The following is a 144179-nucleotide window of genomic DNA, read 5'->3' as shown; positions in this document are numbered from 1 at the left end:
TTGATCCAAAATAATGGACTATGTTTTAAGCTGATAAAGTATTCATTTTAAAAGGTGGATCATGTAAAATTCTGTAAATGCACTGACATTTACTGAAGAAATATAAAACAAAAAACAATTCTTGTGTAAAGAAACTAGATTACCAAATTCAAGTGCATTAAAGCAAAGTGTGCTCAAAATAATTAAAATGTTTTTATGTTTTTGCTGGACAAATTCACAACCTGAATTATGCTTGGGCACAACAGTGAGGTGGAATAATTTTGAAATAAGACAAATTAAAAAAAAAAATTGTTAGTTATTTGTCCATTTATGGCCATTTTTAAAAGTTTTTTATATAAAATGTGTTTTTTTTTCTGAAATTAAATGAAAATTCATAGCTGGAACAAATAAAACATAATAAAAAATACTCAAATGTGTAAGTTAAACTTGTACAAATAAAAGTGGTTTGATTTCAAGCAATAATTTGCTTCTTCATCATTTGGAAACCAGTTTCTTCTTTAGACAAAATTGTATTCATTCATAATTTGCAGTGATCTAGTGTACTACATGTGAATCAAATGGGATTGCTGGAAATAGTTATAGCTCTATAAAATATGTTTACCTATTTATTTTTATACTGCATTTATTTCTTATCTATTTTTGTTGTTATCTGCAGCTGTTGAAAAAAAAACTCATTAAGAAGCATCAATGATGCCACACAAATGTCATATTATAGTTTTCAGCACATTCCTCTCTTCAGGGTGGAGGTTACTTCAAAATGGCATGATGGAACAAATTAATACATGATGTCATTTCTATTGTAAACAAAGGGAATGCAACTAGAATGTAACGATATGCCTCTGGGTATGTATGTAATTTGCTTTAACTTTCATTGACATCAAAAGTGCCCTTTAAGCTCTTCCTGTAAATGCATCAATTTTGAGAGCCAATACAGTTCTCTGCCATTATTTGCAGGTATCTCAGTCAGTTATTTGTCTGTTAATTATATTATATTTATTTACTTGTGTACAGCACTAAAGGAGTCAGTCACCATTTATAGTGAACTATGTATTACACCCACTCTTGCAGAAACGATATTAATAGTTTGATAGCATGTTATTATCAATTTGTATTAATTTCTTTAACACAATGAAGTACTGCTGGTTTCTTTTATATTACTAATGTTCCTCTCAGTGATGCTGAAATTATGTCTAAAAAAGGTTTAGGTTTTTCATCCTATTTTCATACTGCTTGAAGGTCTAATATGATTTCCTACACAGATGGACCTATGATTAAGCAAGCAAGACTAATGCTGAATCCTCAGGCACACTGTACCTCACAAGCGTCTGTCCTTTGTATTAGAAATTTGGCTTCAGTTCTTAATTGTTATTTTTTGACAGAGAGGAAAATGGGTGTAAAAACACTGGGTAGGTTAACAATATAAAAACTGCTAGAATAAAGTTGGAATATATACAGTATAGAGTACATACACTGATTGTAAAAATAAAACACTCAAACTGTCATTTTATTGAACAGATATGAAATAAGTTAATTTTCTATGCTAATTTTTCATCACCAGAGGTAGTAAACATGGTATCTACTGAGAAAGTAATAGACTCATAGCATGTCAGGCCACGGTTGGAAACAATACCTGTCATACTGTACGTTTGAGATGCATATTTTTTCATCGTAATACAGATGCTGTCTTTTGCTGCCTTAAATGCTACGAATCATCCCAGTTCATCTCACAGATATACAGTGGGGGCTCCAGCCTGGGGAGCACATCACCCACAGTTATGTTCTCAACTTGCAACTTGCAAAAAAAACCCAAAAGACAGTTGTCCCATTAGCAGCAGGAGGATGTGTGTCGCCCGGATGCCCGTGATGTTTTCACGTGAGGATGGGCCCATAGGAAGTGCAGCAGGCGACTTGAGTCAGCTGCCATTAATCCTTTCTTGTGATTCATGGTATTATTTGAAACGGAGCAGAATTGGCAGAACAAAAGTGATCACTAATATTAAGCATGACGATCTTGATCTGGATGTGGTGTCACGATTTGTGGTCTACCAGATTGTGGCCTTTCAAATTGCTGGCTGAGAACACGACAGTTGGAGGGTGACAGTATGCAGTCAAGCCTCCACCACCCCAATGGTACAAATGCGTTGTTCTCCTGATGAGTGGGGTTTATCGGTTCTTCTCCATGTTTTTCTATCTGGATTTTCACCAGGCTTGACATCCTTTCATCATCTCTGCCTAAACAGCTTCCTAAGTAACAAAGTGATTTAGTGCTACTATATTTCAGTGATTTATAATACCGTATACTATATATTTATTTTTTATATTTGTGACCTTTGCTAATGAACTTTCAGCACTTCTTGTGCTGTGCTTCTCTCTGTGTGCTCACTCTTTCTTGTGCGTCATTCATTTTCCATCCCAGCCCCTACCACCACCCACATTTAGTCTTAGTATTTGTTCTAAATGAGTACAATGTATTTTAAAAGTCAGAAATCATTCTAGTTCCTTGAAAATTAACCTAATTATGTATTTAATGAGTTTGTCACATAAAACATATAGACTTAAAAAATCGTGTAAGAATATTTTAAAAGTTTCTGTCAGACAATTTAAACCATATTTCCATATCCTCTATTTGTAACCTACTAATTACATAAATGTCACAATTTCTAAATTTCCATTACACAACTTCCAAAGCCATTTAGAATCAATAGATTTGATTGTGTGACATGGTTGAGATATTTTGAGCTCTTGTACAGTATATGACATGTGGGATGGGAGTGGGTGGAGTGGAACACAGAGACAGGTGATAGCCGATTGAATCTGCCAGGGGTGAATGGCTGAAAGATTCATCACATCGGATCACTCAGGATATTGATTACATTAACAGAAATAAATCCCAGTAAGGATATTTCATTTGTTTCATAAAATAATACAAAGTGACACATTAATCAATTCAACAGACTAGATGATGCTCTTTAATTCATACTTTGTTTTCTCAACCTGCTCACTGAAAGACACTAGTAAGACAGCGTGACAGACTAAAGTAACTTGTCCCCAGGGTGCAGTGGTGGGCTTCTCTGAGGTCTATTAACACAGTTTGAGTTGGATTGTCTTTTTTCTTTGCTCTTTTGTTTTGCTTCGTAGCAACTCTGCTATGTCTGCAGATGATTCTCTTCTCTCGTATCTCACCCACTGACTCTGCTGGCTGATCCCTTTCCCAGATTTCCTTGGCTCTCTCATTATCTCTCAGATAGTGTCAGCATCTCATGTGCAGGAGCTCAGTTCCTCAGTTGTCTTGTGAAAATGTCGTCGTTGATTTGTTTTGTATATCCACATACAGTAGGTGTAAGCTCCACCACACATCTAGGCCAAATTTCAATCTTTCTGTTTCACTTTGTCACAATAGGTTCTGCTTTTAGACCCTTTTTGTCATATATTCTGTATGTGATACTCTCTATTCATTTGTGCCCAGACTGTAGCTTAATGCCAGTCAAGTCTAATAATGATGAATGTAACGTGATAAAAAACAATACAATAATACAGCAGGGACTAAGTACCATCTTTACTGGACAAAAATGTGTCTGTAGGAAAATATTATACCAAAGAAGCATCTTTTACAGATACAACAAAGACCTGAGAATGTTATAGAATATATCAAAGTTTACAAACCAAAGTGTCAAGACATTTCAGGAATAGGAAGCAAGATATGCTGTAAAACACAAATACATAAATTTCAAAACAATCGTAATGTTAAATGGCTTAAGCAGTATCTGACGAGAAATGCTAAAAGCAGAATAACCCAAGATCAACATTAATTTAAGTGTAAGTGAATCACATCTCCCAGTCATACAGAACAAAACTGAATCACTGCTACTGTATATAGAAATACATGCTTTCAATGGAAACTTTGTGAAGAACAGAATACTTGCTGTTTTACTCTGCTTGACAGAGAATAAAGATGCAATTACAGGACTTCATCACTTGGATTAAATTTTTACTTATATGTGCTAGTAGTTCCTCATTTTAAATTAAAGTCATCCTATGACAGGCTCCCTCAGTGTGCTCAGACAGAATGTCAGCAGGGAACAAATACTAATGAATGCTGTCAGAAAGGTGTAAAGAGACTGATAATAAAATGAATGTATACATATTGTACACTATATGAGGATAAAATATTTTACAGTACTTGGATATTAATTCTGCTGTGACTCTGAGAAATGAATGTGGGATTAAACAAAGTGGCAACACCTTAAAATTTGCAATCAATTACAACTGAATGTAGCTTTAATGTAGCCTACATGTATTAGGAATACTAATTTGGACCATATGTGCATGCATTAGGATTAGATTGTTGTTGGATGATGACTAAAACAAGGACTTAATACAGTATGTGTGTGTAAAAACACTAATGCATTTTTCTTATAGTATCAATTTTCATTTTTATAAGGAGGTCTATCAAAGATTATATGTAATATAATCTCTTTCCCTGTTTCCTGACAGCCCCATCATCTCTTATCGCCGACCACCTGATCCGCATAACCTTCTTGCTCACAGCTATCTTGATCACCCACAGCAACCATCCACACCAGGCACTTTCTCCTACAACAGAACTCGCTGCATCACCTGTAAATATATATTGAATACCACGCACATTCAAGGCCTCTCAGGACAAATCCAGATCACCCAGATGACATCATGTATTTCAAGCAATCTCTTTTACTGCCTCTCCTGCAGAAAATGTTCAGCTATTTACACTGATAAGACAGGAAGGAGACTGGCAGACCATTTCAGGGTACACGTCAGAACTGTGAGGATCAAAGATTTCTCCAAACTGATAGTTCCCCATTTTCCTGTTAAAGACCTTGATCATACTGATCTCTCCATCTGCATTGCAGAAAGACAACATCTCCCCCTTCTCTCAACAACAGACTAGTCTTCTTCTAAATCCCATCTATTCATTTGCAATTTTTAACTTTACACCTCTCCTCCTGATCTACGGGACTGTCTATACTTACAAGCTGGGGGGTATGAATATTTATTTTACTTATTGACTAGACCACTCAGTCTTTTCCTGATTTTCACTATTTCCGTAACCCCCCCCCCCCCCCATTTCTTTCTAAGGTCATATAAAGTAATCTAAGTGTTTTCACAATATGTACGTATGTGGACAATCAATGCCTGTACTCTAAACACATATGCAGTACAGTGTGTTTTATGACATTCTACAATTCTTTTATTTATCACAGAAACTCAAGTATTACTGTACGTTTCAAATACGTAGATATATTTAATATTTTTTTAAAAAATTTAAATAATAGATTCTGCTATTTTTAAAACTTTATTGTTGATAATGAAGGACAAAGTTTTTATATAGTATTAAAATAATCCACTGTCATAATTATCTTGAATTCATACAGTATAGAAAAGCAGTGTTTGTTTTTACCAATTTGCATCTTCAATTCTGATGCCATTACATTGCCTGAGATGCCACACACTGTCCGCTCCCACCTCTATCTTCCCACCACAGACCACTGTGCATGCTGTGCTCAGTCTCTTTGATTCTCTGCCTGACTAAAATACAAAAAAAACACACATCTCAAGTACACCTATTTCACTCTATGTAACAGGTATTCATGAATAAACTTTGGTCTCTAAGCAACATGGATTCAATCGATTGGCTCTTGAACAGTGTCTAGCCAATTTGTTAAGACATCCAAATGTTACCTCTCCCAGGGGTGAACAGTAACTGCTAAAAACCACAGCAAGATTCACTGAAAAGCTCAGGAAGGGCAGCACATGAGAGAAGGAATAAACAAATTCAGAATGTGGCTGAGCTGCTGACTGCTAGGAAGAAGCAATTTGGTCAGGTGGAAGATCTGTAAAATAGTTAAGCTGTTTTAATGAGAATCTAATTCTGCTGCATTAAAGGTTGAGTTCTTAATCAATTCTATTCTTGACTAGCTCCAGGTCCCAGGGTCTCACATTTTGAATTTGGATGAATGTGTACTTACAATAAGGAAAGAACATTCAGAAAATGATTTGATTTGCAACCAAAATTTGCTAAAAATAAGTCATCATAAACTATGTTAAAATCCAAGTTACTTATCTATTTATCAATAAAAAAATCGTGACCATAGCCTCACATGCAGTGATCATAATTAGCGGTTAAGGATGAAGAATCTGTATGAAGATTTCCTTCTACGGAAACATCACTGTAACGTTTGCTTGGGTTCAAACCTTTAATCTGAAATAATACAGAACAAAACATTACACACAGAGTAAACATAAAAAAAATGTTTTATGGGTTTTGAAAATGTTATTATGGGTCCAGATCAAATCTTATAAATTAATAAATTCTTATTTTGTGGAACCTTATTGCTTTTCTGTAAGATGGGTTTTCAGGTAGGGAGTCCGAGAGCAGGAATTTAAATTAGAAAACCAAAGTTCCCTTCTGACACTATTCTGTTCTTATCTCAATTTTCCCCTCTTTGCCCAAAGCAGCACACAGACACTGACATATCCACCTGCTGCTGAGTCCTTAACAGTGTACTTTGTTTCATATTGTTAAAGAGGGATATTCTTTTACTCTTTGCTGTGGTAATACCACAAAACATTGAGAAGTAAAAAAAAACAAGCCATTCCAGAACACATGGGAGAACATGAAAGTCAATCAGGTTCTAAATCTGCTGCAGGTCCGTGTTTGGCGTGCACAACCTTTTTTTAAGACATCTGATCAAATGCTTGTACCTCCTTCACAGCACTTCCCAACTCCGGGAGGATTTTAAGAACAGAATAAAGGTGAAGAATGTGAGCAAGTTGCTCAGGCTGTCATGGTTGTATGTTTGGTTGGTATACTAGACACTACCAACTGAGGGGATTGTACACAGCTTCTACCAATATATATTTCATGGATTTGCATGGCCAGCATGTTACTCTCAGTGATAAAATAAATTGGATTTTGAAAAATGAGTCATTAATTTGTCGGATAATACAGCCCTTTCCAACAGAGAGTGTAGCATGCTTTATCATACACTTAGTCTTTAAGGACTTACTACATTTGTATCCAGGTCAGTACAGTATGGCCTCAACTGAACTTAAATGATTTAAAGACACAACAAATATATTTTCTTCACTCATACTATCAAATTTATTTTACCATAGTCCCATAATTTCAAAAAGCAGCAAAACTACTTCTCTTTGCTGCATATACTGTAACTAGAAAGGACTATGTGAATTTTCAATACCTTGTCAGTCTAAATCTATGACCATTAGGAGACCAATATTTAGTGACTAAAACACAAACCTGAAATACACTGTACCTTTTTGTATTGCAAATTTTAGTAAAAAAGCATGTAGACTTTTTCACCAAGTACTTTACAATCATAAACAATGTTTTGAAACCAGAACAATTTATATATAGATGATAAGCAAACTTTGTTAATCTGAAACAATGAGCAGAGGGGATTGAAAAAAGAGTGTATGTCCCAGGGCTGATGAATTCTCTCTCTGTTAAAATAGCAGACACTTATATATATTATGTAACTGTTTAGGATTGTCTTACAATACTCCTTCTGGCAAGAAAGACCACACACTCCTTCAGTACAGAGATAAAACAAATTTTGTCACTCTTCAGTTCACAACTTTGCTGTAAAATCGGACAGAAGTCCGGACTAATCTGCATTTATTGAGTGCTGACTACTACATAAATCATCTGTACATGTGTAAACCTGTTATCTGAAAAACACTGAGATGTGAAATGCTGTAAATTCTACACAATCACATGAAACTGGAGGAATGGGACAACTGTATACAAATTCAGATGATCAAATTGTGAAATAATAATAATAATTAATAATTAATATTATTAATAATAATAATAGTTAATAATAAAGTTAGCACTGGTTATTGAGATAACACTGCCCGACATAAATAAACTATCTTTGAGAAAAAACTTCTCTTAAACATATAACATAATTATTGTTTTGTTATACTTTAATTTACTTTTTAATTTAATTTAAAAGTACTTTGACAATTCAGATTTTAGTACACCACCAAATTACTAATTGATTTGCAGTGATGCATTAATAGCACAATAATTAATAGAACATTTTAACAGATATTTTATAATTCAGAATGCAGAGGATCTAAACAGCGTTATGGATATTAATTAAAACATTGAATTTACTGTATTGTCAGGATGTCTAGATGGCTATAATATTATGCATTAAAAGCTCTGAAGAATTTAAAGACATTTCTGCAGGATACAATCGCAATGGCTTAAGACATGAGTACTGTAACTGTAGCCAATCCTATTAGATGAGTTTCCTCAAATGAAAGATTAACCATCACAGGCCTTCACCTTGACCACAAAAATCTGTACATTATGGCCAGCAATGGTATGCGTTATGAGAACGGCACTCCAGAAAGTGAGATATCATAGCACTTAGGACACTTAGGATATTTGTCTATAATTAATATAAATAAAACAAATATGTTTTTTTTTCTGCAGCTGACTGTTTTAGAAAATGAAATGGTTGCTAAGATACATTTTTCCAAGAAATACACCATTCTGTGATTTCTAAATGTTCCTTTATTACTTCCATTATTTTATGAAATATGCCTGAAAGGTTCAGATTTGAATCTTGTAAAAAGGGTGCTAATTTCTCTTAAAAAAACAAGCCAGCCTATTTTACCTATTTTTTATTCAATTGACTGTTCAATTGACTCACTCCATTCAATTGACTGTCCTATAATAACTTATCTTAAATGGGCACAATTTATACTTAAATGCATAATGCTTTTTGATCATGTTAAACAATGCACAGTGACTCTTGTCAAGCCTCTATACAAAGCCCAGACAACCCTATCCTACTGTTATTTCTTCTCCACAGTAAAATGTGTGATGCTTTCCTTTAATATAAAATATATGATATTATGTTAAATATACATTTATTAAAACACACATTTAAGGCTTTTCCTGCTAATTATTTTTTTTAATAAACTGTGTATTTACTACAGTATGTAAGTTGTGTATAGGTTTATAACAACATTCCATAATTAACATTTGGCCATGCCTCAAATATTATAAAAACAAAATTAATTAAAATTAAACTGAATTATATTTTAAATAAAGTGTTTAATAGTTAAAAGGTTAAGGGTTCAAATCCTTAATAGGGCAATATTATTTGGCTAGTGTTTCTGGAGGTTCAATAATCATCATCTATCAACATTACTATAGTCATTCTCAAATATTTTGAAATTATCATTTCAATGATGATTTCAAAATATTTGATTTGAGTAAATTGCTTATATTAGAATAGAAAAATATGCAGATCCATGGATTTTATTTTTGCTGGTGGGGGTCAGCAGAATAAATCTTATTTCATGGCTCTTTAAGCAATTCATCATTTAGGAATGTTTCCAGGCCAAACTGCAATACAAGTAACAGGAAAGCTGGAAAAAAACAAAACAAAATTTAAAGTAGTACAATAGTAAGTTACCACATTTTTTTTTTAATTCACTGGATGCATTAAACCCTAATTAATGCAAATTCTAAGAACCCATAACACACTCAGAAACGTATTAATTCTTCAGCATAATAATTTCAAACAAAGGTTTTATATATCTCAATAAGAATCTCAACATAATTATTCTCAATGTTTTAATCATAAGTCTTCACAAAACTGCATTGCAGTTTCAACGCCTTTTATATTTCAACGTTTCCTGGCTTGTATGGCTTGTTTTGGATCAATGCTCTTTCTTGATGAGGTCTGGACTTGGAGTATTTACTCAAAAACCCTGTTTTCTTAAACTAAGTGTAACCCTGTCTTAAGGCTGTCTTAAAACTGTATTAAAGATGTATAAGATTGGCTTACAAACTACAACACCCATAAACACACTGTGTGACTTAATGACGCTGTCTAGATCACAGTCCCTGTTCTGCCTGGCTGTGCTTATTTTCTTTTTCTTTAGTGAAGCCAGTAAGAAGCAGCATCATCAGCTAGGTGTAAGGCCGACAGTCCACCATTGAAGCGGTATCGGTTCAACATTGTCCATAGTCGTTGTGATAGGTCGAAGCCAGGAGGACAAACAGATGGCTCGGCCACAAGGGAGTGGTTCATGACATCTGTTGTTGACCACTCAGCACTCCAAGCTGAAACAGCTCTCATATCCTCTGGTGGCGGATCCAATCAGTGTGGGCGTCTCAAGGACAGGTGTGCTGTTGGATGAAACACAATATCCACGTGATGCGGTAACCTATTATTTGCGCAAACTTTGGCCAACAGAGTGGCAGTAACTTTCTGTTCGACGTAGGTGTGGTGGTTGGATGTTGCTGAGTACCGGCAGCCATGGTAGTGGAGTAGGATGCAACGTTCCAGTGATGGTATGCATAGACATGTTAAGTTGCATGTCAACCAGATTTGTGTGGGATGATCTGAACCAGATTGGGGCACAGAACTCTTCTGTTGAGTAGCACAGAGCAACTTGGGGAGCATTGGATCAGTGTTCTCGTCGCACTGCCTGTAAGCACTGACTCAGCCTCCAACCTTGTCCAGGTGTTGTGAATGATCCAACTAGCAGACCGAATTCCAATTCCAATAATGAATTTTGCTCATAAATCATCACCAACAGAAGGCCCCGACACACCGGTGGACAATAACTTTCAAGCCATGGTGGAGTTCTACAACTGAACGTCGAGGGTCTCTTAGCAGCTAAATGAACTCTCATCAGCACTTTGGCAAGTGCTACAGTGTTGATGTAGTCTGGATGTGCTGACATCTAGCAGGTCCCTCCCAGTTCTGGCAGCTTCACAGTTGGTTGTCACCGGCATGCAGGAGGAATTCACATGGACTTCTTTTTTTTTAAAGTTTATGTTCTAAAAACATAGATAAAACATGAGAGGGTTATCAGAGATAAGTCAGGAGTACAGCAAGTTCGTAGCAATGGTCTAACTACCTTGCTCCGCAAGGCACTATTCCCAACTCCTATGCCCCCAACTCATCACCTCGTTACATACTGTAAGCATGGGCAGAAAGTATCATATGTGTGAAGTCTTTATCTTGTTGGAAGACCCAGACAATGTTGACAAATGAATGAAAGAAGCTTAAATTACTGATATATGTCTGACTTCATCTTCCTTCTGTGATCTCACTGGTGCCTTTTGATTGAGTCCTTCATCAAATCATAAGGGCCCTACCTCAATGCTTCTTACTAGGCACAATGCTTTTTATTTGGAATTCAATATTTATTTGCACTGAACATATTGTATATCAAGTTTGACCAGAAACTTAAATATCAGTCTCTCAGAAGGCTTTGTATTTCTCTTGAAGGTCTGACTTCTCTTCAGATTTAAAACAAACTTCAATGTTGTTGTACAGTGTACAGTGGGGGTATGAAGATGTAAGCCCACCACTGTAATGATCTTTTATAGATTTACAAGGGAGGAGACCACCAAACTCTTCTCATTTCAAAAGAAATGAAGCATGTGCATATTCTTTTTTTTTAAAAAAATCATGCTTATCCTCAACTTAGGACTAGATACGATTCTGCAACAATCAATTAGCTGAAAAAAACAACAAAATACTTTAAGGAGGCATCCTTTTTAGAACTACACAAAACATTAAAGATGTGTTTTTAGAAGCAGTACATCCAAAGATCCACTTTAGACATAAGACATAATTGTGCTACATAGCAGTGCTGGAGCTCTGGGTTCCGGACCTAGGGTGCTATCAGTGTGGAGTTGTATGTATTCCCCATGATTGTGTTGGTTTCCTCCAGATGCTCCTTTTCCATCCCACAGCCCACAGGTTAACTGGGTTCTGAGAAAATTGTCCCTGGTGTGAGTGTGTGTGTTTGTGTCTACGTGTGCCCTGCGATGGACTTTTCCTGTCGCTTGCCAGTATAGCCTCCGGCTCCCCCACACCCTGTATTGGATGAAATGAGTGGATGGATATAAGTTCTGTTATCATGAAAGAGAGCAGAAAATTTCTCTAAATGTCTCTGAAAAATGTATTTAAACTTTAGGGACCTAAAGTTCCTTAACAAACCCTTAAATTCATGCACTTTCAAAATTTCTGTTCTTTCTCATTGCAGCTCACAACATTTTCTCTTAACACAGAAAATCAATACAATTTGCCCTTTCTAAGTCTTTTATGTAATTTAATTAAAACTGTCTTCTGACATAGCATCATACATAATGATATTACTTCTCCGTACGTCTGCTGACCTTTGAAGAGGATGCCATGGTTACATATGAAATTATTGTTTCTTTCTTTTATTTCATCCATTTTAGCTTTTAGCTTGTTAGTGCAGAAGCAATTTCTCCTACTTGAACCATACTTTAATCTTGCACATAAAAAAATGATATACTGATTTTTTAAGTATTTCTGCCCTTTCTATTCAAGTTCATACAATTCCTTTATATTTGTTATTTATTTTTCTTTGTTGAATCCCACAAATGCTGCATTTCTTAAAAAAAAACTAAAAAGCTGTTTTTGATCCAAGGGAAAAAAACAATTACCACAAAAATGCAATAAAAGGGGAAGGAAAGGGTTAATTGTTTCTGGAAAGAATGTGTGTGTATTTATATTGACAGACATAATCTTGTTGTATCTGTTATTTGTGCCATAGTGTCTATCTCACTTTTCTGTCTATCTCATTCAGTTATCTACAGGATAATCCTAGATCTGTGTCCTTTTATCTATTACATTTTTATGAAGTGTTTAAATTCCATGCAAATGAATTTGCATTTAATAAAGCAGACTTTATCTTGTACAAAGAACTCACTTTCTTTGTCAGTTGCAACAGCATTTTAAAAAGCACAGGGACACATCTGAGAGAGGGTACAACCCAGACAAGGTCATTCTAATCTAACTCATCTGGTTAGTTAAGTAGTTAATTGATCAAATAATATTATTCAGCCACTACCTCAAAGAAACCAGGATGTTGGCTTCAACAGCATGGTTTTGATAGGTTATTCCATACTCCCACAAACCTTTGGGTAATATAATTCAGATATTCGGTATGATTCAACATTTCACTATAACATTAAGAATATAATCAAAGGAACAAATTACTTTCATTAAGGATTTCAATTTTCGTAACTTGAATTGGAAAAAAAACATTAGGAATATCAGAAACAGAAATGGCACATGACTGTTTCCTGAATCAGTTTGTCAAAGCACCAAATATAAATACCTGTATGGATTTAGTCTCAAACGATAAAAGAAAAAAAGAATTACGCGAGAGAACATTAGAGCACTGTGCCCATATTATGGTTTCCTTTGAAGTACCGTATATTTTCAAGCTGTACAAATAAAATCCTAAACAAAGATTTACAGCTTCAGCAAAGCAGCGTATGAATTAAAACAAGTAAAATGAGATAGTATAATGGACATTAATGGACGATAATAGAACAGAAACCGATCTGTCTATCCCTTAAAGAATAAAATGAAAAAAAAACAGTAAAGAATAAATAAAAATAGATAGGAAGCACTTTACAAAACAATAAAAAAGTAGCAGGGCCCTTCCATCCATCCATTTCCTAAACTGCTTTAACCAGTACAGTGTTGCGGTCGATGCTGGATGCTAGCCCAGCAAGCAGCAGGATCCAGTTCAGATCACCAAGGCAGCTGTGAGGAGGAGCAGGCTGAGAAATTGTAATTGGTTGTGGATTCAAGGCCTGTGTGGTACAGTACATTTGTTGTTGTACCCTTAGGCAAGATGCTTTGGTAGGAAGTCCAATCATATAAATGGGTCTAAAAGTAAGTGGGTTTGGAGAAAAGTGTTACCCAAATTAATAATAATTGAATTATTTTCAAGCACAGGTAAAAATAGTTATGTTTGAAATGCCAGAGAGAGAGAAAAGATAATAATTTAATGGATGATTGTTCAGTATATTACAGTAAAAGAACCTATATGCTAAGAGTACAGGACGAAGTAAAATGTTTTTGAAATAATACGCCATAGACCATATCTACATGGATTACTGCTCGGTGATGTGTTATACACACTGGTGGGAGGACTGGATATAGCTTTAATGAAGCTGTAGCTTGATTTGATTATACATCAGTAAACGTTTTAAATGTCTCTTTTGTATTGGAGATTCATGCAATAATAGTCAAGCATTCACTGAAGTTTTTAAAGCTCTTGACAAGCCAGTCTGACATCTGGGGTTTGGTGACCATAACTCACAAAAAGTTAAGATGCTTGTTGAACGTCACACAGATGAGCAGTATAAAGTATTCGTACAAAGTTTTACAAAGACTTTGCCCACATACCAAAGGAGCTGATAGAAAAGTTAGAACCAAAGTTACTGACATACTGTAGCCCCCTGTCATCTAGTAACTTTCGTGGTATGTGTTTGAAGGGGCCACAGTAAAAATAATTCTGGTAAAGCTGTAGAAATTTGTTTTCCTTTGTTAAGAAACCTTTAATGTTCTAAAATAATGGATGCCAACTCTGGTGGACCTCTTTATCATTATTTTTTATATATTATTTTGCACCAACTGAGTTCTTAAGCACTAGTTAATAGATTTCAGTCTTCAGTTTGGTGCATGTCTTTTCAATTTTCTTTCAGGTCTTAAGAGGCTGAATGAGTTTAGTAAAGGGTATCACCCCTTTACCAAGTTCTCAGTTACAGAACTGCCCTCATTTAGGCACGTTACCCAAAATGTAACCCGCTGGACCTCTTAAAAAGAAATAAAAGTTGCTGGAAACAGCATCTTTGAAGTAGAATATTTTGAAACTCAAGAAATGAGTACAAAACAAATTAATTTGAAGCCTAAACAAGCAAGTAAATCAATTGAAGTTATCAATTATATTGATGAGATGTGGCGCTCAGATGGAATGAAAACCAACAAACACACTTTTGCTCCATGACCAGGGGTGGGAAGCCGAGGACTAGAACCAGTTTTTCCACTGTACTGTACCTTTCAAAAGCCTCACTTATTTCCCTTTAAGTATTACTGATGTTCATCTACTGCACCATGTGTTTCTTTTTGTAACAGTCACTGATAATTGGATAATTACCATTAATTTCAGGGCTGTTAATTAGTAAATGATCAGTAGGAATGGAAAACCAAGGTGTTTTGAATTTCCCACATGTGAGGAATGATGACGTGCTTTAAATAATGACTATTCCCCTGTCATAACATTGGTCACAGCTCATAAACTTCCATAGGTCTCACACTGTACATTACTGTGCTCATACATTAGAGTCTCTAGAACACCACTACAGAACATCAACAAAGTTAAAATAAACATTTTCTGAAAGACTGACACTCAAATTTTTAAAACATTAAGCATTAACAAATGTCAAATACAATCAATCTATTCTATTTAACCCTTTAGATCAAATGAAATCTTCTGCATTTGGGCTCAGATCAATTACCTTCTAGTGAAATATAAAAGCTAGTTTTTGTCCTCCTCATGATCTGCAATCATACATCTATGGAACCATGGTCATACAGTATGACTTAAAGTGACAAAATATGTTATTGTAGCCTTATAATTCCTTTCACGAGTCACATCTCATAGAAGATGACAAAATATCACATTCTTCAGTATTAGTCTGCCATTAAGAAAATGTAAGAGTACATAGGAGGATTTAATTCAATATGTTAAAGTAATGTTACTCAGCAGGATTCATTTTACATTATAAAGCCAAATTATGCAGTGTATAAGTTGATGAAAACCTTCCCTGATATCTAAACTCCAATATCAGATAATTGTACTATATATGTGATTTACAATCCAAGCTCATTATATATTAATATGGGATATTTTATTCAGTATCAAAGATATTGCTTTGTATAATATGCTGCATATGCTTATGTAGTGCTTACTATAAAATACTATATAATGTTTAAATATGCTAATTAAAATACTAAGCATAATGCTTAAATGCAGGTTAAGTGAAACATAAAATCAACTCTTTGTTAGCCTTGCGTTCTCTGTCTTTACAAAGCATTTTGTAAATCCCGTGATAAATGGTGCCTCATTTAATTGAAAATGTTAGAATATATATTAATTGTTTTTTAGAATTCAGAAGGCTATTGATTGAATTAAAGAGAATTTTTACTGTACATGAATACGTAATGTATAACAGTTAATACTATGCACATTATTGAACCATACTACTTTTTCCTCTTCTACATTTTTTTTTTCAAAATACTTAACAACATCCAAAAGGTATCATTGGAGCCCCCCTCCCTTCAATTTCTGTCACCTATCAGAAACAGTGCTTGCACAGGGCCTCCAGTATAGTAGATGACCCCACCCCTCCCATAAACTCTTTGCAATCCTACCATCTGGAAAAAGATACCGCAGTGTACGGGCTAGCTCCACTAGACTCTGTAACAGCTTCTTCCTGCAGGCTGTCAGGTTCCTCAACACCCTGGAATCTACTTGCACCCACCCCAATTCAAGAAATAGGGTTTAAATCCCCCCAGTGTGTTGTGTACAGTATATTGTATGTATTTGCCTTGTAATATGCACTATCTGCACTTTGCACTATGTGTATCCTGTCTGCAATGTTTATGTCAGTGTCCTGTCTGCCCTGCCTGTATTTGCACCGTGGACCAGGAGGAATGATATTTCATTCCACTGTATACTTGTACTGTATATGGCTGGAATGACAAATAAATGTGAACTTGAACTTGAAGGTACTGTAACAATGACAGGAGTACTGCCACCTTATGGACTGATCTTATCAGATCTCAGTAGCTCAGCGGTCAATGCTGGGAGAGAACATTTCCAAGGAAAACCAGGTTTCTACTGTAAATGGTGTTGGTGGACCAGTAAGGGGCATCATTCTGGTGACCAGGGACATTGCCGTAGAAGATACCATCCTTCCTCTGACATGTTTAAACAAGGTCTTGACTGCGTAGTCACTAAAAGTCAGATGCTGCTTATAAGAGTAGGTGTGTCCTAGGTAAATTCCAACTTGTGCTCTCTTAACTGAACTGGTGAGGCAAATTCTGACCTTCTTCCTGTTCTGCTGTGTAGTGGGGTATTGCAAAATCACTAAGACATAAATGTTTCAATCCTTTTAATAGACACCCTTCAATACATATTCATTCATTTGAGCACTGAATTCAATAATTAATTATAAAAACTACTGACATTTTAAACATTTAATTTTTTTTCTGAAAATCTGATGGAGAAAGGGGATTTTAAGAAGTTTAATTTCTGTTTCTTGCTAGTTATATTAGTGTTTAAGATGAAACAACAATCATCTTCTTGCTTATTTTCATCGGCTTTGTGAGATCCGAAAAGTAACTAATTGCAGAAAAATGAAATGGAATTTAAATGGAAGTATTAGAGAACTTGTTGTTTTACAGATTATATGCATTGTGAAACCTAATGTGCAGTATTATTAATCTAAAGATGTTAACTGGAACCCAAGAGTACTGCAATATTGTAGGTGACATTCAAATGGACTCCATAAAATCATTGACAAATTGCATTAACTTTAAAGTCCCAGCATGCAGCTAAAGCTAAATTGCCAGAGGAAGTTCTATATCAAATAATATTGCTTTGGAATGTTTTCATAATTAGCAGTTCACATTTGTATCTTTAACAAAGTAAACCCCAATTATTCTTTACTTACTATGTCAATTCATATATAATAACTTTAAAATATAATTAAAATTAAAAATAATAATTTATCAGAATAGAAATGCACCAATGTATCAATATCTTTATAGTCAATTTTTACCACAAGGGTATTGTATCAAATAGTGCCCTACATCTCCCTCACCCACTAATGAATCTAGTCTCAATGTAAGAAAAAATATTTAATGCATTTAAAAACTCAAGATAAGACGTTGGATATATATGTTAAAAACCATTAAGTTGTGACTTCAGCAATGAGGTTCCTTAATAAAACGTACAATATTCACAAAATGAGAAAGTAGTGAATGATATTCTATTGTTTCAGATAAAAATGTACATAAGATAATGAGAAGTAAAATACACTTTAGACATTTACAGGCATCAGGCTTCTTTGCCAGTAAGCCAGTACTAATGGCTCCTGCCCTCTCCAAACAACAGTGACATTTTATATTCCTGAAAGTTTTTCTTATCATAACCAATTATTTCAAAACACTTTACATTAGAGATTACATGAATTAATCAATAAATTGCAATCAATTCTTTAAATCTTCTTCAATTTAGTCATTTAGTAGAAATTATTACAGTGTGCTATTATTTAACAAACAGGACTTCAGGTTTATCTAGATTTAACAATTATCTTTGCTGCTTTACATTTGAGTCCAAATAAACACCACAACAAACAAAATACATAATTCTATGTTCCGAATACATCAGATTTGTTTGGTTCTGGCTAAAATGCCTTTTCTGAAACATGATCTCAACTCCTGAGATTTCCATTCACTTCCTAATTAGCCTTCATTGACAAATGAGTATTCATTTACAAACAAGTGTCTATTCAAAAACTAGCATTCATTCATAAACAGCAAGTCATTCACACAATATCAGCGTAATTGCTCCAGTAATCAGCTACAAAATAGAAGCATTCCCCTCCATGTAAAAGTCCAGCAAATCTAGATAATCACATTGTAAACTATTCCAGTTAAAAGAGTGAATCTATTCACCAGATGGCATGCATTGAATTTGCTTGTACTTCATAGATCCAGTTTTGTCACAAAAGCAGAAAGAAACCACATTTATCTTGAGATTTATATGGGATTGAAAATCCAAACAAGAACAGTTGGGTTTTCCCCTTAAGATGCCATTTCATTCTTCTTGAATCATCCTGTGGCAGAATATACGTTTAGGTTTTTGTCTTAATTGCCTCGGTTGATATTAATATTATTCAGGTGGGTAGCTGCGTCAGCATGCGTAGGCTGCAAAGGAACAAGTAATAGGTTTATTCCATGCTGAAAAGAGAAGAAAGAAAACACAAAGTTTTGACTGTGGAGCCTTCTTCGTGTGTGAGCACTCTCTATAGCACTCTCTCTGCTCACCCCCAAAGAAGGCTCCACAGCTGAAATGTTGTGTTTTCTTTCTTCTCTTTTCAGCATTAATATTATTCTATTAATATTATAAGAAATTGAATTGCTGTGTGACACATACACACCCAAATGTTTCCTGTTGCATAGGAGTATAGAGATCAGGAGTCTCCAATCTGGTCCTAGCAGAACCTAGAAGGGCTCACAGACTATGTTTATATCATCAGTTTCTAAAGGCCTGGAGCAATTGAACTTTGTTCAGTTAAACAAGTGGTGTAAAATCATCTTAGTGTAGCTTCAGTATCTACTGCCCTTTAAATGCTCTGTCAAGCTTCTTTTGAAATGTTAGCCATTTTTGTTTGTTGTGAAACTGTACAGAAAGGGCAGTTGTCCCACAATGAATGTGGTGGTAGAAGGACCCCTTGTATCTGTCGCAACAGCAGTAGAGGTATCCCCATCCCCAATGCCAGAAAGTTAAGCTAATAAGTTTTTAATTGTTGCCAGGGACATTGCTACATCCTGCAGCAGAAAGTGCAGAAAATAGGTCATCTTGTCATCTTTAAATATAGCTGGGTCTTGTAAGTACTGCAGTACACCAGGTATGCTTCTCAGAAATTCTGGTTCTCAGTGCTTTAGAGATTGCATAGCTAAGAGGTGATATCTGTGATTCTAGTAGATGCAACCAAATTTCAGTGATGCATCAGTGAATTTGGAGAGTTGTGTCTGTATTGCAAAGCATAGCTACTTAAATCACCTGAAGTGCTGATGCAATGTTCAATATTGTACTGAACACTTTCTCTGTGAAGCAGATTTGTAACTTCATATTAAGTGTTTTCTGAAAGTCTTTTATTAATTCATAGAACATTTCCAACATGCCAAGGAAGGAATTCCATCTCAATGTTTTAGTAGTTGGCTGGCAGTGTTAATTTCTTTCCCATGTCTACTATTGCATATCTGGAGAAATGATTTATTTTATGTTGGAGAGACAGTGCTGTAGTACTCTTGGGCAAAGTACTCCAACCTAATTATTCCATTAAATTACAAATAGGTGCAAAAGTAAGCCACTTTGGATAAAAGCATCAGACAAATATACAGTATAAATGAGATTACAGTTTATTCTTAACCAGTTCAACACAGGATTCAACAGACATGGTACCTACTGTACAGTATATACTGCACATGAACAGGGCCTGAATTCCAATTTTTTCCTGAAATCTTCAGTTTGTCAGCACGATAAAGCATTCATGGACCTCCTTCTAATATAGTGTATTCTCACTGAATGTCAAACAAGTGTTTTGCCCTTCTTTATTCTCAGCCATCTCTAAACTATGTACAGTATCTCTTTATAATCAACCACTAATTTCTGAATAGTTGTAGTTGGCATCTCTGAAAGCCCTCTGGATTTGATAGCTTGTGCAGAACACACTGAATGGCAATCTATCTCTGGCAGTCATCCACCATGGTGTTGCTGTAAGCAATTCATCATTCATATGATAGTAACTATGATTATTTACCTTAGTTACAGTTATTTTTCTTTTTCTATGTGATGTTCTAGGGATGAACTCAATTTTTCTTGTCTCTTCTGTAGCTGTAGCAGTGGGTACAGTCTTTAGAACTGCTTTGTGAACTGACTCTATGATGGTAACTAAATGCCCTTCCAGAGCCCTCAGATGTTTTCAGGATTTCTTTACATTTCACCTTTAGTAGATTGCCTGTTAGCTCAGATCACATCAGTTTTCTTTGCACCCCTTTTATCTTGGAGCACTCATTATATTTTCGGCTTTGTCTGTAGTACAGTGACTGAATATTCCCACATCCCGCTGATTTTATGTACAACAAATAACTGCTTTTGTGTGCTTTTGTTAAGACTAAAATGAAAAATGTTCATCAGCTGCATAAACATTAAGTATCAACATATTATTAGAAATAGCATTGTTTAATTTTTATTATAACTTTTATTAGGATGGTACACACTTCTTGTCTAAAATAAAACTACAAAAGATTATAGGTTGACAATCTGCCTTTCATCCATATATGCTGAGATGAGTACTGGCAGCTTCACTCTAAGGTTTCAACAGCTGAAGCTGTTGATGAAACCTCTGTTCTCATTGTCACTGAAAAGCATTTTCCTTGTGGCTGATATTATTCACAAGGGATGATCTCAAATATATTTTCTGATGAATGAAAATACATTCATTACCACTCACTCATTAACTCTTTACAACGATGAGTTCGAGTACATGTTCGGTTTGGTTTTCGCAGTTGTTGCACCGCATGAGAAACACTTAAATCTCTTAAAGGGCCTAAAAAATTCCACCTTATTACATTAATTATAACAGAAAAGATAACACCTTTTTGTAGTTATTAGAACTATAGTGCTCTAATGTAGTCTCCATTTATCTATGGTGCTATTATCTTTGGTGTTATTTATTTATTCATATTTATTGCTCAGACAAGTGATTCAGAGGCCCACGGTTTAAATGCTATTCATGAATTTATTTTGAGACTGACAATTGGACAAGATACTGTGTCCCTGAAGAGATATAGTGGGTATACCTTTCACAGACTTATTAAATTCAGCAATCTGAATGTTTCACTTCAAATTAGATTTACTTCAGCGCCTGGCTCCTGTTCAACATAACATGTTTTGGTTTAATAGGCAGCATCAAACCAGATATTTACTTAATGAGCAAATCCTTCACATCAAGCCAAACCTTTTTGTCTGCATGGCCCTTCATACAGCCAGCTCCCCTATTGTGTAACAGACAGGGGACTCTATATTCAACGCTCATCCACAACTCAGCATTGTCTTTATGGAAATTTGGCTGTGCAACTGGTTAATACGCATACTCTCTTATGAATTAATTTAGTTGTAAGGTAGTATTTGCGTAGTGAAAGAAGTAAATCTATTGTTGATAATAACAGAAATTATTCAGAACCGTTAGAGATTAAATAGGATTCTGTTGTTTTCCAGAACAGAGTGGAATAAAGATAGGGAAGACACTCATTTACAGCTTGTCTCTTTCAACCAGTTCATTCATTCACTGTGGTTTTTCAATTACTATTAGCTTGACAAATAAAGATGTCACCACTGTCATCATGTGTTTCATTGAGGAAGAATTGCCTTTAACTATGTTTAGGCTCTTTATTGAATAAGAAAATATGACAGTTTCTACCTACTGTATATTATTCTTAAGACAAAAGTGACCAAACACAGTACCTTTAAATATTGAAACTATAAAAAATTACACAAAATAACATTTAAACTACACTTTAAGTTGGGCACAATTGAGTTTAAAGCAAAACAATCCAAAGCAATCTAACACAAAGCACAGTTGGATTTGCATATTAATTGAACAATTGTTTCTGTTTCAAAAGACTTTCAGGCAAGCCTTGCTTAATCTTGACTGAGTTGTAAACCTCTGTTCAGGATTGTTACCTTTTTTGGCTAACACTGTGAGACCACAATTTTCCCAGAATAGTTAACCAATGTTTCTCATTATATACCTTCTTTTTGTCCCCCATTATATATTTCACCGATAAGTATCAACGATTTTCACAATCCTTATGAATCCTTGTGAATCTCACATCTGTTACACAAGTGTAATGAATATTCTAAAGAAAACGGAGAACATCCACATTTCATTCATTACATTCATTGTGAACAAGAAAATTTAATTTAAATTCAACAGTATTAACTTTGTCCAAGATAATAAAAGATTATTCATAAATAAATACGTAACTACTGTTTAAATGTTTAGTGAGATTACATATTCATACAGTACATATTAAGTAAAGTAGATTTACTTAAATATGTTAAGTTAATTTTATTTTTAAAGGACTTTTTCATCATTGTAAAGATATGGAAATAGCTTTAGAATTGTTCAGGGTTTATCAACATAACAATTAAGAGCATACATAATCACTTATTATAACACAGCAGAGTGTTGAGAAGAATACTAAAACCTTTTTTGTGTAAATGTCAACACATAATCGGCTGAGTGAGAGTACACAAATTATCCTGCCATATTCATATTAATCAGTATAATTTGGATTAATAGAAAAATATTGTTGCAAGCATTTTTGTGAAACAGGTGCTATATTCTATGAACACTGCAAACCAAACATCTTTTTTGTTCTCCAATAAAATAATTAGAAACTAAAAGTCCAACAAACAAATATGACATGAAAACACAATAATTATTTTAAAAAAACAGATGTACAGTATACCTGAACTCCATCCTTAAAAACAATAAAGTGTCCAATTGGAAATATCACAATGATAAACTTTAACAGCTTAAGCAAAAGTGACTTTTTTAATATTTTGAAATGAAATTTAAATTACTCTACAACAGCTTGGCAAATATACAGGAAGTACAATCAAATTGATACATGGAATTGAACTGCCTATTGTTGTTAATTGCAAAAACTACAAGATACAGACAGCATTCTATATCATTTTTTAAAACACTGAAATAAAACACAGCAATATAAATGTTGTCAAAATCAGGTGTCCTACTTAACTTAATGCAAAGGGTTAAAATTCCAATGACAGAACTGTGGTAATTTCTGGGATTGCTAAATTATTATGATCAGTTCATCACAATCTACAACAGTACCAGCACTGCATGAGTTACTATGAGCAGACAAGAAGTGGAATTGGTCTAAACCATGTGAAGAAGCATTAAAGCAATGCATGCAATGACTCCTAAATAGTAAGTGGCTAGCATATTATGAGACAGACAAGGGTTTGGAACTTGCATCACCCTATGGATACTTACACAGTATGGACAGAAATTTAGTTTGTTGACTGACCACAAGTCTCTTTTGAGTACCATTCTTAGCTGCCCCAGGAATGCAGTGTTGGGTTTTAATTTTGTTGGCATATGATCATATTTGTGTACATTCTATGGCTCGTGGAAGCACTGATGCACTGTCTTGACTGCTCAGCAAACATGATGCTGAAGCTAAGGGTGAGGGAGTGATCTTCTAGCTTTCACACACGGATCAACTTCCTATTTTTTCTAAAGATATTTCTGAAGGATCCAGACAGGACCCTGTTCTTTTTTTTAAAAAAAATAGATTTCACTTTAAATGGGTGCCTACTTACCTAATGAAAAATTTAAACATTTCATGGACAAGAAGGATCAGCTATCCACTCAAGAGGGCTGTGTTCTATGGGCATCATTGTACCACCAAAAGTCCAGAAGCAATTACCTCCATGAATGCCATCCATCAGGATATTCAGAAACTCTTATGACACTGTGGACCATGTGGACCATGTGAAGCTGTTCAAGATCAACCTACTCTAGCACTCTTAGATCCATGGTCTTGGCAGCAAATCCCTGGAAACGAATCCATGTGGATTATGCTGAAATGGAAATGAAACACTTTCTATGTGGTGAAAGGGGTTTTCCAAGGTGGTTCCAAGTTGTTCACTCAAAAAGGAATGGGTAAATGCTAAACTCTGAATTATCTGACAATCATTTGTAAACTTCACAAGGTTCTCAAGGGTCAACTGATTTGAACTAGCTGGACAGTGCCCTCAACGACTTTGCTCCACCCTTTTTTTTGCAGGACCCTCTTGCACAACCTCCAGTGGCTAACTCATTTCCAGCTGTTCCTAAAACACCATAACCAACAGAATCTCCAGGTCGGAGATACCCTATATGTCACAGGAAACCTCCCCAGAAACGTGACCTTTAGAATAATTTTTTTTAATTATATAATAACAAATTCAACCTCAAAGTTCAGAATAATCACCTGAACTTGTTTTGAGTTGAATATTCTCTTTCAACTCAGTAGTTAGAGTTGAGTTCATTCTAGTAGTTTACAAATTAAGGGGAGGGATGTGATATATACTGTAAGGCACAGGAAAAGAAGAAATGTGCATACTGCGATAATGTATTCCCAATGTTCTCGTCTATGCACAGAGTTCGGAGAAAACATGTATGCAAAATAAAAAAGTTAATCGGAGTCTGTGTGTATTTGATAAAATACTATGTAAAAACTATGTCCTGATGTGGGTAATGAAGGGCTTAGTCAGCAGGGCTGTGTCACATCACTGGGTTATTTGGACTATTAGCTCTTTACTGTCAGTTGATAGACTGCCCTGTGAAATGGCATTCATTATAAGAGAGAAAGAATTTGACATTCAGACTGTGTTGTAAGCCAGACCCAAACCCATGCACTCTACTGTTTATACAATGACACCAGAGCAACATACAGTAGTTCATTTTGGGACACAGTAAATTAATACTTTAACATCACTTTATTAACCCTTTACAATTTCTTGTATTAGGAATTATCTTTTCACATACCCCAGCTTGCTCTTCATGAGACACACAGATAGGGAGAGAGCCTGGGGTCAGAGCACAGGGTCTGCCATTGTACAGCACCCCTGGAGCAGTTGGGGTTAAGGGCCTTGCTGAGGAGCCCAACAGAGTAGGATTCCTCTGCCACCTGTGGGATTTGAACCAGCAACCTTCCAGCCACAGGTGCAGATCCTTAGCCACAGAGCCACCACTCCTAACTATTATGAGTAAATTGTGCTGCTAGTCAGAAACAAATGATGGGCTAAATAACAATGAAGTACAGCACGTAGATATTAGAACTGTTACACATCTTAAGTCTTTGTAGTCTTTGTAGTCTTTGAAGATATGATAGATCTAAATAATAGCTGTCTCAGATTTTAAATTATAAGAAACCAGCATGCAGCAGACAACTGTAGTATTCTTTTAGGGTTTACTAAATATTATTGCATTTAAAGTTTTTGATATCAGCATTTGTTACTGTCCAGTATGTCTGGAGCTCATTTGCTTCATAGCCTTTGCTTACATTGCCTTACAGTTTCTACATCTTAATGTGAACCTTGTGTGTACTGGTGCAGTTATTTCTTACTGATTGCCACAGGTCGTACACATACAGTAACTACTCATTTTCTAATGTGTCTGCATTTAGTATATCTTCAGATCCAGGTATTTCTCTGAGGTAACAGTATGAAATACCATTCACAGCTCAGCTCATGTAAATAAAAGTAACAACTGGCAAAAATATGTTTTTATTTCTTTCAAATAATTTGTAGTAAATGAAAATATATTTATGAATGTGGTTTCTTTATGTCTATGATCAGTTTTAGCTCAACGTTCATTCTTTATGATTCATTTTGAGCACTTTCCATAACTGACATTTTTAACAATAACTTTGCGTTGATTCACTGTACACTTTGACTGGGCTATAGGACAATTAGGCTTTTGTTATTCTTTAGGCTTGCAAATGCTTAGAGCATTCTTAAAAACAAATATCCAAAGGGTCCATGTGCATTAAGATGGCTGCAATAAGTCATTTCAGGTGTTGTTCTGAAATTGCTTAATGCAGATATGCCTCTTCATTTAACATAACTATCTAGTCAGCAATGAAATGAAAACATATCCCTTCGATGAAATGCCCACATCAAAGTGCAGAACAGTTGCTGACACTGGTCTGTACCTGTTCCTGTCCCACAGGACTCACAGTGTATGATAAGTACAGTACATGAAATGTATTCCAACCTCCTGTGACCTCAGTGTAGTCATATAGTATAGTGTAGGGGTGGCCATTTCTAATCCCAGATAGCTATAACCCATCAAGCTTTGCAGGTCTCCAATATATACCAAATTATAAAGACGTGTCAAAAAATTTTAAGAGTGAGATCAATTTAAGAATTAAATTGTTCACATATATCAAGGATGGAAAGCTCTTGTCCTAGAAGGCTGGTCACAAAACTACCTCAGTCAATAAAAACATCACCTAACTTAGTGAGCAGTTATTCCTTGTATTTCATCATTGATGACTGGACAGTTGATCTAGACTGCGGTTCTCTCTGGGATCATGAATGATCATCCCTGGGGCAAAACGTGTTTGATCAGATGCTCAGAAATGTGTCTCTTATCTCAATGAATCTCAATTTTTCACTGCAAATCCTACAATACATACTTTGTGTTTCTGACAAATGCCAAGTGCCAAATGCCAACTCTTCTTTAATGAAAATACAGATGCAAAGGTTGAGCCGTATAAACAAAATAACACAGCAGGATACACTGGCTTTCATGGGAAAACTTTTAAGAATTAAATATTGAGAATGGTTCAGTTCAATTTTCTGTTTGAGTAGACAATACTTTTATTGAGTAAAAGACAAAGGAATCTGGATTTTCTCCTAAAACTATTTTTGAATTTTTCATACTGCTTGTGATCAACATACTGTAGTCAAGTATGTGTTATAATCAATTTTAAGTTTGCTTTTGGAACAGAAAAAAAAGCTAGATAATCTACCTGGTTTTCATTAATGTACAGATTCTTCCGTATTTAGAGACCATAGAAACCTGACAAAGTGTTTTTGTTCAGCTTTTACACCATGCATGATAATTATATCTCACTTAACTGTTATAGTAGTTTTGCGTTGATGTTATTGAAATAAAATTAAACTGATACACCCCCTAGGGAATTCATTGAAACCTAAAGCTTTATATTTTACAAGTCTGAAAGTGTAGATAAGAAATATTTATTCTGAATGTCTGTCAAAAACTAAGACATATAACAGATTCTCCGCGACAAATTCCGCGTTTGTCTAATTTAATGAGTAAGTGAAGTGAAACTATGTGCGTTCGTTTTATCAGGCTTTTGCTCCGCAAACCGACCGCTGACAATTAGGCAGCATGAAATCCACAAACAAATCATCATTAAACACAAGGCGAATTTTCCGAAGCTGAAAATGCGAACAGGGTCAATAAACATCTGAGCTCCATGAGTACCTAAGGGAAGGTGCTTTTCAAAGCCATATACCGAGTACTGTATATGCTTCTGGTTAATAGTGATGGAGAGAATGCAGCAATCTATTGGCTGTAGGCTTTGTAAATTTCATTCAGTGTAGTCCAATAGCAACTGGAGAGAGAGAGCGACTGGTACAGCCTTGGTCGCTGCCTCCTTAATCTGTCTTTGCAGACCAGTCTCTCTGTTTCTCTCTATGAAGTCTCTACTACTTGCAATTCCTCTGCAATCTAATGAATTTTCTTCATGAATGTAGGTCATTTACAACCGAAAAGCAGCTATTCTTCTTAGAAGAAGAGTCTTGGGTATAATCGCATTCACATGGACTGTATTGGATTTTAGAGGACAGGAGACGGAGTTTTAGATTTTCCGTGTGATATCCCTTTTTTTCAATTCCTTGAAGTCCCGGGCTAAGGAAAACGACTTTAGATGTTGCAGATATAGCGAAGGGGTAAGTAGCGAGATCTGATTTTGGCTTGCTTTCAACGATTTCACTGAATCTGTCTTTGGCATGGCCACAATATATTTCCACTTGCTTATGTTTTAAGGATCTTTTATTTAATTGTCGCTTTGATCATACGTGCTTCTACTGCAGACATTTTGCTGTGAACATCTGTTCTCAGAGGAGGGTCTGTTCGAGATTTTTAATGAAGTATCAATGCAACCTGTCTAAAACTAACATGTAAAATAATAAGTATGCATAATGAATGAAGAATGCCTTATTAGATTACCTAAAATTCTGAGATTATAGTTGTTAGGTTTCAGCACTAGTTAAACTGACTGCGTTCTACGTTCTGTTCTACAAAATGAAAATGAGAAAGAAAATCTTTAAATTCGGTCTTGCGTAATACCCGATTACCTAGTTTTATTATCATTAAGTTGACACATTTTATAGACTCCTGAAATAATTAAAAGAGACATAAACCCTATACTATATACTGTATATTTTGAACAGATGATATCGGTTTGGGGAAAAGACGATCAAGATTCTCAACTCGGATTCTTGGTACGTGGGCTGATGAGTGAACCTTCTAGCTCAAAGCTCTGCGTTACAATGTACCGCTACTGTACTGTATATGCAGATCATTTAATTCGTATAATCAGATTATTTTACTCGTATTCAGTCGAAGTGTTATGAGCGTGCACGAAAACACAACTTGATTGGTTACTTCTGAGTTTATTTAAAAAATAAATTACATATGATAACAAATTAGTTAACAGGTTCAATTTGAAGTAATGACTGTACACTACAGAGCACTGCAAATACCTCAGTCCTATTTGGATATTCCGCAACCCATTATTATTAGTAGCAAAGGGATCATAGTATCATTACGAACAGCAAGTAGCAATGACATTATTATTATTAACAGGATAATTTATTTTCAGATTGTTGGTGATTACTTTAAGCAAACAAAAAACGTTTAGCGAAAGGGCACTTGGACCATTGTAATATACAGCTACGCATTTTTACGTCAAAACTCACACCTCAGACAAGGTCATAACTCTGTCCCCTCCCCCCATCAAACATGTAAAGGGGAGGGCTTCAGCCTTCAAACGTGGAGTGCTAAATCACGTATTAAAATATAACGTTGTTTCAATCTTTTTTAGGTCAGTTTAATAAATTAATATTACTATTATTTGATTTCAGGACGTTAAACGTTATTGTGCTTACAGCTCAAAATATCCGGATCAGCACATCCTTTTGGGGCAAAATATCTCCCTAAAAGTAAACTTGATATTTACTGATAGCTTAAAATACACCTGTAAAGCCGAATGTTGTTTGGTGGCTACTGGTTTTGACGTGAGTTTGAAATCTCTGTAAGAACGACTGTAAATATTTATTGTTTTCGCAAAACCTGCTGTTTAATAAACGAAATTCCGTAGCTCAGAAATATAATGTCTTAAAATGTTATTCACTGTGTTACCCCACGTATAAGGTTATGTTACCAGTGTAACAAAACCTAATATGACATGCCGATTATTCAACACTAGCTAATTCAACGAAGAACCACAAGGTGGTAGTATGAACAACTATTGGTTTCAAGAGCTTTAAAAGATTTGTAAAGTGGTTAAATTGTTGTTCAGCAGTCACTGGAAAATTCCTTTGTGTAAGGTTTATCGTCTCCTTCTTTAACTTGCATTGTAACGAACTCATGCATGTTTTAAAGAAATGTACATATTTAAATGCATTGTAACACATACTCCGAAGAAAACAGGTCGCATGATGAAAATATGTGCGAGAGACTGCAGGACTCAAGAGAGAATTATCGATGTAACGCAGGAGGGTGTTAAAGCTCTTTTTGATTGTTACCTCTCAGAGGTAACCTCTCAGTGCAGTAATCCATGTTCTTATTTCTGTTTACGATATTCTTTTGTATAACGGCCTCTGTGCGTTATAACCTTTGCTTGAATTATGGATGCTTGCATGCTCACAGTTTTTAGACACCCTGCATGTATGTGTCTGCATACATGTCAACAGATGGACCCAGAAGGCTATGAGTTATCTGTTGTCAACTCTGGATTTGTCATAAAAACACAAGGAAATTTGTCCTAGTATTAGGAATATGATTAAATTTATGAAGTCAGACTGTGATTTGTATTTCGTTTTTTTTCAAAAGCAGCTCATTCAATATATGAGTTCAGTTTTTTTATGACATTGGAAAGGCTTTAATTATTTGACAGGAAAACAACATAGCTCCACAGCCGAAACATTGTGTTTTCTTTCCTTTCCTCATGGAATAAACCTATTACTTGTTCCTTAGAGTTAGCAAAGGCTTGTTTCACATAGATAAAAATGTGCTTGATAATGTGCAAAGAAACAGGAATGGTTTTTGTTGGTTGTCACTGGGAGGGATAGTCCATTTTAATTGTTATGAGAAAAGATGTTCAAAAACAAATTTTAGGTTTTCCATGCTCTGTACCGGTTAACATAAGTTAATCTCTCTATAAAAATTCTATTTAGTAGCTCATTATTTTGGTGTTTTTCATGTTCTTCATTTTTTTGTACATATCTGTTTATGTGCATTTATGAAGTTCTAGAAATACCCAACTCTACATATACAATCACAAGAAATATGCAATTCTAATATAATAATATAGTATGCACGCCTTAAAGAGACACTTGGTAGAAAGGTAATATATATTTTTTTAACTTGCAGTTTTACTCAGTCATGTGATATCTTATTTTGTTTAAAGGTTTGTGCTGACAAACTTAAATAACACACTGAATTCAAGTATTTTTTGCAATAAGTGAGTTTTATATTTTCCACCTACTGATGGTTAAAAATGCTGCACAGGATAATTGAGTACAAATTGATGGAAGATACTGTATCTGAATTCTACAGGTTTATATCTGTGGATTTTGTTTTGCAGTATACGTTTTTGACTTTTTTGACCTAAAGGCACTAAATTTCAGGGTTTAAGTGGAAGACTGTAATGATGGTGTACATCCTATGAAATTATCAAATACAATGGAGGAATATAGATTTATTGTTGCACAGAAGTCATGTTGTAATTCTGCAGTGAAAGGAGTCTCAGTGAAGGGAGATTAAGCATAGCAGATTAGTTATATAGCCCAGCCATTATGTAGATTTATCATGTGGTCAGGACAATCAAAGAAAGATTCCCCAAAACTACAGGAATCCCTTCAGCAAAAGACAGCTTCTGAAAGGCACACCTATAGAAAGCCAGAGTTAGGCTGTTTAAAACTAGCAGAGAACAAAGTACAAACAAACTGGCTATTGGCTACACAGATCAATATTATTCTCTCAATTCAGTTTGCTGCTGTGCTTTGTCACAGTTCAGCTCAGGTGCATTCAAGCAATGTTTGTAAAGCTTTTATGCTCTGAGCCATTTCAATCCCCACATCTGACTGGGTTATGTACTCAGTCCTGTCGCCTTTTAATAGATCTCTGAATGTTTGCTCTGAGTGCCCCAGACCACAATCAGCAATTCTCATAGGAAATGAAAAATAATATTCACACAGCTAAACATCTATTGTCTAAACATAACAAGTAAAACATTCTCTATTTTCACAGGCTTAAATGCACACAGATTTAATACTACAACTGTGAATACTTATGATGAACTTTTTGGCATTTGGAAAAAAAATAATGATAACCACTTTAACATCAAGAACATTCAGTGACATTTTATATGCACATTTAGCACATGATCTTTAGAGATCCCGTTGTTATGAAGTTTGTCACCTTTTAAATCAACACAAATATTCTTTGCAATGACATGTACAGTAGGTGCTTCATATGTATTTCTTAACATTCATCGCCTAACCACTGTGTGGTAGATTAAGTAATGCAGTCAATGTCTACTTTCAACAGTATACTCACAGAGGTCTTTTGAGATGGTGGTTTAACTGATTTCAGTTCTTCACAACAAAAAAATCTCTGGGAGGACTGTTTTTGTTCATTCATGTTCATGTTATGTTTTAAAAGGTAGTGAGTGGTGGATGACCTGGTGGGGCAGTGGTTAGTATTGCTGCTTTGTGTTCAATTCTGGCCCTGGGGTGCTATCTGCCCTTTTTAGAACACTCTGCACAGAGTTTGTTTTTTATGTTTATGTTCATGTTTCTGTGTTGTTTTCATGTTCTTTGTGCTTGCCTGGGTTTCCTTTGTGAGCTCCGGTTTCCTCCCATAGTCCAAAGACATACTGGTAGGTTGATTGGCTTCTGGGAAAATTGGCACTGGTGCGAGAGTGTGTGTCTCTCTGTGTGCCCTGTGATGGACTGGCATCCTGTGTATGTGCCTTTTGCTGGCCAGCTCCTCTGCAACCTTGTGATGGCTAAAGAGGTTAAAAATATAGATGGACGTGAAATATGTTAGTTACAAAATAAATATTTGGCTGTGTTTTTTTTCCAAATATTTACACATTATTTCAAAACAATGTCATTATATTTATAATAAAATAGGAATAATTATGTGTTGGGACTATAGTTTAAAGATTTACTGTATATCACTTTTCAGTATATTCAGTGTATTATTAATGAAATCATGTGTGATTAGTGCCTTTTATGTCCTGAATTAGTTTGTGGTAAGAGTAAACTGCTTCACATTTTTCAGACTGTAATCCAAATAAAACAAGTCTTTCAGCATCATTCAGGCTCTGAATCATTTCCTCATCTCTTTCATTTGCTGCAGATCCTTCATGTCACTGTAGTTCCTTGATACAGTTGTACAGTAGCTACTGTTTGTGTTAACAATGTTAAAAAAATGCACCCATTTTACATTAAGTTCTTTTTCCTTGGATTCCCTCATTATTTTATGATAAAAGCAAAATGAAAGCTAACAAATTGGGCAGGAGAAATTTTGCATCCAATAGAGTAGGATAACTTTTCCTTTTAACACAGTATTACCCAATAATCAGAATACAAGTTATTTTATGACTCTAATACATTATACAATTAGGTGTCATGTAGAAAGAATGAAGCTACTGTATGCATTAAGTAGTGTTTTTCTGTTCTCTCATAATCCATTTAAAAGTCACTTCTACGTACTTTACAGCTACACATCAGGGTTTTCAGTACTAAAATACAAAGTCATTGTATCAGTTGCAGAATATGTGGTTGAATTCCAGCTAACAAAATGTTATAACAGCATTTCACAGTGTTCTGTAAGGTTGTGGTCTGTCTGTGTTTTATAATGTCAGGCGTCCCTGTTTTACAACATCAGGCATTCAGATTAGGGTTTGTAGCCACATTACAAAACACTTAAGACTTTTATTTCACATTTAGAAGATGTTTACTGGAAAATGTTTTGTAAATATAAGATATCATAATGTTACAAAAAACCAGCTGTCAAGTTAATGTTGCAACAGTATTGTGTTAATGTTATGTTATTATAGTGATAAAATTGTAAAAAAAATGTTTTGATAACACCCCCAGTTAGATTTTTAATTTTCCATTGCAAAAACATTTCTGCATTAAGTCATAACTTTTTTGTGATTTTTCATAATGTTATGTGGTTAGCTAGAATGTTTAGTAACAAAACAATGGAAGAGGAAATCTTGCACATTCACTGAAAAACAAATACAAAAGAGGCCTGCTATCTTTAGTAAGGCAGTCATTGTGTACTGCTTCCTGTAGACATGCATCAGATTTTCAAATTGATATGAAATAAGATATGGATGTTCACCGGCTGTAGTGGATTTAATATCTTGGACACTAAATAACCTCTTAACAATATGATTGCTGCTCCAAAGAATAAAGCTGTGTGCATCTCTATTAAGTGCTGCAGGAATGCTTATCAGACCTGCTCATTTATATTCCAATAAAGAATAGACCTGAAAATAAAGAATGTAACTGAGAACTATCTCCCTCCTCCAAAGTGCATGATTGATCCCACAAATTTCTGCAAGAGTGATTTTTTGAAAGGCGGTGTTAGCTGCTTTGGCTCATAGAAGTCTTTTATCAGTGTCATTTGGTTTTGAATTTTATGTGTTTGCTGGTATGTGGGGTGGCTCAGTGGCATGGCTATTAGCACTACTGCTTCACACTTTTGTATCCTAGATTTGATTCCAAACTGGGTGCTTTCTTTAGGAGGTTTGGTCATTGTGCTCTGGTTTTCTTGCACCTTTCGAAGGCAAACTAGCTAGGTTGATTGCTGTCTCTAAATTGTCCCTATATGCATGTGGAATAACACCCTGGGCTACAGAATGGGCTCCATGATGCCGTGATCTGTATTGGGAATTATTGGCTTTCTGACAATAGATGGATGGATGTACAGTAGGGTTGTGTTGGAAAATTCCTAAATGCTACACCTGCAAGCATAGAAATAGAGGTGCCATGTAAACACCCATAGCTACTGTATGTTTGTAGACTGGACATAAGGAAATAGATGCACAAATATGGAAAGAATGGAGTGGTGTCTCTCTTTGAATTTATGAATTGTCAGCAATCCCAGTCTGTAAGATTGCAGCACAGTCCTGACACAAAACCTGCATGACAAAGTACTGGGATGTGGCTTTTTCTGGCATGCTTTTGCAGGAATGAGGATGAGAATAGCACACTTGTTCCTCAGGGTTCATGTGTTTTGGCTAAGCAGGCTATATAATTTCCTGACCTTCCTGGGTACAGTTTGGTTACTGAATGATTACTGCTGCTGATGTGAAAAGGAGCTGCAACCTCTGCTCAATATATCAGACTTCTTCCTGAGGGACATCTGTTTATCTATGTCAGGATTCTTCTAACTTCAATAGAAATTCTTTATTCTAGAATGTGGTGTCAGAGCAACCCCGAGAGTCACAAATCTACCGTGTTTTGTAAATCGTGGGATGTGAACAAACTGGAATATAAGAGAGCAAAAGGAAACACTTAACAAAGACATAGTACAAGTTAAACTAAATCAATACCCTCCTTTAATGATGTCTTTTGTTGATTTAAATTTATGCACACCCATTCCTCCCATTCAGGAGATATTTCATCAAGAATGATCTACTTTCAAAGTTAAATTGCTGTATTATAAAAACATTTAATTAACTTAAAAAGTAATGGTACCCGCTATACAGAACAGCCAATTTTTTCTGAGATTTATCTGAATACCTAAATATTTAACTGCTTGTTGGAAGAATATTGCTTCAATTAATTACATTTTAATTAAAAGAGATAGGAGAATCTGGTAGTGTAAAGGAACTATATACAGTAGGAACATTTCTGCAGATTTCAGCATTTTTTTCTGGTATATTTTATAATAGAAGGAACTATTGTTACCTTTTCACACTGCAGTAAGATAGGCCAGTTTTGTGTTATGCACAAGAAAAAAATACCTATGCACTTGAGGTGCTCATTTACTCAAGTAAATTCCATATTTTATTTATAATTAATGACACAGAAAACTTCATAATATATCTATAGCATTACTTTAGACAATTGTAAAGGTAAACAATGTATTAACACTGAAAACAGTAATTATAACAATAAAAAAGATGTTCAGAAAGATTCCAAAATGCCTTACTCAACAATTTAGAACAATTAACAGACATCAACTCATCCTATTTTGCTGGAAAGAGCAGTGCAGTGCAATTACTGTAAGTCAAATACATACTAACATATTGGGCATTTGCTAAAATGTGAATACTGCCATAACCTGTAATTGTGAGTGTGAAAACCAATTAATCCGCTATTCAGATTTAACCAGCAGAGCCTGAAATCCTGCTGACCACTCAACACTCAGCTTGAAGTTCAATGTAGGAACCCATTTAATTTTAAATTAAATTACCTACGGAACACAGAGCTGATATATTTTGAAGTCATTCATTATTTATTAAACTTATGTGTCTATAATTCTATAGAAAATGAATAACTTTTACTACTCTATTGTATGTTCAATAATAATAAAAAATAAAAAGAATGTATAACAAACTATGAAACTTTAGAGTAATAACTGAGCACTACAGATCAAGCTTTACGAATCATTACTTAAGAAAAACTCAAGTTTAATCTGCAGCCATGTTAAATCAGAAAATATCCAATATAGTGGCCCTTATAAAGTATAGATAATTCTCGATTCAGTATTGGCTTTGTTACGTGCTACTAGTTCTGTCTGCTCAGCAAGAATTATAGATTACAGATCATAATAAGAATAAATGTCCTATCATCAATGATCACAATTGTTTAAAAAGATCAAAGAGACTTAGAACAAGTGACAAAAAAACAAAAAATCAGGAATATAAATTGTAAAAAGCACAATTCTATATTTACTAAGAAATTATTATGGTTGAAAATAAGTACATGCCTGTGCATATACAGTAGGTACATGCGGCAAAACAGTAGTCTAAAAGTCTACAGTATCTAGTAACATAAAGAGCCTAACAAAAAAGTGCAAATAATCTTATTTACTCCTATTGAATATCTATAAATAACATTAAGTAGTGAGTAGCTTTTTGTCGACTGGAATTTTTGAGCAATATGTCTTCATTTCAAAAGAGCTAGTGTAAAGAATTCCAGAGCCTGCAGGCGCAGCATTAGAAAAGCTTGGTTGCCTTGGGATCTCAGTGTGGCTGTGCTTCATTGACAGACCAGCCTCATGTGAGTTCATGGTGTGACTGGGGGCACACTGTGTCAGTGTTCCCATGTTCAAAATCAGGACCCTGCAGAGCCTTGTGGGGCGACTTTACTGTTTTTTTTTTTCTGTAGGCTTATTTATTTATATATTTTCATTCTTTAAAAACGTAGAAAGCAGCTGCTTGTAGAAACAATGCCACTGAATGGACCTACATTACAAATTGATAACCATAGTGAGTATAAATCTTATACAAACAAAATACAAATACTTTTTTTCAAATTGTTGCCTTTATGATGCTCACTATGATTCTGCAAAATACGATTTTTCTTCTGAATTGGAGTTTTTGGAGTTTATATTTCAAATGCTCGATTTTTACGGTTTTTCACTTTCAAATTAGCATTAAATATGAAAAGTTAAAGAAATATTTTTTTATCAATTAGCAACTGAAGCATCTTAGTCTTCACCAAAAGTAGGTCTAGCTGTTTACCATGCTTATTTCTGAAAAATTGTCATAATTTTATTTGCATTGAAATTCCAGTTGATTTTACAGTACAGTATGTGTCATTTCAGCTGAGCCTCAAATGGTCAAACAGGACTATTTTTTTTAGAAAGATCAGCGATGTGGAAGAAATTTCTTTGGAAGAAAATAAGAAAAGAACATGTTCTTAACTGAAGAAACCCTGTCCAAAAATAACCACTCAATCTTACTTAAGAATATGGCTCATTTTCTCCCCACATGGAGAACATAATTGAGAATAATATTCTCTAAGTGAGTGCAACATATTCATTTTTGCCTTTATTGGTTCCTCAACTAAAAACTGTAACACACGCGTAAAATAAAATGTAGTACACTGTTCACACGGTCCACACATAGAGATTAAAAACCTGTGAAACACGAAATTTCAGCAGACATCTTTTTGAAATGCATGCATATACCCACCAGGGGGCAGTGTCGTGTGTACGTTGTTGAACTCATAACAGGTGGGTTGTGGGTTCAAGTCCCTGCTGCAGACATTATCATTGTACCTTGAGTGAGATCATTTATCCCCTTTGCTTCAGTTGCTTCAGGTGTGCAAGTGGCGACCAGTGTTATGAGGGGGTGGGTAATTTCTATGATAGACCGGTGTCCCATTCACATGTGGGGGAGTCACATGCTGTCAAGTCCACTTAACACAACACAAACCAGGACGAATTCTGGACTGCTGTAGCACTGTAGCACTGGTGTGGTGTTTTATGTACTGTATACCCAACCATACAGTTTCACAGAAAACAGCCTAGTGCACACAATAAAGAGTTGTGGAACAAAAAAATAATAATACGTAACCTCCTGAAGATTCAGTTCAGACATTCTGGGACTTAATAGGTCAAACTGAGCAGCACTTAGCACAAGGTGTCGTCTTGCTCTCCACAGTTATATGGTCTTTAATGTACTGTATATTGTTTATAATTATCCTTCACATAGGTAGATTGTGCATTATGAACCATTATTGGAATTAAATATTTATTGTGGGTAATTATTTATTGTTAATTGAAAGTTATACTGAATGATTTCTTAAGAGTTGTTGGACTGCATAAATTCTTAAATATTTAGAAAAAGCAAACAGTGAAACTGTGATATCTGGGACAGGTCTTGATCAGATCATTTAAAAATAAAGGAATGAAACAGTTAACAAACAGTCTTCTGGAATCCAGAGATCAGCACATTGCATCAAAAAATGATAAATTGCTTGGCGTATACAACACTATTCCATCTACATCTTCTTTGTAGCCCAAAGGCTGTTTTTTTCCTTTATATTATTTTAAAGGTGTATCATTTGGTATGAAAATACTCTCTGGGAACAAACCAGCATGACAGAAGACTGGTGCTGCCCTAGTTTCATATGCATATAAGGTGTTTTGATCACATTAGTGCTCCTTTTAGTAACATTGGTTTAAAATAGAGCTGCAGTACTGATGTGTGTCTCCCTTGCATAATACGCACTATTGTACTATAGAGAGATGTAGTACAAAAGCCAGTGTTATATAAATCAATACCAGGAGATGAGATTCCGTTAACAGCCCTTCTCTCCTGAACAATTTTTGACAGCTCTGTTAATGGAGGAGGGCATTAATAAATGACTACTGAATGATTTCTGTGATTTATATGCACCTCTTTTCATTATGAGAGCTGTACACCCTGTAAACAGATGTGGTTCTTTTAGAATTCTTCTTATTTTCACCCACAAAATCAAAGAGCCCTTGCCATGCAACAGTGATGTCCTACACTACAGTAACCCATTTTCCTCCTTCTTTACATTTTATGTTAAATCTATAGCATTAGCCCGTATGATATAATCCTACAGTTTTGTGGTGAATTGTGAGCCTATCGTCGCCCAATTCAGCGTAGACACAAAAGAAAAAAACAAAAGGACAAATCAATATATATATAATTGTACTGAAATAGATGTCTACCAGACATCGTGTTTCCAGAACATTCATATATTGTACATAGTACATAACATTTTTTTCCAGTTCTGCAATCTGAAAACAACCATTACAATATTATGTAAATACTCATATTTCCCTAGAGGGTTAGAGATGTAAGCTAACAAAAGTGTTTAAAGTAACTCCTATTGTACAGTATATAAGACTTGTGTTGTATAGGAGGTTAACGTCATGTTGAATAGTAGACCGAATAAAGAAAAAGCACAACATTTTGGCTGAGGAGCAATTTTCAGATGTGCCAGCTCTCATTCCGGCACCTTGAGGCATCTGAAGAAGGCCAAAACATTGTGACATTTTTTCTTGTATCTTTCCATCATGAAATTAATCTCTAATTGTTCCTTATAAGCACCACTCCATTCCTGTTCACCACTCCATTGGATAGTTTAGAGAAGAAGGACTCCTTTTTCACCTGCCATGAAGCAGAAACAAAATCTTACCTTTGTTATTATTATTATTATTATTATTAGCTTTTCCTGTTCGTTTATGTCACGTTTGTAATTCAGTAACCTCCAACCATATAGTTTCTTCAAAAGTTTTGCTTCAAAAGTCACATGTTTTGTGACCTTAAGGGGCTAAAAAGTAAATTATTCCTTTAGGAAAAGGCTGTAATTAGGTTTTAGCAAGAGCAATACTGAGCTGCTTCTGAGAAGCTACCATTGATCAGGTTAAATGAGCAAATGTTCCCAGGGCTCCAAAGCAGAGGACAAAGAAGTAATGTGTTTCATTAGACTCTGAAACATAAACAACTTCAATATCAAAGTTTGTTAATGACTTGCTCCATTCAGTATTTTTTGCTGCTACCTACACTTTTGTTCCAAACTTCTACTATACAGTAAGTTTAACTTTTAAAACTTTTAGATATGCTACCTAATTTAAAGCCAAAAATACATAGTGTGCTTATTTTCTTCTTAATATCTGAAAACGTTTTTACTACAACCAATCTACGATCTATATGCCACAAATAACAGTATCTTCTCAGTTGTATTCTAAGAAAGTTGATCCATTACATATATAAGCAGCTCAAATATGTTTCAATTGCCTTTCTCTGTTCTCTGCTGTGTAATACTCATTTGTTTTTACTTAGGTTTCTAAACAAACTTAAGCGTCTTTTGCTCTGTAGGAAATCTTCACTTTGTTACCAATGCTGTGTGATAGATTTGTTATTTCATTTAACTTTTTGGGAAGAGATTTTTCTTTCAAAGGCTCCCCTATTTGCACAGTAATTCTTAGAAGGGTTCAGAGTTGTATTTTAAAAATTAAAAAACCTAATTGGCTGCTTTTCAATAATTACTCTTCATTTGAGAAACAAAGGTAATATGGCTTTTAATTCACAAAATTTAAACAAGCAGCAGGCAGAAGTCCACATGTAACCTCCTATTTCCCCATCAATATGTGGAATTCTTAATTGTGACAGGTTGAAAGTATAATGGAACCCACACTCATAGAACATCTATGAGGCACTGAGAGCTCACAGCACACAGTAATGCCTTTTGAAGTGTCCTCTACTTTTGATTGAACTAGCAAGCTAAAAATTCGATAAAACACAGTTTGCTGAAGCAGAAATTGTTCAAGTACATAAATCATTTTTCTCAACATGAATGTTTTATTCTGACGTTACAAACACATTATTGCATGATTTACTTCATGAGTAAAGATAGTCTATCAGCAAATTAAGAATTTCAGATAAAAGTGCAAGAAACAAATAAGCTGACAGATATCAGTTATTCTCTTAATATTACGCCACATGGCATCATTTCAATTAATACTGCAATAAAAATTTGTTGAGATGCCAATGGTGAAGTCTTAGTTACTTGCATTTATTTTGAATAATGGTTTTGATGTGCCAGACGCAAAGCTGATGAATGGTAGTGTGGCTTGAGGTTTTTTTAATAAGAATTTATATCTACCAGCAACAAAATGAAAGCAGTCATACTATGAAAAGTATAGTACTGTGAAAATTGAAGTGGAAAGGCAATGGCTTAAAACTTTACTAAATCAATTAACTGTATCATTACATTATGTTGGCATAGTGCAGTGTGTAAGCCTTGAGTGAGGTACTTTACCCCAGTTGCCCCAGTTCACCCAGCTGTATAAGTGGGGACCAGCATTGTTGGGGAGTCATCTCTGTGACGCACTGCTTTACCATCCAGGGGGGAGGGGTCATGTGCTATCTGATTGTTTAACGCTACAGAAAGCAGGAGGAGCTCAGGCCTGATGAGCTGCTCTGGGTCAGATAAGGAAATAACCTATATATTATGACATGTCTAAACAAATAACTATATTAAGTATAGGACTTTCCATTCCGTATTGTCAACTTAGCCATAGCAAACACATTTGTTGCGCTGACGAATGAAGATACAGGGTTAACATTCTTGACTGCATCCTTTGCTGTAACTCATCAATTTAAATTGTGCACTTTCTCTCACTCGCAGGCAAATCGATCCGTCTTTAATCAATCCTGGGAAATAATTTGACCTGGAAGGAAGAGCCACTCCTGTCTTCTCATCAACTGGAACAAGGCGGAATGGTTTGCACTATGAAATCCATGCACTGGGATGGCTACTACTGAGGAGACTGATCTCGGGGGAGGGCACTCTTCATGGCAGTCAGCACACACTGCTAGGTTATAGCCCAAACAAGGAAACTTGGCTGTGGAAGACCGTATCCTGTGAATGTTGCAGTAGACAATGTCGAGGCCAAAGGGAATTGTATGGCTACCCTTCATTTTCACTCCAATCTGTGTGATGCTGAATGTAAACTTGATTTTTTGGATCGCCACTCTGGCTGTCAGATTTACTGTTATAAACTGCCAAGCACAATATTCGATAATAACAACAAACTATGGAAAACTGCGGGGATTAAAAACGCCGTTGCCAAATGAAATCCTTGGTCCCGTGGAACAGTATCTTGGAGTTCCATATGCGTCCCCACCCACTGGGGAGAGGAGGTTCCAGCCTCCAGAACCTCCCTCCTCTTGGACTGGTATCAGAAACGCCACTCAGTTCGCAGCTGTTTGCCCCCAGTACCTTGAAGACAGGTTTCTACTCAATGACATGTTGCCAGTGTGGTTCACAGCAAATTTGGATACAGTGGTAACCTATGTACAGGATCAAAATGAAGACTGTCTTTACTTAAACATCTATGTCCCCACTGAAGATGGTAAGTCACATGTGATGTTTTATTCAATATAGTCTATACCTGTCTGCATATGTATGTAGAGTCTAAGAAATGGGAGATGACTTTGTCTTACACAATTCAGAAATGGATGCTGTATCTATTTCTTCTCAAGCACGTTATTAAGTGGATGTTTTCAAAGAATACTTTTTTTGCTGAGTTTTCTCGACTATTTATGGTATAGAAATCAAAAGCACACATCCAAGCACATACACAATAAAAATTGTTATAAGACTCTTTATATGTTTGTGCATTCATTCCCACTGATTAATGTATACAAGCTAGAATAAACATTAATATACAGCACCTACTGTATATCTTTTTGCTGCAGAATATACAGTATATGCATATAGTACCGCCCATCACTTTTAAATCATTCTTATATGTAAGAAACATTTTTGTAATAGTGTGACTGATATCACTTTGTTTCTAGAATTTGAGAAATTGCTTTTCATGTACTTCTGCAATTGACCAGGATCTTTATGAAAATAACCATATACAATAGCAACACACTGGATATAATTTCTGTTATTTAGAACAGAAAGAAACTGACGTTTAATCAGATGGATTTTAATGCAGTGTATGATATTAGGGTTAAATATGCAATAATGGTTATTATTGCATTAAGGTACAATAAATTGTAATTACAGATTTCAAATACATCACTATGGAAGATCTTTAAATTTAAAAACATTATATCCTTAATCTTTACTTTAACTCACTGGTTTTCATTTAACTAATATGAATAGAAAGCTCCATCATTTTTAATAAACAAAAATAAGAGAAAGACACACTTGGGGTTGAGAGGTTGGCATTGAAAAGCTTTTCAGATATACTGTACATGTACTAATAAGCTTTGGTATTGTAAGTCTGTATTTTAAGGTCAACAAGGAAAACTAATGGAGCCGTTTCATTTTTGAAGATTCATTCTATTGTAATGCTTCGGGGTTCATGTGGGCGCCCTCGCTGCTGCCGCCTCAGGTCGGCCCCCCACCGTCGGGGACTCGAACCTCCGGCGTCACTCAACAGGAACCCAGCCACTTGAGCCAAAGGGAAATCTCCCGTCAGCCCAGCGGCTGCGGTCCCTGCTATCACAGGGAAGGGCGGTGACGTCACCGCGCTGGTAAACCGGCTCTCACAAGCAATGGAGGCCGTATGCGTTACACTCTCCCCCGCTTAACTCACCGTCCTCGGCGAAAGGCTATCCCACCCCGCTCTGACACCAATGTAACGCTTTGGGGTTCACGTGGGCGCCCTCGCTGCTGCCACCTCAGGTCGGCCCCCCACCGTCGGGGACTCAAACCCGGGCCTCCGGCGTCACTCAACAAGGACTAGGACCACTTGAGCCAAAGGGAAATCTCCCGTCAGCCCGCCGGCTGCGGTCCCTGCTATTCACAGGGAAAGGCAGTGACGTCACCGCTCTGGTAAGCCGGCTCTCACAAGCAAAGGAGGCCGTATGCGTTACACTATATATAGACCGAACTGTGAAATCGATATTAGATCTAAAAAAGAGACAGAGATAATCTGATGATCTTGATTTACTGTACATCTTTGCCAAACTTTGGTGATGTGTGCTCTTGTCTATGATTAATCAACCATGGTGTTTTACACAGCCTTCCTGTTTTGTTTCTTTAAAGCTTTTGCCTGGCTTAATTAACACAATGACAACATTTCATTTAGTGTTTTATCTGTAGCGGACATTGTAATGGAGATATGTAATATTATCGTTATTTTGTTTTTAAATGAGCCTGAAAATACTTCCGTATGCAGCATGTGATTAATTTACTGAGTGCTACGGTTTTTTATACATCTCACAAGTGTAGGAACCTGTGATGTTCGCAAAAGCCGGTCTTTTGGAATAGAGATGCTACTGGGATCCGCGGGGCTGCCATTCCCGTAGTCTTTCCTCTGCGCTGATCTTTCGAAAACCACAAATTGGCAGGTAGCAGAGACACGTTTTGACCTTTTCAAATCTAATGTCATCTTTGAATTCAAAACAGAAGCAGAACGTAAGAAGTGAAACTGGGGTACTGTTTTCCTCCAGGGTTTTTCAGAAGAAAAGGTCTTGCAATTTTAACTGTTGGTACAGGTCTGCTCCTCGCATATAAGCAGATGATCAAATCGGTGAAACAGAAACGTGTTGATGTAACTCAACCGCTTTAACCCCTGTTTAAATATATATAAGTATAATGTATACAAGTATATACTTTTTAAACATAAATGTATATAAATTAAATATATTTTAAATTTAAAATGTAATTTAAGTTAATTGTTGCTATATAAAAAAGAAAATTATTACATTTTAGGGTGATCTTTCACAGCCCCACAAAGAAGTTTGGTTCGTGGAATTCTAAATAAATTATTTATTTTCTTTGATATCATCTATGAAGCATTGGGGGAATTGATCACAAATCAAGGGGTCATCCTGTTAAACATATCCTTTCCCGTTTGCGGAATACTTTTACCATTAAGTGTCATTTTCAACTTAATTTTGCTGACCATGTTGTTGTTTAACATAACCTGGTATCCGTATATCTGTACTTACACATGATATGTTTTTGTTAAGAACAGTTAGGAAACAAATAATAAAAAATGATCTCTGAGATGGATTTATACTTTACAAAATATGTATTGGACTCAAAGGAATTCTTCTGGGGCTTTGTCTTTCAGCATTGTTCCAGAGAAAACCCTAGAAAATAATTGTGCTATCAGCTTTGTCTGGAGCATGTGCCTTCCAAGTTAAGTGTATTCTATGGTTGGAGTACAAGTATTTATGATTTGCTGTAAACGTACAGCATGTATACATTTTAATGAAGTTTGATGAAACAAATATTACTTTGTCCTGTAGATAGCGTTAGTCATACTGTATGTCCTTGTTAATCATAGTACATTGACACAATCCGCAATTTGCCTTGTGAAACAATTATATAATGTTTTTCCCTTTAATTAAACAATGTGTATATAACACAGAATTATTTTAAATTTAGTGTTTGATTTAAACTGAATTGTTTTAAAGCACGTTAAAAGAGCAGCACAGGTTAAATACTGCCCAGAAATCATTTATGATTTCTCTTATTGTGTTTATATACTATTTTTATCTCACGGCTAATTGTGTCTGACAGCGAGAATTCTCCTATAATAAAATATCTCATCTCTCAATTTTGTAGTAGGATCTTGGACAAGCAGTATAAAGTTTTAGAGGAATGTTATCATGCATTTCAGAGCTACCTTTTCTTGAGAAGCATTCTTGAATGGCAGAATATCTATTTTCCTAAATTAAAGAAGAGAATATACTGTAATGGTTGTGCCCAAGAAGCAGGTCTGATTCTAATTGCCATGATTGTTGCAATAGAATCAGGACATTCTCCGGAAGTCACTTGTGCTAAATTATTCAGGATAAGCTTAGGGCTTGGCCTAGAGGAGGCTTCTGGGTGAGACAACAGTGGGGGTGTTTCAGTGTTTATTCTAATTTTACTCAAGACAGCCTGCTTTGCCAAAATGAAATATGGTCCAATACTTGCTTGTTTTTTTTGGCTCAGCCTTTTCTGCTTAAGAATACCCACTTCTCTACCAATATCATGCAAATGAAGAAGAATTTCTATGAAGATTAATCATGAGTAGGGTTCTCCTGCTGTTTTCTCAGAAACAAAAGTCATGGAAATGTTGTTTCTCTGCACAACAAACAATTAGATGAAAAAATATCTTAAGCAAACCCATGACAATAACATGACTGTCTTGTTTTAGTTGCTTAGCTTCTTGTTTTTAGATTTATAGTTACTGGTTTCACAACAGAGATAATGCTTTCAGCAGTGTAATTTGTACTTTTATAAATATTAGATATGCCATCTATTTTCTAACTAATATAATTAAATCTAGTTATTGTTTGACCATTGAGCTGTAAGGGAATAAGAATTTGTTCATTCCATGTTAAAGTGTATGAAGAAATAGAATGTTTTTAAACACTGTTTCTCTTTAATCAAATATGGATATGAAGTAAATTCATTCAAGAGTTGCGAAACAGAAAATTGAATGGAAAAAGACTGCCTAAACTTAAAAAATATATATTTCCTTTCAGAAAGAAATCATGTACTTATATTTCAAAGATCTAACATAGAGAAAATGTATCAGGTAAAGAAATTTATTAAGCTATACTGTAGATGTGTAGTATCTAGTATATTTTGTGCTCTTATTTGTACACGGTTAAAGGTGTAAATTCCTTTAAATAGCTCAATAGAAATGTTACTGTTAATGACAAACAGTTCACATAGTGTCAATCCTGGTTTTTTAAAATATAACTTCATATTGTTTAGAAAATACTGAAAGTTTTGTAAGAATGCAAGATTACATGATGAAATTCTATATAGTTTATAGATTTGTTATAAAACATTTATTTTTTATATTTTTGGTATTATAATTTAAACACAGCAATTGTGTCATGTAGAAAAATGAAATGTGATAACATTTGTAAAATATACATAAAGTGTCATGGACACTCCAAGTGGAAAAAAAAAACTGTATACTGTATGAAGAAGAAAAAAATTATTAATTATTATTATTAAATTATTAAAAATAGGAGCACCTGGGGATATTTAAATAGCTATAAAATAACGATTTGCACTTATTGTAGCTCCTTGCAGTAGCTGAATGTTACTTAGTAGATTTGCAAATATAAGTTATACTTGTAATGAACAGTGACAATCACTTTTTATAGGACTACATTGGCGTTTTTATTGCTGGAAATAAGGACAGCAAAACAAAATAAGTAGATCAATAAGTTTAATACAGTATACTGTATCTTATTTTTCTGTAGAACTAAAGTAGAAGTCAAAATTTCTGTATGCCACCTCTAAATGATAAAATAATATATCTCAAATAGATGTTGTGTAATATATCAAAATGCTTTGCTTTTTATCCCAAAACATCACAAATGCTATACATACTGTATGGGAGAGGACCTACTTCATTTACCCTTGACATGCAGGTTAACAGGCCTGCTCTTATAAACAGTGCCATGACGTAGTAAACAAGTAATCAGGAACTTGGTTCAGTATCTCATTCACAGGACTGTACCTCTTACAGTGCACTGTTCATTCTGATTAAAAAGGAAGAAAGCTACCTGATGGTACACCAAAACTACTTACAGAAGCAAACATGATTTTCCTTAGATATTCATTTCAGTACTGACTTGGACAATCTTGTTTAGCTGAGGTCTGATGAGATCAGGCTACAAGGTGTTGAATCTTCAGTCTAGCTGTTCTGTGTCCAGAATTCCTTAAGACCTGTCTGGTGCATCTAATTTTCAGAGGCTTGTTTCCCTGTAGTCTTGGATATAGCCAAATTTAGAGAATAGTTTTCCGCATCTTTATTGCCAGGTGGAAAACGAAGGATATGAGAAGTACAGTAGCATGACTCAGAACTGAAAAGGTGGTGAGATGGTCCAGAGTTTAATAGAGTTCCAGAGATTTGCTGTTGCAAATATAAGAGGAACGAACCATTGTGCAGAATTCACCATAAACTGGTGGTGATTTAAGCATACTCATTTAATTTACTAGTTTAGGCCATGCCTTTGTGATGAGTGTCAAACAGCACAATGATTTTTCTGAATAAAGACTCACTGTGAAAAGCTGCAGGGGTCATATTGACATTAAAATCCCACTTTAACAGCCCTTAGTAAAACCTAGCAAGGATTTGTGAGTTCATCATGCTCATTGTAAAAGAATGTTACATCTCTTACATAATAAATAATGTATTCAATTTGAGAAAAATTTAATTTTGTATGAGGGCTTTGTCTAGTTTCTTGTGTAGCTGCTTGGGTTCTTTTCCACTATTGAACTCTGCATGATCTAAAGCCTTACTTAGACACACCATGCCTAAACCCTTTTGGAAACTGGAATTCAAATGTGATCTCTTTGCTGGCATCATAGAAGAGTTTTTTTTTATTTATTTTACCTTTATCCTTAAAAAAAACTGCATTAGGATCATTTATGAATATTTAGGCAAATACTAAACTTCCTCTTGTTCTGTTTCATTTCTTTAATCTTCATATATTCTACAACATATTCTCATGATTTTCCTTTCTAATTTTAGTGCAACAAATCTTAAAACTTAATTGTTAATATTATGAAATGTAAATGGTGTGGGTGAGAGTTATTAATATATATTACAGCTTCGGTGGCTTGTATATTATATTAAATCTACTGAATTGCTTTAATTAAACAGGCAGCTTTGTATAGTCATGTGGTGTATAACCTACTAACATTCAGTATAGTACATATATCTAGTATCGATTACCGTAAAAAAGAAAATTGTGTGCTTGAGTGATAACGATTGTAGCAGACAAAACGTAGTAAAAAATGATTAATAGTTTTTGTAAAACTATGTTTTAAATTTAAATTTGTTTTTTTTCTATTGTTCGGCCAAGCCCTAGTTAATGCAGAATAGAAGTGTGATTCTCATTAGTTGCTTTATTAGCTTAACTTGCCTGGCTGAGGGAATCGCAAATTGACTGTAAGGACAAGACTGATGGAACCTCCTTGTTTTAGGAGGAATGAGCCAGGGAGCTGCTGCAAGGGTGTAAAACAGGAATGGATATTATGTGAGTGGGGTCTTGATGTACAGTTGCAGTCCCTCAGAGGGTGCGTTAAAACTTTTTGCTGCATTAGAGTTACTGCAGTACACCCCAGTGTACTTCACTATGTGGTTCACTGGATAAAGATGATAAATAGGTGGCACTTGTGGTGCATTAGATGTTAGTGAAATGATTGCTTCATTTAACCTGTTTCCCAACTGTGCATCCTTAAATCCACTTGATATGGAATATTATTACGGAATTATATAACTAAAGGGATATTTTGGTAGCTGAGAATAAAAATAACAGATGTATAACGTCTCTGAACGTCATAAAGGATACTTTATTTGAATATAAACATATAATAAATAATGTATATAGCTGGTAGTGATAGATAAAAAAATAAAATACAGTACACAACAGTATTCCACCTTCTTTATAAACATTTCCTGAATCAAATTCTTTAACTCATTCACTTACTGTGATTATTTTGAAGCAGTTTTGAAGTGCTTGTTCTAATTGTGTAATGTTTATACACTTTATATAAAGCTGTAATGTGTTAAGCTTTTCTGTGAAATACTTGCTGTTGTTATTGTGAAAACAAAGTTGTAGTACTTTTTTAAATCCACTTAATGGGGAATACTAATATCAAATAATTGATATTACATTTTACTAGCTGAAAATAAAAATGAATGTCATTAACAATATTAATTTATGGATCTAAATATAATAATGCTGATTTGGCTGCTAGTGGTACCATATTCCACTTTCTTTGCATCAATTGCATTAACTTGTTCAATTGTACTTATTTTGGAACGTTTTTGACATGTTCAGTTTAACTACTTTTTTGCTGTCTGTATTTTTGTAATGGATGATGAAATGCTCAGTTTATAATGTTGCTTGCCCAACCCAGTGTTGCTTTGTTATAGTGGTAAAGTGCTTGCCTATCACTTAGAATGTCCCAGGTTCACTTCTGGGGCAGGGCACCACTTTTATTTTTAACAAGTAAAGGCTCCTTCTCCCTTCAACTCTAGGAAGCGCATAATAAAAATTTATTGCACTATTCTAGTTTACACATTTTCACCCACTATCTTCCTTTACAGAAAAACAATAACAATGGCAAACTAACTGCTAACACCCACAATCCAAACAAGATTGCCTAATCCAATTAATAAACACAGCAGGAATGTAACATCCCCAATAAATCATGTTTATTAAAACAAAGTAGGCAGTTTACAAGATAAACTCCACTAAAACTCTTCATCTTACATAAAAATTCCCCTAAAGCTAACCCTATACCAAAAGTGATCAGGGCATCAGCTACAACATTCTCCATGCCCTTATTGTATCTAATTTCCAAGGTGTAAGCCTTTTACATAAGTGAACAGTACATCCGTTCGAAGCATTCTAAAGTCTCTGAAGTATGACATCAACACTACTGTAGGTTGCAAACCAGTAATTAAATGAGACTGTAAATGCACACTTGCCCATCTATACCCCATCTCTGCGCCTTGCATGACACATTGGAGTCATGAGAAGTCTGGTCCAAAAAGGCAAAACATTTGCAAGAATAAAAGACTGAGAAGCACCAGTTTCTCTCAAAAGTTTTTATTAACTTCCGGTCTTTTGATTCTCCAGTTATTGACACATGGATCATACCCCTCATTGATGACCTGTTCTCCATTACATTCAAACACATAAGGAGATGTCTGAATCAAAGCAAAGCTTTAACATAAGAAAATCAGTAATCAAATGACCTGTAAAAAATCACTCTTATTTTTCCAAAGTGTGCAAAGAAACAGATCAGATGACACAGTTAATGCACGAACTGTTGAGTTTTTATCATTTCCCTGAGAGGGTTGGACAGAAGTAGTAAACACATTCTTATGTGTTAACATACAGTAAATCATCTCATAAGTCACCATAAACTCATCTGCTAACGCAGCTGCTTTTGAGAGCAAGGTAACTTTCTGCTCATTGAAATAAGTTACAATACAGTCAGGTAGACAATTTTTAAAGCAAAATTAGCTGTTTAGGATTGACGGTATGCCTCAGGGACTAATATATAGGCCTGCTACACTGCCACCTTAATGGGGGACTGCAATGCTATTGTTATATTTTGGGTTTAGAAAGAATCAGCATTGATGAGTGCATTTCAAACCACAATAATAGTAAAATGTTCACAGTAACTTGTAAAACTGCCAATTTACATAACAAAATAGACAAAATTTCCAGCTCCATATTCTGCAATTCAGAACAAGGCAACAAGACTTTCAACTGTCCTAGTACATTGTAAACAAGCAGACTTGTGAATACATCTCTTTTAATCCTATAGAAATATCGCTCTCAACTTCAAGATGGTTTTAATAATAATAAATAATAATATAAAAAAATAGCACTTACTTGTTAACTCTGAATGCAGATCGTGTTGGAAGCTTTCTGTGGTGAAATGTCTGCTGCACGACATGTAATTATTCGCTCATTCGTTACATTAGTCATTAATTTGTAGGAGCTCTCGCTCTCACCAGTGGTGAGACCAGGGATTTGTGACAACACAGCGACGTACAGTACTTTCACAAAGTTCACAATTTTGTGCTTAATTTAAAATGTTTAACATTCTTCTATACTGTTGTAGTGTTTCATAGCCGTTCAGGGAAGCCAAATATGTAACGTTGTGGCTCTCTGAAGGCACCAGTTCTGTAGGGTTTGGGCATTTACTGTGACAATTATTAATTGTAGCAGTAAATCACAAAGTTGATTCTTTTGATGGCTTTAGAATCCAACCATGCGATATAACTCAAACAACGCACACACACAGGTACTAATACACGAGGATACATTTATTAATACATAGAATATGCATGTAAACCTAACAGATCTTATCGAGAGGGTTATCAGAATACAAAGATATATATTCAATCAGTTACGAAGTGTTACACATCAAGAGGACATACGTTCAGTATATCATTCATTAAGACCGTTTCATAAATGAACTTGGTTATAACTTCTACATTAGATACTTGAAACAAGTACATAACTCTTAGGAATTAAATTGATATCAACTGGTTTGGATAACAATTGAATTCCCGAGCTGTAATGCATTGAAGTTGAATACTCATCCAATTTCTGGGGATTCAGATCTCCTGCGGGCACAAAGAAACAGTTGCAGGCTGTTGCTGTCCAATCCGCGCTCTCTGGCTCGGTGCCAGGCTGTGCTGTGCGGCTTGCGACGGTGCGCTGCAGATGCTCACTGGCCGGCTAGTTAGTGTTGGTTTTAACTAGCAAAGTTTGTGCACAGGAGAAAAGATGACTGTGGGTCCCAGCAAGTCAGGAAGAGGACCGGTTCGTTCCTGATGAAGCGCTAGTTCTGAATAATGATTCAGCTGTCCACAGTTCCGACCTGTTCACGAGGCCTGCTGCTGGTTACTCTCTGGCAACCTCCACTCTAGACTCTTAGAACAAAGGAAAGTTCTGGCACTCGGACACACTGGCCGTTCCGTGGTTGTCCGGGCTGAGTCTCGGGATGGTCAGGAGGCGCGCTGCGAGAATGTCCTGCCCTTGGGAGCCTTCTGCTCCTGGGCCGTCCTGCCCTGGAATTCTCCTTTGAATTCCCTTTAGAACAGTCCACAGAATCCTCTCCAGAATCTTACTGAATCTCCCGAATCTGAATCTTGTTGAATCTGAATCTCCAGGCCTGTGTTGCCTGTTTTTACCTGGAGGAACTTCAGCTTGTTGATTGGCTGAAAGTTCCATGGGCATCAGAGTCCCACGTGGGTTACTCAGCCCTACCAGTCCCTGATTGGTTGATCAAGGTGAGATATGAGTCACTTAGTCCTGACACTTAGTAATGCAGTCCAGATGTCCATCCGGCACTCCCTAGACTGATAGGCGCCAGTGGATGACCATTGATCATGATAGCCAGACTTAGCTAAGTGCATCCCCCTTTGGGAGCTGTCCTAGGAAACCTTAAATCATCTTGCATGAATAGTTTCTCTGTGGCTGCACCACAGAGATGAACAGAGAAATGGGGCCTCATTTGGGAAGCTCAGAAACACTTAATTCTGCCTTATTATTAAGCCTCGCCGCTACACTGTCAATTAATTTATTTTGCTACCAAGATTTAATAACCGGTCTGAGAAATTGGGACTGCTGTTCCCATTTAACAGTATCATAATCTAACCCTTCCTCTAAATTCAGCACAGAACAAGCATCCTGAGTCTTGCCAGTAAAATGACACTGCAACAGTGGAAGCCAGGTATCCTTTGGCCAAGACAAAGTCACAGTAATATGCTCAAAAGCACTAACACACAAATCTACCTCGGTTTCCCTAAATGGAGGTACTGTATTAAGTTAATATGTTTGTGTGATTAAAGATGGTCAAACTCTATTATCATGAGATGGTATGGTCACTTTAAAATTGAACATATTTCCTTCACTTATGAGGGAGAGAGGGAAAACTCATTTATTTCACAGTGTGTACTGTAATTTTAAAATGTCCGCCATGTGAATTGAATACATGAACAAAGACTACAATTCCCAATGTGTCACACACAAGAATCCCATGAAGTCATATCCACAGATATGCAGAAACAATAGCATACATGTCAATGAACAATGCAGTATGATTGATATACGGTAGAAATATATTGTATATATAGTAAGTACAGTATGATACCATATGGTTTTAAAGCCACTACAGTACAATATGTATGAAATATGTATATTTTTATTAATCAAAATCTAAAGTAAAATTGTTTTATAATTACTTGCTTCTGAAATTAGCATTAAGACAAAATGTAGATTATTTTAATGTGGAGGTAAACCTTGAAAATATGTCATGTTCACAACAAGCTATAATAATAACAACATTTTTTTATATATCAGGCTGAACAATTTTGCTTTGTAAAATAACCCTACTTTCATTTCTAATATTAATTTAATATTTAACATACTGTAATATACATTTCAGCAGTAAATCTTTGCTAAATCACTTGCAGTCTCCCACTTCTCTCCCAATTTAAGTGATACCAATCAAAATTGGGAAAAAAGTAAGATAACATATAGTAAATGCAGTGTAGAAATATTTGGCATCATCTTTATTCTCTTGCGGATGTAACTGGAGAGAAACGTATTAAAATACTGTGCCCTCTAGGTTTATTCATCGCTCTGATAGCATATTCACTGTTTCCCAAACATACAAAAATTATACTTTTCCAAATATTTCTAAGTCTTTTCTTTGACTTCATTATAAATTAATCATAAACTTTGTATTTATATATTGCTGCTCATTCCACAGGATCTCAAAGCACTTAGCATAACCTAGTTTTTTCACCTCTAGTGCAGCCTCTTCCAGGGTGAAACGTCAGTCGTTACCTGCCAGCAGCCCTCCTACACTGCACTTCAACATAAAAGTAAATTCCCCCAGTTGAATTAAGTGGGATCTTTCAAAAGACCAGATTGCACAAGTTAAATTTAACCAGGACACCATGTGTAACACCCATACGCTTTTGAAAAATGTTGTGGGATCTTTAATGACCAAATAGTCAGGACCATCTTTTAGTGTCTCATGTAAAGAATAGTACATCCTACAGCACAGTGTTTGGAAATTTTGGTCAAAATGGAAGAGTGCTACTAACACAACTGGCAGTAGCAGCAGCCTGGTTTTCTTTGGAAGTCTCCCATGCCACTACAGACCAGGTCTTACTTGGGTTTTAAGATCTGTTGAGATCTACCCACCAGTGTAACGATGCATAGTTTAGGACCCTGTGCAGACGGTATAATCCAGAAGTGACTTGAAAAGGGCTACGGGGAAAACACAGTGAGGAACAGGGGGTGGTGCCGACAGTGAATCCAGGTGCAAGGGGGGAACACAGACAAACAAGTCCAGAAAACAGTCCAATGTAGAATATCCGGGGTGCAATCCAAAATCCAAAACCAGGGAATCCATCCGAGACAGATCGATTAAAAAAAGGAACGAGGACATGGAACAAGGAGATTAAAATGGAGTGACGAGGCCAGGTGCTCCGAGCCCCAGACTCAAGTCAGGACGCCATTAGGAAGCCTATGCCCTCAAGCCGTGGACATAGGGTGACTTGATGCTAGGCGGGCCTCCAGACGTCCGTCTTCCAATGCAGAGCCCCGAGGTTCCGGACCACCGGGTATAAATAAAGAATGAAACAAGGGGGCAGGTGAACGTGATAATGAACTTAACTCAAAAGGGTCGGAGCGCCCTCTAGAGGAGGGATGATGATAATGACAACGAGGTGGTAATGCTGCTTTCGGAAATCAGTTTGAAATTAGTCAAAGCCCTAGAAATAAACTATATTGCTTTATTGATGATGAAAGGCTTTATTCCATGCTGAAAAGAGAAGAAATGCAGTGTTTTGGCTGTGGACCCTTCTTTAGACTTGAACTTCTATTACTTAATGCAGTCTGTGGTAATATTACCCTGCTTCATGAAGTGAACAAATGTGCCATCATTTTATTTTTTTGAGATATTGACAAATCTGATATATTTATGCAATATATTTGTATATTTGTATTACATTATGTTTAGTTGCTTATAGTAAATTGTATTCTTGCTCTTGTTTGTTCTGAGTCCGCATAGCCTTTGTTGGGTTTACAATAAGTGTTATTGAATTTATGCAATAATGGAATCTAATACCGGCAGCAGAGTTCTCCCGCTTCTACTGCTGCTTCTACTCCCTGACTCAAAAAGCAATGTAAGCTAAACAAAAATTGTACTTTAGGACATGCTCTGTAAAATAAAAGGACTGTGGGGAGACTCAGTTTGACATTCTGAGAAGGCAAATTTAATTAAGGTAAAGTAAGTGGATATTAGAGGCCAATTTCCCTTTAAATATTTCTTTATATTTCTGAATTTCTCCTTTAGAGAGTTTTCCATTAAACAGACACAAGTTTAATGAAACATATCTAGATGGGGTTTGACAATTTTAAAGATTGTTGATTCACATGCTTTTTATTGTGCATTGATAACAACAGTGACAAACCACCACTTTGTGGTGACAAACCACCAGATCGAATTTGTTGCATACATTACATTTTTCTTATCAAACATTTAAAACAGTTTGAAACATTTAAAACAACATTCAAGCTGGGTTTTAGAAAATCATCACAAATAAAACATCGTATATAAAGTACAGTATATGTCTGTTTATATACAGTATACAATATATATCATGTATAATCCTTGTGTTTCTGACAAGCCTGAGTCAATCTACACTATAATATTTCTACTAGTCTACTGGTCAACTGTTGATTTAATCTCTTCACCATTGCATATACTTAATGTTGTACTGATAGCAGAGCAACTAGTGAATAAATCAATGCTTGCTTGTTTTAATCATGGGAAATAATTTCCTTGTAAATTGTGTAAACACAACAATTCTTCTTTAGTGAGAAGACTGTAATATACGTCCTTACTGCAGAGGCAAAGCGCATGAAAACCCCTGGATTGTAAACTGTAACCCAGAGATGATTCAATTACAAAATTTTATGTGTTTTTTTTTCCTTTTCATTTTGAAAACTGAAGTATTGTAGAGGATTTCATAGCTCCCTTTTCTGGTTTTCCGGTAAAAATCTTATGCTTGATTTTTGGTTTGAAATCACGGACCTTCACTTTTTGCTGCTTTCTCTGAAATGCAGGAAAACAAAATGGCATTAAATTTTGCTTTGTGTAATGGAACAGTCACCATGATATATTATTGCAAGGGAGTATGCTCATAAGGAGAACCAAAAATTGCTAAACATAATAATGTACAAGGACAGTATGAAGATTGTAATGACAAAAATGAACTTTCAGTACAACCGAAACGTTGTGTCTCTTTTCTTCTCTTTTTTGCATGGAATAAACATTTACATGTTATGTCTTTTGCTTTTTTAACAATCAACACTTTAAGATGTGGTATAATATACTGTATATAAATAAATCATCATCCTTTGTAAATGCTAGGCAGTCTACTGTAAATCAATAGCTAGTGCAGGGAGCATGTGGGAAGTAGAAAAGGACCAATACATTCATTCAGTGTAGCTTTGAAACTTCTTTACAAACTTCTTCAGTCTGGTATTTGTGAAGACAGATTTTGTTGAAAAGGTATTGTAATCTTCTGTGTTCTGTTAAAGTAATACTGAAACTTTGGAATGCTACAGTGTTAGCTTCCTTTTAGTGATTATTAGTAGTATTGATAACATTTTATTTTACATATTTTATTTTAAATAGTAATAATATTTAAATAATTTAGGTACCTCCATGAACAGGCCATGAACATTAAGTTTATTGGTTGAGATCTTTGTGTAGAATAAATTCTAACCTATTTATAACAGCTTTATCTTACATTTTACACTAGATGTAAAAATAATAACAACTTAAAGGTTTTGAAACTAAAGTTTACAACACTGAATTGTGATTACACCTCTACAACAGAGTATGTTATTTACATGAGCTGACTTTGGGTTTATGTCAAGCATTTATAGTTTCATTATCAGCTGGAATTGGTGGTACGTATTCTTTTCTTGTCATGTTTCAGCAAAGTGATATGAGTACTTCATATTCATGTTTTTCTACTATCAGCAAGGAAAACTGATTTTATTTATTTTTTGCCAAAAAAATGTTGTTTTGTGGTTTTGTTTCAATCTGCTTTTTTGGTGCATTTTTAAAAAATAAATCTTCAATTTTCAAGTACTTCCTTTCAGTGAAGGTGAAGGTGGCATGACGTGGTTATATTTTGCAGGTAGTTTTTTTTTCCAAATTATTGACATTTTTGATGGGACTACTTTTGAATGCATTTTTTTTACCAAATGTTTTTTTTTGAGAAACCTGCTGTTTTTTGAAATCTCTTTTTTCCCTTTACTCTTCTCCTGTTGACCTTAGGAGCCAACTCAAAGAAACAAGCTGATGATATAACCAGTAATGATGGTGGTGAAGATGAAGGTATTTTTTCTTTTTAAAAAAGAAAAAAAGCTTGATACAGTGCATGACAAAAACCTTTTGATTTTTTGTGAATTAATTTGTTTTTTTTCCTTGAAGTGCATACTTGTGGGCACTTCTTGATTTCTCTTTTTGTTTTTCAAACCACTTTCTTCTTTCAAAAAATTAGCATATAGATGACTGCAGTTCCCCTGTGAGATACGTTAAAGGTTATCTCTAAATGTGTGTGAAGTGAGCAATATAATAAACTTTATTTACTATTGAATCCATTCCCTTTCCAGTCCTAGAAAGTGGAGGATGGGAATTGAAACTATGCATGTGTTTTAATTGTTATTTCCCTTTCTAAAACCCTTTGAGAAAAATGAAAAAAGTCATGTTGGTCCTGTTCATTTTACATTGCCCAGTGAAGCATGAAAACTAACCCTTGTTTTGACAGTACGATGCTGTTAATTTGTCCCTGTGTCTATATATATGTTTCTGTCATAGAGATACTGTAGCTTGCCTTTTTGCATGAAACACAATATAGCTTTTCACCCATTGAAATATTGTATGTACATTGCAGTGTCTACTGTATGTAGCAGGATAAAACCACTCTTCATGATTATGTTAAGAAGCCAAAATCAAAGACAATGTATCAAAAAAATGAATTTGTTGTGAAAAGATTATTCTACCTATTGGAAACCTATCTCTTCTGCATATTAAAAACAGCATTTTGTTCCACATTACCTGTACATTGTGGTCTGTTACAAAACATGTTACCATGCAGCCACATAATGCTGTTTCAGTGCTTATCATTATTATTCTGTTGGATTAGAACAGCAAATCTACATACAATAACAATGTGTGCACACGTGATAAGCTAAAGGTAGGCATTGTTATAACAGGATCTCTGCTATATTTGGAGCAGTGTTGGGAGGTTTTATTTGGTAACATTTGAGTAAGAAAGTGAAGCTGAAAGAAAGAATGTGACATTGAAACTGGAATGTTGAATTATTAACAAAGTCCTGATGCTAGAAAACACTTTTGCAGATTAAAATAAAAATGACCGATGAAAAATGTCAATTTTTAAATTGGCTCCACAGTTTGGTGCTTTTGTTAAAAGAAAAATGCAGATCTAAAAAAAACTGATATAAAAATTAAAAGAAAATAACAAGAATACAAAATCATGGGCATTTTCCAGGCATTTGCTACTTCTCAGTAATAGTAGAACCCTTTCAATTTTCTATAAAGCCCACACTCAGAGCTGTTTTAAGAGTCACTGTGATATTACACACTGGAACTAAAGAATGCTTTCAGCAGTGGCTGTGGTGGTGCTGGCATGTTCTCATAGCTGGGCTCTGTAGGCTTTTTCAGAATTTACACAAACTCAGAATTTTGACCTTACTTGCAGCAATATTTTGTTTCTTAATCGTTGGTTTTTAACATCATATGTTTTTTTAAGGGATTTTACTAGGCTAAACGGATGCACAGAAATAGAACCACTTTTGAATATGACCTCTCTAATACAGAAAAGGCATTATATAGAACATTTAGATCAATGATTTTTCTCATATCCCCACTTAGTATTCATTACATCTTCAAATATTACAATCTGCATGCCTAGTATAGTCTGGAGATGAGTGGGCCAAGGGATTGACTTTGAGGCACACAGAAGCTCAGCTGAGCAAGTACAGAAGTTGCTGGTGGAGAGCTAAGTCTTAAAACAGTTGGCAATTCAATATTCAGTGGGTATTTAATAAACAATAAATGGGATTCCAGATTTACTCTAAAAATTCTGGATGAAGCCCTGATTAAAAACATACAAATTTTAAATCATATATGACACATGTTCTATCCAAATTAATACCGCATTGAGTGTTCTCTTTAGGGACAGAATTTTACTGATCACTGACTGGCTTTAATATTGTGCATAACACAGACCATAGCGACATACTAGTTGAAACTGTATTGACATGCACTGCAATGTAAATCTTTACTTACATTTACTTACAATCTGTGCGACCTGAGAGCTTTAAAGTAATGGTTAAGCAGTAAAATGCTTTTTGTTAAAAGTCCTGCATTTTATTTCAACCCCACCCTGCGTGAGAACTGTTCTGAGCTTTGTGCTACTTCAGTACGCTGTATACATCTGCCATCTACACAGGTGTATTATAGAAAGAAGAGGTAACTTTAAGGGCCACTATGGAATACAGAGCATCTTGGAAAGAGCCTTAAGTTTAGTGTATGAAATGTCATACTGTATGTTGCATGCACATTAACTGCCATTTACATCTTTTTTTCTCATATATATTTTATATATATATGGAAAGAGGAAATTCAGGGAATTTTAATAAATAAATGTAAAATTCAATATATTTTAATATACAGTATTCAATTATTTTTCTTGCTGAATACTGCTTTGAAGCAGCCTGAAGTTATCATATGGTTCTCCAGCATACAAAGCCTTCTCTCCCAATTGCTACTGATGCCTACACCAGAGATGTTTCAAGGGAAGCTCTCCTTAGTACACTGTTAAACCAGTGGCAGTAATATCATACTCATTTCTTCATATGAGCAATAATTGTAGTAAAAAATGTGTCTAGTACACGTGAGCATTGACAAAATGCTTCCAGATTTTGAGTTTGCTGGGAAAAAATAACCAATTGCCACTGGAATGCCTGAGCTCTATTTAATAAATATCTGACGTCCATGTATATTCTAAGCACAGAAAAAAAACTTTTAGACAGACTTTTGGGTTGGACTAACATCACCGTATTGTGAGGTTAATCCAATCCATTAATCACTGGAATGATTAAGTGAGTATTTAAAGGGTTTTTTAAAGGAGAGAGAGAAAAAAAGATTAGGAAAGGTATTTTCACTGGGAAATGTGGCAAATCCTACTGGATTAGACTGCCACATACTTCTTCTGTGAAAATACTTGCAGAATAAAAAAAAAGTAATTGACCGAGAAGAAAAAAAAATAAGTTTATGATGCATCATGGTTATGATGAATTCCCTGAATTTTATATGCCTTTCAGTTGTTAATAATGAGTTAGGATGGTTGTCTTAGTATGGAACGGCAAAGAAAGCAATGTAATATGACTGTGCAACTTGCAATATAGCCTTACAAGCCATCTTTCCAGGACATCACATGCGTGGAATGGACAAATGAGCTATTAGAAAAACATTCTAAAGTTCGCATGCCTACTGTGAAATTTCAAAAACCATTTATCTAATGACATACATTTGGAAAGGTGGAGGAAGCACTGCAGCTTTGCAAGAGTCAATGCAATATGACTGGCATAAATGTCTCATCACTATCTAAAGTCCCATCAGAAGTGAAGAGCCTTAATGGCTCATATGAAATTGCAAAAAAAAAGAGAAGTAGGCATATACTCAATACATTTGAGAGATTAATTACCTGTCACAATACTTTCTGTAGGAAACATTTAATGGCAGTGGTGAGTGCAATGAGCATAGCCCATAGGGTCGTCCATTCACTGCCGAATGTGCAACGTGACTAGAATTAATTTTCTTCTGCTATCCCACAAGATCAACGGCTTCGATTGCTACTTCGGAAGGAAAAACTACCATTTACCAAACATGGCAGTCAGTGTGCAGCATGGCTCCTGCACAGCAGCACAATCACAGAACAATCTGATCGTGCCTGAAGTGTTATTGATTGGTTTATTGCAGTAAGTCCTCCTGTCCCTGTTGTTCTGAGCCCTGTGCAGTGGGTGACATAAAGCTAGCCATATTAGAAAAGAAAATAAGATTGATTTGTAGAGCACATAATATTTTCAGATCTGCAAATTCAGAGAGTGAAGAAGGCACATACAGAGTTCTGTTAAAAGATGATTGTGTTTTCTTGAACAAGTGACGAAAAGATACAGGGCATGTTGTATTTTTTCAAGACTTGGCTGATCAAATAAACTCCTGGAAGTGAAAAAAGGATTAAATACAATAGTTTTGTCTTGTGTTTAGGCCATATGGATATTGTTGGATTTCTGGAAGCATCTGCAGTACATAAACATATGTTGAAAGCCAACATGAACTCTGTAGTACGTCAAAATCAACAATTTGAGCTGCCTTTTAATTAACTGAGCGGCAAAAGAAGAAAAAACCTTTGAGCGACTATCACGCCTGTCACAAAGTATAATGTTGTTACACAAAGAAAAATCATAGTGTTCCACACTTCTGGTGTTTATTTTATAATGACATACATCCTTTTAAAATTAAATTAGCAGACTTTTCTTCTTCACTACTTCCCAAATTAGAAAGCTGTGTTAATCGCCTTCTGGACATACATTTTTTATTCTTGTTAACCATAATTATTTAAAATATTATAGTTATACTTATCGTATACTACATACACTATTGAAGAGGATGTGTGTTGAAGAAGATGTGTCATTGAACAACTGGAAAAATAAACATGTTACCATGTTGAACATCAGTTGGTAAACTGTTGGGCTGAACTGTGAGTGAAATGGGCTCTGGGAGCAGTGATTGACTTCACCTTTACACGGTGCTTAAAACACTCTGCGGTTGTGATGTGAAGTGGAAAATGTCTCGCCTAGTTTGTAATTAGCACTTTGACTGTTTTCAAGTGGGAGCCAGATGGGCCTAAGGCAAATTTAAAAGATGGACACGAAACAAGAAAATGTGGACTGATACTAAAGTCAGTCCTGCGATAAAACAGATTACCTTGCAGTCATCATTTTTGTATAACATGTTGTGAATTCATGCAATTTGCAAGTTGTACATTTATATTATTTGTAATTTTGCTGTTTTGTCATACTAATATTATAATTTATCATGTACTGTACTTGTATGTATGTATTAATATATTACATGAATCAAAACTAGAGTGGTCTACATTAATTTGATGTTCTTAAAATATTAATGTATGTGATTTACCTTCACCTGTAGTTTAATTTGATCATTTATTTGCTCTTAATTTTTTATTAAAGTCTATATACTGTATACAGGCTACATACATAGAAATCCTTATCATAAATATGATTACCTCCTAAAAAAAGAGAGAAAATTGTACTTGTACATCACTCTAGATTTGAAACGTATATTTTTTAATGCTAATTTTACAATTGATTTATAACATTGTTGTTGCAGTACTGAGAAGCCAGAAGTCACTTGCAAAATTACATGACTGAAAATAACTAACACTTCTTTTGCCTTTTTGTATAAGAGATTTTCATATCTCTCTACGAACAAATAAGAGAGATTGTCAACTAGCAAACGATTCTGTTAAAGCCTCATACCTTAGGACATTTTAACAAATAAAGTATGGCCATGTTTAATAACACTTGGTATTTTCTTGTTAATAAATATCAAAACTGAACCACAGCAGCAGGCCTTTCTCCTGTAAAGATGGGCTGAAGGCACTAGTGTTTTTTTTGTTTTTTTGGTATTGTTTTCAGTTTTAAAAAGGTTCTTGTTATGTTTGCTTTGTAACTTTACGGGGTGTCTTTCCTTTATTTTTAGATATCCATGATGAGAATGGCTTGAAGCCAGTAATGGTCTACATCCACGGTGGGTCCTACATGGAGGGAACAGGAAACATGATTGATGGGAGCATTCTAGCCAGTTATGGGAACGTCATCGTTGTCACCCTGAACTACAGGCTAGGAGTTTTAGGTGAGCTGTTGTTTCTTTGCTTTGTACAATCTTGAAACTAGCTTGTATGAAATACAAATGTTTCTTTCTTCCTCTCTTATTGTATGCACCTATGTTGTAAGATAGATATTTTAATTGAAAAATAATATTTTCACTTATCTGGGATGCCAATGTTATATGATTCTGGAGTTTTGTACAGGGGTTCAATGTTATATCATTCTTGATTTAACACAGTATTAGGCTGAGATACTTGATTAACATATTTATATGTGGAAAGTCATTTTATAAAAAGAAAATAGGATGTCTAAAAATATTTCAGAACATGGTTAGTACTAATGCACTTACATAGTAAAACCAAAATGAAACCTGACTTGAAACATTTATGAATGTTTAGTAAAATGATAACTGAAGAGTACAAATTGGGCAAAATTCATGTGATTTTAAAAGATATACAGAAATGTGTCAGGGTGATCGTGAGATGTCCAAGTCATACATCCTTATGGTGTTTAGTATAATGTGGTTAATCATGAAAATGTTGTCAGGTACTTCCCAGAAACAAATATAGAAAACAATGAAATAGGATATTTTGGTTTTAAAAAATTCTATATCTATAATGTGCAATTTCAATATTTGTACCCTGGAATAAAACAAATATTGAAGTCTTTGTGGTGAGATCAGAATTTCTTCAAGTGGATTCCAGTATATAACAATGTCAGGGTAAAAGCAGGTACACAATTAAAGTGACTAAAATTTAAAATGTCCGTGCTATAAAATGGATAGTTTAATAACTCTGTTATGTTCCTTCTCATCTGAATTTCAAAATTCTGGAATGCAATCTAACCCAATAGCTTAAGGGAGGAGAAAGAGTAATAATAGAGCTAGAAAAATCAGACAAGGGAGTACATTTTTTAATATGGATGATGCGAACATCCATATTGGGATATGAAGAGAATTGGGATAATACATCCATCTGTCCAGGTCAGCATGTACAGTACATGTTATTTACTTTGATTTTGTGGAAGAAAGGTATTTTTTTATCGTACAATTTAATGGTGATGCAGAGTTGGACCACTTTATTATACCCTCGTTTACACACATATAAAGCTCCAAAATCATTGAATACTAAGACCTTGAGGCAGGAATTGAAAAACATTGTCTATATAAAACAATGTATGATCTGCATAGGGCAATACAAAAATGTTTAGTATTGTTAAGTAATTGTTAAGTAACAAGAGCGAAGGTAATAGACTGATGACCAGCCCTGAAATTAGATGTTCCAAAGAGAAGTCAAAGAAATGTGAAAGCAGGCATCCCAGATGAGTTCCTCAAGATGTAACAAATTGAAAAGAATACTTTTTCCTTCTTTATAAAGCCTGCCTGTATATAGTCAACTACTTTGGTCATATAAACCTCTAGTCAGCATGATGATGCATCAGAGCATACAGCTTGGAGTCTGAGTGATCTGTGCGATGGGATGATTGCTTGCACAAATTGTTAGATCTTTATTTTTTTCAATAAAAGATATATAACAAAAGAGCCTTCCTCAATGGCCATTTGCATCATGTCAAGCAAAGTGCACTTAATTGGAGCTAAACAGTCTGGTAAAATGTCCTGTAGCTCCTCTTTTAGCTTAGTGATTTGCACTACAATTGCCTCTGCGGGAGAATGAATAGGCAAGTGAAGTGCGTGGAGAAAACATACACTGTTCCTGATCAAATCTAGTTTCTAAACTGTATACTTATAGAAGGACATGCTAAATGTAAAGCTTATCAGCACAGAATCTAATAGTACACCACCTGTGTCAATCTAATGGCAGGAATAGCAGCAAAACATTTATTCCTGCAGGGTCTCAAAAACTGCCTAGTATGTCAGCCATTCAAATAATGACTCTACAAAGATATGTGGATATGAAATTCAATGTGATGTCTAAACAGGGAATTTAATTATTTTCTTAAAATTTTGATTTTCAATGCCATGGTCTCAGTCGTGAGGTGCTGTGCAATTCAATCTAGAAAATCCAACTTGGTTTCCAAGTAATTAAGTTTACTTAGTTCAGATTTATTCAGGTGTGAGACAAAAACATTTGAATTGTATTCAATCAAACCTTTGTTATTGACCATACACAATGTGAAGTTCTTTGACCAAGCCATGGCTGAATCTAGAAAGTATTACAATTTAGCTTGAACTGTTCTAAATGTCTGAAGTTTCTAAAAGTTTTATTTTATAGTAGGCTGGTTTTAAAATACCAATTTTAAATTGTGATTGTTCTTTATTTATTTGTCATCAGAAACAAACCTGCAGAAATTGGCCTGGTGCTCCGATAGGGAAAATGCAGTATCTCAGTATAGTGGAGCTCGGAAAAAAAGAGATTGAGTTAAAAAATGTAGTAGATTCGTCAGTGTGATTTATCCCTAGTCGAAAAAAGTAAGTCCTCTGGCTGATAAATGTAACACAAGCCATGTATCTACAGCATCCAGATCAGAGATTCAATGTCTCAGTTCTGTAAATGCTTTTAAATGGGAATTCAATTCTATCAGTTTTGATCTGTTGATAATATGACTCGTGACACCATTAATGTCTCCAAATTATAACAAAGTCAGTGGGTTCTTCTTTCTACTTTTCATTGTATAATTAACCTTTATTTGTTCCATTGCAGCCAACACACACTGATGCAGGTCCCCACTTGAAAGACACAATGATGTTGATAAGTATAGGTACTGTCGGGAGTCGTCAAATTAACACGTTGACTAGAAAGATCCCTTCTATGTTTTCATGAGCTAATTTCCAACATTTGCAGAATAAATTGTTATGGCATATTCTGTTTGCTTATTATTTTATCTTTAGCATAAATTATTTGAAATACTTTTTTTTAGCTGTCTTGAAAAGAGTTAACCTCAGGATACTCTTATGACACATGCACCTTCTTATGATTTATCAGTGATGCATTAAAGAAAAGACAAATGAGTGAATATTTTATGTCTGTCATATTTTTTAGAGCTGTTGTTATTTTCAAATTATGCTCTGTGATTTTAGCCAAGATGGTTTCAACAATGGTGAAAACATACCCTGACATAATCTGAAAGCAGTTCATTCTGATTACTGTTTAATCCTTAGCTGTCCCTGTACCATCTGAATATGCAACAATTGTTTGTAAAGATTTTTTTTCCGGTCTTAAGACTGTGCCTTGGTTGTTTTATCACACTTAGTTGTGTATTTCTGCTCAGGGAACCCCAGTCGCATTTGGCTGAACACATATCCCAGGTCTGATAATGTACTTGGTACTTGTAATGTAAGGTTCAGCCTGTAATTTGGGCAGATTCTGTGTCATTAGCCACTCTGAATTGTGCCTTTCTAAAGGTGTTTCAAGAGGATTTCATACTTGGAGAGTTGTTCCCAGTACAATTAGTACTGGCTATAGAACTAACAGATAAGTAGAATGAAATGTTCAAACTGGGCTGGAAAGCCTTGTCTCATTTGTGCTGTTCCTGTGGCAGTGGCAGACAATATTGTTGTAACTTGAGTGAGGTACTTTACCCCAGTGTCTACGTTCTTCCCAGCTGCTAGAATGGGGACTACTGTGTGTTGGGGCTGGGGATGGTGGCATCCCATCTAGAGGGGCAGTCATATGGACCATGAGCTGTTGTGGTTTGACTACCTGTCTACCATTTCCTTACTTAGTCATGGCTGGCCCTTCAAGACAGACCTTTATTCGTCATTATTGTAGTAATTGAACTGATGTATTCGGACTTTTAAAATGTATCTTTATCAAGAATGTATAACGTCCATGACTTAGCTTATTCAAACATTCAAGTTTGGTCTTATTGTGGCACTTATTTTGATTTCCACAGGGGTATCCTGTTTTTTGTTTTTTTTCTGCATTTTTGGGACAGGCTCTGAGATTGCAAAATCTTTACCTGCCGTAATGAGCTTTTTGATAATGAGTGGATTGATGTGTCTGTGTTTCTATATGAACACTTGGGCTAAGAGAAACCGTCTTGTGATTCCTAAGATATGATCTTCAACACAAACTACTCAATAATTATGTAAGGTTTTCAAAACTAAAGAAGAGGCATACTGTACATTTCAACAAATTGTATAAATGCTCAGCTTGAATGAACACATCGGTTTTAATGATATGCAGAATGTATTTGTTTGTCTGATTTCACAAGCAGGTCCAGTAATTGATGCACAAGATAAAGGGAATCACGGGCTATTTTAGTTGCATTTAAAGCAGTTGCTGTTCAGACTGATTTGACCACAGAAAATGAGAAACACAGAGATTGCATTAGCAGCCTTATGTACCAACTACAGTATACAGTACATTGAGGGGTGATGTCAGGCAGTGCATGTGTGTGGAAGTTTGTATAGTACTGTAGGTCATGCATGTCATGCAAGATTTAGATTAGGCCTGTAAGACACTATACTGTAAGTCTTGTGTGAACATGTAATGCTCTTCCCAAACACATTAAACCATTAGTTTGATTGTGTTAATCAGAGTCTTTCAGAAAAAAACAGATACATTTGGTGACAGTAAGCCAACAGTGTGTCAGGTGTTTCAGATTGTGTACACACAAGGCAATTACAGTATATGATTTCCTTGTTGTAGAGGAAAAACTTCAAAATAAGAATGCATTTTTAATACTAATATGTAATACTAATATTTAATTCCGGTACATAGAGGTTGTACACATGTAATGTGCTGTAGTTTGCATGAAAAGGAAGAAAAGAAAGGCATTTCATACAACTGACAAACAGATTTGGCATACTAATTAGAGCATTTGATGTGTGTGACTATATTCTGCCATGGTATTTTTGCAAACCTCAGGCAATCGCATATCTGATGTCTCTTTCAAAACAACAGACATCCACGTTGTTTTCTGTGGGTTACTTCATTTTTAAAATAAAAATATATTAAGTCTAAGGAGTATTGAAGTTCAATATTGAGTTTTCTACACAAACACACATACAGTAAATATGATATAAGAAATCAAATTAACAAACTCTGATAGGCATAATTTGTATCATTTTGTAAGATGTACAGTACAGTATCACCTACAGCAGAGATGTTGGCGATGCAGGTTTGAGGTGTTTGCAATTTCTCCGGTGGTGTTTTGTAATAAGACTCAAAATCTAGCGTCTGTATTTGTTGTTACTGTTATGTTGCTTGTTATTTGCTCACGGAGAGAACAATTTTAGTGATGTTTACCTTATTTGGACAGTTTTAGTCCCTAATGTGTTTTTTTTTCAACATTTACATCTATTTTCAATTTATGTGTCATTTTAATATTGTGCTTTGAAGGTTATCCACATATTACACTGTGTAATGAATAATTGTTTTGACTTTAAAAGCTTTTTTTTTAAAGAAAAATAGGTTCAGAAACAATTCAGTTCAGGGACACAGGAAACCTGAACTCTACTTCATTTTTCAAATAGGAGATAAAAAGTTGATTAAAGATTTAAAAAGGCATGCAAAAGACATGTGGCGACAGTCAGCTGAGGTTTCCGCTGACTACCTTGCACTGTTTGAAGAGCCTTCTTGTTCTCAAGACCTTAAAGCAAGCTGAGGATGAACTTTTTCATTTCTTGCACCTGAGCTCAGGAAAAACATTTGAAGAAGACTGATTATGAGCAACTTACCTAACTTAAAGGTCATTGTTCTCATAATGGTTTGAGAAATGCACTGTGTTTTGTTTGTTCAAGATGATTATTTTGTTACTTATAACATTTTGCTTTAGCTGAAATTTCCTTGATCAATATTTTTTTTCTACCTGAACCTTAATTAGAACTGACTGTCAACAATTGTGATGGTTCAGTAATGGGATCATTTTTTCTTAAGGCCAGTTTTTTCTATGGCAAATTTATGGTACAGTATTTTATTTCAAATTGGATGGGATCACACAACAGGCAACACACCACAATATGAGTAAAATGTATATGATGTAGCGGCAAGGCTTATTAAAATACAGGAATTAAGTTTTCTGTTCCCTTGCCAGTGAGGCCCCATCTCTCTCTTCATCTCTGTGGTGCAGCCACAGAGAAGCTATTCATGCAGGCTGATTTAAAGATGTTTTCTTTTGATAAGGGACAGCTCCCAAATGGGGATGCACTTAGCTAAGCCTGGCTATCATGATCAATGGTCATCCATTGGCGCCTAAAAGTCTGCAAGATTCCAAGGGAGAGCCTCATCCAAGTGGTTTACCACCCCAAGGTCAGAGGGCATGGTTACTCATCATCAGCCAATCAGGAACTGGTAGGGCAGAGTAACCCACGTGGGTCTCTGATGCCCATGAAACTTGCAGCCAATGAACGAGCTGAAGTTCCTCCAGGTAAAAACAGGCAACGTAGGAGAATTTGAGGAGAATTCCAAAGAGACAATTCCAGGCCAGGACGGCCCAGGAGCAGAAAGGCTCCCAAGGGCAGGACATTCTCGCCGTGCGCCTCCTGACCATCCTGAGACTCAGCCCGGACAACCATGTAACGGCCAGTGTGTCCGAGTGCCAGAACTTTCCTTTGTTCTAAGAGTCGAGAGCGGAGGTTGCCAGAGAGTAACCAAAGGATCCACCCGAGGTTAGCACCAGCAGCAACCCTCGTGAACAGGTTGGAACTGTGGACAGCTGAATCACTATTCAGAACTAGCGCTTCATCAGGAACGAACCGGTCTTGTTCCTGACCTGCTGGGACCCACAGTCATCTTTTCTCCTGTGCACAAACTTCGCTAGTTAAAGTCAACACTAACTATCCGGTCTTCAGAGAGCATCAGCAGCGCACCGTCGCAAGCCGCACAGCACAGCCTGGCACGGAGCCAGAGAGCGCGGATTGGACAGCAACAAGCCTGCAACTGTTTCTTTGCTTGTGTCTGCAGGAGATCTGAATCCCCAGAGATTGGATGAGTATTCAACTTCACTGCATTACTGCTCGAGAATTCAATTGTTATCCCAACCAGATGATATCAATTTAATTCCTAAGAGTTATGTACTTGTTTTCAGTATCTAATGTAGAAGTTGTAACCAAGTTCATTCAAGAAACGGTCTAAATGAATGACATACTGAACGTATGACCTCTTGATATATGTAACTCTTCGTAACTGAATGAATATATATCTTTTGTATTCTGATAACCCTCACGATAAGATCTGTTAGGTTTACATGCATATTCTATGTATTAATAAATGTATCCTCGTGTATTAGTACCTGTGTGTGTGCGTTGTTTGAGTTATATCGCATGGTTGGATTCTAAGGCCATTAAAAGAATCATTTTGTGACTTACTGCTACAATTAATAATTGTCCCAGTAAATGCCCAAACCCTTACAGAACTGGTACCTCGTGAGAGCACACTACAATGAAAATGCAAATGCAATAAGAGATTGTGATAATAATATGTTAAACTTATTGATCAATTAGGGGTGGCATATTTGTTTGTTTTGTTTTTAATAAATTGAAAACAGTGCATCAAAGGAATAGAAAATGTAATTTTAGACATTCAGAAAAGTGAGGCTGCAATGATTTTCTTTCTCCTTATTCCTTTACCACAGCAGTTTGTTTAACATTTATTGCCCAGTAAAATTGATTTGAAACTTAACCCAAGATAGGTTTGTTGGTGATGGCTTTGGACAGTATCTTGAAACCAATATTTTCAGTATGTCATGAGTCATTAAACATTTTTATCTACCAATAAGTATGTTCCTCATTTAGTGGCAGTGACACAGGTGTTAGGAAGGAAGAGACAGTTGCAGCAAACTAAGGATAATCAAATCATATTTTTTTGTGTTGCTTTGTGTTTGTGTCTGTCATTTGTATAACTTCTCATTTTCTGTTGTATGACAATGTTGTTTTTTTGCCAGTTTTAGTCAACTGTTGCATTACTATTGTTTATTATGAAACTTTCTTTATACTGTTACTCAAAATGGTGGGATATTGTTATTTTCTAATGAGAATTAAAAAAGCTTAATCTATCTGTGCTCACCCTCAATTTCTAGAAACCAGAAGGAATAACCATACAGTACATTAAAAGTACTATGTAAGACATCAATTGACATACTTTACAGTATTAAAACATCCCTATTCCAATGTTTCCAGTTCAACGAGTAGCCTTTTAACTCTTTTCTTAAGCAGTAACATTTTTGAGACTGGAAATCATCATTAAAAATACCTCCAATATACTCCAGTCTTGTTATATTCTCTTTTGTCTCTTTCTATTTGTGTAAAATTCAAAATATGATTTTTTTTCATTTATTTTATTGATGTGGTCGATTTCAAACCTTAAAAAAGAAGCAGGATCTGTAAATCCTAAAACAAATAAGGGGTTTAAGATGTTTAAGCAGTTGGCAGGTTGCATTCCCCAGCTAGTCATGGCAACAAAATGAACAACCAATTTTAATAAAACATTTTCTAATTTTCAAAGTTGTGATGATTAGCTTCCCAGTGATTTATTGTCCTGCTAGATTATATAAATGTAATGTTCTGTTGTTTATCTCTTTGAACTGCTTGTTATTTGTTTCAGTGTAAATTGTAAAGATAATTTATTTCACTCCACATTTCACATTATACATTATTCTATTATATATTCTATTTTTTATCATTTATATTATATATTAATTTGTTGTTTTTGCTTGAAACACATGGTTTGGAAAAACAGTACACAGGAGTCTGTATTACATTTAATAGTGCTGGAGTTAAAAAAATACTTTGAGAGCTCAAGGACTGTTTGAGAGTTATGTTAGGAAACTGAATTAACAGGATGATTTAATCAAAAGAAATAAGTATACATGTACAGCAAAGGCAGAATTGCTTTCATAGCAGAATAAAATGCTTTCAGTGCTTTTATTTTGCACAGATCTCTAAACTGGAGATCTGCCCTTAATACATCAGTCTGACAACAACTGACTTCTCATTTTTGTTTCCTGGTTTAATAAAATCCCAGCATTATTTCTGCACAAAATCTTCTCCAGGTGGTTAAACTCACCTGAAATGATAATTATATTTTATATCGTATTTGTACAGTATTCTTAGAAGGACTTACTGTAATGAACTCTGATTTCAAGTGGGAAATTGGACTGTTCTTTAAGAAGTTCAGGTGGGTAGCTGTGTCAGGATGCGTAGGCTGATGACCCGTAGCTCACACCCGAAGAAGGCTCCACAGCCGAAACGTTGTGTTTTCTTTCTTCTCTTTTCAGCATGGAATAAACCTATTACTTATTCTTTAAGAAGCCTTCTGTTTTTTGAGAGATGAAGGATGTGGAAATCTTCTCCACGCTCTGTGCTCCACAACTTGACATAGAGGTTTAATGATGTTTAGATTTGGTGATTGGGGAGGCCATGGAAGGTGTTCATGGAAGGTTTCATCCTGGTGTTTCTTGAAACCACTCTCGAATCCATTTAGCAGCATGTTTCTCAACATCTTGAGGGAACAATGTTTGCTCCCTAGGGTGTACCTGGTTGCCTAAAATGACTTTATATTCCTTGATCATAATTCTTTTATGCAGATTAATAATCAGATCCAATGACTCCAAAGAGATGTGGGTGCCCATACCATAACAGATCCAGCACCAATTTTAACAGCAGGGAACAGGCATTGTGGGTTGAAGGCTTCCTTTAGCTATCTTTAAATGTAAACCTGTCTAGATGTAGGCAGAAGAGTTTAAGACAACTCAACAGACCATATTGCTTTCTTCCATTGCTCAGAAGTCCAGGTTTTGTGCTCATTACACCAGGTTATGCCTTAGTTATAAACAGTTTCTGAAAAGCAGCCCTACCATAAATATCAGCTTTGTTTTTGATTCAGTTCAGTGAAAATTTGAGGCCATTGTTTTGTGGATTTTTTGGTTAACTCCTCTCTGAATGGTGAGGATTGGGTAAGCCAAACCTATCCTACCAAAATATTACCAAGCTACTTTTTGCATTTTGAATGTGAACCTCAAAACACAGTTTCACAAAAAAAAATTAAAAATGTATTCAGCTTGTAGGTGGTGGATAAATACTTTTGGAAAAAAACACAACTAGTTGTAGCAGACGTTTGATAGGTGGCAAATTGTTAACAGATGTGTTGATTTCTTCTTTCCTCAGGTGTCCTCTAGAAAAGACATCAATATTATATCTCAGATTACCAACCTGACACACGATGAGTTTGAACAAGCCTGTGTAACTGAAACAGATGCACTGAAAGGATTAGGGGCTCTAAAACTAACAGATCTCCAGGTCCAGATGGTATTTGCCCTGGAGTAGATGGAAAAACGGGAGAAATTACAAGCAAGCCACTATTCAGTATCCTTCTTGAATCCCTAGAGATACTGGATATCCAGACCGAATGGTAACTTGTGTGTCATGTCTGTGCTTCACTTATCAGTGCAGATAAATCAAGCAAGGCCATATAAAAGTCAATGGGATTTGTGAATTTTTTAATGAACAATCATCATTTCAGTTATTGGAATGGAAAGCAACTTTTCTGCAGCTTCAGATCCATCACGATTGTTACAGTATATATCCATCACATCTAATTGATAACTACAAAATAAACAATAATAACAAAGAATAAAGACAAACATGCATCATAGATTGCATATATACTGTACAGTATCCTGTAATGTATATTAGAGCAGTATGCTTAAACATACTTACATACTTAGAGGAAATTACCCTACTTCATTCAAATCAAAGCAATATTAATTTGCAGTGTGTTTAGCCCAATTGAGATGAGTCTATAATTTTTTATGGTTTACCTTAGAAGGACAGAGCTCACAGTACGCACTATAGTGCAACTGGTTATGTCAAAGAACTGGAACTTGTTAGGAACTAGAACTCATGGACATGGAGGGATAAGTGCATAATGTCATAAAAATGCAAAACACTCTTCCAGTTTTCTAATGAAGCACAGTAATTAATAATAATCTACACTGTGAATAAATGCATAGCTTTGTAAGAATGGTTTAGTTCAGTTGAAAAAAATAATTAGTTCAGATTTAGGAATTTTAGATTTAGTCATAAAATAATCTTCACAACAGCACAAATGGCTGAATGCTTAGAGAAAACTGAAATGTTTAAGGGAAAATAATAAACATATTTAAGGAGTGTACTGAAGATTATTCAAAACCATTATGAGATTCCCCCCTTGCCAAAGTTTGTGTAATGAAAAAATTCCATGTTGGGCTGAAAACCTAAATTGCCAAAAACTTGTCATAGACAGAAATACCTTGCATACTGTATATGAGAGAATAAGAGTTAGAAGAGAGCTCAACCCAATTGATCCATGTTTCTTTTGAAGATACATTTTAAGTCTTCTGAATGGCTCAGCTGGTAAACATTATGCAGAGGGGCATCATCAGTACTGCCAGGGCTGAATGGAGCTGAGTCAGCCCAGAGGATACTTGTCTTATAATGTACCTGATGGACCTGTAAGTCTATCTGTTATCAGTCAGGGCTGTGTCAGCCCTTTGTGTTGCAGTGGGTAGTGTAAAACAAAAAGAGCTGTCCAGCTTTTGACATGATAAATAAGATATTGTACATGTGCATCTGTCTCATGATACAGTTGTGTCCGCTTCAACATTTTGGGGACACTGCTTTAGTCACACTGAAGGGGTAGAATGAATGACATCTGACTTTAAACTACAGACTAAATACAATGAAAACACCAAATACAAAATTATATTTTGTCCGTAGTGCCCATAATATATAGACACTGTAAAGACATGCATTTACAACTATAGATTTGGCCATAGAGTTACAGCTATAGATTTGGTTGCGGAAAATAGACAGTAATGAATTAAATTCATTAAGGTGGTATTTTGCTTCTTCCTGTTGTACGGGAAGTTACAGTTGAAGTACACCGGTTAAGCATTACCATGAATAGCACTTGATCTGCTTTTTGTTTTATGTTTTTTCTCATTTTTGTATCACATTTAATTTTTGTGTATGGTGCAGTTTGCAAGATCCTCTCCTTGGAAGGTAAAACTCGATTGATTATATTTTTATCCACTGTTGTTCCCTACTGCCTGATTTATACTGTATGTTTGCTGAGCATTGAAGGCAATATTTTTTCCTTAATGTAAAAACAGACTTTATATATTTTAATTATTAAGTTGTTATTATTAACATTATACAGTTACTTTATGATGCTTTGTAAGTGGAAAAATGTGAACAGTCATGGATAGTTTTGAAAGATCAGCTAAGAAAACTGGTAGGGTCACTCTTAGTCTGTAAAGCATTCTTTGTTTTTTTTTTATGGATGGAAACTGTAATGCTTCCATGGCAACACCTAATTCCCTTTCATAAAATGTGTTGTAGTTTGATATAATTTGCAAATGACAAAACAAATAGCATCATATACAGTTTTTCTGAGTTTCTTTTTATAAGGTAGAAACTGTATTTGCTGTTTATTGTTGTGTATTAATTTAATGTTTGAGTGGTCCTTCAGAATTGCAATTTGATTTTCATGGGGAAAATACAAAAATTGTAATTTGATAAAAATCTGCTAGTATAAAGGTGGCATTATCACTAGTGTGAGTATTATATTGCTGGGTACACACAATAAAATGAACCCTGTGCTTTCTTTAATTCATATGCTGTTATATGTTACTGAGAAGAATAATGTAAGAAATAAGTAAGTTAAAATGTATTTGATATTCTAGTAAAACTGAAGAGATGTTCAACTGAAAAAGGAAAGAAAAAAATCAATCTGAGGTTGCTTTTTAACAGTGTTTTTTAAACTAAAGGCACTGCTTTCTTCCAGAAAAAAAATGCTTTAGAATCTAGAAATATTTAAAATATACATCGATTTACTTTTACTACAGCATACAAACAGCACTAGACGTATTATAGTGTATGTAAAAATTACTTGCTCCATTTCATTTAGCTTGAGTTTCCTGGTGAGAGTTACAGCTAATTTGAATGTATAACACTTAAAAATCGAAAAGTAGTGTGACAATTTGAGAATGAGAAAAATATCTGGAATCATGTCACATAGAGTATTTTAACATCTGTATGCCTGTGAAGTCAAGTGGAAAGATTGTGCCCTCATTTCTTGTATTGAGGAGTAACTTTGTCAAATAATAAATCCAATTGTACTTATTTATGTATTTAAAATCAGTACATTTTAATCCTAGTAAATTATGCATCATATCATATCTTGTGCTGTAATTCTGGAGTAAACATTTGTAAATAAAGGCATAGTTCCTTACCTGTTAAGGGAAATTTGAAAGATGGCTTAGGATCTTTTATTTTCACATATAAATACGCTTAACATTTGTGTCTTTCTTATTTCAGTGCTTATTTCTTGGTTTTAAATCCATGTTTCCTTCAAATATTCGTCTGCTGAGTCACTGTCGCAGATTTTTTGTTTTTAATTCTCTTTGGACAGCACAGTAATGACATCAGGGACCATAGCCCACTAATCTCTTTCCAGAGAGGCTGGTACTTGGAGTTCTTTCAAGTAGCTGTAGTGTGTGCTCTAAAGGGATGTGGAATACCAGATTTACTGTAGGCTTGGATAAACAAACCAAATTTTGAAAAAATGAAATGTGTACCTTAAGCCATACTTTCTTCCATTTCTGAATGAAGACTGGAATCCATTAAACCTTTTATCTCTTTACAGGATATTTTTTTCTTGAAAATGGTTTCTTTTCAGTCTTCAAAGCTAGCATTTTAACCAAAGTAGACTCTTGAGCTTTTATCAGAAGATATTCCAAAATACCCTTATCTTAAACTCTACCACTCAGACTTAAGTGCTATAGAAATAACAAAAAGTGAGAGCTACATTGCTTTCCATAGCTGTTGCTAGGGGATTATCTGATCATGTTAAGTATGGTACATATTTCTCCGGAGAGTGGCAGCTGAAATAAAAAAGTGTTTTTTTCAAATACAATTATGCACAGTACTTACAATAGATATCTGGCTGAAACAGACATTGGGTAGTGTTAGCAACAATTAAGTTGTTCCTTTTTTTATTTGGTGCTCAGAGGCAGAATTTACAGCGATTAGATGGAAGATAAATGTACTTCACAATTCAGAGATTGAAAATAATGCGAAGTCAGCAGCTCAGCAGGCCATGACTGCCAGAACAATTCCCTACCCTCTGGCATTAAACAAGATCTTGACTGGCTGTTTTTTAACTTTCTCAAAATGTACTTCTGAGTAGCAAAACAAAAAGGGTTATAAAACTAGGGGACATAACTTTTTGTAGGGCAGCCTCACTTTGATTAAAAGTAGAACTTCTTCAAACCATTTGTTAAGCTTGTGCTTATACTTCCTTTTCATTAAAAATAACTTCAGCTGACCATATACTTCTCAGAATAACTAAAGAGGGAAATATTAAGAGACGTACTGTAACCTCATACATGTTTTGGCCACAATCCATGGTCATTCCTTTAAGTAAATCAACAGGTGTTTGAAGGACATCAGTAGTAACATGTTGCCACTGGGTGTGGCCCCATACTAAGACCAAGACCTTTACATAAGGATCATAGTTTGGTCTCTAGATCAGTCAATTTCTGAAATTGGTCATGTCAGTGAAGTTTAATGTTGAGGTATTGTTGCTGCCATTTTTCATTGAGTCTCATGAACCATGAGTAACACATACGTTGTGATGGGTTGTACAATTCTTTAACAGCAGAATGAGTGATAATACGGCATTTGATGTAGTAGTGACTGGCCATTTCACATCACGCCATTAGATGACTGGTCAACCAGAGGTGTTCGAGGCAGTTGTGATACAGGGAGATGGTGCAACCCATAGAGGTAGCTGTAAGGATGAGAACTCAAAGCATGGATAACAGGTTTCAGAGAATTTACCAGGAGACTAGATAGCACAAAGGGAGCCCAAGACAAAGATCCCTGTAACACGGCCTTCAGGAATTGTCTTGTGCTTTACAGACTGTTTACCATCAGGCTGCTGGTCTGTGCTAGTTACGTCAATGGTTACTAACAAACTCCATAAGAAGGGTTTGAGAGCTGGGTGACCTGTCACAGGTTTGATCCACAACATGCCACATGACCAGAACCTGACTAGACTTTGCTTGAGAACTTAAGGAGAAACAACTTGTCTGTAAGAATGACAGCTCTGAATCCCATAGAAGAATTTGTAGGACATGCTGTATAGATGGGTTGTTCAGTGAGAGCACCTGGTAATCATGGTACATGAGGTAACTCGGACTTTGATGAGCAGTGGCAAACCATTCTACATGACATACAGTAGTTAGAGAAATTACCTGGAAGTATGTCAAATATTACTCCATGCTACAGGGGAATGTAAAAGTTAGTTTTCATTTTTCCTAAATTCTGCAGACAACCTGTTGCTCTTTTACTGCTGACCTTATTTTAGTACAGTATGTCGTTGAAGTGAATAATTTTTTCCCCTTGTACTCGATGAAATTAAGTACAGATACTTAATACTAAAACTTGCAATTTTGCTTAATTGTCAGCCAAATAACATAAAGGCAGACTGATATAAGGCACATAATATTTATGAAGTTCAAGTAGGTAGCTGCGTCAGCATGCGTAGGCCGCAAAGGAAAATGTAAAAGAGACACAACGTTTCGGCTGTGTGCTTCTTCAGAATTCATGGGATTGAATAATATTAGTGAATTTTCTTAATTTTAACAAATGCTTCTAATGATGAAAATTTCAGAACATGATGCATAGAATCATAGAATAAATGTAATATTAAATGTAAACTCACTACTTCAAAACTGAAGTACAATTAAATTCAAACACTTTAAAAACATGAGTGTTCTTTGTGTGCTGTCACATTACTGTATGTTTCAATAAATACCAGTAACGTATTTTCTGTTACTTGCTTTTGAAAAAAACGTATAATAAGATCTTGTTATTTTATTTCTGAAACTTGTGTTGAAATAAAGATGAGTAAGTTATAAAAAGACCACTTGTTTTCCCTAAAGCATCTGTGGATATCCTTCAGTGTTCACTGTTGGCTCAGTATCCTTCAAAGAGGATTCCTAAGAGACAAACTCATCCACTGTTTGAGAATTTGCAGAGTTGTTTGTGCTAGAGATGACAGATCATGTTGTTTTCAAGCCTGTCCCTGGGGGAAATAACTCCACAAGTTCTGTCATTACATCATTCAGCTTTATAGAAGTATATTTATCTCTAGTTTCAATTGTTATGCATTTGCACATGGTTTCTTTTGTGATCCTGTGTGGAAATGAAAGAACAGATAGTTTGCATTGAACAACAGACACAATGTATTCAAGTCTTCTTTCTGATGCCTTATTTAGACCCAGATACAGATTTATAAGGATCTGCTTAGTGGGGGGAGGTGCTTTTAGAAAGTTAGGGATTTATCTCTAAAATATAAATGAGGGTTAGAGGGAGAAGAATGGAGTCAGTTTTCAATTTAAGACCTATGAAAGAAGCAACTGAATGAATAGGTTGGCTGAAACAAATTAAGCTCTTTAAGTGAAAATACTGTATTTACCATATTAAAATATTAGGCATATATGCATTATAACATGATCATCACTAGTAGTATAATTGATAATAAAGTGAGAAAGAAATAGCAGAGGTATTAGCAACAGTGAATATTTTTGACAGTATAACAGGATTCATGTTAGGCTGTGAAAAATGTAAGTTGTGCATAATGCTATTAATGTCTCCAGGATAGTCTTTATCCTAGATGAAAAGCTGATTAAAGTATAATGCTATGCACTGACTTGAGGGAAGAAAATTAATATCAAAGCAACTAAAAATAGAAATGATGCACAGAAATTCTGAGAATATTATAAAATGTAATAATAATCAGTACAGGGAATCAGTGATGTGTGTTACTTGCCTAGGTTAAAGAGGTTTGGAAGTTTTAAGTCGTATTCTACTTAATTAAATTAAGTAAAACTACAATCATATAACAAGTAAATAGTATCTACCACTAGTTGTTAGTGGCCAGGTGTTTGTCAAGAGGTCTATGAACATTTTGCATTTACTTTCTCCAACAATGATTTTAAATCAGTTGCATTATTTAGCATTCGAATCCTATGTCTAAAAATCGAACCTACCATTTTCTAGGAAGAATGCGAGTCTGTTTAGCTTACTTTAAGAGAGGAATTAGTGAGCCTCAAGAACTAATGCATCCATTGTGCTTGAAATTCATCAAATGCATCAGACTGTATCATTTCTTCTTCATGGTGAGTGGAATACTTCAGAACCACCATGCAGATTGCTTGATTCTCAAACAAATTATTGTTTGATTCTATGTTGTCTGGTCACTTTATTTTAGTTATTGTATAAAGCAAAAATGTTGGAGTAATACTATGTAGCTTTTATATATATATATCAAAGCTCAGAAGTGTGTTAGGGTGTGCTGCTTTTAAAGATAATTGTATGGGAAGACACTTGACATGACAATGACAGTCTATGAGTTCAATTAATAAAACCTAGTCATAGTTTGCAAGCACCTTTCTGTAATGATAAATATCCCTTAGTTAATGCAAATTTCATTTTGTATTTTGGCAAAAATATAAGCAGTGCTCACATGCTATATGTAATTGATGTGCAGTTGTGAGCAGTCAGTAATAATATATATCTGCTCCATATGCAAGATCCATTAAATAAGTGTTTTGGTATGTGATTGAGTACAGCTATTTTTTTTACTATCGTTCCATCCATTCTTTTTCTAATTGCTTCACCATTTTAATTTAGGGTTGCATTATTATTATTATTATTATTATTATTATTATTATAGTTTACATTGGTAAAATCTATCTAGTGTAATATTGTAACGAATTCAGGTTTGGTGAGGACGAACACAGAGACTCAGACTTGTGGAGTTGCTTTAAACGGTGCTTTATTTCTTTCTCCGTCACCACCTGCCAGCCAGCACTCCCACGCCCAGCCGAGAGGGAGACACCAGACAGCCCACCAGCGAGAGCAAGCGAGCCAGAGCGCGAGCCCAAGAGAGAGAGTGAGAGCGAGAGAGCGAGAAAGAGAAAAGAGAGAGAGTAACACCCAGGGGTGCAGAACCAGGGAATTATTTACACGGAAAAAGGGCGATCTCCCCAGACTGTACGCCCGTTTTACTGTGGGACAGCTGCACTGGTCAGCAACCTTCCTAAACCCTGACCTGACCACTTCCACTCCTGTCCTGCCCCTCACTGTGTACCCCAGCCGGGCGCTCTTCAGCCGCTGCCTGGGGCAAATGCGCTACAATATTATACAGCATACAGATCTTCGAAAAAGTATTCAGACCCTTTCACTCTTATCATGTTTTGTTGCTTTAAAGCTTGCAGTTATGACACTTTGGAATAGCAATTAATATGTGTTAGGTACCTAAAAAAAGCAAAAAAAGAAATACATAATATGAATGAAAAATGAAAAAAATCATGATTGCTAAAGTATTCAAACTCTTTGCTATGTTTTTGTTATGGCAAACCTAAATTAATTTATGTGCAGAAAATTACATTAACTAACCACACAGTTATTTGGGGTGGCTTCTGTTTGTGTGTAATAATAGTGGTTGAAAGGACTTCAGAATCATTTGAGGTTTCAGATTTCTTTGAGGTCTCTTTGAGGCTCCTTGGTTAGGTAGTCAATTGCAAGCAAAGACATAATCATGAATATTAAGGTGTTTTCAATACAAGTCAGCGATGTAGTCATTGTACAGCATTTCTTTAAATGTTCTAATATTACTGTGAGCATGTTCTACTCAGTCCTCGACAAATAGAGGACATATTCTACCACCAAGTGTCACAATCGTCATCCATCCTCTTAAGGGCACTCTGGCCCTTTCATATTTTAGTTTATTACGTGCACCTGCCCCCTGTTTTGCCTGTTATTTTTTAAGCCTGGCACTCCCGCTATTCCTCACTCTGCATTGGAAGACAGACGCCTGGAGGCCTGCCTAGCATCAAGTCGCCCTACTGTAGGTCCGTGGCTTGAAGGCATAGGCTTCCGATCGGTGTCCTGACCTAGCTGAGTCCGGGGCTCGGATCGCCCGGCCTCGTCATTTTGTTTTTAACTCCCTGTTCCTGTTCCGGATCCCATTCCGGATTTTACTCTTGTCTCGTCTTGGATGGATCACCTGGTTTGAATTTTGGACTGCCTCTGGATTTCCCCCTTGGACTGTTTTGGACTTTTTTGCCTGCTCTCCCCCCTTGCACCTGATCACTGTTGGCATCGTCCCCTGTTCGCCATCCCTTCCATTCCTAGCCAAGTTTTCCCCGTAGCCCTTTTCCACTTACTTCTGGATTATACTGTCTGCACAGGGTCCTAAACTACACACTACATGGGAGTCAGGACCGGCTTCCATTATACCTACTGTACTGTAGATCAGACTGTCCCTCCAAATGTAGCAGCCAGGCATGGAGAAAACTGGTGAGGTATGCCACTGTGAGGCAAACAACACCTCTGAGTTACAGAACTAGAGTTTAATGGCTGAGATGGGAGAAAATGCCCATGAGTCAACAATATCCAAAAGTTCTGACGTGAAAGTCCTAGTGAGAATCTGTGGAAATACCTGAAAACTGTTGTCCATGAATGACCCCCAGTTTAACAAAACTTGAGCAGATTTGTTAGGAATCTGAGAATCATCATAAGATGATGTGCAAAGTCTGTAGAAACGTACCCAAAAAAAGACTTGCAGCTGTGATAGCTGCTGAAGGTACTTCCAACAAATATTAAGCTCATGAGTCAGAATACTTATGCAATAAACATATTTTTTACTCTAGCATTGTAGTGTTTGTTGACATTCACTGTATTTTCCTTTAAACCTCTTCAGTTTGGGCATTCATATTTTAAATTTATTTTTTGAAATGTATGTGCATTACTTTGTAATTTCACAAAATGGGACACCATAAGAGGTGTATGATTACTTTTGCACAGGACTATATAAACACAATACATATGCATATAAACACAATACATATGCATTACAAATGCAGTATCACAGTTTTGAAATTAAAAGGCTAGAAATAAAATTAGCAAAAATATTGTTTTAAAAGACACTGTATTAAATTCATATTAATCAATTCTGTGGTTATGTAAAACCATTTAAAGCATGGGTATGTCCCTATACCCTATAGCTTTCCATTGCTGTTAAATCAGTCTAAACCAATTCCTCAACAGAAACATTTGCCAAATGTTGATCTCTACTAACCCCTCCACTGCATGTGACATGGAACTAATCCCATCTCTGACCTACTGTATGTGTTTACATCTCTTTTTCTTTCTCAACGATTTCATAATTGGTGGCATTCTTTGCATTTATATTTAATGGAAATATTATTCAGATAGCTAAGCTTGTCATTTCAGGGTCACATTTGACACTGAGCTGCAATTTGTCAGCCATTTTAGCATCTTCCTAGAAATTTCATGTAACACAGCAAGGTTATGGTGTCTTTATCACAAGTGGATACACTCATTAATCCACTAATCTTTTGCATCAAGACCAGACAGTTTTAATTATTTGTATCCTGGCCCTCTTGACTTTACAAGATTCATCAAATATATAATATCAGGGATCAAACCTTTCAAGCAACTTACGGTTGATTTTAGCAGAAAGTGATACAAAAAGCCAACTGAAACTTTCCCTGATCCTGGTATTTTATTTATATTTTCAATAGCTTGCCATAGTGGTACTACTGTGGGCTAATGGAATCTATTTTTATCATTTTACTCTATGGCAAGATAACTTTTGTATGAGACTAATATGCATATTTATTTGCATAAAATGTAAAAAAGATGCAAGTAACATAATTGTTTCAGTGAAAGTGCTTTACAGAATGTTGTTTATGAAAATTTAGGCATTTATGAAAGAGGCATTAATTAAAATTCTATTTCAAAAACATTTGCACTAAAGCCATAAATATGAGCAAGCATGCAGGCAGGTAATATTATGTGTTTGCTCCTGTGCCAGACAACTGGCAAAAGGAAATGTATCATAAGGAAAAAGCATGAGGACTTCATTCCTTAAAACCTTGTATGGCTTCTTGTAATACTACAAACATTGGCCAATATCATGGTTCTGTTTTAGGGGGACAATAAAGACATTGATTCCAGATACACTGAGGAAAATTACTTTCTTCCAACTTTGATATTGAAGGTACTGTACCTATAGCTGTCTGCTGTTAAATTAAATCATTGTTTTTTTCTTATGTGATAAGGCTTGCACAGAGATAAAAAGAGTAAACAGTTTCATTCTGTGAGGATACTTTTCAGCCCTGTGAGAGCAGATATGTTCCTTTGATTGTTTTATGGCTGTGAATGGTGAGAAGAAGGATGGTACATTATTATATATAAACAGAATCACAACATTAAAAGGAGTAAAAAGTATGATTATATGTGCCTACAGAGTTCTATAGGTTGTAGAAATTGTAGTAACAGATTTTTTGGAAGATTTTATTATGTGCAACCATTGTAGCTGCATAATGGTAGGAGATTGTTGGACAATTGGACAGTTCATAGCAACTTCAGTTTCCTGTTTGCCTAAAATACTTACTAAATTACTTATTTTTGCCACATTACACTGCATGGTAACACCCAACCTTTATTTCTTCAAATAATCTGAGGTAAGACTGCACTACTTTGTAAAACCTTCAGGTGGCACAGTGAATGCTTAATGTGCTGTGTGTGTGTTGTTCAGTAAATCTTATAGTCATACTATATACTATACTGTAACAGATTTTTTTTTGTTGTTTTTCATTACAGTATAAAAATTATTAGTATTTGTGTATAAATAGTAATTAGAAAACATAATTTTATTTTAGGTTTTGATTGTAAAACATATTATACACAGTGGTTTTAAAAACATATTGTATTTAAAAGTAAATACTTTAAAAAAGAGGTCAGTAGTTATGAATGACTTACGGTTGCATAATGTAACCTCATCAATGGGAGGCATTGGTGGATCTGTGGAAGAATTCTAGGCTATCATGTGAAACACCTGGGTTTGAATCCTTTAATGCCCAACCCCATGGGAATAATCTTTCTCTAATAATAACATTTACTTTATATAATGTATTGATATGTATATATCCATAGGTTGTGTATTGTCTCCCTTACTCTTTGTCCTATACACTAACGATTGCAAGAGCAGAGCTATCACCACTCAAGCCTATACATAATCAAATTTGCCTACGACTCTGTCATTGTTAGCCTGCTGCAAGCAAACGAGTGGAGCCAATTGTTGATGAGTTTGCGAAATGGTGTGAACAAAACTTCCTCAAGCTAATTGTGTCATAGAACAAAGATATGATATAGTAGTTCAGGTGGGTAGCTGTGTCAGCATGCGTAGGCTGCAAAGGAACAAGTAATAGGTTTATTCCATGCTGAAAAGAGAAGAAAGAAAACACAACGTTTCGGCCGTGGAGCCTTCTTCAGGTGTGAGAAAGACAGGGCAGTAAGCAAAGGTAATGTAGCAGGCGAACAAAAGCTGCAAGAGAGGAGGAGCGAGGGGCGGGAGCAGGGGACAGAAAGAGAGGCCAGTCAGGAGGTGTGAAGTCAGGATAGGTGAAGTGAGGTGTGAAACAAAACCTACAATGAATAGAGAGAATTTAGAAGAAAAGTAGTCTGTCGTTAAGAGAAGGGGGAAGGTGTGATCCTAGCTGCAGGATAATTTTGGTTTCTGTAGTCTTTCTGATGTATGAGTTCGGAAAACCGTTTTTGAGAACACAGACGGAGAGATTAGAGTGGTCATGGCCGTTAGAGGTGAAATGAGAAACAATGGGCTTGGAGAGATCTTTAATCTTCACAGCCCTAACATGTTCTCTAAAGCAGTCTCCCAGTCTCCTTCCTGTTTCTCCAATGTAGATGGCTGGGCATTTACTGCAAGAGATACAGTAAATAAGGTTGCTGGAGGTACAAGATGCCATCTGGGTGATCCGGAATTGTCCTGAGGGGCCTTGAATGAGTGTGGTGTTAGATTTGTACTTGCAGGTGATACAGTGAGCTCTGTTGCAAGGGAAAGTGCCTGGTGTGGATGGTTGCTGTGGGTGGTCGAGGGAGCTGTGAACAATAAAGTTACACAGATTAGGTGGTCGGCGATATGAGATGATGGGGCAATCAGAAAAGAGGGCCCCAATGGAGGGATCATCCTGTAGGATGGAAAAGTTGTTGTTAATAGTCCTGGGGATAAGAAGTGTGTTGGGGTGGTAGGGAAGCACCAAAGGAATGTGTTTTTTATGGCGGGAGTTCCTGATTGACTTGATTGTCCAAGGGGTGTTTTTGGCTCGGGCAAGGACCCTGTCAGTAGCACTGCTAGAGTACCCTCTGTTGATGAAAAAGGAGTACATTTTGAAGGCTTGGTTCTGGAGAACCATCAAAGATCAAAGATATCAAAGATATGATAATTGACTTCAGGAAATACACCTCCAATCCCACCCTAACCTACATCAGGGAAGATTCAGTGGAGCTAGTAGAACAATGCAAGCACTTGGGGACTCTTCTGGACTCCAAGCTTAATTCTGAAGCCAATACTGACTTGATCCTCAGAAAAGGTCAACAGCGCCCTTTTTTGTTAAGGAAGCTTAAGTACTTTAAGGTCGATGATTCCTTGTTGATTTTGTTCTACCGGTCCTTCCTTGAATCTGTTCTAACTTTTACCCTGATATGCTGGTTTGGGAACCTGAATCTGAGAAGCAAGAACAAACTGGGCAGCCTTGTGAAAATATGTCAGAAGGTCATTGGTGCTGATCTTCCAGCCCTCTCCACTATCATTCACGTATTTTGTGTAAAACAAAAATCTGCAGTGATCCTTCATACCCCTTGTTTACTAATTTCCAGTTACTCCCATCAGAACACAGATACAGACTCCCCAACTCCAAAACCAACAGATTTAAATTCTCATTCATACCTGTAGCCATATCCTTACTTAACGCTTTACCTTCAATGTAAATATGTATGTAAATTGTTGTTCCTGTCTTTTTTTTTTCTTCTGTCTGTCTGTACACCAAAACTGCTGCTGTAACACCCCCGGGGATAATAAAGACTCTCTCTCACTCTAGCAGTAAAACTGTCATTAAAATAAGATGCTGTATTGAGATTTGAGACTCCAGTCTCATTGTTCCAATTTAGGGTGTTAAGTGTTGTACATCTGTGTGTCTAGAAAATTAGGTATTTAAGTCTTGTTAACACATTTTGTGTAAAACAAGACACCTCAATTTTCAAAGTCACACGGAATATGAAATTTGAGACTTGTTTGCTGAAATTGCTTTTACATATGGGAGTTAACAGGACTACTTCTACTCATGAGTAGGTTAATGTTTTCAGTAACATTTAACACACAACAGGTGTCACCTATTGATCGTCTGAGTTTTGACTGAAATATTTTGGAACATTTGGTTATATTTATAACCCTTTGCTCAGTGCCTAAATTGTTTGTTTGGTTAGTAGGTTTACAATTTTTACTAAAATGATTTTTTAAATATAACAGAAATCTAACAAAACAAATAAAATAAAACTAAAACAAATCGTTACTCATATCTTCTTCATTAGAACCGAAGAAGTTACAATGCCACTGGGGGATTGTTCTGTTTTTATTAATAACGTAATGAAGTGTTGCTGAAATTGCAGTCCATTGTGTTGAAATTATTGACACATTAATATTTTATTGACTTTTTTCTTGGTGCTCTACTGACAATGATTTGTCCTAAAATACATTTTGAATAGCAACCTTATCAAAAAAAAGGGTGGAGCGGTGGCACTGTGGCTAAGGATCTGCGCCTGTAGCTGGAAGGTTGCCAGTTCAAATCGTGTGGGTGGCAGAGGAGTCCTACTCTATTGGGCCCCTGAGCAAGGCCCTTAACCCCAACTGCTCCAGGGGTGCTGTATGATGGCTGACCTTGTGCTCTAACCCCAAGCTTCTCTCCCTGTCTGTGTCTCATGGAAAGCAAGCTGGGGTATGTGAAAAGATGAATTCCTAATGCAAGAAATTGTATATGGCTAATAAAGTGATCTTATCTTATCTTAAGGGGACAGAAAGGGTAGGGATAAAAAATACATAAGCAGTCACTAGGGCGTCAGTGGTGAAGGGACAGGTCAAAGAAAATATTTAACGCTGTGTGTTTCTGCTCAAGCTTAATCACGGTCATTGATCTAAACATCAGAACTAAATAAAAGGGGCAGATTTGTTTGCTGGTGCTCTGTTCCTTCTACTGTCAAAGTTAGAAAGCCATTGACTTTGGTTTTAATTTAATATGCAAATAAATCTTAGTTAAAGTTTAATTATGTATATCTGATGATCAAATAGACATGGTAGTCTCCCAAAGGTGGGGGAACAATGTCAGTGTGTTGACCTAAGAAAATACATGCACTGCAAATACCTATTTGCATGGAGTTAACATTAAATATTAACATTAATTTTCAATAAATGTATTGCATGTTGTCATGTTTGATGCTTTTTTTACATGACAACATTTTCAATCTAGCAGTTTGCTTTCAAACTGAGACATGATCTGGGTCCATCTTTTTTTTTTCTAAAAGTCTCTGTTCCATGCAAAATCCATTTTTTTAAGCAAGGAGAGAAGCTTGACCTGCCTCAATCCCTTGCTCCATCCCATGTCTCTGGACATCTGCTGGTGTCAGTGTCACTTGAGCTGGCTCAGACACTACTTCTCAGTCATTGTCATACTGCTTTCTCCACCTGGCCAACCTGTCACCCACTTAAACCTCTGAACCTTGCCATTAACAACTGTCAAAGCCACTTTTGGATCTGTTAATTCTGCTGTGTAAGAAATTGAAATCTAGCATTTGAGATAATATAGTAGCTTACTGTACTATACATAGAAAGTAAATTTTTCTCTTTTTTGTGTTATTTCTCTTTCTTTCTACTAATAAGAAATTAGTGGAGACCTTTTCATTACCTGTAAATTGTTAGAAGAACAAAGAATCTCATTTGTTTTTAATTAAAAAAATAAATCTGTATCCTACAATAAAAAATATAAATTGAAAAGGATAGACATTGCTCATAAGTGCCATCAGACTGTCTTCCTTTAAAGGCCCATCTGCACACATGATAATTCAGTCTTTTTTATATGATGGATACAGGCTAATGTACACATTACATTGATTTTAAACAATTGCAAGTTTTGACTTGAGTTCATTCTCATCAAGTGATGTTTAGACAAGTTTGAAAACCTTAGTTTAGCATCACCATTGCTTCCAATGTTTTGCAGTTGTCTCACACCTGATGAAGGATCAGATTGTGAGCAGATTATGTTGTTTTTTTTTACTGTCGTCCAAGCCTCTGTTTCGTGTTTAAGAAGAGGAAATGCTTCCCTAAAAAGCATGGCACTGCGGGGTATATGGGTATCAGCCGTTTTCCTCCCACTGGCGTATATAACAGAGGCTTTATTTTAGAGGGTACATGAAAAGATTTTCTATCTAGCACAGCTACAGTGCAGAAGCACCATCTGGTCAAAGAGAAATGTCAGGTGCAATTGATTGTATACATGTGCCTTTAGGACCTATTGCACTGGAAGACCCAGTGGATTTTGTCCAAAAAAGGACATCATCCATCAAAAGATATGCCCACTGGGCTATAGAAGAATAAAGAAACAAAACTTCTATTTCTTTATTCTGAATTCTGAGTTCTTCAGCTCTCATGTAAATATTTACAGTAAGTCCTCTTAGAAAGTTTACACCCTGCAATGCATTTATTTTCATTAATGGACAATGTAATTTACTGGAACGCATCTGAAAGTATTCCTAATCAATGTTAAATTTTCCTAAGTGCTGCTATTTCATTAAGGCAGAGACATTCACTTTTACTGTTGTGGAGGTGTTATCATTGACTTTGTAGCTTTCAGACAAAGCTAAGGAGGTTAAATGTGATTGATAGGTGAGAGCAGAAGGGGGCCACCAGCTGTGGAGACACATGGTTGGGGACATACTCATCAAAAATTGGCTTTTTATTTAAATCATGGAGGATGTGACAAAATACCTTCGCTTTTGAGTGTAAAAATCTCTTACAGGGCTCTGAAAAATAAATATATATGTATTTTCAAGTAACCCATTGAACTCATTATTAATGGAAGTGTTTGGGATTAATTTACATTTAAGAATATTTTGTAATTCTGTATGTGGTGCTCCATATCACTTTAAACCACATATCATATGTGCAGATTTCTTTCTTTACAAATAAATATTCCTGGAAATGAAAGTGAGCATTTGGTATAAATCTGCTAAATTAAAAGTTACACTTCCTGCTTCTTACAGTATATCCTGTAGAGAGCAAATAACCCTTTGAAACTAAAGTGACTTTTCTTTTGTTTGCAAGCACTGTCCTTATTAATTGGATTTCTTGTTTTGCTTAGCTTATACATATAAGCTGATCTAATCATAAGGCCAAACAGATCAGAATGCATTTTACAAATTGATCTTTTTTTTTCAAAACTGGAAAGCGAACACTTTCCATTTTAATTATGGATAGTCCTTTCAAAGCATTTTTAACATCTAATTTGTAATCCTTTAATCTTTATCATCATAACAGACTCTGTTATGACCCTGACCTTTCTTGACTAATTCAAGGATTTTTAACCACTATGTGCAAGAATGCTTACTGCCAGCAGCCATGTCACCCTGCAACTCACAACTGGCAACCCCCTGAAGCTAAGCAGGTGTGAGCCTGGTCAGTACCTGGATGGGAGACCTCCTGGGAAAAACTAAGGTTGCTGCTGGAAGAGGTGTTAGTGAGGCCAGCAGGGGGTGCTCACCCTGTGGTCCATGTGGGTCCTAATGCCCCAGTATAGTGATGGGGACACTATACTGTAAACAAGCGCCGTCTTTTGGATGAGATGTAAAACCGAGGTCCTGAGTCTCTGTGGTCATTAAAAATCCCAGGGTATTTCTCGAAAAGAGTAGGGGTGTAACCCCGGCGTCCTGGCCAAATTCCCATGCCTCCTAATAATCCCCCTCTATGAATTGGCTACATTACTTTGTTCTCCTCCCCCACTCTGACGGCAGGTGGAGCGACGTGCCGGTTGGAGTATTCTTGGTTGCATTTAATGGCAATGTCAGCTCAAAGATTTGGTTCAAACCACCAAGTGGAGACGGGCATGCCGACAAGCGGACCCTGCTGATGCGGGATTAACACTAGGATGAAGAATGTGCAAGAATGCTTACCATTTTATTTGTACATGGGTTGTGTCTTCAATGACAATCAAATTGATCGTATGTTGCAAGTATTTCCTTTTAAAAAATGAGTAGACCATTTTCATTTACGTTAATTTGCAGAAAATGTTACACATCGAAATACATTTATTGTACAGAATTATTTCTGTACTTAAATTTTACTTGTTGTCAATTCATTCTTATTATTATATAAAACAAATTGGAACAAATTATGAAACAGATACAAAATAAAACATTTAGTGCTAAGCTTAATTGAAAAAACTGAAATCATATGATATTACATTTTATTGGTTTACATTACATTTTTTGGGATAACATTAAAATAGAAACTTATTTTAACCTTTCATTTGACCAGCAAAAGTAATTGAAGGAAGACGGAGTGACAAGTTCAGTTGAAAGTCAGCCCTGTGTATTTTTTTGCATTGTAATTCAAGAGGTAGGACAGAAATTCAGTCTATTGATAAATCCTTTAAATATACAATCCTGATGTTCCCAGTGCTGATGGATCTGACCTTGCTTTGCTGCTGCAGAACACTCTGCTTACATGCTTGTGCTTGATAATTAACATTCGGTTTGTGAACAATCTGGATTAATGAATAGCTCCCCTTCTCCTTTAAATCCTTAAATCTATTTAGAACATTTTCTTTCTTTTTCATAACTGGATCAAAAGTTTTCATATGGCTTTAGTCCTGGAGGAGCCGATGGCCTGTGGATTTTGTTACAGCTGAGCTCTTAATCACTGAGGTCTATTGATCCCTGTAATTGAACACCCGGTCTTTGGTTTTTAAAGCAGCTGTGCTGCAGGTGTGTTGTAGTGACGAAATTGAGCAAACAGAACTCTATCCTTTGTCTCCTCAGCTTGCATATCAAGTGGCTGTTCCCTTATTTCCAGCTAAACAACTCTTAGCAGGTGATCAATGTACTGTATAAGGAACTCATGCAGGTGGGAGTGACATGGTAACAAACTCTCCCCACTGCTCCCATTCCACACTCCTGAAAGAGAGTACGTGTGAGTCCTAGAAATTGACTTGAGGGTTGATACAAATTACTTACCCCAACCGACTGCTTTAATTACTGAAAAATAAGGTTTAATTATCCTAAGAAATTTAGAGTTCAGTTTGAGCAAAAATCTGAAAGAACTGGTGTCCTCTATCACTAGATTGATCCAAGATCCACACACAGCGACATATTCCTTTCAGAATTGCAGAGGTGGAAAATGGTATGTTTTAAACATAGTCTTCCATAGTATCTGTTATACTTGCAGCATTTTGACTTTATTCCTTACTATGGGAATGATGTGAAGTAAACATAATAATCTCGCAATAGTTTATTTTTTATCATAGTTAATACAGGATGCCGACTATGGCCATATCTCTGTAAAAAAATGTCCCTCAGCGCCAACAATTTTCCATACTCTAGAGATGGGTGTAAAACTGAAAACTGAGGGAGGGGTTGATTTTTCTGAAAAGGGAAATTCACTCCATCCTTTGCTGAGGACGTTACAGACCCCTAGCTTGGTTCATTTATACAGTACCTTGGTGCAAGATCTACAGTTCTCTCTTGTTCCCTATGGTTTTGAATACTTTTGTAAGTGTTGAACAATAAAAGAACAGGAATAAGTGTAACTTCAGATCACTGGGCTGAATGTCCAAGCACAGATACTTGGTGCTCATGCTTATCTACTTTGTCACCGTAGTTTTGGTCATTTAAATCAGTGGACCTTGCAGTCCAGCCTGCAGGCAGAGTTGTTTCTCAGGCCAAGTCATTATGCCCAACTTTATGCAGCAACTTGTACTTTTTAAGTCCATTATGGCTTGTGCTGTTTTGTCCATCTTTTAGCCTCAGATTTGTCCTTTTTTTGGTTCTGCAACAGTTTTCTTTTTTTTCCCAGAAACGTGAGAATCCCAGCATGAACTCTCAGAAAAAAAAACAACAATTATGCTTCAAGTAGAATATTTACTTTTGTGAACAGATAAAAGCCAAATATGTGAACATGCAAATGCATTTGCTTCATTAAGTTGTCTTCTGGTGCCATTTTGATTCTTGAATCTGGCATAATATTGTGTTAAATGTCTGCAAGACAAAAATGTTCAAAGCACAAGTTGAAGTAACTTTTTCATTGGGGTTTGGAAAGATTTCTGCCATGTATGTACTAATAATCTCTAATGATCTATTTTTTACACTCTTGGAATTTTATTTATTCTGTTTTGGGATTTAGGAAACCTTGCAAATCTAGTCTGGAATCCTTGAACTTAACATCTGAATGGCCAACTCAGTTTGTGACCCCAGATATACACTACAATATTCATATGGTTATTATCAAAAATAGTGTAGTTTTACTATAAGAACTCCGTGGTTTACATTTCAGTGTTTATTATGATGTTCTGCATCAGACCCTGCTAGTGTACATTTATGGTGACCGATATGAATGTGTATTACTCAGCTCTGTTTTGTGCTTTTATTTTCACTTGTTAGGCCCCTTGTGTCAAACCTCTTATACTTCCTTTGCTTTTAGCTTGAAAAGTACATGGACTTCATGCACCATTCCACTGAGACTAATCCTCTGTTCTCACAATGTTAATACAGAATAAAGAATGCATACATAATAAATCTGTATCCCTGTTTTTAAACCTTTTTTAAACAAAGCATGCTAAAATGTTTGATTTCTTATGTTGCATATAGGAATAGGAATATTTCTATATTCCCCTAAGAAGCTGAATGTATGGCTTCATTGCAATGAAATGTTTAATCATGTACAGTATTTTTTCAGAAGCTGAGTTTATGTTTTCCCTATATACACAGCTCAACTAAATTTTATATACAGTATGTGCTTAAACATTTTAATGAGGCCTGCAGGTCAAGAAACTGCTCTTTGGAGCAGTTAAATTAACAGGCTTCCAAAAATCTGGCTGACATCTCTGATTTACTTCTAATACCTTGATTTCATTTGTGATTTTATCCACATTTTCTTCACATAGCCTATGGTGAAGGAATGGGAAAATAACACTTCACACAAGATGATCTGAGTAATGGGTGAGAAAAGGACGCTGACAGGCATTTGTAGTGCGACACATGCTTTCATGTCAGCCTGGAATTTAGGATTTTCTTTTTTAGTAAGTCTTTTAAATTGGTAAGTTATTGATTAGCATTTTCGATTATATTATTGGAATTATTTTATATATGAAATTAATGCAGATTATTTGCAAATAGTGCATTGAAGACCCAGAAATTAAATTAATTTTCATCACACTGTTAATTTATCTATATACAGTAAAAGCAGTTTTAATTCAACTTAATCACAGCACAATGCCACACATGGAAGCAATAGTTTGGGTAGCAGCTGAAAATTAACATAGAATAAAAATATGAACATTTGTTTTTAAGTTTGACCCATTGAGATATATCAACTTCCAGAAAAGCTGACGATATCTATTTTTTCTACATACTGTAGGTTTTATATCTAGCTGTCACATCTAGTGTTCATATAAAGCAATGTGGTTCATCTATATTACAAAATTAGATGATGCTTACGAGATCTAGGTTGGCTTTGAAAAATCTATCAGCTGATGTTCATTTTGTAACCTGAAAATATTTTATTTAGAAGGATAATTTTTACTGCAATCTGCATTCTCAATATAATATTTTATGATCATAACACACTGTACATGTTGTATGTTTGGAACATGAAAACAGCTTCATCTCATACAGTAAGTCTTCAACACACAGAACAGAGATGAATGAAGAACTGAAAACAGATACACCTATAATAAAATAAATAAATGAAAGAAACTTTTAATCTTCAAAAAAGAAAGCAGATAAAAATGCATTTATTTTATATGCTTTACCAAAGAATGTGCTACATTAAGTAGATTAATGGAAAACCTAAAATAGGGTAACAATTGGACTTTGATTACTTCAAATTAGACTAGCACTTATATGTAGTGTATTCGAATTATGTTAATTCAAATTATTGTGGACTAGCATCCAGCCTAGGTAGTGTTCCTGCCTACAATTTCAAGATGAAGAAGGCATCTTGGTTTCAGGATGAGCAAATATATACATTTAAAAATAGCTGGAGGGATGGATATTTTACTCTAAAATTTTAAATCAAAACTTATTTGTACTGATGTATGGATGCATGTGCTACAAAAACATAAAACATATTTGCAATGAAAGAGTTAACTCTTAAAAAGTTTAGTAAAATATCTATTAAAATTACAACTGGTGTTATGCTGGGAATTTACATTTAAATATACAGAAAGCATTTCAAAGCCATATTTTAATGTCTCTCCTCTGTTCAGAACATGCCTATTTCTTTGCATTAATTTTAATTACCTTAAACTTAAGCACTGTCTTTCTTCCTAAAGGTTATTGTTAATTTTACTTAATTTTCTGGCTAACATTCAGCAGTGCCAATATGAATACATTATACTATTTTCTGTATGTTAACTCACAGATTCATTTCCCATAAACCTAAGGGAAAACTATTTCCTTATTTTTTAAATATTTATTTCCTAAAGATGCAAACAAAACAAATGCATTCATTCTAATTGTATTTTATTCAAAATTTATTAAAATGATATCACAACAAATAAAAATGAATGAATGATGCCAATACAAACCAAATTGAAAAAGACACTGCAAATATGCTGTTATAGCACTGGAGTCCCCAAGGTAACACTGGTATCAAGTCTAATGTCAGCATTTTCCAATTCCAAATATTTTCATCATTCAAACCTTTCCAATGCTTCAAATATTCTGTGGCACAAGGGTTATATGGCTCAGATTTCACATAAATAAATCGAATTTCTGAAGAGTCTCACAGCTTTGGATTATTTTATTTTTTTCTGGCAGGTATTAGACAGTGTCTCTGTGAAATTATTGTGGGTTTATTTTGTTTTTGACACCCTTCATTTTTTCATGTATTATTAACAAACAAGGAAAGCACTGCTTTTTTCTATTTTTTATTATCTTAACATTTGGCCTGTTGTACAGTGTACTGTTGTATGATGGGTGTATTCATCCCTCAAAATAAGCAAACATTTTGTAAATAATTCAGAGCTATTTTGCTGAATACCACTATATTTCAAAAGTTTCACTGGAAGGGCATATTGGGTTTTCTAACTGAAATCCAGGTAAGAAAGACCTGATGGCTTTTAAATGTACTATATATACAGTATATACATTTTGTGAATATATGTTGGTTTCTACAAGAAACCTGTGTGAAGGTTTGAATTTGTTGATAAAACCATTGCAATCTCCACAGTGTCCTTCTTGACGAGACTTAATTTATATATTTTAATGTAAGGTACTGTAGGTATCTTAATGGTGCCATTGTGACATGATGGCTAGCACACCTGTCTCTCAGCACATCTGTATGTTCACCTTGTACCTGCAGGTTTTTTTTTATCTTGGTGCTTCAAAAGATGTACAGTAGTTGCTAGTTTTACTGGTTTCTTGCTACTGTGCTTGTATCTGTACCCTGCTATGGACTGGCATTCTTTCTCGTTTGCTTCATTCCCAGTGTGTCTGGGATAGTCTAGAGGGTATTACAAAGTGATGATGAGTCCAGAAGCCACTGAATGCAAATGAAGAAAAGAAAACATCTTGTTTAAACAAAAAAAATATATACTTCTACAACAAAATGTGTGAAATTTACTCTCTGGCTTTATAATCCATTTCTGTCACTACACCAGAGAATCCCTCTTTCATAAAGCATTTCTGTGTACACAGCTCTGCTTTCTGCACATTGACACACTAGTGCATGTGGACACAGTGTCGTCTCCGTAAAAGAAGCAGGGAGCTGCAGTCTGCTGTTATGGCTCACCCTTCACTGCCAGTGCTGCACTGCTGAGATCAGGCTGGTAATCTCCTGACCAGCTGTCTGCATTTCGCTTCTATCCCTCCATGACAAACAGGATATGTTGCCTACAAGAGCCCAGGGACTTGTTCTTCTTCATCTGCTTTGTCTTTGGCACCTCTGCCAGTTTCTTCATAAGCCAACCCTAGTGGCAGTGCTGCTCTCCACAATCCAAGGCATGCCTGTTGCTTGGATGAGCACACAGTTCTCATACGAATTCAAATTCTAAATACATTCCATACATTTCCTCACTTCTTTGCAGCAACTCCAAATATTTATCCACCCAAGACCATTTCCTGATGTGTTTGATTAGAGCCCAGGAGTGTGAAAGATGTTGTGCTGGGCATTAATAAGCACTTCAGAAAGACTAAAGTATCACGCTGAGTCTTTGAAAAAGCACTTTACAACCACATTAAAGAATGTTGCCTCAGATGTAAATTACTGGCTTGATGATAACAAGGAAGAAGTCGTGTTTGACAGCCGTTTCTTTTAAAAAATGGACCATGGTTCTTTTAAATAATCAATGTCTCTTTGAAGCAGGAAAAACTATGCCACTTATGAAAAAGACTTAGGTGATTATGTTGACACATCATTTACAGTACATCTTCTAGGCAGTGTGGGAGCAAATAAAAAGATAAACACAATGTTGGGATATATAGTTAAAAGTGTAGAATTTAAATTTAGGGACGGTATTTTAAAATTTTGTAGTACGCTAGTAAGCCCTCACTTAGAATTCTGTATACAATTTTGGTAACCACTATATAGAAAATATTTTGCTGCCCTGGAATGTGTCAGGAAAACCAACATGCATTATAGGACTTAAATTACACTGACAGGCCGAAGAAACTGAACCTTTTTAGTCTTGAATAGAGAAGACTGCGAGTAAGACCATAACTTCCTGATTCAAGTATCCAAAATCCCCAATGGTACTGACAAAGTCAACCCAGCAAACTTCTTCAGAATGAGCAGTAAAATAGGAATCAGCGGACACAAGTGGAAACAATGTGGAAGTGCATTTCAAACCCCAAGAGTTGTGGTAGTCTGGAAGAAGCTATGTATTTGAAGCTAATACTCAAGAAACAGCTGGATGAAATCCTGGGAGAGATTAGCTACTACCAAACAGGCTAAATGAGCTGAACGGCCTCCTCTTGATTATAACTGTTCTTACATTCCTGTACTTAAATCAATGAGAAATATAAACTATTATGTTACTCTTTGTTACATTAAACTACTGTACTGTAAGACCAAAGGCCAGAGTGCACTATGGACACTCACTGGGTGCACACATATAATAACAACAGACACTTAACCTACCCAGCATGTCTTTGGATCCTGGGAGAATGCCAGAGGACCTGGAGAAAACTCACACAAACACAGTGAGAACACGCAACCTCCATACAGAAGTTGCCACAGTCCAGTTGACCCCAGGACCCAAGAACTGTGAGGCAGCACTGCCAAGCCTCTTATTTGATGTTGTAATAGTTTTTAAAAAAATATTTATTCTGGGGAAGGCACTTCTAACAAAACATAAAAGCCTGTCAATTAAAGCTTTTGACAGGTTAAAATTGTAGCATCATTCTGTCCTTTTGTGTTAAGCAGAAGCTATTTTTTACAGTAAGTAAAGGATAATTTACTTCAAATCCCCTGGATCCAGATTGCAAGGATTTATATTTAATGCCTAATAAAATTTGCTAGTAATTTGTCACAGAGATTAAATGAGCTTAGAAATCTTCACCTCACTTGGGTTCATGGTTTAGCTAAAAGTCACACACAGCTAATTTCAAAGGTCGTAAAGTACAGTGTTCCATGTTTTCCTCTTGAAAGGTAAACATATCAGAAGTCTGCAGTCTAGTTTCATATACATCCCAAAAAATATTGTCAAAAATATATTTGGAGTATTTGTAGTTTCAGTAACATTGTCTGGTCGATGACAGGCTCTTATGAAGCAGAAAAAAGTAGAAGTATTTGTCAGAATGTTAATGAAGTACTGTCGAATGAGAGTATCACATACAGAGTTTGAAATAGGCAATGTCATTACACTTGCCTGACACTTCGTGGAACATGAAACATTCGAGTACCTCACCCATATACATATGCAGTACAAGGTTTCATCCCACGACTTACAAGGTCCCATATCAATACAAGTGTGTGTTTTTTACATCATGTAATATTACAGTAATTATTTGGTTCAATTTCAGTAACCTTGGTGGGTGTTTGTCTTTTACCGAGAGTGTTCCATGTTGTCCCATAATTTAACATCTTTACATAGGGTAGAAGTATAGTGTTATAAACCCCCTCATGACTCATGTAGTCAGAGTGATAAACCTGACTTTCGGGTCACTTTAATAGTTTGAAATTCTTATTTTTTTCAGGTTTCCTGAGCACAGGAGACCAAGCTGCTAAAGGAAACTACGGACTACTGGACCAAATCCAAGCCTTAAGGTGGATCAAAGAAAATATTCAGGCCTTCAAAGGGGACCCCAAGAGAGTTACAATATTTGGATCTGGCGCAGGTGCCTCTTGCGTTAGCCTGCTGACTTTGTCCCACTACTCAGAAGGTGAATCATTTTTATGTGTAGATATTTATATATCAAAATCTTTGCTGAAACACCTTTATCCTAATTTTCACATTTTGCACATAATTACGCTTTGCTTTTTCTGTCCTTGGTTCTGACTTTTTTACCTGTATCACATTCCTTAGTGTCCTTTGTTTTTCCACAGAGTGGAGTACAGATAGAATGCTTTTTGTAACAGTGTCTTTCTAAAACTCCATTATGTTTCAGTCAAGGCAGTTTCCTTATGTGGACATAAAAGTTATGTGAGGAGGTGTGGTGCACCATGTCTTTTTAAAGATTACAAGTGGGGTCACAATTCATTGAAACATACATTAAAACAAATTCTGTACAAGAGATAACACCTGAAAATGTGTATGCTGCATCATTGGACCATGAAATAATGTTTCAGTCACTGGTTTTTGATATCAGTGACTAGGAAAGTGGCACAGCAGATAACAGCAGGAATTTGACAATGTTTTGCCTTTTTAACTTTCTTGCTGTTTTTCACTGAAATGAAAATAGCATTCAAGAATCTAAAGGTCATATCATTTTATTGCCAACAGGGAACTTAATATCACTCCCACTGCAACCAAATGCACCAAACCACTGTTGATATAAATGGAAATTAAGGAAAGGGTTTCTAGGTATCTTACCTGTGTTTGATATTTGAGCAATACAGAAAGCATTCTGGTGTCCTTATATTCCACTGGTCTTTTTTTTATGCTTGCTTGTATGTGCGTGGTGGTGTTTCTACTACAGTAGGGGTCAAAAGGCTGGTCGTTGTGGACAGTGTCTAAGCATGCTGTTAAAAGCCCCGTAGAGAGATTCCAAGAGCAGAGTACTGCCTGATGTTTTTGCCAGACAATTTGAAATAAAATACCAAAAAGATTCAGGACAGATTTAAAATTGCTATGTATTAATGATCATCAAGACTTGGACTTAATTTTCTATATTATACTAACACCACTATGAATTTTCCATTAACACTTTATTAAAATAAAGCAGTTTTGGCTGTTTTATTTAATTTTTAAAAATCAGGAAAATTAATTGCTAAAGTCATTTATTACCAAGGCATAAGAGATTATAACTAATGTGGATGAATACTTTTCGATACTGGCATAGGAATACTTCTACCTAAAATAGCTGTGTTCCCACACGTAAATTATATACATTTACAGTATTCTTGTTATGGATCTATTTCATAATCTCAAACTCACTTTTGGTTTTACTTTGTGGGACAATGGCCCATTTTGTAGGCTATAAAGACAACATTATATGTGACACAATTATAATTCCAATAAAACTCTAGGGTGCAGAACCTACAAAACAATCTATACCCAGATGTTTGAGTTTATTATAATCTTAATTGGTAAATAGAAATCTTAGACAACCTAAAGCGCATAGGAGTTAATACTGTAGTTCAATATTGTAAGGGATGGAAATAGCTACACACCGTAATAGTTCAGGTGGGTAGCTGCATCAGCATGCGTAGGCTGCAAAGGAACAAGTAATAGGTTTATTCCATGCTGAAAAAAAAAGAAGAAAGAAAACACAACGTTTCGGCCGTGGAGCCTTCTTCAGGTGTGAGCTTCAGGTGGCTCACACCTGAAGAAGGCTCCACGGCCGAAACGTTGTGATGTCTTTCTTCTTTTTTTTAGCATGGAATAAACCTATTACTTGTTCCTACACAGTGTAATGCTTCCTATGCCAGCAAGGGAAAAAGTAATACAGTAAGAAACTGGAGTGCTATAGTCTACTTTATAATCTTGTAGTTAAAGCAATTATACATTTTGAACCAATTTCACAACCAATTGCATAGATAAATCAATGAGTAAAGAGCTACAAATATATGAATTCAGGACAAGACAAAAGCATGAAATAACATTGTTGCTGACCAGTCAATGTTAGCTACAGTTTTATGATGAAAGTGAAATGTTTTATATACAACTCAGAAGTATTCAAATATATTATCAATGCATCCATCTAATCCATTAGATTTCCAACAGCTTGCTTTAGTGAAATATTAGAATTGTTACCTAATTGAAACCTTTATTTTTTTTTGTTTTGTTAGAACTAATCAGAAGAAGGTTAGCTAGTATCCAAACCTAGATCTCAAGACAAGCTGGCTAGTCTGGAATGACACTCATGTTTCACCTCTGGAAGATAGTTGTAGCTTGAAATTATGAGCATAAAAATGGAAATTAAATCATTCATCCATTAAAATCCACATTATTGGAAGTAGCATGTAGTATTACTTAATATTGGCCTCAAAATCAAACCCTGTAGAACAATTTAATTATTTTCATATTTAGTGTAAGGCTATTAGAAAGCACAGAAGGTCTTGTCTTCAAGAAAGATAGGTCTGAAAACATCAGAAATGGTAACAAGTCATTCACTACTATCAACAAAGGAACATGCCAAAAAATGTCAAAATCATAAGTGACAGACATGCTCTATATCATCAGGATATTTTAAAACATGAAAACCCCCACATAGCTCACAGGTCTTGTTTGCTGTTCCATATGCATGGTTTGAGACCTTTGTGTTTGCTTCTTCTCTTACTGGAGAATCACAGACATACTTTAATAAGTAATTGCAAATGAATAATGATATGGGGCAAAACTCAGAGGCATGTGCATTTAAAATAGCATCTGAGTCAGCTACTAACTAGGCCTAGAGGCAGGTATGCCTACATTGGGAACACATACAGTACTTGTCGAATCACCAGCAGTGAATCATCATGGTACGGTGTATTATGTAAATATAAAAATAGAGGATGAAAAGAATCTAGCACATAACATTTTCCAAACAATATTTTGTGAAAAAACAGTAGATTCATTAATAAGCAATTATTATAAAATCATCCTAAAATATTCGTATGCATTAAGGATGTATAACTAGCAATAACCTAATCATAACAAGAAGTAAATTTTGTTATTGTTTTTTTTACTTCTCACACACAATTAAATGTTTTAACAAAATATCATGAATAAATGAATATGAAGTGAAATTTTTGTTGCTATTCTGATGCAAGTGTTGTGTCACATGATCTTACTTAATCTTGTGCAATCTTGATTGCTTGATTAGTTTATCCTCTGTTGGCATCAACAAATTAGTGTCCTGAGAATCTGGTGCAGTTCCATCAGTTTAAAAATGAGAAACACTTACCACCAATAAGACATCAATTCACTTTCTAAAATTTCATTAACATTAAATTACAATGCAGGGGAAAAGAATTCATCTTAAACTACCACTACTGACACAACTCTTTCCAGGAAGCAGGGTAAAGCTAAATCTATGCAAATAGAATCCTCTTTCAAGGGCACACAAACGTTTGTATCCATCTCTGTACAAGATTATACTGAAAATAAAATGGAAACTGTCCTTTTGCATGTAGTTAATCTTTTAGTGTTTCAAAGCTTACCATTTGACATTAAATATTATCTTTTAATATTTACCAAATGGACCTTTGGTGTGTTCAGTATCTGTCAGTATATTTCAAAAAGGTAATGCATTCCTGCCTTTTTATCCTCTTAATAGTTTGTCTTTGTAAACTGCTTTTACTAAACAATCTTTGAAAAAAGAAAACTACTACTTGTGATACTCAAGTAGTTTTCAGTACCATAGGAAGATGATGTCTTTTGAACATAATCAAGCTCAAGGATGCATAAATAAAATGAAATTTAAATATGGTCAATCTTTTAAAAAGCTTAGAGCACAAAAGGTTAACTAACCAATAGTTTTCGTACTATCGTTGTGGATAGCTAGTTTAAAGGTGCATTTTCTTTCTTATAAAAAATGAAAAAAAAAATGGACACCTTAGATTTCTTCAGCCAGAAAAAAAAATCGATTCCATCATAACTTTGTATGCCAGATCTTTGACTTGCTTGTGTTGTGTTTTATTTATTGACATCAAAGTACTGCCAAGCAGATCAAATACCTCAGGTCTCTGTCATTTTTCCTATTTTAATGCCAACATGTCCATTTCTTCCCTCAGATCTTTTCCAGAAAGCAATAATACAAAGCGGAACAGCGTTGTCCAGCTGGGCAGTGAACTACCAGCCAGCCAAGTATACAAGGATGCTGGCAGAGAAAGTGGGCTGTAACATGCTTGATACCATTGATTTGGTTGAATGCCTCCAAAACAAGAACTACAAAGAACTCATTGAGCAATACATCACCCCAGCAAAGTACCACATAGCTTTTGGGCCCGTCATCGATGGGGATGTGATACCAGACGACCCTCAGATTTTAATGGAGCAGGGCGAGTTCCTGAACTACGACATCATGCTCGGGGTGAACCAAGGGGAAGGATTCAAATTTGTCGACGGCATTGTCGACAGCGAGGACGGGGTCTCGGCAAACGATTTCGACTTTGCGGTGTCTGACTTTGTGGATCATTTGTATGGCTATCCGGAAGGGAAAGACACTCTGCGGGAGACGATCAAGTTTATGTACACAGACTGGGCGGATAAAGAGAATCCCGAAACACGTAGGAAGACTCTTGTTGCTTTGTTCACCGATCACCAGTGGGTGGCACCTGCCGTGGCGACTGCTGACCTACACGCACAGTACGGCTCACCAACATATTTCTACGCTTTCTATCATCACTGCCAGAGTGACATGAAGCCCAGCTGGGCTGACTCAGCGCATGGTGACGAAGTACCATATGTGTTTGGCATTCCGATGATTGGACCTACAGATCTCTTCAACTGCAACTTCTCCAAAAACGATGTCATGCTGAGCGCAGTGGTCATGACATACTGGACTAACTTTGCAAAAACTGGGTAGGTAAAAAATGTAATTTTTGAAACTTCTATCTCAGCAGCTTTTGAGATGTCTTATCTTTAAAGAAATTACTTGCATGTGAACATGCAAGAGCCACCTTACAAAAACGGGAAAGCTGGTGTTGAGATGTTAGAGAATAGAGAATTAGAGAATAGAGAGCCAAATGGAGATGAATACAAGATACTGTATAAATATTATAATTAAAACATAATTTTTCTAATATAACAATAAAATAAATTATCATTAAGTTCAAAACTTAAAGTACATACTGATATTTAAAATTTAAGCATTACAAATTGAACTGGGAAACAGAAAGGAGCGAAATATATTTGTGAGCAAAATCTTTACCCATAGAACTTTTAAACCTGACCTCAGGAAATATAATACAGATTCTAAGCAAATATGGCAAAGCTGCAATGCATTGAGAGGCACTGCAAAGATATTCACAAAGATATACAAGAAATATTGCAAACTGTGTTTAGAGTGTGTAGCATTTATGTATTTCTAATACCTGATAAGGGGATGTTTATTTTTTTGACTGAGTTTGTTATATGTGGTTGAAAATTCAATTTGCTAATTTTAGCACTGCTTTAATGACATATTAACGTAAACACTTAAGAAGGTTGGTCTTTTATTTAACCTGTGCCTATTAAGCAATCAGATTCTTTCAGGTAGGTGAAGTGATGAAAGAAAAAAAAGTAGAAGCAGGCAAATATTGTCGAAGAGTTCACAATTTAATGCTGAGTTTAAGCCATTCTACTGTTATACCTTCCTTTTATGTTTGAACAACATCAGCTGGGAGTCATCCAACAGTCGTTTCTTACCATTTTGTTGCTTAAGCCTTACGTACATCTGTATGTTTTATGTTTCTTTATATGTCTATAAGAAAGTCTTTTGCCTCACTGTGTATTTTTTTATATTTTCCAGGGCATCATTTAAAATTGACCTGTTTTGCCTTCTTGTATTTTTTTTACTTTGAACAGAAGGTAAAAAATATTTGATAATACATAGCAAAGTAACAATTCATGAATAATAATACAGCAGATTTCACATTATTCAACATTATAAAGGGAAATAAAAAGAAAAAAAAGACGTATTTTAAAACTGGTGGAAGCAGGGTGGTATCTGGAATAGCCTGCAACAATTAGTTGTCTGTTCAAATTAGAAATGCAGTAATGTAATTGATAAATAATAGTGTGCATAATAGAAGTCACTTAAATGGAAAGCTTGGGGACAAATTGCTGCTTTGTATGTGGGTTTTATCTAGATGCCCTGTAGATTTATGCTATTTTCCTGCACCCTGTCCTAGAATCAGTAAAATTCAACTCGGATAAATTTAGTTTCTGTATACCCTAAAACACAGCTGGATGCCTAGAGACAAGAAGTGTGCAATGAGAAAAGGAAATGTCAGAGACTTTCCCCAATCACATCTTACACATGAATCAGAGTGTCCGTCAATTATGTGTGTTCTGCTTATCATTCAGAGGTTATTAATGGTGAATTTTAAATGCTGAAGACATTTAAATATGTACAATGCAGCAGCTAAAGCAATCTTAAAAGATTATAGAGGAACAAGTAATAGTTTTATTCCATGCTGAAAAGAGAAGAAAGAAAACACAACATTTTGGCTGTGTAAACCTATTACTTGTCCTTTGCAGCCTACGCATGCTGACATAGCTACCCACCTGAAACTTCAAAGATTTTATTTTGCTTTCTTATAAAAAAAGATAACACAATACAAAACATTACAAAAATCACAAATTAAAACTGTAAATGCTCCTTGGTAATATTACAAAAACAATTGGGATGCATTACATAGACTTTTTAGCAGTACCATTATAGCATCTCTTTCATAGATTGGCTGCTTTCCAGTTTATAAGAACACACCAGGGTGCAGATTGACTGCTTTATCAGCTTGCCGATTGGCAGTACTTTTCCTTTGTGAATGCCTCCCTAAACACTTAAAGGATGCAGGACAAAAAAATCCATCACTTCAAGTTCATGCTTTTTAAAAGTCATTTCAAGCCCAGCAAACATTCCAAAGTGATCCCATCATCAACTGATTCAAAAGAATGAGAATAAACAACCAACTTGACTCAGAAGATGTGAACACATCATTAACTTTACTGATAAGACCTGCTTTTTGTGCTATGAAGTGGTGGAAATCATATTGAAGCTTATGAGATTGCCTAAATGAGGTTTTCATTGCTTCCAGATGATTGAAACATCAGCTTCAAATGCCCTAATGTTGCAGTGTAATCACACAAGCAAAGAAGTAAGCTGGAAAGAATGCCATAGATTCATGCAGCTGATGCTGTTCCATTTATATAATCCTGAAATACTTAGGGGCAGATGCATTTGGAGAAGAGAAAACAATGGAACTGACTTGCTTAGTTTTAAAACGATTGAGATCTTTATTTTTCTTAGATATCACCTAATCCCAGACCACGGCTTTCAGTTGGCTCAACTAGAAAATGCAGTTGTTCTGAGCACTATACTCCAGCTATCACTAGGTCTGGCCTATATCATTAACTGACACTGCCAGAGCTTTCCCATTTGTTAGAGGAAAATTCTTCTGTTGGTCTAAGGTTTTGTATTACCTACACATTGGTTACAATGTCTTAATTATGTGCCACCTTGTGTCTACTGCACCTTGGCAATGGCTTGCTGCAGGCAAAAAGATATTGACAAAATAGAGTCCTGACAAAATCTGTAGTTCCCTCTGATTCAAAATTAGCTTCTTTACATATAGATTTGAATAATTTAATTTACTTTTGCAAGGAAAATACTGTCACAGATGTTCTAGTCAAAATCGAAATTGTTTTGAGGATGTTGCCGTTTTGGTTGTAAATAATGTAGAACCCCGTACAGGTGGTTCTAGACATTTTGCGTGTTTGGTGATTATTTTTTGACATATTGTAGTCTTTGTTTAATGATTTAAATGAGACATTTTATGGAATGTACTGTAAATGTGTTACTAAATGTGCTGCAGAAATAGTAACTAAATTCAAGCCTAGCTTTCAATTCAAGCCTAGCCTAGCTTGAATTCAAGTCTGTTTATTACAACTGAAATATGCCCATGTATGGACTAAGACAGATTTCCTCTCAATCCCCAAACATTTACCGTGGCTCAAACTTTGAACAACTCACCTGTTAGGAAAGTGACTAATGACACATTAATCTCCTGCATTTGAAGTAAACTATAGTCCCATCTCCCCACGTTCACACCCACACACTCCATGCATCAGGCAATAATAGTTCCTTTTCTTCCCATTCTTCCAGAGCTCCTACCATCCCACACTTTCATGAGGCAAAGAACCTTACTTGTTTCCCTTAACTGATAGCTAACAATGTTTCAATTGAGATATATCTGTATGTAGGCAAATCAAAGCCTTTTTTTTCCTACTCACTCATCTCTCATTTACAATATTTCAAGGTTGCACTCTGTCATCTCTCCTTGAAAGGCAGCAAATTCACAGCTACAATGTCAAACCAATGCATTTGTTGTCAAACCATAAACTTGTCAAATCTGTTGTGTCAAACATTGCTTAAAGTGTAAATAATTAATTGTGATCATCTGCTCTGCTGAATTGCAATTATATTTCCCCTAGAATAACAATAATTTGAATAACAAATAAGTCTTTGCTAAATAAAGAACACCCTTCATATTTCAGACAATTTGTGATTAACAATTTGAGGGTTCATTAATTTTAACCAGGAGGCCAAACAGTGAAGTCATTGTCTGATATTATATTAAACTACAATCTGTTAGAACAGATGATGAACCATTTTAAGCATATCTAAGGGATATTCTGTTTCTGTAACTTATAATTAGTTTTTTAGCTAAAGGGATTTACCCTTACTCAGGGATAACAGTCAAGACATTTTGCTTTTAATGTTTTGAGCTTCAGTATCCATATATGATGTGCAAAGCAAAGAAACAGTATCAGTCTTTGTGGAAAACCACTATCTGCAATATGTCATTAACAATTAAATCCTGTGTATTTTGTATAAATAATCAAATCTAAATAACAATTTTCATTCCAAAAGACCCCAAAAGTTTTACATTTAGGAGATGAACATATAGAGATGTGGGAAATTATGTTACCAACTGAATTAAAAGGGAATTTTGTGCACTCTATCAAACAGTGCCATGAAATAGTAAATTATTATAAAGTCAGGAGCTCAGTTCATTAGGAGAATGGCAACTCCTAAAGCATAGTGTCCCCAGTCACCATGGTGGGGTATTGGCTTAGAAGTTCTTGTCCAGAATGAAAAGCCTCCCCTACTAGTCCAGCAACATCGCTTACAGCAGCAATCTGGGTTTCCTTAAGAGTATCTGATCCCAGTACTGATCAGGCCCAGTCTTGCTTAGCTTCTGAGATCTGGCAATATCAGCCAACAAAGTAGTAACCCTGCTGTTACAATGTATTGTTTCTATATGTACAAATGTCAGTTTTATTTATTTCATGCATCACAATCCTGTCAAGGGTTCTCAGTCCTGCCTTGTGGCCTGTGCTGCAAGAAGAGGTGGCCACTGCCATAGAGTAATGCATCTTTCTGATGAATGGATGGATTTATGTGTTATGAAACCAATTGTGTATTTAAATATTCAAGTAAAGCCATATATAACAGTAAATCTACCCTAAGTACCCCTTTATGGGTGAGTGTTGCATCAGAGCTACTGTGTCTGTTACCAACACAAGAAAGATCCAAATGAGAAGAGATCATTAGGCCCATCTCATTTTGTTGGCAGTTTTGTTAGGTAAATGAATCTGAAATTGTGTCTACCTTTTCACCATGGTGCTCACCATTAAAGAAGTACCTCCTGTTCTCAGTTTAAAAACATGTATAGTAAGTTGTATCCTGAAGGAAATGTGACTGAAATGATCTTCATTCTTGAGCTTTAGCTGATAGAACTTCATATATTGTAATACCTAGTTCAACATTTGTGTAATCTACAACATCAACAACTCATACGAAAAACCATGCTTAATTTGCAAAGACCCAAGAATAGGTCTTCCGATGCTAAAACTATAACAGGAATTTAAGTTTGGTTCTATTTCCAATATAACTTTGTATAACACTGGCTTCTTAATGTAATTGTTCTGGAGCTTGTGCGAAATTGGGTGCTAAATTGTGTTTTTTATACATCTATAGTCATCTACTGAGAAAGATGTATTTGAAGAGACCCATCTCATTTTTAGTAGCTTAGTAGCTAAATTAATCCAAAATTGTGCCCACCATCTCTTGAAAGAGGTAGTTGAACCTCAACCGCCTAGCTGGGAAAGCCTACAATTCTTCATTATTTTAAAAGTAGAGTTAAAATGGACAATATATTTTTTTCTTGTTTTAAATATGGAATTAAATTTTGCAGCTCAAAGAGCAAGAAAGATTGATGTTGAAATACAATCCTCGCCTTGTGTAGAGTCAGCGGTTCTCCTTATCAGTTTTACTGCCTTGCACACCATAAAAAAAGTCTTCTTAGGGCCTTGTATGCATAACATTAAATAGTTTTTTTTCCTCCTGCTCTTCGCTACCATTAGTGCTTTTTAAATGCCAACAAGAACTGATAACTAGAAAAATTAAAATAAAAGAATTCTGTATTAAATAATTGTTCTATTATATTATTATATATAAACTCTCTGTTCTATATCCTGCATTTTAAATATATTGAATGTGATTTACAAACATTATTTGCTATATTTAAAATAATTAAATCATTTGATAATTTTCCATTAGAAAGGCATTTGTAACTTTAACACAACCCATTATGAATATGAATATGTATATATACTGTATACTGTATAAAGAACTCGACAGTCAGAGGAAAGATACAATAAGATCATAACACAGGTCAGCTAAAAGTGTATGTACTTATTTATAAAACTACATTATTTTATGTGTGAATCAGTCATAGACCTGAATTTGCACATTGTGTATTCTCAACACCATGAAGAGCCTTAACATATCAAAGTACAAAACGTTTAAATGTTGACTATAGATCATAAATGCTTTTCACATTCTTTAGCCAAGAAGAAATCGAGTTGTTTTGTGTGGACACCCATAACATAGCGGCATGCAAGGGGTTGGCAACTCTGGCAAGGATAAATACTGTGCTGTATATCGTAATGTGTAAAGTACCAATGACAGTTTTACAGTGCAGTGGCCATCGTCTCACACAGTCCAATTAATTGCTTCTTTTCCAAAGGGGTTTTATTTATTTATTCTATAAACTTTAAAACATATCATATAAAATAGAAAGAAGGATTCTATAACTGGAGTAGGGCATCTTGTCTTCTCACTTCCTTTCCATCGCAAGTATAGCTGTTCCTTAATTGCTGAAGTGATCTTCAGAACTTAGTTCAATTAATCAAGGAAGGACCAATTAAGAAATCAACGGACAGAGAGGACTAAACACCTGTCAAAACGAGCCAGGGTTGCCAACCCCTGAAGTACACCATGTGCACAGCAAGGTAAAAAGGAAAGAAATTCTAATGAAACAAAATAAAATGAGTGGCCTCAGACACACCCTATGATGTTGTTTGAGTAGGTGACAAAGCAGTTTGGTACAGACCTGTCATTGACTCACTTGGCTGGGAGAACTCAGAGGACAAGGTTATTGGACTCATTCTTTGGAATGATCTGAGGAGCTGCTGCTTTCAATATCAAGAAAATGTGCTGTTCATTGTCTTTTAACATAATTGAATATCTAGAGATCTAAAGAAAAAAATAAAAATAATGATAATGGAAAAATATAATCACATTGGACTTGCCAATCATGTATGTAAAAAATGTCTGCAAAATCTAGATTTTTTCATACTTACCATTGCATTAAATCCAGAATGCTCTTTGCTTGATAAAATGAAAACTCTGAGTTCGTTAATTTCACAAGTTCATTTCCCTCTAAATTTTTTACAGTACCCTTCAAGTGAGTCACCATTCTTCATCTCTTAATCAACCTGCTTATCCACTTCTAGTTAATGACATCAGAAGTAATAAGGTGAAATGTTACACTATTAAACTCAAGGTAAAAAGAGCATATTAAATCTTTATAAACAGCAGAACTCTATTAAATTGTGATATCAATGATCACATAGTAAAAAGGATACAAAACAGAAGAAAGAATGAAACTGTTCTGTAATATGGTTTACATGATATTTCAGCCTGCTATGAATAAACAGTAATAGCATTTTCCCTTCTCTGTAATAAATAGGTTTCTCAATAATACCTTTATCAGAAAATAATCATTCTATTTTCAGAGGAAGATATTGGTTTTTTTTTTTAAAAATGTGAAACTGGTTCTTAGTTCACAAGCAACTAGAGTACAGTTGATCAGTTTACCAAAAAAAAGTGATGCTTTCCAATGAGAACTTTAGTCCCCGAGTATGTTTTATTAATTCAATTGGGATGTATTGTGAAGTTTATGCAATTAGTGTTTCCTTTCTTTACATGTAACATTACCTTTAAATGGAAGTTCTTAACTGAGGTTCAGGTGGGATAAAGACAGACAAGCTGGTCTAACCCAGCTGTTCCTAATCACAATCATTACCAACTTTCTCTATTATTCTTGCACACACCTCTTCTTTCATTTATTTTCAAATTCATCCCCCCTTCACAATACCACTTTGCAGCTACCCCTTGGTTAACTCCTCTCTCTGCATAAGGGGTTGAGCTTCCTCAACCCATGGCCAGAAGGTTACCAAGGTAGTCAAGCCAAAATTTACTGTATTATACTAAAAAATAATGTTCAATAAACATTTTCCAAGCATCTGATTCTTGGATGTCATTATTCTTCTTGAAATATTTCTATTTGAACATTTCTTGTTTATGACAGTTGAGTGCTTCTGTTACAGTAGTTAATATGTCAAAACTCTTCCTATAAGCCATAGATTTCAGGATATTACCCTTTCATTTTACTGTATTTGTGATCCTAAATATTTGGATCTATTATTTCAACAGAAACATTTTAACAATGCACCAAAAAATCTCATTACAGCATTTCAGTATTTAGGTCAAGTAACTATACAAATGATGAATTTTCTCCTTTTATGTGAACAGCCTGACATAACACAATCACATGATTTTATTTTTTTTTCTTTTTCAGTGACCCAAACCAGCCTGTCCCACAGGACACAAAATTCATCCATACAAAGCCAAACCGATTTGAAGAGGTAGCCTGGTCCAAGTACAATCCGAAGGATCAACTGTACTTGCACATCGGCCTGAAACCCAGGGTCAGAGACCATTACAGAGCCACGAAGGTTGCTTTTTGGTTGGAACTTGTGCCGCACTTGCATAACATAAATGAACTATTCAATTATGTCTCAACGACAACAAAGGTACCCCCGCAAGACACCACTCCTTTTCCTTACACCAAGCGTTTTCCTGGAAAAATCTGGCCCTCAACAACGAGGCACCCGGGAATGACTCCAGCCAACACAAAACAAGGGACGGACACCCACAAGTCGGACCTAGAGGAAACCACGGTCCTCATCGAGAACAAGCGGGATTACTCTACAGAGCTAAGCGTCACCATAGCGGTGGGGGCGTCTTTGCTCTTCCTGAACATTCTGGCCTTTGCGGCTTTGTACTACAAGAAAGACAAGAGGCGTCATGAGACCCACCGGCGGCCCAGTCCCCAGAGGAACACCACTAACGACATTGCACACATTCAGAATGAGGAGATGATGTCACTGCAGATGAAGCAGCTGGAGCACGATCATGAGTGTGAACCCCTGCAGGCTCATGACACCCTGAGACTTACGTGCCCACCTGACTACACACTAACACTGAGAAGATCTCCGGATGACATTCCTCTTATGACGCCTAATACCATAATGATTCCAAACACTTTAGCTGGGATGCAGCCCTTGCACACATTCAACACCTTTAGTACCGGGCAAAACAGTACCAACTTACCCCATGGACATTCCACCACAAGGGTATAGTAACCAGTACCACAGAACTATTTTAAGAAAAAGTAACTCCTACTGAGACTCATCACAGACGTTAAGATATTATTTTGTTACTGCGCCTTCTAAAAATAATATTAGAGACAAACTTTACATACCTGTTAAATGTGAAAAGTGAATGTCACTACTGAAACAATGCATTTGGATCTCAGCTTTCTAATGGAACCAACTGAGCTTCAAGAGACAATACAAAACCAAGAAAGTTGTTCACTTCAGAAGACTGATGAAGGAAAAATTACATAAAAGTATATTTCTTTATGTAGCAAGTGATGACATGGTCATTTAAAGCTTTGTATGTGCCATACACTGTATGCCAAGAACTACGAACAAGGGGTTCTCTTACAAGTGTGTGTTAAAATGAAGAAGAAAATGAAAAGAAAGTAATTGGATTTTAATTTATATATAAGGGGCTATGCAGTAAAATGGTATAGTTCTGTGAGAAGTGAAAATTTGCCAGCCTGAATTGTATTTAAGATTATTTGTAAAAAATAAAAAAAACATGTAAATAGTTGTCAGTAAAAAAAAAAGCTTTTATTGTTGTTTTGAGTTTAAATATGGCTTTTAAGGAGCTTGTGCTTTCAGTTGTGATGTGTGTAAATATATTGCTCCTAACATTTTTTCATTCAGAAAAAAATGTTTTAAAGGAAGAAAAAAACAAATATCTCTCATTTGTTGGAAAAACATATATCCTACTGATCATCTACAGTATATTTTTTTCAGTGTTACATGACCTCTTTTCCTTTCTGATTACACTTGTTGCATGTTTAAGTATTGCTTACAACTGCATTTCAGGAAAGATTCTGTACTGTTTTAGGTTCAAGCTACAAGGGAGAATAAATGGACTGTTTTAATGAACACCAGGTATAATGCACACAAAAACAACTGATTTAATGATATGTGGTATCAATGATATTACCAGTATGCCTAAAACCTTATGTTTTTACATAATCCATCATGTGCTACTTAGTTTAGTTATATTATAAGCCTTTTTTTAGCAACCTAAACACTGCCTCAGCTTCAGACGTGACCAGCATCTTAATGGATTTAGAAAACGGCAGTGGATTTTGGTATCAGTATTAGTTGGATATGTTTGTAAAGAAATATATGTTAAATATTTCAACTCGTCATATGCTAGCAATATGTAAAGTATTGTGCCAGGCTTGTGATATTTTGGGTTACAAAGCAAGTGAATGAGTTAAAATATCATGAACCCAGATTATTTTAATTATGCATCCACTTAAAAAAAGTCAATAAAACATGAACTGAGGATCATAGAAATACATTTGTAATTTCAAACAAAGGTACCCATCTTGGCCTTAGATCCTTCACCTGAAAAGGCAGGCAGGGTTTTAATCTAGGATATTAAACTATATTGTTTGTCTCTATATTGTTTGCATTTTTTGCCTTAAGTGATGATAGATGATATTTATGGCTGGACACGTGTATAAACTTTTCAGCAGCATTTTTAATAAAATATCACAATATTTTCTAATACAGTGTTTATTTATTTAACATATTTATTCCTAACATTTTGTTTTCCCTTTCAAGGTAATGGACACAGCATTTTGCATCAGGGCATAGTTACACAGCATCAGCAGAATATCCAACATGAGAGACAAGGTTTTTTTTTAATTAAAGCTCCAAGCTGAAATTGCTTACATTCCACCATTCTAAAATACTCCTATACTATTTTAATGCATTCATCTCTTCCTTATAAATGTAAAAGACAAAAAAAGTCCTGTTTTTGCAGAATCATTAAATTATTACCATATAAATTGTTCTGCTAGTGTAAGCATTATTTTCCTAGATTGGAGAGTGTTCCAAAAATTATCACTATGAGAAGATCTCATACACATTTAATTATTATTTTTCCAAGTCTTATTACCAACCACTAAATTACATTTCCAGAAGTAACAAATAGGATTTTGATCATCTCAGTGAACTACAAGATGTTTCCTTAGTATTACATGATTTCACTGATCTTGTTTGTAATTAGTAAACATAAGTGATGGAAGAGATACCACAAATCCATTCGATATAAATGCATGAATGACCAAATAATTTCCATCTCAAATATTTTAAAGTAGTCAAGGACAGAAAGATCACCAAAAGTATTGTGACAGTGAAATTCTGAACTGTGATTTTTGCTTTGGATTCCAATATTAATCATGTACAAACACGACTGATAAATGCAACTACCAAGTGATATATTTGTAACAAACTTCAGTTTTGGTCATTTGGACCAACCAAACAAATTTGCAGAGTTGAACCTCTTTATATTAAGGGAGGAAGAGCATCGAGATAACTGGCTGACAAATGTATTTTGATCAAGTATTTGTGGTTGAGTAATTCATCTAATGTGGCTTCGTTTTACATTTTGAAAATACTGAAACTTGTTTTCTTAAGTGCTGCTAATAATTCATTTCCAGTTTTTTCTCTGGTTTGGACTTGGTGGTTAGTCTTTTTTCTGGCTTTTCTGGGCAGGTCACTCCCAACATTTTCCTCAGGCATTTCATTTCAGTTGCACCAATTTTCTTTCCTCTTCTTTTCTAAATGCACATACTCCTCAGCAATATGTTTCCAGCGGCCAAACAAGCACTTTTAGCAGTCTGTTGAATAATAAGGTACACATAAAAAGCTTTGAACATCCTAACAACCTGTTTCACTTTGGCTTCAGTGTTTTGAATCCATAGTTAGTAGTCAAAATAAAAACGAAAGATCTTATAATAAAACTATCAATTTACAAAGTACAAGAAAAAAACCCAGTCGGAACCATAGAACAGAAATTGTGGATAAACCCCAGTGGAACAATCCAGATGTTAAAAATAATCTGTAAGTCTTTCAACAGTGAGGCAACCAAAGAACCCAGCAAAACCCATGTGAACACACAGACCACATGCAAACACATTTACAGACACCAAAGACCAGTTACTGCAGTTATAACACAGAGGTTCTAACTAACAGCACTGTGCCTAGTTACCTCTGTTTGATAATTCATTGTGATTGTTTCTCTTAACATATACTATTATTATTTTGCTTGTGTGAAACTTTCAAACTTACAAAACCCAATGCTTCGGGTTTGCTGTACTGTGGCAATTTACCTCACCCTTTGTGGACAAAGAAATTCATGCACGTCCTGCATTTTAAGACAACAATATGCATGTTTCCCTTTCATAATTTGTTTGTTGTCCTTTTTGGAATTACTTCTTATGATCAACTTCAAACTTTTTTATCAAGAAAAAGAAGAATTTCCATTCCTTCTTGAATTTCTCTTTCAACTGTGCCAGATGAAAACCATTAGTGGAAAGAATCATTGTTTTTGTTTTGATTTTTTAATTTAACCCTTTAATGAAGCATGCACATGGACATATTGCATTATCAAAAAATGACCTGCTTCAATAAAGTGAGACTGCCGCATTATGGATTTACCTTAATGTTTGAGAAGAGGCAAAATCACTGCACCAACTTTCCTCTGAAAATACTGTAATCTTCTGTAGAAAAAATAGCTTGGATTCATTGTATCAAAGACTTTTGTCAAAAAGTTTGCACTTTTTCAAAATATTTGGAAAGTTTTAAGCTTTGTCCTGGGTCCTTTCCAATAGTTATTTATTGCTAAGTCTGCTAGAAAATGCCTATTAACTAATTTTCTTTGTTCTGTCGCATTCAGTAATTCCTGAATCTTCTAGCTTAATCTTCAGATCCTTAAATGTTGTTTGGGGGTTTCTTTGGCCTTCTTGAAAAGATATTCTTCTGCGCTTTGAGGTAATCCTCTTGATCTACTTTCACTGAGTGTCTGAGTTGTATTATATATTTCAAAGTGTCTACACACTGTGTTCAAGACATTCTCTGGTTATTTTCTGAAGAAAGATTCTGTTTTTTTTCTCATTGGAACAAATAATAATGTGAAAACAATGTATAGTAGTTTATCAACTATTGTTTTCAAAAATATAAACAGCTCATTTTAAAACATTTTTAAAATTGTTTTCTGCCAAATCTGCATCTTTGAAAAAGTTGAATATTCAACTGTTTTTACATTGCTAATGTGTCACTTGTGCACTAATTCTAAAATATTTCAATTTGTTCTATTGATCCCTTTGGCGTCTGAGTTAATTCCTCTTGCTTTAGAAGTAATATTTCTAATTGTTGTCATTTTTTACAAAGAGTCTGAGTTCTATCTTTCATTTTGAAGACATTGACAGTGGCTTATCCCAGAGAGTTTATATTTTACTATTAACACATTTCCTTTTTGATTTTATTCCATAAATACAGTACATATACTCAGCATTGTATGTCTTTGTGTTCTGCATCCTCCACTTTCAGCACCACCAGTTATTTTTAAAGTATTTCTAAATTCTTCTAGGAACTTTTTAAATCATATCAAGACTGTTTTCATTATCTGTTAGTTAAGTGATCATGATTTAAAACATTCTTTCTTTAAAACGTTCTTTTTTATATAGAAGTACAGTCTGAATACAGTATTCTTACTAGAACAAACTCTGTTTATTATCCTAATTTTTTATTCATAAATCATTTCAAGCAGAAAGCTTTATGTGAAATAAAACCATTTGAATACTGTTCATATTTTATTTATGTGCAGTTATACTACATAAATTACAGTAACTCTGTAATACAATTTGTGAATTAAAACATTATTCTGAGTTGTCTTGTATTGAGTTCACTTTGAATTTAAGAAAAATACAATATCAGTTAAAATATATATTTTAATGCACGTTGCTAAATTAGAAAAAGACACCCCCCACCTTTAAAATAGCACAAGAACTGATTAAAGCTAATGGACACATTTAAATAACTGATTCATTTTACAGTCAACAAGGCTATAGTGATGAAGCCAGTAGTTAGAAAAAGACACAGAACACATGACTTTGAGAAACAGCATGAGGCACAGGAAAACATGATTATGATGATCTATGTCACATCAAAGTGAGGAACAGAGCAAGTATGGAGAAGCACAGTGTGAAGGGCACTGGATTCAGGATGTGAAGTGCTGCTGGCTGGGGAGAGATAAAGATTAAACCTGTGAAAAAAAGACCATGAAAAATACATCCCTCGTTAAGACGTATACAAGGCAAGTCTGCTTTTTTTATGTAGTGTTACTAACAGTAATAGCAATTACTCTTAATGGTAATATTTTAATCCTTTTTAATTGCATTATTTATGTAAGATAGGGTGGCATGCTGGCATTTTTAGTATACTTCCAGGGCTTGGGTCCAAATCTGGACCAGTGGAGCTTGTCTGTTGTCACTTTCTTCTAGGGGCTATTATATCCTTATACCTTTCAAAGACAAACTGACTAAATAAATTGTGTCCAGCAATTAACTGGCAATATGGTGACCATGTCCAGGGTGTAGTCTCACCTTATTCTGTGCTTTCTGGATAGATTTCCACTTGCTGTAGCGTTTGCCACAGGCAAGTGGATTTCTTTGAATAAAGGGAATGATCAAAACGTCCACTGGACATTCAGCTAGCCTACAAAAATGACAAGCTAATGGTCAACTCATCAGTCTTCCTCTCTTTGTGTTCTTTCACGTTACATTCTCACCTTCTAACTCTGACAAAGGTGAAAATATAAGAATATTTATAAGAACAGTAACAAATGAAAAGAAGCCATTTGGCCCATCCAGCCCATTTAATAGTGTGCAGTTTACTGCTGTTTTGTGAAGGGTATAGACCTCAATGTCATGGTTGAGCAGCTTGTTCCACTTTCCCACCACTTAGGGCAAAGAAATGACCCCTTCCTGTTCTTGGTTTAACTTCCATATACAGTAGCTTTCACTCATGTCCTCTAGTTTGTGGCCAATGAGGTCATGTGATAGCTTTCTCTGCTCAAGACTAAAAGGGTTTACTGTTAGTTATATCCTGCTAATCTGACACTTCATCTGGGTCTGGGGTCAGCTGAGAAGACACCCTGGTTCTCAATCTCATAAAAGGCCTCATCTCCATAGACGTTTTTTCTACCTTCTAAGGTAAACTGTCAGGCTTAAAAATGGTATTAAACCTCTTAGCATACATAAATAATAGTTTTCCCTCATTTTCCCAACTGCACTTGAACGTAATCCTGACAACAGAGGTATGAGTTAGGCTTAGGTTCCAAAATTTACTTAATAATTTCCTCATGGGACTCCCCCTCACTTTCTTTGTAAAAAGAAATCATGTGAGAAGCAGCTGCATACTCATTGCACAGATAAGGACTGAGAATCCATTCAATCTTCTTCAATCTAAAGCAGACATGTTCTTAATCAGTTTGAAACACACCTGTACACCTGTCTAGTGTTAATTTAGCTAAGACTCATCAGAACACAGTTCCAACATGTGTGAAATCCAAGCAAACTTCTGCCTTCTCTGCATCATATGTTTTGGACTGGTCCCAAAGTGATGCCATTCTGGACTTCTGTTATCAAACATGTATCCACTATACTGTCCATGCTCTTTGAGCCCACTCTTCTCATTGAAGTCTTTTGGTGTAGTTCCAGGGGCTTTTCTACTATCTAGGGCGCAGTCTGATGTATTAGTATTTGCAACTCTCCTGGCCAAATGTCTCATCCTATTACACTGGAAACAGAGTGTGCCCCCTCTCCCTCCTTCTTTTGCACTGTGGATAAGAAATACAATTCACCTCTTTTAATCTAGAATAAATACAGCTCAGCCTCATATAAGCTCCACAGAGGAATCCGATATAACCTGAACTTATTTTATAAATTACTTTGACCACTTGCACTTATGCTTGTCACCTGTATCCCATTCACCTTCATTTAGGAATTCATAAGGGGCAAATGCCTTCATTTATAAACTATTATTCATTACCATTATTGTAATGCTGTAAATATAATACTAATAATAAGACTACTAATCAGTTGTTTTTAGTGAACCCATTTGTAATTCGGCTTATTGTCACTTATTCTGAATAAAGCCTCTACCTTATCTTCCTTATTTCCTTTCTTTTTTACGTTCAAGTTTATTTGTTATTCCAGCCATATACAGTACAAGTATACAGTGGAATGGACCATTGCTCCTCCTGGTCCACGGTGCAATTACAGACAAGACACTGACATAGACAATGTAGACAGGACCAGTAATACTAATATTAATAAATAAGTTTGTTCAAACTAAGACAGTGTACACCAGAACAGAGGCAGTGCACACAGGATACTATAAATATATAATGTAATTTAACCGTTACAGAATAGTATAAAAAATACATCACACAGCATACACTAAACACGGGGAGTTTAAACCTTGTTTCTGGAATTGGAGTGGGTACAAGTGTTGAGAAGGGTGTTGAGAAGCCTGTGGGAAAAAGCTGTTTTAGAATCTGGTGGAGCTACCCTGTATACTGCAATATCTTTTTCCAGATGGTGGGAGGGCAAATAATTTATGGGAGGGGTGGGAGGGGTCATCTACTGCATCGGAAGCCTTGTGCATACAGCGGCGTTTGTGATAGATGACATGAATGGAAAGAGGGGATGCTCCAATAATATTTTCAGCTGTTTTCACAATTCGGTCCAAGGTGTTGCAATTCCCATACCAAACAGTGATACAGCTGGTCAAAATAATCTCAATTATACCTCTGTAGAATGTGGTAAGAATGGGGGAGGGAAGGTTTGCCTCAGTCGCCACAGAAAATGGAGATGCTTTATGTTTCATATTAGAATGCACAGATGCACTCATCTGTGATTGCTTTTTGACAATTTCCTATTCTGTACTAAACTTGATTAAATAAGCAAAAAGCAAAACTAAAGAAAAACATGGATGATAATAAGAAAATGAAAAAAAAACACATTAAAATGTGTGCATCTAATTGCGTACATACTGTGACCTGACTATCTCATATACTGCCAAAATATATTTGAGATGGCCTTTACATTTTTAATAAATATTTTATTTAATCATTTTAAATAAGAATATTTAAAACAATAATATTAATGGTATTTCCTCTTATATTTCTATGTAACACTGTCTATATAATGTTAAGCTACAGTATAAGAAAGTTTATAAGCTCAACATATTCAGACGGATTGAAGCAAAACACTGGAATACTTTTGTACTTGTTTTAAGCATGTCAGTATATATATATGCATTTCTAGCACGTGTTACAATGTTACCATCACAACACTTCAAAATAAACCAGAAAGATGCAAGCATACACATTTATTATGGAGACAGTAGCTCCAGTAGTAACTCAAGTAGCTACAGTATGATACGATTGTTACCATACAGGTAAGTCCTTAAGCTTTCACACACATACATAAAACAGGTATCCATCCATGTGTTTTCTAACTGCTTTAGCACAGAATCATGGGGAAATATAACACACCCCAACTTAAAAAGAGGAATACTGGTAGTACTTTAAAACCTGTCAATTAGACTAAGGTAGCAATGATAACATTTATTTAAAGTATTTCATGTTCTTCAACAACTACAGTATATTAATTCATTCATTGATGTAAAAACAGACGTACAGTAGCTGCAGAAGCAGAAAAACAAAATCCTGCAGCTCAACCCTACACTTTGTACAGGATAAAGAGGCTTCCGGCCTTGACCTAGTTGATTATACACTTTCAGAAAAAAAGAGAAAGTCATAATGCTTTTTTTATCCCATTATTTAAAAAAAAACATAAAAATAAAAATATCCTTAAAAAAACAGCAACATTAAACTGGCTTAAGCAAGCTGCAAAACAGGTTTGTTCACTAACACATCTCCAGCTTCCTCTAAATGACTGGAGGCCTTACTGCACGTCCACCTGCTTTTATGCTGGCTAAGCCAATTTGTCAATTGTTTGCAGATGTTGGTTTGTTAATTATTATTTGACATGTATTTAAACCAGCTAGCTACATTTAAGACAAAACACAATGTTTTTACACATGGAAACACAAAAGAAAAGTAAATCTTAATACATGTATATGCTCTTCATATACGATCTTTATATAAACCTTAATCAGCAATTAAAGGAAATTAACTAAAATGGAGAATGGTAGATGCTTAAAATTAAACTCCTAGCAATGCATTGTATGTTATTGTTATGTTTATAGGATCCCTTTAAGCACACAAACAAAATATTTTTATCTAGGTTTTCACAAAGTGGAACAAAGCGTGCATACATATTGACATTGTCTGTGTTCATATCAAGGGAAAACAAATAAATAAAGTTCAATGCCAGGTCTCAGTGTTTTAAGATGTTAAGCTAATATCGTCATGGGAATAAACACGTTGCACCAGTAGGTTCAACAGGGTTCCTTTTATTTTATCAAGCAGATGTGGACTGTCTCTCAGGTTATGCTGTAAGTCATCTTCTCATGAGGTTTGCAGGAAATTAATTCATATATCCATTGAGATACAGTAAGTGGATCTTCCTGATTCCATTTAATATAATCCAACCTTTGGCAGCAGCATTGCAAATTTCAAATACATTTCAATGAACTTTAATTATTGTTTTCATGGAAACGGAAACTGACTTCTTTAGTGCAATTAGTCATGTTTACAGGTGAGAAAAACTAAAATATTTTAAAAGTATATAAAGAATAATCTTTTACATAATTGCTATGTTTTTGAATTGTCTTCATTTGATATAACTGTATAATTAATATTAAATCTAAATAACGAATATGTTCTATTGTCAAGAATGCTAAGTAATTCCTAAAATTCAGGTTTTATGTTCTTGTGGCACATCTGACCTTATCTCTTTACAATACAGTTTCATCACATTCAACTTCAAAAGAGAAGGGCAAACAAATGCAAGAAAAGTATGTATTAACAGGCAATTACAGTGCAAGTAGAACCACTGAAACATTATTAACAGAGAGTGGAGGTAATGAATGCAACATTAGTGGATAACCAGTGTTCTGAAGAGACACAGGAAAAAGGAATGTGGAGGCATATTATAATACACCAAAAAGAACATTGAGCACAGGAACCTATCCTAGATTAACAGAGATTGGATCAGATTCAGAAAAGATTAATAAAAAAACAACAAGTAAAGGTTAAAACTATGCTAAGAAAATGGAAAGAAGAAACACAGGGTTTTGGCTGGTGAGCCTTCTTGAGGTGTGAGTCAAACCTGAAGAAGGTGTGAAGTGACTGCAGCTGTGAGTCACCATCAAAAGAGCAGTAAAGGCTGAAGTATCAGAGCGATAAACATGGGAAGATGAAACAGAAATGGCTGATGTATTAAATCAATATCTCACCCAGGTGTTTACAGAGGAAGAAAGAAACAGCAAAGTTTCTTATTAAATACTATTAACATAGGACAAGCAGAAGGGTAACAGGTACAAGAAGCACTTAAAGTAAACAGGTCCCAGGGCATGATGGTGTTCTGCCAAATGTACATGTAAGGAAATGTAAGGAAACAAGAGATGTTGTTAATAGGTTGTTAGCAAAGCTTCCATAAGTCACTCAATAGGCAAAAAGCCTTGACTAGAAAAATGGCTAACACAGCAGTAGTCTATAAAAAGTGTGACAAAGCCTAACCAAGTAATTATAGACTTCTTACTGTACTTCTATTATATAAAAGATTATAGAAGCCATAATTAGAACTAAACTAAAGGATAATCCATAGGGAATTAGGATATTAGTCAGAATGGATTTAGAAAAGGCAGGTGTTGCTTAATTTACACGTTGGAATTCTTTGAACAAGTGACAGCAGTAATGGATACATACAGAGCATATGATATGTTAGGATTTGATTTTCAAAAGGCTTTTGACAAAGTTCTTCATTAAAGATTAATTCTGAAATTGCAGAAGGTACTGTAGGTGTGAATGCTTGAGGCATTTAATGCAATCCATGGCTTTTGACTGAAAACTGGTTAACAGACAGGGAAGAGAGCAAACAGGTCAAGGATAAATACTCCAATTAAGCATAATTCGAACGATCTGTATTCGTGCATACATTATACACTACTCTTAAGTATATATATATTAATTATCTCAAATGTGAAACTTTCAGATCATTAAAAATAATAGAATTAGCAAACATTGTAAAAGCCAGTTGTAAAATACAAAAAAGAAAGCAAATTCAGAAATATTGAAATAACATTTAAGACTGGACACATGTCTGGTAGATACCATTTAATGTGCACATGTGCAAAGATTAATATACGGGCAGTGAAATAAAAATGTGAAACACTGAGGTAAAATAATTAACCTATGAAAACGACGTAAGGCAACATTGTAAGTTATGGAAGTGTTTCCTCTTTGTTATTTAAGTATATTTCTCTTACAGTATGTCAGAATGTATTTAAAATTGAAACTTTTGACATTATTTGGTACAAATTGCTATTAATGCCCATAATACAAATTATATCTGCAATATAAATGAGCAAAAAAAATGAATACTGTACAGTATACTACAAAGTTACTTTAATAAGTTTAAGGACTATTGAACATGGAATGTTTCCAGGTTAGGGTGTCCACTATAATCAGATTAATAATGACTAATATAAAAGACTGATTACATTCTGAATTCTGGTTCTTAATTGTTAATTAAGCCTATTTCTATTTTAGTTTGGCTTTAAGGCAACTGACACTTTTAACATGATTCAGATCTATCAAAATGCCATTGATTGGTAGTATTGATCTGCAGAAAAAGTGTGGATACAACTACGTTATCTTTAAAACCCGATTTAAGGCCTTGTAAATAAAGTTTTAAAAAATACTACAATAGGTGTAGTTAAAGAGATATACAGTACTAACTCTAACGCTAAACTGGGGTTTACTAAGATAGGAGTTATTCTAGGTTAAGGTTTCCACTATGATCAGAGTAATTATTTCTTTAAAAATTAGTTTCAAATTGCAACTGTGGTATTATGTTCTACACGATAAATTAAAACTTTTTCACCTAAAGTTTGGGTTTGTCCTCAGGTTTAACTTAAGAGGAAAGTTAATCCTAACCCCAAATTGGGGCTTAGGTAGCTGTTATCATATTAAATGTAGAATTTCTTAATGACAATTTAACAATTAAATTGAGAAAAACCTTAGAGGTTTTCGGCTATTTAGATTACTTATCCCTTTTCTTCATAAGTGCTTGACTGCTTTTCTCTTTCTGGGTAAATTAATACATCATTTTGGCATCTGATTTCTATAGAGCAAATTATCTGAAGGAACAAAACATGTATCATTTCTTGGCAGGTGATTCTGCAATGATATTCCACTTGTGTGCACAACATTATTGAGATAATCAGAAAATTTGTCTGATGTCACTTAAAAGAGCCCAAACCAGAAACCACTGCTAAAGAGGTATGTGTGGTGCATGAAGCCATATTTTAAAGCAACTTTAAGCAAATACTGTATGGCATGGTGCTTACTAATAACATCTGACATTTATTAGTCTGAAAATATGGTGGTGAACCATATTTTTCTTTCCATTCAGGTGCATTGGGATTTGTAAAAAAAGCTCCATCTACAAGGTGCATTATCCCATAATGTTGACTATGGTGTAAGATGTTTAGGAAGCTTAAGTAGTTCATATATTGAGCTGGACAACAATAATGAAACCAGTGGGCCTTGGGCACACATGAACTTTTTCACTTGAGAAAAAAGAGAAAATTAAGCTCAAGGTTAAAAGTGTGACATACAGGTCTACAATAACCTACTTGTGACCTAATTCAACAATGTAAATGAAGATGAATTTCCTAAAGGGCATTACAAATGTGCAACTAAAAAAGCTGCAGAAATAACAAAATAGTGAACCGACTGATATTGTGTATTTATCTGTTTCCACATCACCTAATGGAATCAAAGTTTATCATCAAAGTCTTCCTCAAACTCAAAATTTTTCAAGGTACCTCACAGGAAGCATTATGCTATATATTTTTAGCATAATGTTTCTTATTAAAATAGGATTATTGATACTGGTAATCTGTTTATTTGACAGTACTTTCTGGTTTGGTCAGCCTTAAACAGCAATTCAAAAAGTGTTACTGTTCTCCTGTGGTAGAAACAACATCATTTTCTAATATAGTTGATAAGCTAGTCACGTTCATAGATGACACCAAAATAGGAGGATTAGAAAAAGATTTAGAAAAAAATAAAAACCGGGCAAACACTAACAGCTCACTTTTAATACAGACAAGAGCAGAGTGTTATACAGTATGTAGGCAGCATGTAAGTGTAAAAGTAAGATATGAAACACTGAATTTAAAGAAGCTATCTATGCAACCAGTCTTAGGTATCTATGTTGACACATTTTCATCTAGATAATTTAATGAAGCAATAAAAAAACAAACTGAATATTTGGATATACACTTATAGGCATATGACTTAAATTAAGTAATGTTATGTTATAATTATAAAATGCATTAGTAAGACTGTTTTTAGAAAAGTGTGTACAATTACAAAAATATATTGTTGATCTCAGTCCAGAGAATACCAACCAGATACAGGTACTGCCAGTGTTTAAAAACATGTGTACATATGCCTGATTTATTAAACTGTATATCTCTGCTGGATCTTTTCAAATTAAAATATTTGATGGCTAGATTATACTCAGTTATTCACTTGTCTTAATCATCAACTAATCATTTGGTCAACAGCATCGACAGTAAATATTCTGTATCTGAAAATTAATTAAGTAAACTTAGCGTTTTGTTAAATAAACTTTATGTAATATTCAGCATTTCTTTAAATAAATGTAGGATACCATGTTAGAGACAAAGTTATAAATAATATACTATGTATATAGTATATAAACTACCCATTTTACCTTTATGCCTGTTGTCTTTGGTAAAATTCTGTTCCCGACCTTTAAAAATAGGATCAAGGGTTGGATAAAACCAAACATTTTAGCATTTGAACACTTTTTGTATTCTATATTGAGATAATAAAGAATTCTGATTGTTTTAAAAATGTTGCTTTACGCTCCTTTATATACTGAAAGACATAAAAATGTAACAAATTGGCTCCAATTCTCATCATGTCTTATGTCTTGGTGTACCCTTCATATTGCTTTAGAGTATTTTGACAGTGAATAACACAAACTAATATTTTGGTTTTGAAACCAGAATCATCTGTGTAATTGTGAGAATTGTTGTATCAGTGAATTTATGTTGTATTAGGTATTAGTGCATATTAATTACACAGCACCTGCTAACATTTCCTAAAAAATAAAAATATTCAAATAAAATAATAAGTTCAGGACATCTTATTTTTTCCCAATTTTCAGTCCGATAGTCTGTATACCTTTGGAAAAAGAACAGGATTCTAATTAAATATTAATAATTAAAGTCATCCACAACAGTAAACGTTTGTCCTGTGTGCACAGTGTACAGTATGTGCTCTCTCCTTATTTGTAGGGCTTTTCTCTAGGTGCCACTCTTCCCTCTGTACTCCTCTATATATGAAGGTTGCAGCTGTACACATAAGAACATAAGAAATATTACAAATGAGAGGATGCCAATCAAGTTCCAAGTGTATTTACCATCTGTGGACAGACAGGTGAAGGTATCAATAAATAAAAATACAATACAACTTACAGTGTATGATACAACATAAGCAATGAATAACAATTTACAATATACAATCTAAAATAGTAAACAACAGTGTGCAATATACAGTGCAAAAAACATAACATTCAATAGTTCAGGTGGGTAGCTGCGTCAGCATGCGTAGGCTGCAAAGGAACAAGTAATAGGTTTATTCCATGCTGAAAAAAAGAAGAAAGAGAACACAACGTTTCGGCCGTGGAGCCTTCTTCAGGTGTGAGAGAGACAGGGCAGTAGGCAAAGGTAAAGTAGCGGGAGAACAAAGGTTGGGAGGGAGGAGGAGTGAGAGGCGGGAGCAGGGGACAGAAAGAGAGGCCAATCAAGAGGTGTGAAGTCAGAATGGGTGCAGAGAGGTGTGAAATGAAACTTCCAATGAATGGAGAAAATTTAAAAGAACAGTAGTCTGTCGTTAAGGGAAGGGAGAAGGTGTGATCCTAGCTGCAGAATAATTTTAGTTTCGGTGGTCTTTCTGATGTATGAGTTTGGAAAACCGTCTTTGAGAACACAGACGGAGAGATTAGAGTGGTCGTGGCCGTCAGAGGTGAAATGAGAAACAATGGGCTTGGAGAGATCTTTAATCTTTACAGCCCTGACGTGTTCTCTGAAACGGTCTCCGAGTCTCCTTCCTGTTTCTCCAATGTAGATGGCTGGGCATTTACTGCAAGAGATACAGTAAACAAGGTTGCTGGAAGTACAAGATGCTGTCTGGGTGATTCGGAATTGTCCTGAGGGGCCTTGAATGAGTGTGGTGGTGGCTGTGTATTTGCAGGTGATACAGCGAGCGAACCTTTTCTTTTGACTCTGATACCACCCAGAGTAACACTCAGAGACTTCTAAAACAATTTTCTAGGAAACTAATGCTCTCTACCATTTTCTCCCTCAAAAAACAGATTATCCTTTCCGACAACAACATCAAAGAGGCTAAGGAATTTCTACGGCTTACAGCTCCACATCATCTTCCCTTCATAACTAACCTCATTAGATCTCTCAACTCTAAACTCTACCAGTTTTTCACTACAGAGAAGGACAAAAAACTCAGTCATCTTCTACAGAAGAAAACCATCAACACCCCGAACACCCTCACCAACCCTAACCTTGTTGTCACCATACCTTCTGACCTTTCCCTTTCACAGGATGAGCGATCCCTCCTCAGCAAAGGGCTCAGTTTTGTACCAGTTCCCAGGAAGCTGGACATCCCCCAGACCAATGTCGACCTTAACTGCTTTTACCGCAGGATCCGTCTCAGAGCACATTTTGCCGACAATTCCTCTTCACAGGCAGCTGATAACAACCCGGCTATTGATGTCATTAACAACATTAATCCCAAACAGAGCTGTTGGACTCCCTCCTCTGGCCGTTTTCCACCAGTTGATTATTTCATCAACCAATGCACTAATCAAGCTCCCAAGGCACTCTCTATACCCAGTAAACATAGGTCTAACCTCACCCAAGGAGAAAATCAGGCGCTCCAGTCTCTCCGCAACAGGGATGATATCGTCATCAAACCAGCGGACAAAGGAGGCGCTGTTGTGGTGTGGCGTAAGGATCTATACATCTCTGAAGCCTCTAGACAACTAACTGACACTTCTGCCTACCTCCCTCTCCAACAGGACCCTACCACTGACTACCAAAAGGAAGTGGTATCCACCATTTCTCTTCTTATCAGCAGTAATGAGCTCCCCCAGGAGGCAAACCGGCTCATCATGGAACATCCACAGGTATCTCAATTTTACCTCCTCCCCAAAATCCACAAACCGGACACCCCTGGACGCCCCATCGTATCAGCATGTAACTGTCCAACTACTTACATCTCAGCCTTTCTCGACAGCCTCATGAGACCGCTGGTTGAAGATCTTCCCTCATACATCAAAGACACCAACCACGCGCTCCAACTTTTTAATGATTTCCAATTTCAGGGTACCGAATGCTACATTTTTACCATGGACATCACATCTCTGTACACATTCATTCCCCATAATGACGGCCTTACAGCACTCAAGCACATGCTGGACAAACGCACAGTGCTTGATCCACCCACCCACACCCTGGTACGCCTTGCAGAATTGGTCCTCACACTGAACGCATTCTCTTTCAATAATCTTTTTTACCAACAGGTCAGTGGAGTTGCCATGGGCACCAGAATGGGACCCAGCTATGCCAACATTTTTGTCGGCTGGGTAGAAGAATGCTTCTTCGCTTCCTACACTGGCTATGTCCCTGACCTCTACAAACGATATATTGATGACTGCGTCGGTGCCGCCACATGCTCCAACGATCAGCTTGAGTTCTTCCTGCACCATTTCACCAACTTCCACCCGTCCCTCAAATATACGATTAACATATCTTCCACTACTCTTCCGTTTCTAGACATCCACTTGTCTATCAACTACCCCCGACTGTCCACTTCAGTTTATTACAAACCCACGGATTCACACAGCTACCTCCTGTACAGCTCATTTCACCCCAACCACACTAAAAACTCTCTTCCTTTTTCACAGTTCCTTAGGTTACGACGATTATGCAGCGACGACATCGACTTCGAGAACCAAGCCCTCGAAATGTACTCATTTTTCATCAACAGAGGATACCCCAGCAGTGTGATTGACAGGGCCCTTGCCCGAGCCAAAAACACCCCCCGGACCATCAACCCGATCAGGAACTCCCGCCGTAACAACCGCATTCCTCTGGTGCTTCCTTACCACCCTAACACACTTCCTATCCCCAGGACCATTAACCACAACTTTTCCATCCTACAGGATGATCCCTCCATTGGGGCCCTCTTTTCTGATCGCCCTATCATCTCATATCGCCGACCACCTAATCTGTGTAACCTCCTTGTTCACAGCTCCCTTGACCGCCCTCAACAACCATCCACACCAGGCACTTTCCCTTGCAACAGAGCTCGCTGTATCACCTGCAAATACACAGCCACCACCACACTCATTCAAGGCCCCTCAGGACAATTCCGGATCACCCAGACAGCATCTTGTACCTCCAGCAACCTTGTTTACTGTATCTCTTGCAGTAAATGCCCAGCCATCTACATTGGAGAAACAGGAAGGAGACTCGGAGACCATTTCAGAGAACACGTCAGGGCTGTAAAGATTAAAGATCTCTCCAAGCCCATTGTTTCTCATTTCACCTCTGACGGCCACGACCACTCTAATCTCTCCGTCTGTGTTCTCAAAGACGGTTTTCCAAACTCATACATCAGAAAGACCACCGAAACTAAAATTATTCTGCAGCTAGGATCACACCTTCTCCCTTCCCTTAACGACAGACTACTGTTCTTTTAAATTTTCTCCATTCATTGGAAGTTTCATTTCACACCTCTCTGCACCCATTCTGACTTCACACCTCTTTATTGGCCTCTCTTTCTGTCCCCTGCTCCCGCCTCTCACTCCTCCTCCCTCCCAACCTTTGTTCTCCCGCTACTTTACCTTTGCCTACTGCCCTGTCTCTCTCACACCTGAAGAAGGCTCCACGGCCGAAACGTTGTGTTCTCTTTCTTCTTTTTTTCAGCATGGAATAAACCTATTACTTGTTCCTTAACATTCAATAGCTGAATATTCACTAGTGGGATGGATGGTAGTCCATCAGTCTGCATTTAGCTCTTAGTTGCTCATTCTCATGCCCACCCCACTGTTGATTGGCAGGTGAGCCAACTGTGTCGCGTCACCCAGTTACATCATCATTATCCTATCTTCCTACACTTGTTGCCATGGAAACTAATCACCTGGAGACTCGGATCACCTAGGATCAGTTTACTATCTCGTCTGCCCCACGTGTTCTTGAACATAAATATTTGAACCTGACAAAGCTCTGGGCTCCGTCATTGAGTTTCATTGCTGTGTTTCTCTTGCTTGTTCTTGAGTCATGCTTTGTCGGTACACTGACCCCTACTTGCTTGCTGTTTACCTCGTCTCCCAGATCACCTGCTGTCTTTGTCTGTTTACTCTGTGTTCTTTGGCTCTGACCCTTGCTCTTTAGGTACCATATCTTCAAGATCGCCCCTCCGCTTTGTCTACAATGTGTTTTCTTTACTCTGACCCTTGCTTGTGTCCTTGACCTACTCACCATGGCTCTTGACCATCCAAGTGTCTTCACGACTTTGGACCCAGACTGTACTAGACTATGACTGCTGGATTCACCCCAGCTGCAGACAGAGTTCACTGGTACCATAACAAGCCACAGCCTGTCAACAAACAGCCTGTTACTTGTCCTGTCTCCGGAATGTGCATTCCCCACTCTCTCCCGGTCCCTAGTAACTTGCATGCTCCCCAGCACTGCTGTCTCTCGCCCAGCATGTGTGGTTCCCTTACATTTCTGGATCATTCTGAAGAGTCTCACCTTGGTGCCGTGACTTTACATTCATGACATGTACCGCTTGGTAATAAAAACTTTCTGAAACCCGGGGGTCTGTGCTTTGATGCTGCAGTACTGCCTGCCAGACCACAGAGGTGTAAACAGTTTGTGCCTAGGGTAATTATGATCCTGTATTATGGAACAGGCTTTATTTTGGCAACAGTTAATACAGATCTCTACAAGTGCTGATAAGTCAGATACAGTAATATAAGTTTTTTTGCACCACCTTCAGTATGGCTTTTCTGTGCTGTGGTTCTGCTTGTGTTGCCATACCATATGGTTTTGTCATCTCAGATGCCTCAGAAAATGGCTGCGTGCTTGTGCCTTTTTCAGAATGGCTTCACTATTGCAGGATCAAGCAGGTCATTGAAAATGTGCAACCCAAAGAATATGAAACAGCTAATCATTTCCACTGATGTACCTTTGATGCTGATTGGAGTGTGGATCCCTCGGTGTCTCCTGAAGTCCACAATGAGTTATTTTGTCTTGGTGACATTCAGTGTAAGGTTGTGGTTACAACACCACTGCTTCAGATCTGTGACCTCATTCCCATTCCTGTATGCATATTTGTCATTATTGCTGATCAGCCCAAATACTGTGGTGTCATCTGCAAATTTGATGATATGGCTGTTAATAAATTTGTCTGAACAGTCATAAGTACAACAGTGAGTCTTGGGACTGAGGAAGTGGTCTTGAGAGACTCCAGAATCATCTGTTCAGAATCATGTGGATGAGGGTTTTGTTACCTATCTATATTACCTGTGGTAGGCACATTAGGAAATCCAGTATCCAGTTGCAGATGGCATTACATAGTCCCAGATTTTTAACTTTCAAGACCAGTTTGGTGGAAACAGTTGTGTTGAAGGCAAATTAATAGTGAATAAACAGCTTCCTGACATAGATGTTCCTAAATTCAATGAGCTAGATGGGATGAAAGAATCCAGGGTGTCAGCTTCAATCACATTGCTGTGTATCTTGCTTCACACTCCCACAGCTTTTTGTGTAAAGAAGCACAGTTTTAAATACCTATCCATATAGTTCCCACTTGTGATCTCTGCTTTATGTTTCACGGTTTATTCTGAAGAAATCTACCAGGGTAACTCTGTCCAAGACTTTTGGAATCTTGAATAATTACAGTATATTAGGTGCCTTCATAGTCTTCTCTTTTCAAAACTAAAAATATTCAGTTCCCTTAGTATATGCTTTGTCAGTGTGGTACAGTACATTCTCATTATAATGCCTTTACAATGGATGGATGTTGGCTTACCTGATAATTGCAAAGTATTTTTTGGGATATAGTTGAAATGTATTTGAATTTCTAATGACAAAGTAAATTAATAAATATTAAATAAGCATTCACATTAATAATAGTTATTTTCAATAATATTTTAAGGAACTGTTAATGTATTTTATTTCTTCCTTCTCCATTTTTTTCAATCGGGTAATATAGGTTGGCTGTGTCTACTTGCTCAAACATTTCTGCCAGTAATATTGTCAGATGGGTTTAACCGGTGTTTCTAGATTAAAACTTTTTACACCGAAATATTCCTCTGTGAATCTTCATTTGTCATTACATGATAATACGGTTTATATTTCTAGTGAGACGGTTCTTTTATTCCTATCCAACCTGCTTTATGCACACAGGTGTGCATATACTGTACACACAACCATACTATTGTGTATACTTTAGGCACTCTTCTGTTAAGTCAAGAAGTTTTGAATTGTGGAACCTTGTGTTTTTATTAAGTTTTGATTAAACTGCCTCAAGATTTAATGCATACTCTGCCAGATTTTCTCCAGTGGCTAGAATTTACTGTTTTGATAAGTGAGATTCCCCAAGTCAGAAGTATTGTTTCTTAAACCACCCAACTTTTTATTTCAAAGTTTTATGGTACAACAGAAAACACATTTTGTTTTACAACTTTCTACAAGCTAAGGCTCTTTTTTATTGATGCAATAACAGTAATTTATTAAAAATGACACTACATGTTATATAAGAAGCATTTTTTTTCTTGTCCCCATGGTGCATTCAATCTAAATATACAGAGCATCAAAAGAAACCTATCACTTCTAACCACTAATTCAGAAAGTTATTATCAAGACAATGACTTGTGTTAATCAAGTGCATTAACATTTTAATGAACTGTCATGACACAGGTAAATTCATTATACTGATGGACATTTGTTATCGACAGGGTTGAACCAAAGAATCTCTAGTGTGGAAAATTCAGGCTAGTAGTGTATTGTGGAAAAAAATTGAAGCCATATGTCTGCAATGCTATGACTAGAGGAATTCTGCCTCATTCCTCTTGTAGAGTCTGGACAAACATGTGCCTGTTCACTGGTCTCAGAGCCATGGATGCCATGCATTATCCAAACTCATGCCACAGACATTCAAGTCTGGAGGGTAGGGTGTCCACAACATGAGAAGCATGAGCAAGCGGTGTTGTCCTGCAAAAATATTGTTATATCAAGGTGAGGCCACAGGAAAAGAAGCCTCTTGCCAGGACCATTACACAGGGACCTCCACATCAATTGGCATGTTATACATAATTAACATATAACTTTCTAGATCTGCACAGAATTTGCTGACATTTATTATGGTCATCTACAGAAAACAGAACTTGGGTTCACTGCTAGCAGGCCCACCAAAGGTGTTGATCAGATACATCATTCTGCTGAACTGAAAATGCTGGGCTTCTCTCTGGTCGTTTGGTGTTTCTAATGCAGTGGAAATTACAGCGTGGAAACAAAAGTGAAGATGTAACATGATAATATTTTGATCTTGGAAAGGTGTTCCTTGTGATACTCCTTTACACACCTAAGTAGTGGGCTTTTGATGTAGTTTATTATGCTTTCTATTATGCAAGTAAGGATTGAAACAGGAAAGGACTATGTTTGAGTACCATCTAAATAATGACATGATTAATGACAAAGGCAACAGTGAGATCCAAACAAACCCAAAATTAACCCAAATTGGTAGCCAATAGAATATCATTCACAGCCTTAACTAAGACTGCTCTTGTGCAGATTCTAAAATCAGGTTGCAATGATTTGCAAAGCTCAATAGGTAAGAGATGTATTAATCAAAAGGCTAAAGCACATTCTAGAATTTTAGCTACAAATGGAACTGATGATGTGAATAAAAGACTTTGTAGCTGATAATTGAAAAGCAAGCTAGGAATGACATGAGACACACATTGAAGGGATGTGAATAAGAAAGTACACTCCCTTATGATTATATGGTTTTACATATTAAGACATACTGTATCTGTTCTTCATCTACAGTAGTCCTCACCAAACCCTAACAGTACAGTAGATGAATCTAACTTCATGTGACAGATAAGACATTTTTTTCATTATTTACTGAACACAAAGCCAACATTCAGCAGCCTTGTGTGAAAAAAGTACGTGCGTTCCATGATTAAGTAACATGTGGAACCCTTTAGCAGTAATAACTTGAGGTAAACATTTCCTGTATGAGTTCTTGGTGATGTTTGATGACATTCATTGACTCACAGCTCTCTTTAGGACCAAATTACATCTCAGTGGTGTTGAAGTCTGGACTTTGACTTGGCCACTCCAAAATCCTGATACAAAGTTATTTTCTTTTTCAGCCATTCACTTGTAGATTCATGTGTGTGTTTTGGATTATTAACTTTAGCTGTTGGACAGATGGAGGGTTGCAAAGCAAGCCCAAATCATCACCCCTCCCCACTACTATACTTGACAGTTAATATGAGGTGGGGATATGCAGTGTCTGGTTTTCATCAAACATGTTGTTTTGCATTTATGGTCAAGCAGCACCACTGTGGTCTCATCTGTCTTGAGAATATTGTTCCAAAGTCCTGTGGTTCATTCAGGTGCTGTTCTGCAAACCTAAGCCATGCAGCAATGTTTTTTTTAAGCAAAGATGTTTTCTCCTGGCTACTCTTCCATGATAACCGCTCTTGTTCAGCCTTTTCCTTATCATAAAATCATGAACTCTAATGTTTACCGTATTGCCAGAGGCCTGTAAACACCCGGGATGTAGCTTTGGTGTTCTTTGAAATCTCTAGGAGCAGATGTTGTGGTGAATGTGCTGGGACTCCCACTCCTGAGTAGATTGTAAATTTGTAAATTATCTTTCTCATTGTGGAATGATGGACTTAATATTGTTAAGAAATGGCTTTATAACCCTTCCAAGATTGATGGGCAGCAACAATTCTTTCTCTGTGACTGTGACAAAATAAAATTTGTGTGTGTTATTTTTCGCATGAGGGTACATTTATCTATTGTTAGGACTTGGTGAGGACCATATAATTGCAAGAGGATGATTGTTTTCAGTTTCAAAGTCAATTTTGGTTTGAAAATAAATAATTTATTATAATGGTTTACTGAAATTTAAAAACTACCATCTCTACCAATAAAAACTACCAACAAATTAAAAATACTAAGCTGAATTAAGAGTCTGCAGTTTTTAGGCTTTGACGGTGAAATTGCCAAATCCCAATATTTCTCCATATACAGGATGCTCAAATTATTCAGGGCAGCTGTCATGGAACATAGTGAGCAGTATACAGAGGGGGAGCAGCAAGCAAATAATAGCAGCCATACAATCACATTTTAGTGGTATCTTAACTATCACTGTCACCATTTGGTGTAGTTTTACATAATTTAATCAGATTTTCCAAAAGAGAAAAGGTGAGCATCAGAAACCCTCTGTGAAACAAAGCTCACTAACTGACCTTCACCTGTATACGCTTTTAAAAGCAGGCTTTTGCTACAGATTACAAAGTAACAGATTGTCAATATATATATATATATTTCTGGTTGTTATACAATGGTTTTAAAAAGAACCAGCCAAACAGATTTTTATATTATATAATTTGTGACAGTGGTAAAAAATGATAAAATAGCTTTCAGAATAATTTACAACCCCTCGAATAAAAAGGATTAAAATATAACTTGAAAAGGAATATTTGGTTTTGGACAAATCCTATGGTAGACCACATGTAAGCACTTTAGCCTAAACTCACATTAAGAGCACCTGCTCTTTTTTCATCACTCCCTCTTGGTTTCAGTCCTCTCTGCTATTGTTCACAATGTGTTCACTTATCTGATAAACTACATCAGTTCAGTAACACGGACATAATCTTTCTTCAAATTGGTTCATTGAATGGTAAGCATTTAAAATCTCTCTTTTGAAAGTAGGTTATTTTTTATTGATTGCAGAGAAAATGTTTTAACCTCCTCTTTTGCCATCTGAAGAGTATAATGAAAAGACATCCACTGGATTTTAATGGAATTGTCAAAGGCCGTCCTTAAAAGTCAAAGTGTCTATTCCTTGAGACGTTACAGACTCAATGTCGGAAGTGAAAAAACTTTTCAAATGCACAGAACATGGCTCCAGCAATGCAAAACTATTTCTGTTTCATGGGAGGACATTAAAATGTTCACAAACCCGCACCTCAATTCTAGGGAGTTGTAAAAAAAATGGAGAAAAAAAGTTTGACAGAAAAAAGGCAGTTGACATCCATCTCAGTGTTTCTGTATGATCAGTGTATAAGATCTATCACCAGGGAACAAGGCCAGTTTACATCATCTACTAAAGCCTCCACATACTTTACTCGGCATAGGCCTGTATTGTTCTTATTAGTACACATACACTGGGAATTACCTGTCTGACTATGTGCAACATTGACACAAAATGATTAGAAAAAATAGAAACCAAGAAAACAATGTTAAATACAAAATACAGTGATTAAACCTAAAGAGAACAGTTATAGTGGACGAATCCAACAAAATTAGAGAAAATTGAAAAAAAAACATAATAATAAAAGATAACAAGATTATAGGAAAATAAAAACACAATAAGAAAATGAAAGGTTAGGAGAAATCAATTCAAATGGATAAAAAATATTAGAAATTGAAAAAGCATTATTATACTGTATGCATAAAGGTTTCATTACTATTGGGTTCAATGGATCTATATGATTTAATATCATCACCAACTGTGCTATACCTGCACATATGACATATGACATTTTTGTATACTTTCGTTTGCCTCTGTAATGTCTGTAACATAGAAATGCAGTGTTCTGCACAGCTGGCTGTCAACAGAACTAAAATGGTGCTTTTCACAGATGATCAGGAACACGTGTCCTCATGTCTTCAGTTCGGGAAAGTGTAATTTGCTGAGTTGCTGTGGAACAGTGATGTAAGAGTTATCCTGGACAATGGCATTACTTACTGTATGGGGCACATATCACATCTAAACCATTTTGCTTTAGAAACATTGCAAAGGACACCTGCTGTCTGTAATTCTCAGGGCCAAATGTCTGTCCCAGCTCAGTCCCTCCTTTCCTAGAAGAGCTCTACTCACAATACCACAGCACAACTCTAAGTACTACTTTCCCTTCTTGTAAAAGTGTGTTTCTAAATAGTAGAAGCTACAGTATATTATAGAACATGATTACAAAGCACAGGAGATGCAATAGAAAAAAAGTAAAAATGAGCTTGGTGGGTCATATATTATTTTATAACAGTGACAAAACTAAGAACGTTGGGCCCTTAATAAGAAACTAAGAAGTCTCTTTCATTCTTAATAGTATGCCTTCTGTATCAAGGCGTTGACTGACTCATGCAGCAGGATTTGTCACATGTTCATGCTGTTCAATCAGTGCCACCCAAACTGATGCCACAGACATCCCATTAATTGGGCAGATGCAAGAACTGTCTCATATTGAATATGTAAATGTCGTATTCTATGTCTATATAGAAACTGAAAATGGTGTGAAGCAACCATGGTACAGCAGTGCTGTTGTTCTGCTGTTTTGGTTTATTAGCATAAAGTTTTGCAGCCTGCATTGTGCTAAATTGTTTTGCAAACCTATCCAGTTCTGTCTCCTCTATATTGATTTTACTTCAAACAACAAAAGCAAATTAGCTTTTGACTTAAAACTGAAGTGACAGCACAAATCGAAATCCTTAATAGATATTTGCAGTTACTGAGGTGTATTAGATGTCTTTATGCATTAACCCTTACATATGCTTGAGCTTCAAAGCTTGTGACTTTATAAAATTATTTGGATAGAATAATAATCACAGAAAAGAAAGTGAAAAGCATGCCCAATTTGGTGTTTTTTTCATTCAAAATGTTTTTATGTTCAAAAAGAACAAACCTCAAAGTCCTATTTATTGAGCTCAACGTACTTGTTATATTGAGCTTACAGTAAATCAATTTTTCATAATAATGAACTTTTGTACATACTGCAGTCTAATTCCTCTACAATTTAATCATTTTAGGATTTGCATTTTAATTTCATTTTAAGTTATTGGAGCTGCCATCTTAGAACATTATTCTCATTGAAAGTCTAATTGAAAATAGTTAACAACAGATTACCCATACTTTAAGATAACATGTTTCCTTGAATGGAAAATAGACATTGAATAAAACGTGATAATGATATTTCCAAAAACTGTGAGCATAGCAGCAAATGTTAAAGCTACAGGGATTTATTGAATTTTCACTTCTCTTGTTTGTTTTATCTTCTTATCACCTAATTTATCACAGGACAATACATATCAGGATGGAGGAGGCCAAATAATATTATGGAAGAACAAAAAGATATCCATTCTTTTAATATACACTTTGCCTTATTTGTTTTACTTACAAAATGGTTAGGTCTGTCACCTTAGTGGAGCACAAACATTTGACCAGCAAATCAGACTTTTTAACCTTGTGTTTTCTCCAAAAATCGAAATACTTTTCTGCATGGAGAATCATTTGTAGTGTAAATTCTGAGTCTGGCTTGCTCAGGAACCCTTGCAATGCCCATGACGTTTAACTGTAGGTGTAGAATGTTGACGTGTTTTACACTTTACTTGTGAAGAAATGTTAATTTTTCAACCAAACAGATATTTGATTCACTGGCAATGATACCACTTTCCACTGATCTTTTCATGTCATTTTTTCTACCGCAGCCTGAACTTTATTTGTAGTACTAATAACTGGCTTTTTACAGCCACAGAGTGTCTTACACCAGTATCTCTAGAATGCATTTCCAAAGAAGTATAGACACAGACACAGTATAGTCTTTCTCAGAGTGACATTTAGCTCTGCTGTAATTTACCTTTTCCTCTAGGAAACTATCTTCTCCCTTTAGATGTTTTTCACTATTTTCCTAAGCTGTTTCTTCCATCTCAGAAAGCAGTTTTCTTTGTAAACTGTAATGAACTCTTTTGTTGAACAGATTAAACTTTCTGCAATTTCTCCTTCAGTCCAGCCTTCACCCTTTAAAGTCCAGACAGCAGTACATGTTTCCAGATTAATGTGCTTTCTTTCTGGAATCAAGACAACAAAGCTTTACAGTGAGCACACAATGTGAATTACGGCCCCTTTGTGGTTTGTTACTGGGCCACTGCTGATTTAATATTGTCATACATCCTGTGAGCAAGAGCTTTAGGTAAAGTGTGGGTCTGCTTGACATGTATCACTGATTTCAGAAAAAGTGGCAAAACAGAAAATCAGATTCCTAATATGCTAAAAAACACATTTATGTTTACACTATGTACCTAGAAATTATTTTAAAAATGATATTAAGATAGTGCTTTATTTGAGTGGCAGCTTAACTCCTTCACAGATGCTACAGTATATAATCCTGTGATGATTGCTTTCATAATCTTTTCTAAGCATTATTCAAAGAAATGTTACAGGTACATAGTGACCTTGACTCTTAATCCTAAACAAAGATACAATACCACCTGCACTGTGACAAATGTTATGTAAATGTACGTATACGTACTTTACTTACTAGTAATATCTTTTGGAACTATATTCATAAACAATAAAGAATGTTATTATAGTGTTGTGTGTAGCCTCGATAAAGGTGTTATTCTGGCTACATAGGCCTACATTGTTAGGTTGAGGATCAGCTCAGTAAATAGTAATTGGACCCTATGCGAAAATCAAGGTGTAAGGGATATCCAAAATAGGGGAAATCCAAGGCCGGGGTCTCTAGGCAAGCAAAGTTCCAAATAACTAGACGACAGGAAAGTATAAAGTTCCAAAGACACAATCCATAAATCCAGGTCAAAAACCAAGCCAAGATCCAGGGAACCAGTAGGAAATCCAAAGTAAGTGCAGAGAAGGCTCAGTTCAGGAGCTCAAGAAGTTGAAACCAGTACTGAGCAAAGTTTGTATCTGGAGCAGGGTTTAAGTATGTTTTCAGGGCTACTAGTCAAAAGGTAATTGGTCAAAGGCGTCTGCTTGGCCTACGCCTCTTCTGAGAGGATGAGGTAGACACCAGAGGTTGCATTTCCCTCTGGTGGCAGGATGCTGGGACTCTAACACACATTCAAAAAAGCATTAACATCATTATACCCAATTAGCATACTTTATTGTTTACATTTTGTCTGGGAATTTGCTTCACTGAATGCCCTGTTTCTGGACTGTCATGACTGCTCTACTGGGTTTTGTCTTTGGTAGAACACAGGGCACACTATGTGCACATAATTCAAAATTCAACTAATGAAGCACTGAGTATTCTTCATTACAGCACATACAGTAGAAAACTTATCATATCTGGTAGACAAATTCAATGATACTCTTGAATTTAGAGACTTCCTTTATAAAAGGAGACATCAAGAGATTGTTATTCTCCATCTAAGATATGTTGAGATATAGGCACAGCAATGTCTTATGTCAATGTATGGCTTATAATTTGCAGTCTTTTATCATTTGTGGCCTAGCATAAACGATAAATGTGGCAACTTTAATTACTGTGTATCTTGTATCTTTTTTTTTCAAAAATCATATGGAGAATGAATACAGGACATGGCAGGACTTCTGCAGCATGAAAAAGTGTGAAACTGTAGCGATGACATAGCTAGTGACTGCAGCACAACATTCTGACACTACAGTGATGCTATAGCAATGCAACAACCTAACCACATTCTTTCTGATATATTCTATATACTCTCAAGTACAATAATTTCATTAACATTTTTAAAAAGGCATGTCCACTCATTGTCCAGCTGTCTAGTGCTCTCTAAAACTTTTTCTGAACCACTCCCTGACAGCTCATGAATCATGCATAACAGCAGCCACTTTCAAGGGACTTTGGCAATAAAAGAAATTGTCAGGCCAGAAAAATGCATCGGTCACAGCAATACTGAGATGTACATTAAGGAGCGATGTTTCATTATACTGTATCAATGTGAATCTTCTTACAAAATTGAATTGTGTTATTGTGACGCATGGCGATTAGAAATGCCTGGGATGCTTGAGGAAAAAGCTCAGCTGAATTCTTTCATATTTGGTACATCACCTGTTTTGAAGACAAAAGAGAAAGCATAGTTAACAATCTTTTTAATATATGCTGTACAATCGTTGGTACTATGAAAGTTAAAAACATGCTGTCATACAATATATCAGTCTTAACCCTTTGTCCTTTGCTGCTGCAAAGCATATAATTTGGGGAAGGCACTACTAATAGACTCTGTATCTCCAGAAGCCATTTGAGCAACTATTTATGAAGCAGTGAAATCTAAATTTTGTGACAAGCACGTATTGTACAGGATATTAAAATTCATCAAAGATCCTCTGACAGATTTTTGAAAATCTGTATGCAGGCTAAACCATGCGGGCATTGCTATGAAGGTAAGCTGCCCGAAAGCATTCAGTGGAGAAGTCTTTGCATTGCACTACTTATAATACTGATAAATAGATTTCCACACATTTATAAATCAAAAATATATTTGTTAGTCATAAGATGTATGAGGACGAGGATGAGTCTGGCATAAGTGAAGCTTTGGCATGTTGTAAACAAGAGAGGAAATGTGTTTTGAATACTAAAAATCTGGTTGGTAGTTAACTAACTCATCTTGGGCATTCCATCAATGTCTTTATGCTACTGAATGTCAGTCAGGTGCATGGCTTTCTAAACAGTCATTATCATGAGGAATTGATTTTTGCACTGACAAAGCAATGGACCAAACTGCGAAGGCACAGAAAACATTATGGGAACAAAACTGCAAGCTGATAAAATCCCGAGCTCAAAGCATTTACTTACAGAATTGAACATAACAGAGTGTGCCGCTTGAAGAGAAAAAAAAGAGGAAATCTTAAATCCTTTTTATAAGCCAAATTAAGATGCAAGTAAATACGGAAACATTTCAACTAGCTGATTATTTTTCCGTTTTGCAATGAAGCTTTTATACACGAATGTGAAATCCTCTAAACCAATATATATGCTGAACAGTTAACGTGAGAAGAGCTATTTGAAGAAGCACTCATCTGCACAGACATGTTTCAGTAATGAGAATAGTCCAGAGAATATAAATCAGAAGATCCCTGACACATTTTTATCTCCTTTGGAATAAAATGATTTTTTTTTGTTCTCATCAACAGAATATTACTCCCTTTTGGATGGGCATTTTAGAATTTAACCTTGAAACCTGATCAACTTTTTGTGTTGAGTCATATTCTAGAGTATTTAAAAAGAAAATAACATGGCAGGAAATCAATGTTTG

At 35.7% G+C, this 144179-nt stretch overlaps 1 protein-coding gene across 1 annotated transcript; it reads left to right on the top strand.

Annotated features, from left to right (window-relative positions):
* Nucleotides 1-27941: 27941 nt before the first annotated feature.
* On the top strand, nt 27942-115299 carry LOC148836495 (neuroligin-4, X-linked). Its single transcript, XM_088913541.1, has 7 exons — nt 27942-28224; nt 41704-42430; nt 57904-57963; nt 63442-63594; nt 99865-100050; nt 104045-104834; nt 112943-115299. Exons 2-7 carry the CDS (start codon nt 41959-41961, stop codon nt 113784-113786), a joined length of 2505 nt encoding a protein of 834 aa, XP_088769667.1. The 5' UTR covers nt 27942-28224; nt 41704-41958; the 3' UTR covers nt 113787-115299.
* The last annotated feature ends 28880 nt before the right edge of the window (nt 115300-144179 follow it).

The sequence above is a fragment of the Atractosteus spatula genome, chromosome 4 (genome assembly GCF_055471065.1).
Source record: "Atractosteus spatula isolate fAtrSpa1 chromosome 4, fAtrSpa1.hap1, whole genome shotgun sequence".
NCBI lineage: Eukaryota > Metazoa > Chordata > Actinopteri > Semionotiformes > Lepisosteidae > Atractosteus > Atractosteus spatula.
Note: the sequence above shows the minus strand (reverse complement) of the source record. Positions and strands in the feature narration are given on the sequence as shown.

Excerpts from the sequence above, each read along its gene's own strand:
- LOC148836495 (XM_088913541.1), top strand. The coding sequence starts at position 41,959 with ATGTCGAGGCCAAAGGGAATTGTATGGCTACCCTTCATTTTCACTCCA. Across the intron at positions 63,595-99,864 it reads CTACAGGCTAGGAGTTTTAG|GTTTCCTGAGCACAGGAGAC; the intron begins GTGAGCTGTTGT and ends TATTTTTTTCAG. Across the intron at positions 100,051-104,044 it reads TTTGTCCCACTACTCAGAAG|ATCTTTTCCAGAAAGCAATA; the intron begins GTGAATCATTTT and ends TTCTTCCCTCAG.